A 119,774-nucleotide genomic window follows, 5' to 3' on the forward strand; every position below is an offset into this window, starting at 1 on the left:
TTATGTCCGTAGTCATTAGAGGTGATGCAAATGAACTCTTGTCCATTCTCACAATGTGTTTCCACATGAAAACCATTGGCTCTTATATCTTTGAAACTCAATAGGGTTCTTCCTGCCCTAGGAGCATAAAGAGCTTCGGTGACATTTAAAATTGTGCCATTTGGCAATATAAATTGGGCTGGTCCTCGACCATGAATCAATTGAGATGATCCAGCCATCGTAGTCACAGAAGATGGAGTAGGCGTCATCTCAAGAAATAACTGCCTATTTCGAAGTATGGTGTGCGTAGTAGCACTATCCACGAGGCATTCTAGCTCTCCGGGAAACATACTTGAAATTAATAAAGTTCGAATCAAAATCGACACTTTATTTCAATGAAAGCCAATGATTACGTCAAAGTTTCTAAATTTAATCCAAAAAGGGTAATCAAGCTTAGACAAGTAGTAGTTACTCAATCCGTTTGGTAATTCCAATTTGGTTGTGACCAGGTATGGTAAGGCGAGATTTTGGTGGAGCGTTGCTCACTTTTAAAACCGTTCTCTCAGTTCAAACCTTGCCTAGACATCACAATTACTCTTGAGTACGCCTAGTGAGAAAGAGTTATAACCACTGTCTTTGTTGATAGTTTCCAAATTTTTGGATATGGATTGAAACCAATGACGCTTATATGGTCAGATTTTTATGCTTACGAACGCTCTTAGTCCGTAGCCTACGAACGCTCTTAGTTCGTAAAAATCGATGCTTACGGACGCTCTTAGTCCGAAGATTACGAACGCTCTTAGTTCGTATGTAGCGTGAATCCCCACGATTTCGCTTTGAATCGAACCCACGTTCTATGAAAGGTGGGATGAAGAAGAAGGGAGGTTTTTAAGTCCCCGAGAAAAAGAAGAAATATTTAAATTTCAAAACTTACTCTTGAATACTTACTCATGAATTTCAGAATTTGAAATTCTCAATACACGCGCGTGTTGATGCAGGCGTGTAGGATTGCAGGCGTGCTATCGATCCTGGGTCGGGGATTGCAAACTATCTTTCAATCCCTGCTGTGTGGCCGATACAGGTCTGGCCGAGGTAAGCCGAGGAGCTGGCCGACAGATGCGTGCGCAGGGGCGCGTAGGCGTTGCAGGGGCAGGCACGCAGATGAGGCTAGCGTGGGCTAGGAGCTGCTGCAGTGATGCTTGAAGGTGGCAGCAGCGGTTTTCAAGGATTTTTTTTTTGTTGAAATTCGGAGCAGATCTGCCTCTGAACAGCTTTCACTTCGATTGGTGTACAGGTCTCAAAACAACTCCGATAAGGCTGAAATTCGTAGGTCAGATAGTAGAGATAGAGACGAACAACTTTGATGAAGGAAGCATTTTGATATGAGGTCCCTATCAAGACGTTTCGGGGCTTGCAAGCAGACTGATCTGCACAGTAACTAGCGTCCTGCTGTGCAGCAGGGGCAGCAGGTGTGCGGCGATGCTGCAGGGGCAGTAGGCGGCACACGGGTGCGTAAGGGCTTCAGGGGCAGCGTGCAGCGCAGGGGCGCGCAGGTGGGCAGCAGCGGCTAGTCTAGCACGGGCTAGGTGCAATTGTGAAAAGGTGATGTTGAAGAATTTTCTGGTTTTGGATTTTTGATCTCAAGGTTAGGGCTCGTGCTGATAACGTGTTTAAGTAAAATAGATTCGAGAGAGAATTGTAGAGAGATGTGTGTATTATTATTGAGAATAGGAGCCCTATATATAGGGATTACAAAGTACTAGTTCTAATGTTACAAGGAATACCAATCCGTGTAGGATTGGAAAATCTAGAACCTTCTCTCCTATTGCTACTCCTAGTTTGATAAGGCACACTAAATCGATATTCCTTCAACAACTTTGAGTAATTTGTCATTTAACCCTGTATATTTTTCAATGATAACCCTACCTTCTTTTTTTTTTTCCGGTTATAATGAGGCCCTAGAAAAAAGCAAAGAGCACGCTAAGAAGCAGTAGAAAGTGCTGAAGATTCTAGTTTTGTGCGAGTAACAGCAGCATCAGCATCAATAATAGTGTCCTAATATGAGTAGGAATCTGATCATTTTACAGCAGCAGAAAGACCCTCCTTTGCTATTCTTCTTTCTGTGAATATGGAGCAAACTGCAGGACACAAAAGCTTGCAACATCATTTTACAGTTGAAAACAAGGTACCCAAAGGGTGGCAATCATAGTTCTCTCCATTGATAAGATTAACAGTGATAAAGAATCACATTCCACAGTGAGCTTTTTAATTAATTTGGAGATCCTTGGCGAGTTTATTTTTTATTTTTTTTTATTACATTAACAACCAGTTTTTTGTGAGTTACTCACGACCACTTACTTACAAAAGGGAGACTTATGCCACTAGACCAAATGTTACTTGGATCCATGGTGAGTTTCAAACCACTATAAACACCCCATATTTCTATAATATTGATTTATTATGCTATACTGAACTATAGTAAATATGAAGAAGAAGAAGAAAAAAACACCTCTAGTAACCATTTATCAATTTTGAAATGATCAAAGGGCAGCCCAACTAGAAGGATAAACCAAACTGTTGGATAAATCGATATCAATTCTTATAATAGGTTCCTAAGTGAAGATGACACATTTGGACGTCCTATCATAAATTCATAATCATGTCCGTACTAATTTTCTTATTGTGATTGTCATCAGCTCATCCTGCATGTACTCTCATTCTTATAATGAAGTTCATTGCCAATAAGCATTATCGAGCGGTTGCAAGTTGAGCTCAAGTGTCTCTCCCAGCACTAATGCTGAATCAATCTCTGAACAACTTTTTGGACTGCATGTGTCAATCAGTGGCACTATCCAATATCTTCTGATGAGCCTCCCTGGAATACCATCTCCCTTGCCTTACTTGCCTGCAAAATCAAATCCCAACACAAAGATCTTTTCAGTTTCACAGTCCAACCATTTCCAACATTAACAGTTGAGGATATAAACCATACCTGCATTTCCCAATTTGTACTACTAGTTACAAAAGAAAGCGTTATGGTCTGCACCAAAGAACCAACTTGTATTCCAATCCAAAGGCCTCTTCCTCTCAGCTCTAACCAGAAAGCCAATATAGCAGCAACTGGAATTCCACAAAGATAAAATGCTCCAAGATTTATGTAAGCCCCTATATGCTGCCACCCACATCCTCTAGCAATACCTGTATATTCAACCATATATGTAACACTTGGAATTAATGGAACATGAAAAAAAATAACTCATTTCTTATCGGATTTTTATTGATTAACCTGTAAGGACCCCTTGCAAGCTGTCTAGTACAAGAGACAGACACACTAGAGGCGCCATTGATGTGACGTAATCGACTACTTGTTTCTCATTGGTAAATGTGTAACCAAAAGAACGCCGGAAGGCAAAGAGGGTTGTTGTTTCTATGCTTGTCTCTGTGACTGCAAGAAACAATGCAACATGCGCAGCTATACGAGCACATTCTGAGTTACCAGCTCCCAGTTCATTTGCAACTCTAGTACTATACAATTCCCAAGAGAAAAGGAAGAAAAAGATAGTATAGGTTATTACTTGCAAACATAGCTACCTTGTGCATTAGTAGTAAACAAATATACCTCGCTGCAGCACCAAACCCATAAGGTATTGCATAGAGTGTTGAAATGGTCTGGAGACTGTCCGAAAACAAAATCAAGCAAAATTGTCATCGATATCTCTTAGTATTACAAAGAGATCAAATTGAAACATCGGTTTTAATATTTGTATGCAGGCAGAAAATATACCACACAGACAAAACCGAAGTTTCAAGAGCTGGATTTGGTAGAAGCCCAGAAAGCAAAATAAGCAGCTCAAATGACCACCACTCAATGCTACAATCACCGTGCACCAAGAATCAAGAAAAATAAAAGTGGGAGACTATATATTTGAAAAATAGTATATATGAATTACCATATCATTACTGAAGAAGGGATGGCAAGGTAAAAGAACTCTCTCATTCCATGGAATACTTCCTTAGAAACTGGAGCTCTGGTTTGTGAACAAGCAGAAGAAAACTTCATGTACAATCCAAGTAAAATCACATTCAACCAATATGAGACACTTATTGCTAATGCCCCTCCAAGGACATCCAGTCCAGACTTGAATACTAGAACCCAACAAAGAGGAATATGGAACACAAGGGTAGCGCAAGAGCTTAGGAGCATAGGAGTCATCAAACTTTGTGTCTGAAAGTATCTGGTGAGTGGTTGAAGAGTTGCATAAGCAAATAGAGCGGGAATGAGCCAAATTGTGAATTTTCCAGCTTCGCGAGAAATGAGAGGATCTTGACCCATGAAAATCAGCAGGTCCTCCATATATATCCATAACAAAGATAAAGGGAGACAAATTAAGTTGAGAGAAACTATAGCAGTGTAAGTTTGGAGTCCAAGTTTCTGATACTGCTTAGCTCCATACGCTTGCCCACATATTGTTTCCAGTGCACTGGCCATTCCTATCTGTCCAAATTAACACCCAAGTTACCAGATCCACCTGGTTATTGGAAACATAATTTACCAGCATAAATTCAAGTTGATATACATTATGTTTATATAGGTTGCCAATTAAGTTTCTGCTGTATTGCCTATATAGATGTTACATATTGGGGTTTCTTACCATACAAGGCATAAAACTTGGCTAATGGTCATTACTGAATATGTGCGTTGTATGCCTTGTGAAGACAGGTTAATTGGCAATTCTAAAAGCAAAGAGTTGGACATAAAAAAAAGTGTTACTAAATGTCCGTGAACAGCAAAGAAGATGACTTACAAAAAGACTAAAGCCGGTGACTCCAGAGAGGGAAATGGCAATGGAGGTGCTAGAGAGAGCAAGCTCACCCAAGTGACCAACCATCATCATCGAAACCACACGCAACAAGTTCTGGGATAGAATCACGGCAACCATAGGTCCTGCTATGTAACATTGCCTCTTCACTTCTTCAAAGAAATAAGCCCATGTCAAACTAGTACTACTAAATTTTCTTGGATCTTTTACTTCTTTTGGTAATGTTAACAAGCTCTCTTCCATATTTGTATCTGCAATACAACTGCAGCCGAGGGATCTCAATTATGCCTTCGTACTTAAAACGAAGCAAAGCACCCAGCCACATTTAGACTTGGTTAAGGGCAATAAAGACCTCTGGAGTCGTCCTAATCATTCACCAAATGTGTTGTCGATATCATGTAACAAAGTATATACAAAGTCAGGCTCGTCTTTCTCAAGGCTCGCAATCTGCATGTGGCTGCCATGGGTCCATAACCATCAGCCCCAATATTGGGAAATTTTGGCCCAGTTACCCCAGAAAGAAAAAATTGTTCCCACTAACCCAAACCTGGGTGAAAAAGACAATTCTACCCACTAACCCACCAAAACCCCTTCAACTGATCAACTCCTTTAAGGCGGTTCGTTTTCCACCATTTTTCAGTTTCAAAAAAAAACTCGCTCTCTCTCTCGCTCTCGATTCACAGTTTCTCCACCAACTCTGCTATCTAGACCAACTCCGGCGGCGATTCAACGTTCTCCGGCGTAGTTATCATAGAAAGTGAGTGAAAATCTCTTTCCCGTTTCAGATTCTTTACCTTTCTGTGAGATTGAACTTGTTCACAGCCTAGGTTTGGTTAATCGAGTGGGTAAATGAGAAGAATAGTATTTGCAAGTTTCAAAATCAGAAAAATCTAGGATTTCGGTTTGAAATCTATTACAAATTCATGTTTATTGAATGTTTTATGTTAACCGGGGACACAAAAATTGAAAAATATGAAAATGAACATGCATTGTGAGCTTATTGCAGGTTAATACACGCTTACTGCCCCAATAGGTGTCTATTGGGGGTCATTAAGGACAGATGTGTATAGCATGGCAATAGACATCTATTGTACCAAAAACAGAAGGTTATGTCGGGGCAATAGACATGTATTGGCCCCCAATAGAGGCTTCTGTTGTTGGCCAATACACGTCTATTGCCCGGACAGAACCTTCTGTTTTGGGACAATAGATGTCTATTGGGGCAATAGACGTCTATTATGCCAAAATAGAAGCCTCTATTGGGGGCCAATACACGTCTATTGGCCCAATAGAAGCTTCTGTTTGAGATTATATATCTCTATTGGGGACCAATACATGTCTATTGGTCCCGAATAGAGGTCTATTGGCCCCCAATAGAGCTTGGTTAGAGTGTCAGAAGTAACACAATAGGATATCCAACTACATTTGAATGTGCAAGTGTTACAAAATTTCACAACAAAACTGAAGTACCAATCAATGTCAATAATCTTTGACACCAACAAATGTTAAACTGACCCTGGATAAAATCATCTATTACCCCCCAATAGCCTATTACTGCCCCCCAATACAACCAATCAAAATGCTAAAACAATTGACAACTTTACATTCAAATAGGTTCAGTGCAGGTCTTCTTGTTATGCTGTCCCATTTTGCCACATCGGCCACAACGAATGAGCTTCTTTTCACACTCTCCTCTAGACTTGAACCTCTTGAGCCTAGGCCTCCCGGGAGGCCTCTTTGCATTTGGAGGAAGTATGAAGTCATTACTTGCAGATTCCGAAGAAGCCATATATATCAACATTAGATATTGGATAAATTGGAAAATCATAACACTTCTTGTAATAATCAACATAAAAATGCTTATCCATAAAAGCATAAACATCCAATGAGGCAGCTTGAATTGCAGCAAGGGAAGCAGTTAATCTCCCATTTTTTACATGAGCACGAAGGAGTTCCAAGGTCCACAACATAAGAATACTTTGATCTAACCTCATAAACATTTGTATGGGAGTAATGCACATTGAAACGGCAAGCTTTCTCCATACCTTCTTTCAAACGACCCTCCATAACAGGAGTAAGTTGTGAGGTCCAAAGCTGTGCCTCATCTCTCCTCTCACCCATCATCTGCATCACCCTAATCCGAGTCTGATCAAGCATAGTGTACACTGGCATCTCCCGCTCAACAGCAAACCAAGCATTAAAAGATTCAGCTATACTATTAGCCATAATTCCATAACGGCATCCAGGGAAAAATGCACGGCACCAGTTTTGAACAGGCAGATCAGCAAGAAACGGATCTATAATATCAGCACCACCAGCTTCTCTCAACTCTCTTAAATGAAAACGATATTCCTTTTCAGTGCATGAATATGCCAACTCAAAAAACTTCTTTTTAACATCATCTTTCAAAACAGAAGAGCCTTTACCGTTGTATTTAGTCATGAGGTTATGCACCAAGTGCTTGTAACAGAAAAGATGAGGATTACCAGGAAATATCTTGTCGAAAGCACTCAACAGTCCAACACCGCGATCACTAATAAAAGTGATCTTTCTACCTTGAGGTTCCAGCAAGTTCTTCAAGTGTTGGAAGAAAAAGGACCAATTAGCATCAGTCTCAGAATCACAGACACACATTGCAAGAGGAAAGAAACCTACAGAAAACAAGAAAAAAAAAAGTGAGTCTACTGGGGGTCAATAGACGTCTATTGGGGTTTAGAAACCCTAATACATGATTGCAGCGTGCCGCTCCACATTTTCAACAAAAAAGAATTAAAAAAAACAACAATAAACATAATAGAAACAAAAAGGGGAGAGAAATCAGAAAAAAATAAACGTGTATTGGGGGGCAATATATGTCTATTGGGGGTCAAAACATAATTGCAGCGTGCCGCTGCACCGCCAAAGGGAGCGTGCCGCAACACATTTTCAACAAAAATACCAATAAAAAATCATAGACATGAGAAAAATACCATGATTTCCATTCTTTCCGGTTGCACAAAGTATCTGCCCCTTGTAGACACTCTTCCCAAAAGTCCCATCGACATACAAGATGGGAAGACAGAATTCAAAGCCACGAACACAGCCTGCATAAGCTAGGAAAAGCCTCTGGAACCGATTACTCGATGAATCAACTTCCAAAACAAAAGAAGAACTGGGGTTCGTCTCAAATACAGCTTCCCTATACCATGTTAACATGTTAAACGAATCAGCCTCAGAGCCATAAATCATTTCCCTAGCCTTCTGCTTTGCTTTCCAAGCAACCTTGTATGATATATCAAACCCATAAGCTAACTTGAACTTGCTGATAATTTCCCTTGGCTTCAATGACAAGTTATAGCTAATGTGCTCTTCAATACATGACTTGACAATTTTTGATCCCAAAAGCTCATGTTTTTGCTTTCGAAGAACACCTTTGCAAGAATGGACATTGTCCAACTCACCAATAATAAAGCAACCATTTGCAGGCAATACATAACCACGGACATTCCACTCACATCCTTCGGTTCCCCAATTGGAACAAACTGCATGAAGTCTGTCCCAGTCATTTCTAATAAATACAAAGCTGAACCCAACTTCAATAGCATACTTTCTGAGCCTGTCTCGAAACTCAGGGGAACCGCCACGAAATTTCTGCCCTACACATTGAATGTAACTAGCCCACTCATTTGACAAGTAAGACTTTTGAACTTCAGTCCTAAATGCCTCAGTGAGGTAATCATCTTCATCCACAATACCAGAGCAGCTATCTTCAAATGAAACAGAAGTTTTTTTGCTGCAACTTACACTATTCTTCAACACCATAATATCAACACAATCCAACTTGTAAATCTTGGCACCGCTAAACAGCGTCTTGAAATCATCATCATTGCGAAGAAAAAAAATAGCGCATCCAGGAAGCGAATAATGAAGCTCAATATCATCAGTTGCAGAAAACTTGAACCGTTCACAAATGTATTCAAACAAATGAGCATAGCTCATATATTGATTAATACAAAACATGAAACTTTGTCCAGAATGAGTGCACTTAACAGCCAAGGAAGCATCCATATTCCTGTATATAAAAAAAAAAAAAAAAAAAAAAACCACTATTGCCCCCCAATAGACACATACTGACTCCCAATAGATGGTTCACAAAGACCAAAATCATGTCAGAAGCTACCAAATCACATCATTATCAACACCGTGAACAACAATTCATCCAAAAAAGAAGAATAGCAACTATGTAAACCCATAATGACTGGCAATAGACGATTAACAAATACCAGAATAAATTGAACCGTTTCAAAACAGAATCACAACAAACTTAGCACAACAAACTTATAAGCATGAAAAATATCAAATCGAACCAAATCAAAGATGAAATTCACGAAACACAGACCAAAATTAACGCAATAAGTCAGAAATAACAAAACGAACCGTTTCAAAACAGAATCACAACAAACTTAGCACAACGAAACATATCAAACTTAGCACAACAAACTTATAAGCATGAAAAATATCAAATCGAACCAAATCAAAGATGAAATTCACGAAACACAGACCAAAATTAACGCAATAAGTCGGAAATAACAAAACGTACAGGAAAACAAAACTCAGATTCAAAAAATCAGCCTCAGACTCAATCGAGATGAATAGCAAACAAGGATAAAAAAAAAAAAAATCGAAGAAACGGAATTGAAATCGTTTCAAACCGAGCTGCAGCATGGTTGAAATCCAAAGCGACATTGCTTCTTTCTCTCTCCATTGCGAGCTTCTCTCTCTATCGCACCAGAACCAGAGCTTCTCTCTCTAAGCAGAAGCTTCTCTCTATTCGTTACCTCGGGATTTGAAACTGAGTGTGTATAGGCGGGGAGACTAGGTCGCGTTAACAAAAGGGTAAAAAGGTAAACAAAAATATATTAAAATAGAAATGTTGTGTAAAAAGAAATAGATCCTTAGAGTGTTTAAGGTAGAGGGGAATTAAAAAAAGTTGCTGGGGTAAGTGGGAACATTGACTATAAAATTAGGGTAAATTGACAAAAACCCTATTTATAAACCAGAAAATAAATAAGAAAAATGCATGCCCATAGCATATGTGGCCGGCTGGCATGTTTCTACCCACAACTGATATGATCAAAGAAGTCTGTAGCCAACCGGAAGCATTTGATTTAATTGGAAATATCTAAATGACTCTTACTCGTAGAGTTTTAGATATGTTTAATATTTCTAGATCAATGAGCAGCTTTGCATCAGATTCTACTAAAGGGGCTTTGGAATCCACTCCCATTTTAGAAGTTTTTTTTTTATTTTTTAAGAAAACTCCCATATTAGAAGTTGCCATCGGGTCATACATCTATATATAGATGGATGGGGCCGTGCCACTTTGCAAGAGATGAACAAAACGGTTAAGAAGTTAAAGAAGTGAGGTTGCGTAGCAAACAAAGTGAGATTACGAAGTAAACAAAGTGAGGAAACCGTTGAGGGATTATTGAAATGAATCATCAGCTGGAAAAACTTGGTTTAATTAGTATAACTACACAAAGCAGACCAAAGCTAAATAATTTCTAAAAGTTCGTAAGTATCTTTCGGATTCAATACTAACGTGAATTTTTTAATATGAATCTACAAACTAATAATAACACTAGTAGCCAACATTTGTGATTCTATTGCTCTAACATTTGTTTTTTTTCTTTTGTTTTTGTTTTTGTTTTTGTTTTTTTTTACTAGACCAATGCTAATGCTGCTGAAACCTAGCTATGTGTCCTAGTCCAGACTGGAATAACACTATTGACTTTTGGAAGGGGCAAAAAAAGTGAGGCACAAAAGCTTCCAAGCAAAGGGAGCTAGTGATTTACCAAAAAAAGAAAAGTAAAGCAAGGAGTGAACAATCTTTGCGTCTGACAATATATAGTGGCTGAAGATTCAAAAAAAAAATAGTGCAGAACAGCACCACCTGCAGCTTCACTTGGAATTAGAGGACAGTTTTCTTTTTTCTTGAGTGGACTACTTGGCCAAACTATGTCATTTTGATAATACATAGACTTTGGTGTTGGAGAGTCCTCGGCCAGCACCATATCATTGTACCACTGACTACTCAGATATGTAATCTTTGCAGGATCTAGTAGCGTTACATACCAGATCGTAGCACAGGTGCCCAACTCAAGACTATAGGACTGTGGACTACTTGTTGATCAACTACATGTGATTGGTGATTTCTTGTTGTGAAAATGATTAGAAAAACAAACCAGTTATGAAATGTTGACTTGTATTGCATATGTAAAGTTCAAGATAAAATTTGCAGAATGTATCCAACTCGACAGTTAACTTTCCATTTTCCACATCGATTTATCATGATAAAAGCCCATTTAAGACTTTCGGCACTCCAAAGGTGAGGCGCTGTTCGGGGCCAGATCTTGCAGTGGACGCTCTCTGGCACATTCTGGTGCTCATTATGTGCTGTGCAGCAATGCTGTCAGCCTCATAACTAGAAGCAAGTAATTTCTCCTTTAGTACCATGATTAAAGAGAATTAAGCTCATCAAAACTGATTAATCTCTGCTCGATTAGTGCAACAATCCATTAGCTTCTACATAGCTTGCCTCAAATATCCTCTCCCTTGCCTTACTTGCCTGAAACATCAAAAACCCAACATACAGATCCTTAGGTTATAGTTTTCAAAGTCTTAACAATTCCGATGTCATAAAGATCAGGAGTGATGTCATAAAGATCAGGAGTAAGATTATCAAGAGGTCATAAATGGGTTGAGAACAGACCTGCTTTTCCCAGTTTGTACAAGTTGTTACAACAGCAAGCAGAGTGGTTTGCACAAAAGCTCCAACTTGTATTCCAATCCAAAGACCCCTTCCTCTTAGTTGAACCCAGAAAGCTAATGTAGCAGCAACAGGAATCCCACATAAATAAAATGCTCCAAGGTTTACGTAAGCCCCTATATGCTGCCACCCACATCCTCTAGCAATACCTGAATATTCAACCATTGACGAAACTTAAACATTAGATTGATACATGAAAGAACTTATATCAGAAAAAGATAGAAACTCACCTGAAAGGACCCCTTGAAAACTGTCTAGTATAACAGAGAGACAAACTAGAGGAGCCATGGTTGTGACGTAATCGACGACATCTCTCTCATTACTAAAACTGTAGCCAAACAGATTGCGGCAGGCAAAGAGGGTTGTGGTTATTATAGTTGTCTCTATGAGTGCAAGAAACATCGCAGCACACGTAGCCATACGAGCACCTTTTGGGTTGCCAGCACCTAGTTCATTTGAAACTCTAGTGCTGTACATATCCAAAGAGCAAAACGGCAAGTTATTACTTACGTACATTAGAAGTAGACAAACATGTAATCTGCTGGGGTATATCTGTGTTTGAAGCTTACCTTGCTGCAGCACCAAACCCGTATGGTATTGAATAGAGTGTCGCAATGGTCTGGAGACTGTTAACAAAAACTTAAGAGTTTATCACATTGCCTAATGGAGAACCATCTCATTAGTATGGATATCAAACTTGACAAACTTGGTAACTGAAGTTCACGCAGAGAAAGCTTACCATACAGACAGAACTGAAGTTTCAAGAGCTGGGTTTGGTAAAAGCCCGGACAGCAAGATAAGCAGCTCAAATGACCACCACTCAAGGCTAAAACAAACGAGATAAATCAAGAACACAAAAATAAAACGACAAGGACATTGCAATTAAAATATTTTTAGAAAGCAAATAGAATAGGAGATTAAAAATACCATATCATTACAGCAGAAGGGATGGCAAAACAAAAGAACTCTCTCATTCCATGGAATAGCTCCATAGAAATTGAAACTCTGGTTTTCGAACAGGCGGAAGAAAACTTCATGAACAATCCAAGTACAATCGCATTGAACCAGTAGGAAATACTCATTGCTAATGCCCCTCCAAGGCTATCCAGTCCAGACTTGAATACTAGAGCCCAACAGAGAGGAATATGGAACAAAATAGTCGCCAAAGAGCTCACGAGCATAGGAGTTATTAGACTTTGAGTCTGAAAGTATCTATTGAGTGGTTGGAGAGTTGCATAAGAAAACAAAGCAGGAAGAAGCCAGATTGTGAATTTGCCAGCTTCATGTGAAATTACAGGGTCTTGGCCCATGAACATCAGTATATCCGCCATATATATCCATATCAAAGACAAAGGAAGACAAACTAAGGTGAGAGAAAATATGGCGGTGTAAGTTTGAAGTCCAAGTTTCTGATATTGCTCAGCTCCATACGCTTGCCCACATAAAGTTTCAAGTGCACTGGCCATTCCTAGCTGTTCAAAGATCAAGGTACGAAATCTAGTTAGTAACATCTTTTGTTGGTAGATAGATTCTACTTAGTAATTGGATTTTAGATAACCAACTCCATCTTGAATTCAATTTTACATTTTCACATATCATATCCAACTGCATGGCATCTGTTTAGGAATAAATGTTGCACATAGTTTTCCGACATGGTTTCTGCAAAATTAACAGCACTAAGCGACCAAATTGAGTATGGAAGGACGAATTCATCTGAATGTGCATTGTTGTCCGCAACAGCAGGTCAACAGAACACACATATCTTTATACGAGATCCTAGACTAGTCCTAAAGTCTTAATGAACTTCTTATAAATCAAATAATCTTCAGCTAGCCTATTAAGAACTCCAATAAAACCAAAAAGAACTCTGTACGCCATCAACTTCAAGGGTCTAATATCCAATAAAAAGTAGTTGGCTTAAACTTAGCTACAAAGGTCATCTTTTTATCTAAATCAAAAGCTATTGTTCAGTATAATCAATGGCCTTTTTGAATCTAAAACCCAGTTTTTGAGTCATTGTCCGAGTAAAAGTCTAACATGTAACTGGCTAAAGATTAGAGCAATGATAATATGATACAAATAAATTCAACCAAGCATTAGTTGCAGCCAAAAAATGTTCAGAAATTCAACTAAACCTGTAGGATGCATATTGATATGTTATATAATATAGGTTCATTAACCTTAAGGTTGGACACAGAAAATCAAATTCCCTGATATGGAAGAAAAAAGAAAGAAAAGTTCAAGGTGTGGAAGACTTACAAGAACACTAAAACCGGTGACCCCGGAAAAGGATATGGCCAAGGCAGTGCTGGAGAGAGCAAGCTCACCAAGGTGACCAACCATCATCATCGAAACAACCTGCACCATGTACTGGGATAGCAAGACAGCAACCATAGGTCCGGCTAAGCAACCCAACCTCTTGACTTCTTCGAAAAACATACCCCATGACTCTTTTCTTTGCTCTGCTTGATCTTTGCCTCTTGGGAATAACAAACTCTCCTCCATTTTTGTCTGTGGCTGCAGAAGGGTTTGGGGGGCTTGTGCTCAGCTTAGCATACTACAGAAGTTGGAATATAAATGCAAGGTGGAGGTGGAGAGAGACTTTTGGCACTTAAACGGCCGCCGGTAAAATTTATGACTGTGCAGCTGGAACACTAAATATGCAAAAAATTAGTTGTTTTTCAATCTGATCACAAATGAATGAAATGATCACGTTTTACTTGGGAACAAAGTATGAGTTGCCCCTTATTGATGTATTAATTACCGTTTTTTATTGATTAGAATTTGGATTTTTCTTCACTAGTTCAAAGGAAGTCTAAGAAAAATAGAATTCCAACTTTGATCTTGACTATATGGAGTTTAATACTTGCCATGTAAAATAGATGAAGTTTCCCTACAAGAACAGCAAAATGGCTGTGAATTTACAGGCTTCTATTTTCATTAGTTTTCCATAACAATTCGGTACAATTTTGTTCAATGTAAATTTTGTTTGATTCGCGGATTATATATCATTCCTCATATGAGTCATATCGTCGATGCCTCGCAAAGGAAAAGAAACCCAGTTAAAACATCTCAAAAGGAGAAACTGTCAATTAGTCGTCTAAGCCATGGGGGTCGGCCCAAGCTCGGTTTGTTCCTTTCTTTGATAGATAGAATTCTTTCGCCTAGTAAATGGGGCACAAATACTCATTATGAAAAGTAGATTTCCTTTTCTTATAAATTATACTTGTATCATATAACCTAGGTGTTCCATACAAACTCAAATGGCTACATCAAGCCAGGAGCTATATGATTCCACATGTTCACTACAGTGATAGCATTCAAACCAAAGCATAAACAGCTCCCAATACTCTAGTAAGTAGAGAGCATGAAGTTAAAGTCTTACAGAAACAGCTACTCCTGTTACATAAATTAACTGGGAGCTTCTGAAATTAGATCTAGGTGTCTGTCTAAAACTCCGAACTGAACTTCCATGTTAAGTAGTCACTAAGTGAGGAGCAGAGCGAGGAAGCACGCATGAGTAAGTGACATACTTCACACTGTCTAGAAGCAGAACAACGAAAACCCGAGAAAGTGACTTGGGTTTGATCATGCCATCAACGTCAATGTCACCTGCCTCTCTAGGATCAACCAGAACAGAAACGACCATGGAAGAATTACTGCCTTGAAAGTTGTTGCTCGACTGATTGTTTCTTATGGCGCGTTCTTCATCAGTAACATTATGATTGGATCCAGCAAGGGGAATTGCGCGACCACCAAGGATCCTTCTGTTTCCTCCCCTGTTAAGCCTTGCAGAATTTGAACCGTGTTCAGAAACATTGGCAACTGACGAGGCAGGAATTATACCTCCTGAATGAGTAGCAGCTGATACATCAAACTGGAACACTTCAGTGCACATGCCTGAACTCAACAACGGTCCAGCAAGACCTTCACGAAACCACTGCTGCAGTTTACCATCAGCAGAACCAGCTGTAAGAGCCTTCCGTTGTCCAGCAGGAGTTCTGTATAAAGGAGCACGTCTCCCTCTGTTCACTCCAGCTTCAGGTATAGCCAATGCTGAAACCAAATCTTTAGCTCCTTCCACTCTGGCCTCCCTACTCTTAATATGAGTTTTAGCTTTCTCACTGGCCAGGACTGAATGAATAATCAAGTTCCCATCAATCTTAACAAGTTTATCATTTCTCGGAACATACAAAGAGGCAACAAGAGGCTCACTAGCATTACCCACGCCAGGTAGCCCCTGTTCTTTCTGCCTCTCATGAATTTTGTTAGAGACATCAAATTTCCCACCAGATACTCCTAAAGGTATATTTCCCTCTGATCCATTCAAATGACCCTCAACCGTCAAAACCTTCGCCCTCTGCTGATCGTAAAACCTATCTCTAACATAATTCGACCCACCAAAACCAACATTCACCATGGGAACAAGTCCACCAAAAAGCAACAGGAAAAACAGCAGACCCAGGAAACTAATGCTAGCAACCTTCTTGGTCTTACTCTCCGACTTCTTCTTCGGCTTTGGCGCAGGCACAGGCTGCTGGGTTTTAAGCCTAGGTATGGGAACCAAAGGGACCTGAGAACCTTGCGGTTTCACAACATAAGGCGAGTATGGCATCCATGGATAACCCATGGGTGGCATTGGGTACATCCCCGGAGGCGGCAGCTGCGGCGGTGGGCACATGCCACTACCACTGCTCAATTGCTGCTTCAGAGTAGCATTCTCGGCCATAATATATGAAATCTTAGTATTCAAATCAGCTATAGTTGTATGCATAGCCCTTACCTTATCTTCAAGCTCTTCCACATAATGCTTCTTCCTCTGCCTCGAAAGCTGAGCACTCTCTCTGTTCCTCATCAATCTGGCCTTCCTCTTCTCATCTTCATCGTTCAAGCCACTCTCCGACCTCCGATACTTGGAGCTTCTCGACTCCACGTTCCCTTCTTCGCCGCCGCTCTCTTTCTTCCTCTTCGCAACGAAGCCGTTTCTGGTCATCTCCTCCTCTATCTTCACCTTCTCATCGGCAGTAGTGACGTTCGACGACACGTCGCGATCGGAGTTGCCGGAATGAGTAGGAGAATTGCCCGCCTCGGGAATCCCGGAGCCCTGAGACGACAACGGCCCGACGGAATTCTCCGAAAACTCCTGATCGTGGCCACCGGACTCCGACGACGGATAATTCAGGAAACCGGAGACCACGCCATCCGAGGAGCCCTTGGAAATTCCGGACTCCGGAGACTCCGAATCCAACAGAAGAGTGGAATCACCGCTCGGCTGAGCCGTTGGATCAAACCCGTCGGGGATGAGGAAGTCGTCGGCCTCCGACGGGAGGTAGAGATTGTCCAAATCATCAAAGGTGAGCTCGTAATCGCAATTGTCGTCGGAGCCGAACCCGAACCCGAGATCCGACATGAAGGAATCGGAGGGCATTCCGGTGTCAGATGAGAAGAATTGAGGATCGAGAGGAGGGATCGGAAGGGACTCGAAGTCCTCGCCGGAATTGGTAGCGTTACGGGTCAGATCTGGAGGGAGTATCGGCGGTTCGGCGACGACTGAGTCTTCCATGTTTAGGGTTTTCTGGAAGGTTTGAGAGAGAGAGAGTTTAGAGGGGTATAAATGGAGACGGAGACGGAGACGGAGACGGAGAAACTCGTTTGGGGGAAACTAGTCTGAACTTTCCACGGGTATTGACTGTGTGGGAGGACTCTATAATAGCAGTGCGACCCAAACCGTGTATTATCCAAATCAAATATATATTGGGTCCTTAACCAAAAGCCCCAAAATTAGCCAAAGTTATCCCACTTACCCCAGCAAGAGATTTTTATTCCAGCATACACAATTTGACGTCAAAAGACCATTTTGTCCTCAACCCATTTAAAGATTTACAACCAAACACCACACACTCTCTCTCCCCGATCACACTCCATCTCTCTTCTCTCTCTCTCTTCTCTCCAGCCTGTCACGATCTCGGCCAGATCGTCGTCGGCGTGGTCGCCGGTCATCTGAAACTGTAACGTAATCCTTCCGTCGCCAGGCTCTTCGCCCAATCGGAGGCCCGTCCGGCTTCGATGCTCCGTCGAGACTCTCTCCGTCGCCAGGCTCTTCGCTCTGAATTTTGGGTCGGATATTGACCCACATCCTCATGGGCGGGCTGTTCCTCACGAAAGCCTTGAATTTGATTTGAGCGTTTTGTTGTTCGCGGTGATTGTTTTGATCGGAACCGGTTGGTCGGTTTTGTTGATGATTGTGATCCTCTGCAAGTTCTGACCAATTTATTGGCTTCGGTTGTGAGTGATAAGACTAGGCCATTTGTTTGTTGATATCATATGCTGTACTCTGTTTTGGCTTCTTTTTATATTTTAGTATTGAATTTTGTGTGCTTTTTCAAAGGAACGTGTTATAGCTATAGATGAATATGATGCTGCCATTTGGCCTTTGAACTCATTCATCATGTTTACTGTTTAGAGTAACCGTTTCGCCTCATCCTTATTGGAAAAGATGGAATTGGATTTAGAAGGTCGCCTATGCTTTTGATTATACTGTTTTTCATTATCCTTTCTTTTATTTCTTATAAAATGAGGGCAGAAGGCCCAGAAGGAAAGAAAAAAGAAAGGAAAAAAAGATTATATTGGGGGGCAATAGATGTCTATTGGGTGGCAATAGACGTTTTGAATTAATGTAATCTCCTCTTTTTTTTTCTTTAATTAAAGTTATATTTGTGTAATTTTAGAAAAATTAGTTCTCATTTCTGTAATCGAAACGTCTATTGGGGGGCAATAGACGTCTATTGGGGGGCAATACATGGCTGATAGTCGTCTATTGGGGGGCAATAGAGATCTATTGCCCCTCTATTAGGAGGCAATAGATGTCTATTGGGTGCAAAAAAACTTTCCGGTGAGATTTTCAGCAAATTCCGGTGGGCGGTAACCGGTGACCGGACTCCGGCGGCCGGTGACCGGAATCCGGCGAAAGTTGACCGGATTCCGGCGACCGGTTACCGAACTCCGGCGAAGTCTCCCATGGTTTCTCTCTCTTCCATTTTCTCTCTCTCTCTAAGTAACAAAGGGGTAAGGGTAAAATGGTATTAAAAAAAAATAAAAAACAAAAAAAACATCTTAATGGGGTATTAGGGAATACCTCCTTAGAGTGTTTTGGGTAAGAGAGAATTAAAAAAACTTAATGGGGTAAGTGGAAAAAAAATCTCTAAAAATGGGGTAAATAGACAAAAACCCAATATATATTTAAGAGCATTTAAGAGACTAAGATTTGTTTCCTCTTTCCAGAAATTTACGAGATTACCCACTCTGACCAGATGCAAATTGCTAGGGATTAATAGAACTTGGATTACGCTACATTAATATACAGATATATTAAACAGATTAATTTGATATAATGATAGATTAGTTTGATCAGATGTCGAAACAAATCAAAATATTAAGTTGATTAATTTAATATGAGGGTAAATTAATTTGTTCAGATCTCGAAATAATTTGATCGTAAGGAGATGATTTACTATTGTAATACAATAATCTACAAAATAGTTAAAATTTTATTTGCAGTGACCATCTTTCTTTTCGGTGATTATTTGTAATTATTTAAATGTAATTGAAATAAATGAATGGTTGATCAACAAAAATATATTTCTTATCACCTACGATTAATATGATAATAGATTTTTTTACCCTCAACTAGGGCAACAAAAAAAAAAACCTAGCGCTTTGCTAGGGGAGAGAGCAGCCGCCCACGCGGTTTGCTTCTGAATCTTCCTTCATGAATATGGAGGATTTGGGTGATTCCGATGGTGCGGTAGGGATCTGGCGTAGCAGCGAGGGTTGCTTGCCTCGTTTCTCTTCCATGCGCCGGAGTTACTATGGTGATTCTCGAGGCCATTGGAGGCTCGGATGGTGGAATCGCTTTCCACTTCTGGTGGTGGACGAGCGTCGTACGATGGAGGCGAGTCTTGGTCGCGTACGGCGGTTCTGGATTTGCGTCTGGAAGGTTGATATGAGCGACGTTGGGAGGCGTGCGACGGGCGACAGAGCGCCGGATGCTGAGCCGATAGGCCGCAGCTTTCCCAGGCTGAAGATGCTGAGCGACGGCATGGTGCAGATTGGTTTGAAGATCCGGATTTGGGATCCGGGTCGGATCTGGGGCTGAGCCTGGATCTGGGTCTGGATTTGGGCTTGGCACTTGGCCTGGATCTGGGTTTTGAGGTTGATTGTCTTTTGGTTTTCATCCTTTTGGTTCTTAGGTCACTTTGGTGGAAGATTGATCTCTGTTTGGCGTATTTTTTACGTGGAAGATGTTTGGATGGTCACATCACCAGTTACATTGTTAGAAGATTGCCCTTTTGTGGATGGTCACACTATCAGTAACATAGGTGGAAGATTATTCTCTTTTCGACGTAAGATGTACGAGGAATCTGCTTGGTCGGTCATACCACCGGTTACTTTGATAGAAGATTACCCTGTTATGGTTGGTCATACTATTAGTAACTTTTCACATAGCACGGTTTACACCCGATGCGTCCTCAGATGCATTTTTGCATCCAATCGTATCTTTGCTAGGTTTTATGTTCATTGCTTTATTTTCGTATCTTTCATTTATGATGTAGTTTATACATCTGTCTTTTGTAATCTTTCTTATTATTAATGGAGTTGACATTTATTCTAAAAATATATATATATATATATATGATAATAGAAGTTTAATCACCAAAAAATTTCATATTTTGGTTGGATTTTTGTAAATCTTTTTTTTTCGATGAAAAGAGGTCAGCCCATTATATATATTCAGCAAGCAGTACAAAGCGAAACACCCCTATGGGGTCGACAGAAAGAATCGTTTCTTAGGGAACCCTAAACACCTATTCTAGAACAAGAACAAGCCCCAGGCCACCCCGAGTACACCCACATTTTAAGGAAAATAACGCACCTTTATTTCAAACAAAGATCAAACATCCTCCGAAGTAAATAGTAAAATGAATCCTCAGAGAATGTGATCTTTGCGACCTAACAAAATTTTAAGTAATAATGGAAGTAAAGGATGAAACCTCATCTTGCAGACTTGCACCTCCAATTCTAGACCAACCCAGGCCCTAGAAAATAGAGTCCAGCCCACGATCCTTGAGGACAAAACAACTACTTGGGCCCAAAACCAAACCCTAACAGCCCAATGTCAAGCCCAACCAACACACCTAGGGTAAACCCTAGATGAGAAGGCAGTCATGCCGCCGCCGTCAGCCACCCTTCGCTGGAATAAGCCGTCGTCATCCACCATTCGCGGGAATACGCCGCCTGCGCTTCCACCACCACTGATAGCACCCACCTGAAGGCAGACATCAACACGCCTCCTGGATAGAGATGGATCCAATTCCGGCAAAGGAGAGCGAGTTCCACCACCAACCTCAAAACCAAATTCAATCCCGACATCAATCCCTGCCACCGAAGAGAAATCTAGATCACCACCGATCCCTTCCTCCTCCTTAGAATTCGACTGATCCTTGCCCAACCATAGATCGCCATCACCATGCATAAAGGCCCCGACACTGATGCCCACCCTCGCGGTCGTCATCCAACCTGCAGCCCGGTCACAAGCCCCGATCGATTCCATGTCAGTCGCCAGACCACCATTGTTATGAGCACAAACCGCGACCACAACAAGGAGAATAAGGCCGCAGCCTACAGAGGATAGGCACCGTCGAGCGAGCCCAACGACACCAAGATGCAGCCAAGACGAAGGTGAAGAGACCCCCTTCTTGGTTGAGAATGCAAGGCGGCCACCAGCCCAACCTAGTCGCCGCCAAGAACCCTCTCTCGCGAGAGTTAGAGAGAAAGACATCTGATCTTTGCAAAATCAATTCTTTTACAGATTTTTGTAAATCTTATTTTCACCCCTGTTTATTCTATGTACCCCGCGCTGTACTTTCCTCGTGGCACAAAAATTTAAATTCATGATCTATATGATGTTGGTTACACTAACTAATTTATGACTTATCGACGAAAAATATTAATGGATAGTCATAAAACGATCATGAAGTTACACATCAGGACACCTTCAAAAATGAATAGAAGAAAATGGTTTTTGGATGAGAAAAAGCCTTGCAATTTCTAAATCCTCTGCAGCACGCTACTCCTAATTGATCTAAACAAAAAGTAGACAATGCCTTCAAAGGTACAAAATGCTACGAGAAAAGAAGTTTCTAGTATGATGAACAGCTATGATGGCGTCAGCTAAAAGACTGGCCAGATGGAAGAAAAATAGTTAGTTAGAAAGTTTGGTAGCATTTTCGACCAAAACACATTAAATATCACATGACGATGACACTATGGACATTCTATATAATATCCCTTATGTTGTCTTCTTCTTTGTCAAGTACTCCTTGTTTTCTTCTAAATTATGATCCTCCGTCTCACTAATTGCCTCCGTGTCATAATAAACAAAGGCAATCAGTTTCAGAAGCCAAAGATGCTCTTTCTGTAACAATGGCAGAAGTGAGTTCAAGTCTTAAGAATCCTCTGGTTCAAAATCAAGAGAGAAACCATGGAATCGATGCCGAAACATCCCAGCAAGGATTTGGTAGAGATGATGTTATTGAAGAAGCTAAGAAGCAACTATGGCTTGCAGGGCCTCTTATTGCAGTAAGTTTGATGCAGTGTAGCTTACAAATCACGTCAGTCATGTACGTCGGCCATCTCGGAGAGCTTCCGCTTTCCGGTGCCTCTTTGGGCTCTTCGTTTGCTTCGGTCACCGGATACAGTATCTTGGTAAGAGAGCATCAATTTGTCACAACTTTAACCGTTTCATTTTTCATTATAGCGTTACGGTTACCAAATTTGTTCACCAAATGATGTGTCATTATACTTACAAAATGTGGTTTAAAATAAACTGTTGTCATACAATTTATTCGAAATTTGGTATATCACCTCCATTTTCCTAGCAGGGTTTGGAAGATCATCTTCCTCAACTTTTTTTTTTTTCTTTTTACAAATATTTGATATTTTTTAGCACAGTTGGGAATGGGAAGTGCGTTAGAGACGCTATGTGGGCAAGCCTATGGGGCTAAACAGTACCACATGCTTGGAGTCCATATGCAACGAGGAATACTAACACTGTTAGCGGTGAGCATTCCCTTGGCACTCATTTGGTTCTACACAAGCACCATTCTTATTGCTCTTGGCCAAGACCACGAGATATCCAACGAAGCAGGAACTTTCAATCGATGGATGATGCCGAGTCTTTTCGCGTACAGCCTCCTTCAATGCCTCAATAGATTCTTACAGACACAAAACAATGTGTTTCCAATGATGATAAGCTCTGCAATCACAGCTTTTCTTCACATTATAATCTGTTGGGCACTTTGTTTGAAATTTGGACTAGGAAGCAAAGGCGCAGCATTGGCCATTAGCATTTCCTATTGGGTTAATGTGTTGTTATTGGCAAGTTATGTGATGTTCTCGCCGGTCTGCAAGAACACTTGGACAGGATTTACGAAAGAGGCATTGCATGATATCTTAAGCTTTATCAAGCTTGCCGTTCCATCAGCTATAATGATATGGTAACCAAGTTTCTTCTTCTCCATATAAGAGGTAGTACATATCTGTTGCAGACTACCTATAACAGTCTTTCAACTATAACTACTGGTTTACTAGAATCTTTTTAATGCAGTTTTGAATATTGGACATTCGAAATGGTTGTTCTCTTGTCCGGTCTCCTCCCAAATCCAAAACTTGAGACATCTGTGTTATCTATAAGGTATCAGTGCCTTACTCTATCAGTTTCTACTTATGGATAGCAAAATATGAAAAAATGTTTGTTTTTGTTCAAGCAGCCTTAACACATGTTGGATGGTCTATATGATATCAGTTGGTCTTGGCAGTGCTATAAGGTTAGTGATGCCATGTGTTTTTGGGTGATTCCTCAGTACATTCTCATTACTACTGCATAAGTTGATCTCCTCCAGAAAAGCAGCAACATAGAATTAGTAGTACATATGTTTTCTACTAAAAACAATCGTCTGTTATCAAACAGTACAAGAGTGTCAAATGAATTGGGTGCCGGGCGGCCACAAAGTGCACGATTAGCTCTACAAGTCATGATCACAATGGCTTTATCCGAGGGTGCCGCTATAGCAATAGCCACAGTATTGGTTCGCCGTGTTTGGGGAGTACTATACAGCAACGAGAATGAAGTGATCAGATATGTTGCTGAAATGATGCCACTGCTTGCACTATCTGACTTCTTGGATGGATTCCAATGCGTTCTTTCAGGTCCTAAATTCTATAAACACTACTGAATCTGATGTTTTCATGACTTTGGTTCAGAACTTACAGTGTAACGGCCTTTTTTTTCTTCTATTCAAAATTCTAGGGGCTGCCAGGGGGTGTGGATGGCAAAATCTTTGTGTATGCATAAACCTTGGGGCTTATTATGTTGTGGGAATTCCTAGTGCAGTGCTTTTTGCTTTCATCCTTCATATTGGAGGCATGGGGCTTTGGATGGGTATCATTTGTGCACTTTTTGTTCAAGTTACTGCACTTGTTGCAGTAAATGCCTGCACCGACTGGTATCAAGAGGTAAATTTGAGTCAAACTTATAACTGATTTATACATGTCAAATACAAGAGTTTATTTGATGTCTGTTCATTTACACATTTCAGGCCATGAAAGCTGCTCATAGAGTTCAGAATACCAGCTTGGTGATTGACAAGGCATTAGCTTAGTTTATGAGACATATGAACACAACTCGGATGAAATAGAAGAAACTTCATTCAAATGGGAGAGAGAATAAATTGATAGGTACCTGGAAATCTGAAGTCAACAAGATTGAAGTGTAATTCAAGAAATTTCTAGTCCCATTCTATTCCATGATTGTTCTAAAGCATGCAATTAATATTAGTCCTATTAGATAAATGATAATAATCAGAACATTTGACTTATACTTCAAGGACTGCTACCAAGTGCATTCCATCCTATTTCATTCATTAGTGCTCAGTCTAGGCTACCCAATACTTGATTACATCATTTCTATCAGATAGAAGTGCACTAAGACTCTGAAGAATGAACCCAGAATGCTTCAACTTTGAGGCAATCCCATGGCACATCTCATCAACCGAACAAGAAAATGATGGCACATAACATTCCGATGAAACACCCTAGATTAATGTTAAAATGTTCTCCAAATGTTAAAATGTTCTCCAAAATGGGAATGTTTGAAATTTAATATAGCTATGTCACCAAAAAGGATCACCCTGCCAGGAAGAAATTTGAAGATTTGATATAAAACCACTTAATTTTCTGCACTTCCGACAGATGATACAGGTGGAAGGGATGGTTCTTCTGCAGTGATGTTTGACTCAGTTGCTAAATCAGGCGAAGATAGGGGCTGCTTTGGTTCTGTTGCATCATCAAGTGAAGAAGGGGGTGGCTCCTCATGTTCATTGTTCTCAGGATGAAAATTTATTGGGAATTTTGTGACTCGCGGCTTGTCAGCTAAAATGTTTCTCTGGACCCTATCAATCAGCAACTTAGGGGGAGGTTCCTCTCTCAGTTGTTCATCATCATAATCATTGTTCACATAGTATCCCACCCTAACAAACTCCTGCCCCATATATGAACATGTCAACAGCAGTACTGTGACACCAATGATATCTTCATCACGTATTTTTGACGGGTCTGGAGGGTCAGCCTGCCAGGAGAACAAAACACATAAGAAAACAGAAAGAGGATTGAGTTTCACATCCATGTTGGAAACTTAAAATAACCTTGAGAACCTGATACAAGGAGTCGGTATAATTACCTGAAATACAAAACGGTAGTTGCCAACATTGACAGGACCAACAAGCACACTCTCCAAAAGTTGGTCATAGGTCTCATCTTCAGCAGATCCAACATATATGAGCTTCCATTCCAAGTCTGTAAGAAATTGAATAATATCTCATGTCAACAAACCTATAACTTTGCAGCTAAAGATGAGATCATTCAAGGAGTTGGACAAGCAATACAGATATGCACATTCTTCATTTTTCACAGGAAATTCCTATCATCCTAAAACCCAAAATCAACCATGCTTGTTGAAAGCAAAGTTCTGAACCTAGAAATGTTCAACGTCCGGCATCACCTAGACCCTGAACCAACTATTCTAACCTAGGTATGCCACAGATTCTGCCACTCCCCTAGAAGAACCAAGACAGATATAAATCATAGACCAAGTAATTGTTCGTGTTGGTCATCAAACCAGGAAAAAACAGAACCACCTACAATAGGATACAACAAATAAGTTACATTTATCCTCTTTCAATCATCAGTTAGAAACCATCTAACAATATAGAACACAAAACCATGCTCTATAAGTAAAAAGTCGGGCAAACTTGATCCATCAAGAAATTTGTACCTAGACTTAAGGTGAAGAAATTAAGCTTTCCCTCAATTGTATTATATTATGCTTTCACCACTGCCTCAAGAACTCGGGGATTTTTCAAAGGGGGAATCATGAACACTACCATCAATAACATCCCTAAAGCTCAATCTATTCAAGAAGATCCCTAAATTTTCATTTGCAGTCCATAAATTCTTTGTTTTGCTTACTCCAATTTTCATTACAGACCCCAATTACAAAATCCCAACAAATTTACAGCAAGAGATAAATCAAATTCAAGTATTTGGGGAAGAAATTCCAAGAACCCTAGCTGAACCTACACAAAACCAAACGAGCATTTTGCCCTAAATTCATCCAATACAGAACAAAAGAAGTAAAATCCAAGATAGAATAATCATGGGTTTAACAGGATTACCGTCTTTGAGGGAAGCCAAGCACTCGTATGAGATTTCGAACTGGAACGGGTTGAGAAAAGCAGAGGGGTTGTCCAAAACGGCGACGTTTGTGATGTTGACGGCACTCATATTCGCGACGACAATTCACAATAAGAGTCCGGCTGCGTCCTTAAATAGACCCAGAATCCCAATCCTGGATTTGGTTAAGCCTTCACCGACTCTCGAAGAACCCTAGAACGGATTTTGGGCTGGACCGGAGACCCGGAACGGACAGCTGGAGGGAAAAGAAGATGGTGGAGATTTGGAGGAGCGGAGATTTGCAAGGAAATATATATATATGGGAGGGGAAGAGGGAGGGTTGGGGTTACCGGCAGTACCCGGTCTGCTGCTCTGGAGGGAAATTAAGGTGGGAATTTGGGCGGGACATTTAACATTTTTGGCACACGTTGCCTTCTCATCCGGCGGGATTTATACACCAGAGAGAGCGAGCAACAGAGCCCAACCCACGACTGGATTCTCTAGACTCTCTATTTTTTTAACCTTCACGTCTCAACCGACATAATTGACCTAAATTTATGACACGTTTACTTATTTAAATTAAATATGAAAATGACCCGAATGATTTCAAACTTATAATACATTTATTTGGACAAACAAGTACGAAAATAACATTAGAGGTGGATATCTACCATATCTATGGAGAAACAAATATGATTACTAATTGGTTAACCAAACTTAGCATGTCTTTTGACATTGCTGATGGGTCTCGTTTGTAACAAAAAAAAAAATACATAAATGACAATTGACCATACTTTAATATCATAAATTGAAATAGGTATTCAGGATATATAGTTTTTGGACAAAATATTGTTTACTCCCTATACTTATAAGGTTTCGACGTTTCAGTCCCTGACGTTTCAATTTCACCTAAAAACTCCCTGAACTCTTCAATTTCACCTAATTAGTCCTTGCCGTCAAAAATTATGTCATCTTGCTCACGTGGCAGTTTTTTCACAGTAAAATGACTATTTTACCCTCACCGACCAAAAAAAAATTCTCTATTTTTTTGTTTTTTTTTTTAACTCTCTTTTCTCTATGTTTTTTATTTGTTCTCTCTCTTTTCTCTTTTTTTTTTAAATCTCTTTTCACTCTCTTTTTTAACACTCTTTTCTCTTTTTTTTTATTTGTTCTCTCTCTGTTTTTTTTTTAACTCTCTTTTCTCGGTTTTTTTTTAACTCTCCTTTCTCTCTCTTTTTTTAACTCTCTTTTCTCTATGTTTTTTATTTGTTCTCTCTCTTTTCTTTTCTTTTTTTAACTCTCTTTTCTGTCCTTTTTTTCAACTCCCCTCTCTCGTCTCCGTCCTCATCTTCACTGCAAACCCAAGCCAAGAGTTAAAAAAAATAGAGAGAAAAAAGAGTTTTAAAAAAAAGAGTAGGAAACAAAAAAAGAGAACAAATTAAAAAAATAGAGAAAAGAGAGTTTAAAAAAAAAACAGAGAAAAGAGAGTTAAAAAAAAGAGAGAGAAAAGAGAGTTAAAAATAAATAAAAGAGAAAAGAGAGTTTAAAAAAATAGAGAAAATAGAGTTAAAAAAAAAAGGAGAACAATTTTTTTTTTTTTGTCAGTGAGGGTAAAATAGTTATTTTATTTTGTCATCAAGATGACGGAATTTTTGACGGAAAGTTGACGGCAAGGACTAATTAGGTGAAATTGGAGAGTTCAGGGAGTTTTTATGTGAAATTGAAACGTCAGGGACTGAAACGTCGAGACCCTATAAGTATAGAGAGTAAACAGTATTTTGTCCATAGTTTATAGTTCAATTACCTAAGAGGAGTAGATCATAGAAGTCGACAATAATGTTTACCTACTCAGTACTCACCCGCTTCTTTCCTTGAGTGAGGCGGGAATGTCATTCTTTTTTTAGAAGAGGTGAAGTATGACCATTGTTGTCTGCTCCCTTGTTGTCGGGTGCAATTGAAAGTCTGGCTTTAGGTTCTCTCCACCTGACTTTTGGCGTCCACGACTTTAAATTGGAGAAGCTTGACAAGGACCTACAGATGCGAAGAGAGAGGTTATCGGAGAGACCGATGTAAGGCATGCCAAATAAACTTGTTCCCCAAGTTTAGATAAGTGTGTTTGAGCATTGAAAGAGATTGGAGAAGAATAAATGGTGTTTAAGCATTTTGACATAAGAATGAGGAAGAAGAAGAAGTGCCCAACAATTTGGCATAACAATGGACCTAGAAGGAATAGCATGTGCATTTTGGCATAGTGATGGGAGAAGAGTATCCTTCAGCCTTGTGAAGGCTGAGTATTTATAGAAGAATGGTGGTTGAGATAGAAAGAGAAGGCATTGGCTCTTCCCTAAAACGTGGGTGTTAACCTGGCCTTATCTTTTGCTTATTGAGACTCCAAATGATGGGTCTAATATGGTTGGGGAAGGGTAAGTAGACAGGTATCACCACCTAAGCTCCCATTTTCCTTAAATTACTATTTGGCCATACCTGAGAGTTATGCATGCTTCGTGTCACGGCTTGGCATAGTTGATGAGAGTTGGCATTTGATTTGTGCTACTATATATCTTTGTAACGACTACATGTGCTTTAAGAGTGAACTTGGGGGGTCAAGGTTTTAACCTTGGAGGTTGTGGCTATGATCCTTAGGGGTCGAGGCTTCTAAGTCTTGGGGTCGAATTCTTGGCTTTTGGGGGTCAAACTCTCGATTACTTCGGACTGCTTTTCTAATAGCGAGGTCATTATATGCTATGGTTGTTAATGTTCAGAATACCGCCATATGATGTCGGCTTATGATAACGTGGACGAGGATCCAATTTTCCGATATTTAGAGAGTTCGTGAAATCCTGCTAATCTGTCAAGAGAAATACAACCCCGTCAAGAGGGGAGACCGCGGCTGGTGGTCTTCGCTCCTCCGATGCTAAAGTTAGACGATGTACTTATATTGACAAATGTAGCGGTAGATAACTATTAAATACGTAATGAATGAAGAGAGAGAAGTTTACCTTTTATAGGTGAGATAGTGAGTTGCCTCACTCTTGTTTTCGATTTGGGACTGATATGCTTTAGTTTGCTGAGTTTTGGTCCTTTATGTAGAGACGACTTTGGGTGGTGTGTGTCGGCGCGTCGAGGCATATTTCGGCCTGGAGATGGCTTGTCGGTGAAGGTTCTCTTGCTGTGTTCCCAGGGGTGATTACACGCATTTATATGCATGTAACTGTATCTAAAACACTAGAAATAAGCTAATTCTTGAGCCAATTATAATGTAATTAATCCAATTTTTATTTATTGTGTAGGAAATAAGCGGAGTTGAGAATTCTTGAAGAAAATGGTGCAAAATTGGAATAAATTGGAGTTTTCGACAAGGAGATGAAAAGTCAATAGTAGTCAACCATGGTTAACATGAGTGAGGAAGCCAAATTCGAGTATTTCAAGATGATGCCTTCCGATATGCTCTAAGACCGGAGGAGGAAGAAAAAGAATGAAGAGAAGAAACTATTAATTGATTAATAAGTGGCCTAATTAATTAATTATTAGCTTAATTAATTAACCCATGATTTGATTAATTAATCTGTAGCCATGACGTGCAGGCTGTGCAGCAATTGTGATTTTTGCTTAATTGCTTTGAGCCAATTACATGCTCACACGTGGCAGCCATTGTATTTCTTTCTCTTCCTCATGCACCCTGCACGTGCACAGCTATCCACTTTTCTTTCTTTGGCAACCACCCATTATAATTATACTCTCCTCTCTCCTCGAGAGATATATATATACATTAGGTCTGGGCTAACACCAGCAGGGCCGCACCACAAAAACAGAGGCAGCCCGTTTGGGCTGCTCTCTTTCTCATCCTCTCCTCCTCCCTCTTCATTTTCTTTAGTTTCATTAGTTTTATTTTGGGAATTTAGAAGGACTCACTCAAGGCTTCAAGGGAATCATCATCAAGAGCACCACACCTCTATTTTGGGTAGTTGGGTGAAGAAATTGTTTGGTTCATACTATCTCATAGCTAGAAGTGACCAAACTAACTCTCCCATCTCTTCCTTATTATCTATTCCATAATTTTATTTGCTATTGATGATGTATTTGACTATGGGTAGTGAATAGTTCAATTTTGGGAGTTAGGTTGTGAACCCCTAACTTATCTTGTATAAGTATTGATGCTTTAATTTTAATAAATGCAATTTCCATTGTGTATGCTTTAAATCCGAATTTATTGGTCCTTAGAAGCATGTTTCTAGGCTTTGTCACCCTTTGAAATTATGTTGTGGGCAATTGTGATGAATGGATTGATAAATTGACAACTTATTGGTCTTGTTGCATCTAGGATTTAAGTGTGGTAACCATTAGCTAGCTTAATTGTAGCTAAGCTTGCTTGAGTCTCTATTATCTTGCACTCTAGCTAGGCCTCTAATTTTGGATATTGCGGCCTTAACCGGCGTAATGCCCAAATTAGAGAGTGGATTGTGGCCTTAACCGGCATAGTCAATATACCGAAAGGATAATTGGTTTAGTAGCCTTAACCGGTACTAGATACGGGACTTGACACATATAGGAAATGCATGCATTTGTAAAATTGGCATTGATATTTGCAAGATAGTTAGTGTGAATCACCCAACACTCCCATGTTCCCATCAATTTGAAAACCCAAATTTAATTTTCTAGTTCGTTAATTAGTTGTTTAGTTTACTTTTCGGTTGCGTTTAATTTAGTTGATTCCCAATTCAAAACCCCTATAAATTCGACTCATTTGTGCATATCCACCACTAGGCTCTTAGTTTTGATTAGGCTTTGGTGAAAATCAAAGCCGAGCATTGCTAGGGCTTGGTGCCTTAGATTAGCATTTTTGTTTATTTTCTTTTTTTATTTGTGATTACATGCATTTTTATGCATGTAATTGTATCTAAAACATTATAAATAAGTTAATCCTCAAGTAAATTATTATGTAATTAATCCATTTTTATTTATTGTGTAGGAAATAAGCGGAATTGCGGAAACGTGAGGAAATGATGTAAAATTGGAGCTAATTGGAGTTTCCGAGAAAGAGACGAAATAGTCGATGCGGGTCAACCGTGGTCAACGCCATCAAAGGAGCGGAGTCTAATTGCCTCCGATAGTATATGCGGAAATGCATTGAGAAGAAGGGGGAGAAAAGAAAAATATAAAATAAAAGAAGCAAAGAGGTGTTAATTAAACAAAATGTTTAATTAACAAATGGTGGACACGTGAGGAAGCAAAGGGAATCAGCAGCATGATGATTAATTAAACCATAAATTAATCAATGGTTTGATTAATCATGATTGAGCCTTATCCATTCTAACTCACACACCACCACGTGCCATTTAATTTCTCTCCTTCTTTTTGAACAGCCACGATTCCGTTTCTTCTCCCTCTGGCAATCATCCATCCATCCATTTACTCACACTACCCTCCGTCCTTTACGAGAACCCTACAGCTGCACACCCATATATAATTCTCTTCTCCAACAGTGCCGCAAGACACAACAACAGCCGCATACCCCATATCCATATTCTCCATCCTCTCTTCTGCTACAGTAGCCGCAGATCCATAACTCTCTCACCCACTCTCCCATTTCACTCACTCTTCCACATTAAATTATTGGGCTCTTCTCAAATTTCATCAAGAAAGATCATCAAGACCTCAATTTCATCTTGGGTAGTTAGGAGGATTCAAGCTAGCTTAGTTTTCTTTGCTTTCTAGCATTGTTGAAATTAAGCAAAGCTTATCCTCTCTCTTCTCCTATATTTTAATTGTACATGGTTTTGATGTTAAATCTTGTTTTAATTATGAGTGAGTAGTTTAATTTTGGGAGTTAGGGTTGTGAAGCCCTAACTCATCTTGTATAAATATTGATGCTTTAATTTTAATAAATGCAATTTCCATTGTGTATGCTTTAAATCCGAATTTATTGGTCCTTAAAAGCATGTTTCTAGGCTTTGTCACCCTTTGAAATTATGTTGTGGGCAATTGTGATGAATAGATTGATAAATTGACAACTTATTAGTCTTGTGGCATCTAGGATTTAAGTGTGGTGACCATTAGCTAGCTTAATTGTAGCTAAGCTTGCTTGGGTCTCTATTATCTTGCTCTCTAGGCCTCGAATTTTGGATATTGCGGCCTTAACCGGCGTAATGCCCAAATTAGAGAGTTGATTGTGGCCTTAACCGGCATAATCAATACACCGAAAGGATAATTGGTTTAGTAGCCTTAACCGGTACTAGATACGGGACTCGACACATATAGGAAATGCATGCATTTGTGAAATTAGCATCGATGTTTACAAGATAGTTAGTGTGAATCACCCGACACTCCCATGTTCCCATTAATTTGAAAAATCCAAATTTAATTTCTTGCTTGATAATTAGTTGTTTGCTTTTACTTTAGTTTGCATTTAATTTAGTTAATTCCCAATTCAAAACTCCCAAACAAAATTCTACCTTCCATTGTGGATAACTCATTTGGGCTACAAGTTAGTGGCTTTGATTAGGCTTAGCGTGAGCTAAGCCGAGCATTGCCGAGGCTTGGTGCCTTGTGAATATTTTATTTTACTTTATTTTATTTTTACTTTTACTTTTTCATTGTATGCTTTTAAGTTATTCTAGCGCCAATTACCTCGGTTAGGTCCAACACCTAATCCCCGAGGTACGATAATCAAGGTTCTAATACTTCCCTTACTTGACAACGATTCGTACGCTTGCGAGAGTTTATGAGTCAAGTCAATTTGCTAAGTGTCTTTATTTCCGATTACCCAAGGATTGTGGGTTAGCCACTAATCCCCGTGGTACGATAAACTTTGAGCATAATATTTCCCTACCTTGACAATGATACGTACGCTTGCGTAAATGTGTATCCAAGTCAAGGGGTCACACCGTTAGAGTCGTTTCGAGTTTCGACAAAGTGACATGGTCAGGTATGAGTGCTGATTATGGCCGGCAGATGTCATGTATGTACAATGGTTCTGTCATCCAATATGATGAGTAAATCACATGGTGACCGTTCAAGACCTAGGGTGAAGATCCAAGATTGAAGATTTTGAGTACCAAAGATAGGCATCTCATTAGTCATAAATATATATGTCTAATGATTCAATTTCCTCTTCAATGAAAGGTTTAAGTGCGTTGAAAGATCAAAGTCATACGTGGATTCTTTAACACTTCAATATGTCCTACATACATGTCTAATGATTCAATTTCCTCTTCAATGAAAGGTTTAAGTGCGTTGAAAGATTAAAGTTATACGTGGATTCTTTAACATTTCAATATGTCCTACCTGGGTTGAAAAGCAAAAAATATTTGTCTAATCAAATTATGACATCAACTAAATTAATAAGTTAGATGAGTTTAGGTATCGTGATCTCTCACAAAGTCGAGACTCAACCTGGAATCCTTTATACAATTATACAACAACTCTGGCTTGAATTTGGAGTATAGTCTTCAGACCCAAAATTGGAGTACTCTCGAACTCTATTTTAATTATGGGGTTTTGTCCATTTACCCCATTTCTAGGGATTTTTTTTCCACTTACCCCATTAAGTTTTTTTAATTCTCTCTTACCCAATACACTCTAAGGGAGTCTTCCCTAATACCCCATTAAGATTTTTTTTTTGTTTTTAATTTTTTTTTAATACCATTTTACCCCTCACCCCTTTGTTACTTAGAGAGAGAGAGAGAACATGGAAGAGAGAGAAACCATAGGAGACTTCGCCGGAGCCCATCACCGGCCGCCGGAATCCGGTCAACTTTCGCCGGAATCCGGCAAACTTTCGCCGGAATCCGGTCACCGGTCACCGGCTGCCGCCCACCGGAATTTGCTGAAAATCTCACCGGAAAGTTTTTTTTGCCCCCAATAGACATCTATTGCCCCCTAATAGAGGGGCAATAGACGTCTATTGCCTCCCAATAGACGACTATCAGCCATGTATTGCCCCCCAATAGACGACTATCAGCCATGTATTGCCCCCCAGTAGACGTCTATTGCCCCCCCAATAGACGTTTAGATTACCGAAATGGTAATTAACCTTCCTAAAACTACACAAATAAAACTTTGATTAAAGAAAAAAAACGAGGAGATTACATCAATTCAAAACGTCTATTGCCCCCCAATAGATGTCTATTACCCCCCAATAGACGCTTTAACAGATGTCTATTGCCTCAATTTAAAACGTCTATTGCCTCCCAATAGACGTCTATTGGGGGAATAGACGTCTATATCAACAACAATGTCCGCACTATAGTCATATTGAGAATCAAGCAACAGCCTCTCAAATGCTCTGTACTTTGAGAATTGGCCGAGGCAGATACATAGTTACCACTTGATCCATTCGATAGATAAGAAGACGCAAAGCTCAAAGATGACGAAAGGTCATTCAAATGATCCATGGCTCGAAACATATGCAGTTTGTTTAGAAGAAGATACACAAGAAAATGAAACTTCAATAAAGACAATATAACTCCATGCTCATAATCCATTCTGGGCAATTGGCACCAAATATACCACATTTGTCTCCCTGCATTTAGCAATAAATTCATTAATTTGAAATTTACACATATTCCTCTGGAACAAGACTTTTGACTACGACACTAGCCAATCAAAGCAGATGATGACATACTTCTGCCAAACCAAAGAGTGCACATGGAATTGCCAACTTTTACTACCACGTCATATACTTGCTTGTAAGTTAACCACACATATTTACCAGCCTGCAAACAGCGCCAAAAATTCCTATTAGCTACAAACTTAAAGAGCAAGCCAGATAGCTAGCCATGCACAGGAAAGTCATAGATAGTCTGCAACTATGATATACCTTCCCATTCACAGTCTCACGACGACCAAGCATTCGGTTTCCGGGATTTTTCTCCACCGACATGCTGCAAAATAAGTAAAGGACAGATCAATAAAAATTCATATCCAAAGTAACTTCAGTTTTCAGTTTCCAATTCCCTCACAATACAGAGTGTCGTGCCAAACATGAGAACTGAGCCAACCCATATCCAGAGCTAAACTTAGCTCGAGGACAAACATGACCAGAATTCGGCCGAACAAAAATAACTCATCACGACGGCGGTTGGACGCGGCCGAGCTCACTGGCGAGCTGCAGCGGAATCTGGGCTAGAGGTCAAACCACGCAGGAGTTGGAGATCGGGGAGTGAATCGACGCCGGCCGGAGGTGGAGAGAGAGAGAGAGGATCGGCGCCTGCCGGAGGTGGAGATTGGAGCGAATGGACGCTGGCTGGAGGTGGAGAGAGAGAGAGAGAGATCTAGAGAAAGTGTGTTTCAGATCGGAGGAGAGAGGGGGGTAGAGAGAGAGATCGCAGGCATATGTGGAGTTAATAAATTTGATTAAGGGTAAAATTGTCTTTCTATGTTAAATTGGGTAAGGAGGAATAAAAATCTGTTACTGGGGTAAGTGAGATAACTTTTACTCATTTTGGGGCTTTGGGTCAAGGACCCTTTAATTATTTTCCTCCCTACAGAGTCTTCCACATTGCAACTAACCATGGTTGATAAAGCATTTAACACCGTCGCACAAATTAAAAGGATGAGGTTTTCCAGCAACTCCCACGCGAAAAAAACAACCGATCAACCAAACTGGTCTGAGCTCCCAGCCGATCTCCTAGAGCTTATCTTGAAAAGCCTTACCGCTGTCGACATTATTCGCTTTAAAGCTGTTTGTACTTCATGGATGTACGCCACAAAATACTATCCGCTGCCTCAACCTCCGTGGCTCATGCTACCTAGTAATCAACAAAACGATGTCAACTCTCGCCGCTTCTTTGATGTTGCAGACAAAGCTCGTACAATTTACACAATGACGAACCTTTTTCGAGGCTTCTCCGATTCGTGGTGTATAGGTTCATCACATGGATGGCTGGTGATTGTGGACAAAAAAACAGCTGTGCATCTTTTCAATCCACTTTCAGGAGGAAGAAGCATTGAACTTCCGGAGATCGGAACCATTGCTGGAATTCCTAGGTCTTTCAACATTGACGTTCATATCTTGCACAGATTATGCAGAATTCATACTTGTAAGGCTGTTCTTTCTTCCAACCCATCTCGCAACAAAAACTTTATGGCTGCCATAATCTACAATAAACGAAACTCAACACTTGCGTACTATAAAAAGGGCTACAGGACGTGGATCGAGTTATATAATGATCATAGAGAGTCCTATAGTGATGTTATATTCCACAATGATGACCAACTCTTTGCCCTTGTCCGGGACGGATCGTCCATTGATCTGTGGAACTTGAAAGAAAATCCTGTTGTCATAACAACCATTAGGCTTCAACCCTGTGCGATATCAATGGTGAGAGGAGAACGTCGATACTTTAGCAGCTTTCTAAAATATGCTAGTTATTTGGTCGAGTCTTTGGATGAGATTTTATTAGTAGTGCGGATTGTGGTGATACATGGTCTCTATAAAACCCATAGCTTCAGGGTATTCAAGGTGAACGTGAAGAACTCGCAATTGGAGAAGGTGGAATGTTTGCATGATCGGGTTTTATTTTTGGGCGGAAATCAATCACTGTCATTATCCACTCGGGATTTTCCGGCACTTCAAGATAGTTCTGTTTACTTCACGGATGATCGCTGGTCTATGATGAATTTTAATTACTACTATCTTGGTGAGGGTGAGAAGGATTCTCATAATAATTATGGTGGCCATGATGTTGGAGTATACAGTTTAGAAGATGGAGTTGTGAAGCTATTTGATCAAATTGATAATCGGCAGATCATTTATCCTCCACCCTTTTGGATTCTTCCTTGACCCTAATCAATATCAGTGAGCTTATATCGATATGTACGTATATCAATATCAGTTTAGTGGAAGCTAGACTTATTCTGTTAAACAAAAAAGTCTAAAAGATTTATTTTTAAATTCTATATATAGAGCATTTTGTGGCTGAATTGCTTGTTCATTGCTGTAGATCGGCGCAACTGGACAGGAATTTTGAGTCCCTAGCTACTTGTTTCTGCAAAATCTTATACTTCAAATTCTCAAACTCTGTGACTGATAGTCGTCAAGAAAACGATCTTAAAACTCGCTGCTTCTTTTATCTCAAAGGCTCAAGCTCTGTGGCAAGTTTAAGAATATTTTGACTTTACTCGATCGGTACGTGTTCGTTTAATCTTTACCTAGTTTAGTAGATAATTGTGGCATGATCGGCACTCTTAAAAAGACCATCCTGTTTACTTCAAAGATGATCGGTGGTCTGTGATGCTAATATGATCGAATAAGAGAGCAGTAGCAACCTGACCAACTCTCAATCCTATTTTCTCAGTATTGTTGCTATAGTCTCGAACTGGCCAAAGAGTCAGATTAAAACACTAAACTTCAGACTAAGTGAACATTTTTATGTATGTTTTTAAAAGAGATTCGAACTTGTGATGTTTAAAAAGTTACTGACAAAAAATAATTTACGAGAAGACTAGACTACTGCCACTAGTTGGTGAGAGTTGCTATATTTATTTACAACTTTTAGGTGGCAATCTGAAAAATATTTTGACCTCCTTGTTGTTCGTTAAATCTTTACCTGGTTTAGTGGAGAAATGTGAGAAATGAGCACAAAATGGCAAAAGCATTGCTCTGTAATTCAAAGGGCAAATACGTAAATCCCTACCTATTTTTTTTACCAGGCAACGACCTGAACCCGATAGCGTTACTGTGACGCAGCGTTTTACTCCACCCACTCATGCTCGCATAAAAAACCAGCCGAAAAGGTCAAAAATACAAAAACATAAAAAAAATATATATATAAAATAGAATATTCCCATTTTGGGCTCGGTAGCTGTACATATAGTCTCTGTGAGCTTCACAAACAACAAACCCTAGTCTTTCTCTTACTCTCTTCTCCTCTGAAGCCCTAACGAAATGGCTTCCCGTAGGCTCTTATCATCTCTCGTCCGGTCGTCGGTACGCCGATCTCCGTCCAAATCTCCGATCTCCAACTCACACCCTAGGCTCACCTCCCCGTCGCCCCCGCCTCACCGCGCGTCGCCGTACGGCTACCTCCTCACGCGCGTGGCCGAGTACGCCACCGCCGCAGCCGCAGAGGTCAAGTCGGCGTCACCGGCCGGGCCAAAGGACGGCGCCAAGGGAAAAATCACAGACGAATTCACCGGGAAAGGCTCGATCGGGCAGGTGTGCCAGGTCATCGGAGCCGTCGTCGATGTGAGGTTCCAGGAGGGCTTGCCGCCGATCTTGACGGCGCTGGAAGTGCTGGACAACTCGATCCGATTGGTGCTTGAGGTGGCTCAGCACTTGGGTGAGAACATGGTCAGGACCATTGCTATGGATGGGACTGAAGGGCTTGTTAGAGGACAGCGCGTGCTCAACACCGGCTCTCCCATCACTGTAAGCTCATTTATCTGTCACTGGGTTTCTGCTTAATGGTTTTCAGTGGTTGTTATTGGATTTGATAAGCAATGTGTGTTAAGATTCGATCGGAAATTTTGGGGCTTTACTGGTGTTTCATGCATAAGGTGTTTATTTACGGTCCTGAATAGATTAAATGATCTGGGTTTTGATTGGATTATGAGTTGGTGTTGTGTTTATTAGATCTGTGCGTTGTTGCTATTTGCTCTGTTAGCTACACATTTCAGTAGAGCCATTGCTGATTGTTGAACATTTCTAGCTTTTGCGGTTGAAAGATTTGACCTTTGGCTCACTGATGCCTTTTGATTGGAGTTACACATTTTCTTGTTGACTGGTTCATTAGGCATTGATGTGTGATGTTTATTTTTGGCTTCAAGTTTGATCCTTTAGAAATGTGTGTTTATTGTTGTTAATTATTGGGACTTAAAATTTGCTCTCTGTTTGGCCTTTTAGGTGCCTGTTGGTAGGTCTACACTTGGTCGTATCATGAACGTTATTGGAGAGCCCATTGATCATAGAGGCGATATCAGTGAGTACTAGAAGCCTTAAATAACTCACTCATTTTCTTACACTTTATTTGCTATATGATAACACCAGGCTGTGTATATTTTCTGACTTTATATTGGACGCTACAACAGAAACCGATCACTTTCTGCCCATTCATAGAGAAGCTCCAGCCTTTGTTGAGCAAGCTACTGAACAAGAGATCCTTGATACTGGAATTAAGGTACTGACCCCCTCATTGCTTGCTTCTTCCCTTCTCTCGGGTGTATTTCGTGAACTTTAGTATAAACTATTAAGTATATTTGTTTTACTCGCTTCATTTACAGGTTGTTGACCTTCTTGCTCCGTACCAAAGAGGAGGAAAGATTGGGTTGTTCGGTGGTGCTGGTGTAGGAAAGACTGTGCTTATTATGGAACTTATCAACAATGTCGCAAAAGCTCATGGTCAGTTTTCAAAAGATAGATATGTTGACACACTGGTTTTATAATGCTACTGTTTGTTTACATAGAAACCTATCTTTGTTGATCAGGTGGTTTCTCCGTGTTTGCCGGTGTTGGAGAACGCACTCGTGAGGGTAATGACTTGTACAGGGAAATGATTGAGAGTGGTGTCATTAAGCTCGGTGAAAAGCAGGTTAGTACAGTTTACATGTTTCCCCCTTTTTATGCATTCATCACAATCTGCTTTCCAGAAGTTGTTGCTTACTTTCTCTTCTTCCATATATTTTGCATCAGGCTGATAGCAAATGTGCTCTAGTGTACGGTCAAATGAATGAGCCCCCTGGTGCCCGTGCTCGTGTTGGGTTGACTGGCCTGACTGTGGCAGAACATTTCCGTGATGCTGAAGGGCAAGATGTGCTCCTCTTTATCGACAACATTTTCCGATTTACCCAAGTAAGCGTGACTTTTGAGGAACTATTGCAGATTGTTTGTATTCACATTGCATGTTGTTAGTGTGCTTATGCTTTTTTGTGTCCCATCCTGCAGGCTAACTCTGAGGTGTCTGCTTTGCTTGGTCGTATCCCATCTGCCGTCGGATACCAACCTACTTTAGCTACTGATCTTGGAGGTCTTCAAGAGCGTATCACAACCACCAAGAAGGGTTCCATTACTTCTGTCCAAGCTATTTATGTGCCTGCTGATGACTTGACAGATCCTGCTCCTGCAACTACTTTTGCTCACTTGGATGCCACAACTGTGTTGTCTAGACAGGTCTGTCACAACTTTGGACTACTTTTAGAACCCCTTTGCATGTTTTCAATTGGTAACCTTGTTGTTTTGAATTGAACCAGATCTCTGAGCTTGGTATCTATCCTGCTGTCGATCCCCTTGATTCCACTTCTCGTATGCTCTCTCCCCATATTTTGGGTGAGGAACATTACAACACTGCTCGTGGAGTGCAGAAGGTTCTTCAGAACTACAAGAATTTGCAAGATATCATTGCTATTTTGGGAATGGATGAGCTTAGTGAAGATGATAAATTGACTGTTGCCCGTGCTCGTAAAATTTCACGTTTCTTGAGCCAGCCGTTCCATGTTGCAGAAGTTTTCACCGGTGCCCCCGGAAAGTACGTAGAGTTGAAAGAAAGTATTACTAGCTTCCAGGTAATCTCTCATTTTTCCATAGTGAAGCTTGCTCTGATTTTATCTTTTCAATTGTTCTGATTAGTTGATTACCATCTTAAGGATATTCTATTCTAAACTCAAGTAAAACTCAGACAAAATTAGCAAAACCAGCTGCTCCTGAAATGCTTTCTATATTTCCCCAATGTTTTTTAAAAACAAAGAAGCTTTCCATGCCATTAAAAGTCCTAACATGAGAATTTGTTCTTAAGTGTATTGTATTCAGTGTGATGGATGATGAGTTTAACCTTAAATCTTTTATCAATGTATGATAATATATTGATGAGTTGTGAATACCCAATGATACTTACCGAGTCACCCTCATTGGGCATGCATCAACTGTTCCATTTTCTAGGTTTAGAAGTTTGAATGATACATTGATTTCTTAACTTGATTGAATGATGTTTGATTTTGGTATTTTGTGTTGACAGGGAGTGTTGGATGGTAAGTACGATGACCTTCCAGAACAATCGTTCTACATGGTTGGAGGTATTGAGGAGGTCATTGCTAAGGCTGAGAAGATTGCCAAGGAAAATGCTTAAGCCACAGCCATCTTTGTTCCTTTATCTTGATAATTGCGAAAACCAAATAATTTAGATGCCGCTGGCAATGCCGGCGAACAGGATTTTCATTTTTGAGACGAATTGTATGAGCATTTCCCATTTCAGATTTAAGGATATTGGAGAGTGAGAGAGAAATGAAGCCAATGGCATATCCCCTTTTTTCTTGTTTTATTTAATAAGGGGAAAAAGATAGAAGACTTGTAAATTTGTTTTACCTTTCTATTTCCAAAAACCTTGGATGCGCTGATGTTCAACTCTTTGTTTATGTGAATTACTTCGAGAGTTTCAAACCATTTTTCCCTGGTTTTCGAATTTGCTTTCTCTCTGATCTGATGTATGCTGTTCCATTTGAGTCATTTCCAATCAGCCACATTTTTCAACACTCCTGCTTCCACATTTTTAATGCAGAGGTAAACGAATTGGGGCTAAAGAAATCTCTCCCCAAATGTCGTCTACTTCTGCAAGAATCGAGTGGCTGGGATCATTCAAACTGGTTATCCTCCATCAATCCAGGATCTCCCAGAATCATGCCACGTGGAGTTGGGGACTATCCAAATTACCAATCTAACCTCAACTCCGATTCAACCACGGGGCTCATCGCCTAGAATAGTCTTTTTTGACTCTCAGTCACGCCACCAAGTTCGACGCCGGCCTTCCCCAACCCGCCACAATACATTTTAACCCAAAACCGAATCAGACATGTCATTTACAATCTGCCAACCCCATGCGCACCTTAGCCCACCCCTCCCTCCCATGTCTATCCTACGCCGCCTCAACCCCTCCCACCTAACCCTCCACCGCCGCCTCGCCACCGTCGCAGCAGCCGTACGCCAAGACACCACTCTCTGGACCCCGGCCCCGCTCTCCCGGGTTGAGCCGGCCGCCGAGTCCCTCTTCCACGTCCGCGTCGACCTCTCCGACGCGCCCGACCTCGCTTCCTCCTACACGCGCGCCGGGCAGTACCTCCAGCTCCGCGTCCCGGACGTGGAGAAGCCCTCGTTCTTGGCCATCGCGTCGCCGCCGGCCCTGGCGGCGAAGGGCGTGTTCGAGTTCTTGGTGAAGAGCGTGGAGGGGTCCATCGCCGAGCTGCTGTGCGGGCTGAAGAAGGGGGACGTTGTGGAGCTGACCCAGGCCATGGGGAAAGGCTTCGAAATCGATCGGATCGAGCCGCCGGAGAATTATCCAACGGTTCTAATTTTCGCCACGGGATCTGGAATCAGGTTTGTTGGCATTGAACGGATTTCGAATTCACTAATTTCGAGGCAATATAATGAATTCATTCGACTGTTAACATTTTTGAATTTGTGGTTGTGCAGTCCAATCAGGTCTCTGATTGAATCAGGGTTTAACGCCGACAAGCGATCCGACGTGAAGGTCTTCTATGGGGCCAGAAACCTTGACAGAATGGCTTATCAGGTCTGCAATTATGTTTGTTGTTATTCATTTTCATGTGTTCTATTCAATTCAATTCAATTTGTGACTTTTAAGTAATTCTGCTTCTTGTTTCTTCTCCGAAATGTTTAGGATAGATTTAAAGATTGGGAAGCTTCAGGTGTAAAGATAGTTCCTGTATTGTCACAACCACACGACGGCTGGACTGGACAAAGTGGTTATGTGCAGGTGAAAACTTGTGGCCATGCGCTTATTTGAACTTGTCACAACTTTGTTATGATTCTGATTGCGAAATTAATGCACTCTGTGGTTACATTTTCAGGCTGCTTTTACTAGAGCCAAGCAAGTTTATAACCCTCTCTCCACCGCTGCTGTTCTTTGTGGGCAGAAACAGATGGCTGAGGTTTTTACTGCTTCACTTTGCTCTTATTTGTTTTACTTTTTGCTAGTTCTGTTGCTGCTGCTGGTGTTATTGTTGTTCTTATCATTGTTATGTCTTGTGCCTGTCCATGTTTGGTAAAATTCGTGTGAACATCTTGGTGTGTTGCTTCATGGGGCGAAAAGATTTAGGGGTTATGCTTGGCCGTAAATTTACAAATTCGGTTTTGAGTGTCTTTTATCATATGAAAACTTAAACATGGACATAAAGATATGTCCTGTAAATCTTATACTACTTTTAAGGTGGACATGAATCTATTAGGAGTTGTGTTCTGTGCAAGACAAGATGCTACTGTTGTCATGTCTACTGAGTTGTATCAGAGTTAGGTACATACAGTCATAGAGGAACTACTTATTTTAGTCTTGACTCTAGGGAGGATTGGTGTTTGGCTCTCTTGTTGTAATAGTGGAGTAGCAAACATGTAGTTTGACAATGCTGGACTCTTAGACCATGTATGTTAGGAAGCAAAACTTGTCACGCCACATTTTGGGAGGGCAAGGTTTGGTGCAATAGATGGTTTGTTGCTTCATGTGAATAAGATAAGCTTTGATAAAAAAAAAAAAAAAAAGCCATTAACCTGGCAGCTTTGGGTATTTGAGCAAATATATCTCATTTATTAAGAAGGATGGATGAGTTGAAGAATCTCTGATCTTGAAATCAAAACTTTGGAACAGTGGTCCTAGTTTTCCAGAGTGGTTACCACTCACTACATCCCTTTGGTCTGATATCAGTGAAGAATAGCTACCATATGTTTTCATGCCTCCTAACGTTCCCATAATGTCTTTCTATTTCACATGGTTTACACATCTTTAGAATGTATTGAACTTTCTTGACATTTGCATAGTAACTTGTGTTATCATGTCTGTCTTATGGGCCAGTGACATTTCTGATATGCACCAGGCCTGCGCTTACCAGCAAAGGTCTAATAATTGCTACTTTTGATTACTTAATTGCACAATTTACTGGAACATAAAACTATCTGATACATGTACGGAAATGTAGATTGAAAAATATTTTGGTATAGACTTGCCCAGTGAGTGAGGTGTCTTGTTTGTTATCATAAACAATATTAAAAGCTAATGCATTGCACATATGTTGGCTTTTGTGGATCTGATTCTGGTTATTAACTTGAGCATGTTCAGATTGATTTCTAACACTATCAAATTTCTGTGCAAATTTGACATTTGTCATGTCTTTTGTTTGCAGGAAGTTACCTCAATTCTTTTAGCAGATGGAGTTGCAAGTGAAAAAATACTGAAGAATTTCTAACTAATACGTAGAAAGTCTGCATTGTTGTACCATTGTTGAGTAATAGTTACTATTAATTTGTTCCCCACTGCTGAGGATAAAATATCCTAGCTTGGAATCAGAAAAATAAATACAATTTTGGCGTTCCGACTTCTGAGCATTTTGTTGTTTTTATTTAAAACTGCTGTTTGGTCGTCGGCATTAGTATGAAATATGATCCATTTTTGTGTCAAAATGTCTATGCTATAGCAACTATTTTCAAGTAAGCTTACACTTTTAATTTCATTTGACATTTTCTGTTTTTGTGTTGAATGAAAGTCTAAACTCCTGAGAACCAATTTCATGATACCCTGAAAATATATAACAATAATAGATCACATACTAATTGCTTTGAAGTTTAGAGCATCTTCTAATAATGTGCAACTTGAAATGGAAAAAGAATTTCTTGATAATCGATTAGAATTTGACTGTCCTAATACATGATTCAAACGTTCAGTCTTGGAGAACAGGGATTGGTTCAAAGATACATAGATCTTCAGTGGTTTGAGCATCCAAATATCTTAGTTTTATTGATAAAAACAAAAAATCTTAGTTTTCCTCGTGGATTGGAACTTCAACCTTGCTAACTCATGCAAGCCACTCCCACAATATTTGAGCACTGGGAATATAAATAGAACATATTGCAAAACAGTAAAAAATTTAGTTAAACTTGTTCAGCTAACAAGCCCGGCTTTAATCGTCAAACCAGCAAAAACCAGCAATGCTGAGAACCTCCTTTCTTTTTGTACTTTTTCTTTTCTCTAAACTGATCACAAAACAACTTCACAGAGCAGAATTTTCAGATATCAATTCATAATTGGGAATGTCAAAAAAGGCCAAGCCTCTCAATTCAATAGAAGTTTAAGGTACAAATGCAGGAAATAGGACATCCCTCCCAACAATTAAGAATCAATGTAAACAAGACCAAACCAGGGAATGAACTCTGCGTCCTATAAGATCATCTACACATTCTGATCATCAGGACCATCATTAATGTCATCAGTTCCATTTCTACTGTGGTCTTTGATGTGCTTTCCATGGGGCTTAACTGAATCCTGATGATGGTGATCTTTCTCCTCTCCTGAGTAATGATTGTGACCATGTCTATGATGATGGTGGTGGCCATTTTTCTTGTCCTTCAAATGTTTACCTGCCTCATCATGGTTGTCATCTGATGACTTCCCTAAAGATCTGCTTCTTCTGTCAAGCATATAGGAATCTGACTCCGATGACCTTGAATCAACACTATTTGGTCGCCTATGACATTTATGGTGCTTTGCACGACTTTTCCTTCTAATCTCACCATCCTCATAACTAGAAGAATCAGAAGAAACAGATTTCAACTGTCGGTGGTGTTTAGGGTGCTTTGCATGACTTCTTCTGATTCTTCTCCGATCATCATCACTAGAATCAGAAAGATCAGAATCTGCCCTCCTATGGCGCCTGTGGTACTTCACATGACTTCTCTTGACTCTCTCATCCTTGTCATCACTTGAAGAATCAGAAGCACCAGATTCTGATCTAGAATCATGACCCCTGTGCCTTTTGTGGTTTCGCTTCTTCCTCTTCTTATCTCCTTCATAGCCACTCTCATATCCATCACTGCTGTCATCACTTGACACTGAGGAATATCTCTTTGGCTTCCGCCTGGATCTCTTTTCCTTCTTCTTTTCGTTGTCACTCGAGTCCGAGTGAGGGTCTTTCTTGTGCTTCTTGTGAGCTCTTTTACTTGATTTTCTCCTACCATCAGTGCCGTTGGCGTCGCTATCTGAATCGGAGTCTGAGACAGACCTTCTCTTGTGCTTCGAAGATTTCAATTTCCTCTCTTTGGCTTCAGCATCAGCTTTTGCCTTGGCAGCAGCTTCTAGTTTCTGCTCCCATTTCAAAGGTGCTTCTTTCTTCTCCAAAGCTCTCCTCTTTTTCTCCTCGACCAGTTGCATGAACTTCCTGGTGTCCATTGAGATACAAAAACCAGTACAATATCTGCATTTTGGTATGATGATGACCAGAAGTGCATCTCAAAGAAGAGAAAAAACAATGTTAGCTTTTGATCAAGAGTTCGGTAAACAACAAGCACGCAAGTTTAGCCTCATGCTCAGCAAGTTGACAGAAAAAAAAAGGACAAATTCCATTCCACCTAAGACTTTAGGATTCTTTCTCTTACACATCATATCATTCAATTTTAAAGCCATGTAAGATAGCAAAAATCAAAACAACAAAAAAAGTGACTTGTTACTCCAAAAGCTAACCAAATCTAGAACTACTCGGCCAGAAAATAGCTAAGCATCTAACAAATTGTTATCAACAAAAATAAGCAAAACAAATGCAGAGTAACTGAAACTAAAATATTCAATTTCCCCATGTCCACCAAGAACATTCTACAATCTAAACAACAGAGAAACAAAATAGAATTTGGGATGTTCAATTTGGCTCTTACCTTATCTAGAAAGATCACAGCTATAAACACCAAAGTCCAGCCCAAATCTGTAAGTCTATACCAAGCTCGTCTACAACAATAATAGCACAAGATTATGTCAGAGATTAAAAACAACCCTTTCGTCTTTCAATTATCAAGAAACCAAATTGAGAAGTAGCTCAAATCCTCAAACCCATCAACTTGCATATATTTCTTTACATTACAACAAATTGAAAATTTCTCGAATTAAACCTATTCTTTTTCTCAGTAATCAAACCAGAAACTCAATCAAACTATCAGATAATATACAGCCCATGAATCAAAATATAAACTTTATCATCAAAAACCCGAAACTTTATCGAATCAAAGAATCAAACTACAAACCAATCACTGAAGCAATGACACGTTAAACCCTAAACTGATAAAGAATAGCTGGAAAGAGAAATCGAAGTGATGCGGTAGCAGAAGAAAGGTACCTGAGAGAGGCGGAGATCGGAAAGATGAAAAGGGCGGCGTCGGAAGAAAGAATAGGGCTCGACTTTTTGGCCTTCCAGAAACGTCTACGCGTTTTACAACATTGGCCCTATATATACACACACGCACCGACGCACACGGCACTCAGCACACGGTTTTACCAACTCTTATTTACTCGAACAAACTCGTAATTTGTTAATCAACAGAAAATTACTCGGTTTTTTACCTTTTCATTCTCACAACTTTTTGTGTATAATTCTCCAAAAAAAAAAAAAAAAAAAAAAAACTTTTTGTGTATAATTTCTCATTTCATCATAAAAGAACTATAATATCACAATTGTAAATATACACCAGCAACCAGAGTATTTGTAACTCGATAGAAATTAAGAAAGATAAAAGTGTGAATAAGACCTACATCTAGAGTTGTTTGACCGTCTTTGATAAGCATGTTGGCCAACTAACTCCTCTACTTACTTTGGCTATGAAATCATACAACACGCAACAACTGCAAAAGTTTACACAAACACTATCCATTAGTTAAAATTCTCGTTCATGATAGCCTTATACGATTTTTCACAAAACAACAATCACTAACACGACACTGTGAACTTTGAGCCTCAACTGCCTCAAAAAGTAACGAACACCACTAAATGCAACAATAGACATTCTGAACATTTTAATATATCTATGTCTACGCAAAGTAATATCAATTCCTTAGATAATATTTTTGTAAACTTGCTTAGTGAAAAATTATACAAGGACATTTTCGACCAAAAAAATTTATTAAAAGGAATTTGCGTAAATTAGTCCTCGGACCAAAAATAAAATAAAAAATTGTAAATTAGTCCCATATAAATATATATATTCCAGCAAGGAAATTTTTTTTGTAGTTCGCTTCGTGAAGAAGAAAAAGAAGAAGAAAAGATAGAAAATACCCGCAAGACTGACCTGGTCAATTTCACTCTGTTATAATTCTTGCTCTCCCCCAGTCCTTTGTTTATGCTCTCCGATTCTCCTTAATCAAATCCGATCACTCACAATGGCGTCGACGCCGTCCTCCTCCGCCACCACCAACGTCATGCTCGCCATCTTCGAGAAGAAGACCACCCCAATCGATCTCTACCGCCCACTCCGCAACTACATCGCCTTCAATTACTCCGAGCGCGAGGCCCAGAACCTCGAAGACGACCTCCAAACCCTGAAGCAGCTCCGCTCCGACTTGGAGCGCCAACCCGACCCGTCCCTCCCTGCCCGCCGCGACCTCCTCCAAAATTACTTCAAAGCCCTCTGCCTCGTCGAGACCCGCTTCCCAATCTCGCCGGACAAGGACCACATCAACACCGTCACCTTCGTCTGGCACGACGCCTTCAAGAACAAGCAGAAGGCCTCGCAGCAGAACATCCACCTCGAGAAGGCCGCCGTTCTCTTCAATTTGGGCGCCGTCTACAGCCAGATTGGGCTTTCCTACGATCGCGCCACCGTCGACGGCCGCCGTCAGGCCTCCCACGCCTTCATCGCCTCCGCCGGCGCGTTTGCGTTTCTGCGGGACAATGCGGCGACCAAGGCCTCGATTGGGAGCTCCACGACGGTGGATTTGTCGGTGGAGTGCGCCGGGATGCTGGAGAGGCTGATGCTGGCTCAGGCGCAGGAGAGCGTCTTTGAGAATTCCATAGCCAAAGGCAGCACACCTGGTGTTTGTGCCAAGATCTCCAGGCAGGTGTGTGTTTCGAATTCTGCCTTATTCATTGGGGTTTGTAGTTATTGTTCAGAGCAATTGAATTGGGTTTTCGATAGGCTAGTTAGAACTTAGAAGTGATCTGATGGCCTTATTGAGTGAATTTCAGCATATGGTTGTCTTTTGAGCAAGTGATTCAGCTATGAAATGTTAAGCATTTAGTTTACAAGTTGTTTTAATGCGGATCACAGATTATATTTATTGTTGAAAGAGTTTAATTTAGGTTTGAAATGGTTCTTATGGTTTGGAAAACTGGTTACTTCAGGCGGTTCTGTTTGCAATATGCAATCTTGGAATTGAAACTTTTACTTGCCCTTGAAGGACTATGTTTTGGGTTAATGTGCTTGTATGCTAGTTGAGAAATTCTATGTCTAGTCTTATATGACCACTTGGTTTTGTTACAAATTGATTTGACTTGGATGTGGTTACAGGTTGGACTGTACTACGAGGAAGCTTTAGCTGCAACAAATTCTCCCACTTTGAACCAGCATTTTGACAGGGCTTGGATATCACACATGCAGTTAAAGGCCGCACTCTTTTTTGCAGAAGCTTGCTATAGGTATGGTCTAGAACTGCATGAGAAAGAAGAGATTGCTGAAGAAATTGCACGGTTAAAGAGTGGGATAAGTGCTCTAGCGGAGTCTAAGAAATCCACAAAGGGGGCAGCTGCACAAATTTTGGATGCAATTAGCAAGTTAGAGGCCAACCTTAACCGTAACCTTGAGAGGGCTATGAAGGAGAATGATAGAGTTTACCTCATGAGGGTTCCTTCTCTTAGTTCCTTACCACCCCTTCCAGCATTTTCCATGGTGAAGCCTATGGCAATGAGCGAGGTCTTGGATGCAAGCAAGGAGAAGATGTTTGCTAGTCTTGTTCCGGACAGTAGTGCAAAAGCTCTTTCCAGGTACACTGAAATGGTCGATGATATTATCAGGACGCAAGCTGAAAAATTGCAACAAGCCAGTGAGCTGACCAGAGTTAGGCTCAAGGAAATGGACCTTCCAGAGTCTATTCTTGCTTTGGAAGGAAATTTTACTCTTCCTACGGATCTCAAAGAAGATGTGGAGGCAGTGCAAATTAGTGGGGGCCCTGCAGGTCTGGAAGCTGAGTTGCAGCAACTTAGAGATTTGAGAAGGGTGAACCAGGAAATTCTGGTACATATTGATGAGCTCTTGCAGAAAGAGGCAAGAGAAGATGCCCAGTTTAGAAGCCAATTTGGAACACGTTGGACGAGGCCTCAGTCAAGCACTCTGACTAAGAACTTACAGGATAGGCTAAGTAGGTTTGCAGCTAACTTGAAGCAAGCTTCAGACAGTGATGCTCGGATTGAGCGCTCAGTCAGAGAACATTCAGCTCTCATGTCCATCCTTGATCGTCGCCCGGTAATTCTTTTGGAATCCTTGTTTTCCTGTTTCTCATCTGCATTCATGTGTATCATTTTGGCTTTTACATTTATGTTTGCTTTAGAAGGAAGTATGTATTTGACCATTAATAATAGATAGTGAAGGCTTTTTTGTGTGTCCACTTCTCATAGTTTTTTGGTGGACCAATGTTTACAAATCAACAAAAGTCTTGATGTAGTTGATTTGTACTTTTCTCTTGTGGTTATGCGTGTAGTTGTTAGTATTGCCTTGCTCATTTTTCCTCTCTCTCTCTCTCTCTTTCTGTGGCATTCTAAAGTTAGTCAGGTCTAGTAGATTTGAATTATAACCTCCTGTAAGTGTGTGTGGTGTATTTCTAACTCATTGTGTGTTCTTTGCTCATAGATTGAATCTGCCCTCCCAACTCTGGCTAGGCCAATAATGTCTTTGGATGCCAATGAAGATGCTATTTTAGGGGCCCTGAAGCAAAGCTTGGTAACTTTTTCATCCTTTTAGTTCATTTCTGTAAGGTTACAAGAATTAATTTCATATGGTTATTTCTGGCCTGTTTTTGCTTATTATGATTCTCCTTATTTTCTTGCTGATGGCCCAACTATATTTTCTGTTTGTCCTTTTCCTAGATTCTAGATACTTGCATGATCATGATAACGTTTGGCATAATAACTTAGAAGATGCAAGTAACATATTTTACTTTCAGAAGAATATACTTTCCCTTCTTGCTTTTAGACAGAAAACGGTATTTGTTACAATGTTTTATGAATTAAAATTTGTTAAACTTACTATATTATATATATATATATATATATATATATACGGAGGCGTTCCAAAGAGGACGTCCGCACTTTCGTTAAAGTGCGGACGGCGCTGCTGCAGCTCGGCTCGGGGCGCGACGGAGCGGCGGGGGTTGCCGGAAGGACGCCAGGGGTCGGGCGGAGAGGTCTGCAGTCCGTGGAGTCGCCGGCGACGTCGTTGCATCGCTGCCCAGAAAACCTGCAGTTGCAGGTCGGGTTGCTGCCCAGAACCTGCAACTCGGACCTCCTCCGACCTCGAACGCTGCCCAGACCCGTCCGCCAAGCCTCCGGCCTCCGACCGCCAAGCCCCGAGCCGCCGTCGCCGCCTGGAACGCCGCTGCTGCGTCGCCGTCCGCACTTTAGCAAAGTGCGGACGTCCGCTTCAGAACCGGCCTGTATATATATATATATATATATATATATATATATATATATATGTATTTGTTTGTTGATTTGAGATGCTTCTAGTTGCTTCTACGATGTTCTTATATATTATAACATAAAAAATAGAAACTTGTATGAAGAAGATCCTGTTCTATCTTTTCGGAAGATAGACTAACGTTGTGTTATTTTGGTGATTGTTAACTTTTGATATTGCTTTTTATAAGTTTGTGTTCAATAACGCAGCGGCAATTGGAAACGCTCGGTGCTCAACGAGCAGGCCTTGAAGACATGCTTAAAGAGATGAAAAGAAAGGTGCAGTGTATTTCATTATATTCTTTGCTTAGCTTTTTTTTCACTTCAGTGATCTCCCACCCCCAATTGCAACTTAATCTCCTTCAGATGCTTCTCTCTTGTTTGCTACTCATTGTGTTATTAAGTTATTAACTACCTGGACAGGTTTGCTGAAACCATAGAATAATTTAGAATTCTTTGATTGCCAAGTTATTGACTACCTTGGATTTTGGCTTCTTGGGAATACATTCTTTGTTTCTGCAGCACCTCATTAATGTGCTTTGTCAATTCTTGATGCTGCATTGGTTCTCAAGTTTAGTGCTTTCTTGCCCTTATTATTTATTTGTGGCCTCAGGATGACATACTTCCTAAGTTGATGACATCAACCGGCTCCTATGAGGATCTTTTCAGGAAGGAGATATCAAAATATGATCTTATAAGTGAAGACATTGGCCACAATATTGAGGCACAAGAACAACTATTGCTGCAAATCCAGGTCTAGTTCTTTCTCCAATCTTATTTTTCCAACATCTGTCTTCTCTGTGTTGCAATGAGTGATGTTTTACAGTCTGTGTGCCTATTGTATTACACTATAACTACATGGCCGGACAAACATTCTGACTGAATATATACCTTTAGTCTTGCACTTAATTTTTGCAATTTTGAACTTTGAAAAGAGAAATTCAGTATACTGTGGACGAAAGGGTCAAGGTTTAAATGGTATGAAGTGTGATGACACTGAGGCTCAATTCCCTTTACCATCCTGGAGGAGGTTTTGCGAGAACAATGATATAGTACCTTTATCTGAGAGTGAGATGCCTGTGTTTGATGAGGATACATGCTATGAAAATAGGGTGTCCTATGACCTGTCTGTCATCTCAATAGTTTGAGAATTCATGTGTAGTATCGTTCAATGCGTTAATTACAGACATGGTGTCCTAAATTGTTGGGGAAAGTTATATTACTAAATTAATGAAAATGGATCTTATCCCTGAACAACTCATAACTGATATGATTGTTTGTCATCTGCAGGCCCAAAATGATGAGTTTGCTGCAATCTTCAATCTTGAAGATTACAAAGGTGGGGATTTTATTATTCCGCTTTTTACTCGTTTCATATGGGTTGTATGCTTTGAGGGTAACTATAGTTGATGCATAATTGAACGGGCGAGTCATACAAATATGCTACTTGAATGAAAGCTTAATGGTTCTGAACAGGGCAAATCTGGTTACTTTTGTTTTACCAGAATCAAAGTGCATTTCAATGGTTAGCTGGTGAACAAAGAGTCTTAGTTATTGTCTTCATACAGGTTCTCGTAGTTAGTTCATTTTACTATTCGTGAGACTTGACTTCTCATGTAATATGCTAGTTTTTGCCTACCCTTATTGACATGTTTATATGTGCTTGGCCTGTTTCCTGGGCGAGGGCGCTTAAGTTGTTGGGTTCACCTATATCTCAATCTGTGCATGTCTAAACTGTAAAATCTCCCGAATGAAATCTCAATCATTTTATTAACTCTGCAACTGGTTATATGCAATTCCAATTAATAAAAATTGAGTGTATTCTTCTCTCTTTTTTTTCATGTTGGTTTTGTTTCTGATTCCTTGCCCCTCAATTTGTCCCAGCATCTCGTGAGAAATGTTACAAGCAGATTCAAGCTGCCATAGCAAAGTACCGTGAAATTAAGGATAACATAAATGAGGGTTTGAAGTTTTATGTTACTCTTCAGGTAATTTGTTTGTTCTACTGCTGCTAAATTTATTATTTTGCAGGGTGAGGCATAATAAGCATTGGTGAATTGCTAATTTGATTCATCATTTCTTTAACAGGATGCAATAACTAATGTAAAGCAGCAGTGCAGTGATTTTGTGATGACTAGAAATATCCAGTGCCAGGAAATGATTGAAGATGTGCACAAACAAATGGCAGGTCTCAGTTTCCAGGATTCTAAAAGCTCAGGTGCGTACAACAACTATCCTTCTCAAAGTCAAAGATCTGGTTCACAACAGCAAACAGATCCTCGTCCGCAAACACCCTACTACCGACCTCCTGAGCAGCCACAAATGGCTGGTTATGCTCAGCCTCCCCCCTACTCAACGCAGCAGATGCCGCCTCCGTACCATGTACCACCTCCTCAAGCTGGTAGTCCATACCCACCCCCTCAAGCTGGTAGTCCTTACCCACCTCCACAGGCCCAGCAACAGCCCCCTGCAGGCCATGAATATGGTCAACCTGCTTATCCAGGGTGGCGGGGTCCATACTACAACGCACAACAATCTGGATCGCATCCTCGACCTCCTTACACCGTTCCACCTCAATACCCTCCACACCAGAGTGGCTACTATAAGCAACAATAGTGAAGTACCCATAGTATTGGCTACATAATATGATTGATTGTTCATTATGTGTTGTTATAAGTTATCATTCGGATGAACAGATGTAGTTGTTTGAGATTGTATAGTTTCTTTGCCTGGCATATTTCTGGTTGTCTGGTGGTTTGCTTCTTGCCTTCATAGCTCGTTGAGACATTTTTCTCTGTATAGCTAGAGCATACTTTCATATATGTAGACACAGAAGAATAAATTCATGTATTTGGAATACTCTCAGTTTATGAACCAGAAGTATTGATTTTTTTGCTTCTTTTCAAGCTTGTTATGTCAATGACTCAAATGCCCTCTTCTTGTGGTACAGGGTAATACCACCTGTAACCTGTGCACTAGGATTTTTCACTTCCCATTTGTATTTTGTGACAATGTGATGGAGGGAACACAATTAGGAGTCGAGCATATTCTCTTCCTGGACAAATTCGAGGGCCGCTTCCGAATGGGATATTAGAATAAGCTAGAGTGGTCTTTCCATTCTCATACCTGCTTGGATCAAACTCTTCTGGTGCAGCGAAATTCTCGGGGGCTTTATTATTGCTGCTAGCTGACCAATAGACCTGCATGGGTAGATACATATACGAAATGGACAAAATTTACCGAGCAAACTTAGATTTACCTTACCGGATTAACACGGGTACGTTTAGGGTTTAGGGGTTAACACATGCCTTCCAGCCTTTTGGAATTGTATAACCTTCATAGGTGAAGTCAGCTGTCAGCAATAGCCTCTCTGAATGTTCCTTGAAGAGGTGGTATGAGCCTCATGACCTCAAGTGCCACGTCCATGAATTTTCATCTTCTGTACATCATGCCAATTAAGTGCCTCACCACATGTTTTTGAGCCTGCAATCTTCAATTCTTGCAGACTTCACATTGCTGTATATATATCAACCTTCTCATTATAATCGATTTATGACCAAAATCAAAATCCAATCTAATTATACCTATTCGGACTCTGTCACAGATTTCAGGTCATGAATTTGTAGGGTTTATAATGACCAAAATAACACAAGAATTTGTTGCCCGTGAATCAAACTCATGACATATTTCACTTACAAAGCAATTGTAATGACCAAAATAACAGAAGAATTTTTCCAATTACGTGAGACTTGACTTCCCGTTTAAGTATAGGCTAGTATTTGCTACCCTTCTTGACATGTTAATATGAGCTCGGCCTGTGTGCTGGGCGAGGGTGCTTCCGTGCTTGTCTAAAGAGTTGGGTGCACTTGACATGCATATATGTAACGTAGACTTCTCCTAGTATCTCACAGCTGTGTATTTTTTTCTTTTCTTAAGTAATCTCAGAGTGTATTCAAAGAGAAAAAGAACGGATATCAACCTAAGGCAGTGGTCCACAAAATACTTTAGCTGTAGTATGTGGATGTGAAATGTTATTTTATTGTCGAATATATTCATAATACAACCCACACATATAACATGTAATTAGATCCAGAAAATACGACGTGGTGGTATGAACTATTATATAAGTAGTTTCTCTCAGGCCAACTTATTGTAAAGTTGGACGCGAATGTGAAACCCTTCTTTTGGAACAGGATTCAAACCGCCTGCAATTTTGGCCTTTGTATTTATCACTTCCCATTTGTATCTTGTAACGACGTGATGGAGGAAACACATAAGTTGAAGTCGAGCGTATTCTTTTCCTGGACAGATTCGAGGACCGCTTCCGAATGGGATGTTCGAGTAAGCTGGAGCGGCCTTTCCATTCTCAAACCTGCTCGGATCAAACTCTTCTGGTGCTGGAAAATGCTCTGCAATTTTATTCGTGCTGCTGGAGGACCAATATACCTGAAAACAATAAGATAAAGTATATATTAATTAACTGAACTTTTAACTAGTAATTAGGGGATGTGCATAGTTTTTATCACTATTATTCTCTCCTACAACTAGCCGTTTGTCAAACATGTATAGATACCTTCCATCCTTTTGGAATTGTGTAACCTTCATAGGTGAAGTCGGTAACAACTTCTCTGAACGTTCCTTGAAGAGGTGGCACCAGCCTCATCACTTCAAGTGCTACAGCCCAAGAATATTTCATTTTCTGTATATCTTCCCAATTAAGATTCTCACCATCTTGTTTTGAGCTTGCAATCTCCAATTGTTCTGCATTAGATCACATTGGAATTTTAACTAGTTGGTAAAACAGTATGCTAGCTATTATTATTTTATTTCCTAAACAAAGAAGTAAGTTAGTAATAGACAAGATTATTAGCTCCTATTATACCTGTTCGGACTTTCTCACAAACTTTAGGGTTTTCACCAAGAAACTTGATGAGAAAACTTGTAGCCATGGAAGGGGAGTGAAATCCACCCGTCATCAAACCCATGACCTTATCTGCAACTTCATTCTCCGGTATGAACCGCCCAGTCGGATCCGGGTTAAACAGCAAATGAGACATGATGTCGGTTACTTTGGCTCCACTGGAAGACACGGCCGCTTTCTTCTCCTTGATCAACAACAGAACCTCCTTCCTCATAGCCTCGGCTGCTTTCATCGCTCGATAAAACTCGGTTCCTGGAATATTAATTGGGAACGTATGCAGCCCTGAGGCTATGATATTAATCAACTCGGCAAACTTAACACAACGGTCGTTATTGTTTTGGAGTCCAGTGAAGAATCGAGCGGACAGAGTCGTTACAAGTAGCTGAGCGAGGCTGTAAATCTCAACTGTGCTTTTTCCTTCCCAGTGAACCTTCAAATGCTCCTGAACTATGGACTCCATGCTCTCTATGTACCGAACCACCGCTTCAGGTTTAAGAAACCCTGGTGCTTTACCGATATGGACTGAATCGGCTCGTTTGGTGATCTCGGAAGCAGCTTTTTGATAGGAGGAGCGGAAGAGTTTCTGTGTGGACTGCGGTCGCCATGACAGAAACAGTTTTTCCTCGTTGGAAGAGATGAACTTGTGGCCGGAAATGCCGCAAAGCACGGCAGTTGGCTCATCGAGTATGCTCGTTTTGAAGACTTTTGGGGAGTATTTCTTCATTCTGTCGCCCACGAACTTCTCCTGCGGCTCATTCAGAAAGGCGAAAGTTTCACCGATGATTGGCCATCCGAAACTTCCTGGGGGAAGATTCATTTTGGAGTTGGATTTGGACCTGATAGTGTAAAAGATGAAGGCGAGAGTATATACGGAAACGATGATGGATAGAGGAAGGAAGAGATTCTCTATCTCCATGGTTGATATATGACTTCAAGCTGCTGGCAGATAGATGCATAACAAAGCTGCTAAGCTGCTCCTTTTTATAGGCTATCAATAAATGCTACCAAAAACAATTCCTATTTGCTCTGAGTGAACCAGTTAGGTAAAATATGAACTTAACAACCACCTATGTAAAGATAAATATCAGATGTACTTATGTGGTCAACGCACTACTGTAATATTATTGCAGATGAAGTAGATATTTTATCTTCCTACGACAAAGCCAACTCCGATTCACTTTTTTGTATATTAACTTAAACGAATGAGTTGACAACGTACTTATTGATATTTACGTCACCTTGGAGTTGTACATGCTTATATATTCAATTTGAGAGAGAGAATGAAGAAAAAACATAGTAAGAATACAACATACCCGGATGGCATAAAGCAAAGGGGGATCTACGAAGCCAGCTCGATCGTCCATATGCAAGCCTAGCTAGTAGTGAACAAAAATGGAATAACAGCCGTAATAGGCCGGGATGTTGTTCATTCTGGTATGATCAGGGCCGGTCTTGAGAATTCAAAGACCTAGTGCGAAAATTTGACAGAGGCCTTATGTTCATTGCATAATGATTTTTAAAAAAAAAGAATGGGTACAATAAAAAAAATGTTATGACAAGATCATTCAATAATATAAAAATTATTCTCAAACAACTAATCAAAATAACTAAGAAAGTTTCAAATAATGTCTCTTTTATAAGGTTAATAAAAACCTAGTAACAAAAGGAAAAAAAATATGATTTGCTGACACCAAAAAAAAAATCTACTAACAAAGGGAAAAAGAAAATCCTAAACCCTAAAGGAATGTGAGATGTAAAAAAAGACAAAGAAAAAGAGAGAAGAAAAAGAAAATCAGGGACACGGAGGGTACGGTGAAAGAAAAAGGAAGAAAAAAGAAAAAAGGAAGATTTAAAAAGAAAAAGAGAAAAGAAAAAAAAATCAGGGACACGGAAGGTTTAAAAAAAAAAAAAAGAGAAAAGAAAATTAAAAATTGAAGTCTGGGATTCAAACCCGTGACAAGGATATAATAACCCGCGCGCGCCTTGGCCAGCCTACCAACTGGACTACACAAGATTCTATGCGTGGATGGGGAACTAAATTAATTATATTCATTTATACCTATATATACTCGAAACTCAAAGTCGGAGGCCTCCAATTTTCGGAGGCCTTGTGCGGCGGCACTACCTGCACACCCTCAGGGCCGCCCCTGGGTATGATTTGGTGGAATAAGCTTCCGAATTTTGTTCATTCTCTTTATAATAGAGATATTTAGACTTCCTAATTTTTTATTTTGATAGTGTTGGTTTCTCATTTAATATGAAATGTTTCGATGTTTGTTTCCCGCTCCTTTTTAACTTCTTCAATAAATAACCTCGTTCTTACGAGGCTTAATAAAAATAAAAAAAATTTAAAAAAAGGATGTTGAACAACTACTATTTATTATCTAGACTGCGTTAGTTTTAATGGCCTACAAGATGAATGCTCTTAGAGAAATTTTAAACTCCACATCGGTTTTATACTTTTATATTAGTATTTTAATTATTATGTGTATGTACACATGTGTTTATGAGGCCTGCTCATCTAAGAGACGGTTTTTAAGGACAATTGAATCTAACTGCTGAAAATAAATGCACAATTTTAAGTTGTTATAATTTTCGCTTTTGACTTTAATACATGTGGTTGAGATGCATTTGTCCCTCACAGTTTGTGAGCAAAGACTGATGTATTAATAGTTTTATAGACTTAATTATTGAAATTAGAACCCATCGTATTTGAAAGAGAAGATAGAGAAGATACACACACACACACACACACACACACACTAATGTAGTAGTAATTGGAAGACAAGATCTTTCAACTCTACAAAATGAGAGTCGAGAGCCTTTCCTCGACAAACCCTAGCGCCACCCCCTTGGTGCGGCTTCCAGGGAGGTCTTTGCCACCTCCACATACTCGTCGATTGCGCCAGGCTGTTGATCGGCTCTTTCCTCGTTTCGGGGAAGGGTGGGTTGCATACTGTTTGGATTGGCTTAGTCTCCGGCGACGACCACGGCGGGGATGGCTCCTTGGTTGGGGGAAGAGACCCGAGATCGGGCTCGAGCGACGTCTTCCTTCTTATAGGGATTAGAAGATTTTCGATGGAGGCACAGGAATAGTAGCAGCGTTGTTGCAGAAATGAGTCGGAGTCTTGCTTTGGTGGAAGGTCGTGATATTGTGGCTGTTGTGGGTGCAGACGGTAGTGGTCAAGCACTGAGTTTGGGTGCCTTGTTCTTGGGTGTCCAGATCAATGTGGTGGGGTACTCATGAGACCTATGGAAGATCTGGGTTTGGGACCTGAGTATTAACGATCTGCACTTTTGTTATGCCGGATTTTGGTGATGTTCCGCCACCGGGAGATAGACCTGTAAATGGACCGGATTTGGATCGGATCGACCTAAATCCAAATCTGTTTACTTAAAAAAAAATTCGATCCAAACCCGCTCCGTTAACCCGGCGGATCGTTGATAGCTCGATCCAAATCCGTATCCGCCGGATTAACGGATACCCGATCCGCTAATCCGACCCGTTATAATTTCAAATATTTTAAAATTTTAAATAGTAATATTAAATTTATATCATGATACCTCATAAGATATTAATAAAATATTAAAACAACATGAAAAATATCACCAAAAGTAGAATTACATTATCAAAATTCTTAATGCTTCTTAGAATCTTGGGTGATAGACTGTCCCTTAGATTTCTGCAAAAAATTTATATTAGAAATTCTTCATATTTTATATTTTATATTTTTAAAAAATAATAATATATTAATAAAAAAATAAATTTTTATTATTACAAAAACGGGCCGGATCATTAACGGATCGGATCGACCTAGATTCGTATTTGATCCGTTAAATAAACGGGTTAACGGATTCGGATCATTAACGGATCAACGGATCAAAACTTTCGATCTAAACTCATCCAATAGTCACGGATCTAGAGCGGGTCCGGATCAAAATCCGGTCCATTTACAGGTCTACCGGGAGAGTAGTCTTCGGTCATATTCAAGGGCAAGGAGGAGAAGATCGGGCTTGGGTCGTTTCGGCCTTAGTTCGAATGTGGTGGTTTACTCAAGTGCAGGCTCAGGACAATGGACTGGTGGCTTGGGCTTGTTTTCAACAAACCATATCTCGCGACCTGTTGGATCTTACATTTGTGGGAGGCTCTTTGCAATTTACTAGTATTTTCGTACACCAATTAAGGTCTCTAGGCGAACTTATTTGTTGTTCAATTGCTTCGAGTCATGTATCTTTCACTAGGTTATGATTTTCTCTTGTTTGTTGCTTGTCTAGAATAAGTGAGCTCATTTTGTTTGCAATGAGGGTTACCTGTCAATTTATTTGGTGGCTTGTGCTTTAACAGACTCTGGTACAAGACAACAATTGATGTATGTGTCTTCTGGCCATGAATAAGTAATGAAATTATCTATTCTTTCAACAAAAAAAAAAAAAATAGTAGTAATTGAAGAATCTACCATCAAATACTTAACCATCGATCACATTTTTTTTTTTCACAATCGACTCAATATTGATGGATTACGGGTGCTGGATGGTAGCGTATATTTTGTGGGGAATAATCGACACCAATTAGAGTAGAGTGTATGTGTGAATATTGTCAACGAAGAAAGTCACTATGCCGGCCTCTGCTACTAGATTGAGAAGACGATTGCACCCGCAATTCACTTATCATTTATTAGTCAGCCCAACCGTCGTGGGGCGCCCTGGTAAGGGCCTACTATGGCCCCCATCATGGGCCGTAAGGTTGTCCGTCTTAAGTGCCCTTCCGAATCCAACTTTAATGCCCCCACTTGGGTCACAGGCTCGCGTGAATGAGCCGGCAAAAGCCTTATACTATTGAGGACATACTATCTATTACCTATGATCATATTGCTGCTTAATTATTCAATGTTTCATCTTGCTAGCTAGCTGACGCAACATATGGGAAAGAGTATCAATGTATTAATTAACTGTAGCTTGTAGGAACATATTGAATTAGCCTAAAGTCTAAGTTTAACATTAGCGCAACAATCATTAATTATTGTTACCAGGGTTGTGAATGCCTGCAATTCAAATATCATCTACTAGTGAAATGCTTGAGATCCAAGTTAACAGTATCGTATCATACCAGGTCAGGTTTCTCAACTTATACTCGTAGAAATAGACTTTCGTTATAACGAAAGAATATCACAGATTGACAAATGGATCAATATAGTCTGAGTGAAGTTCTTTTAGTATTCATGCTTATTTTCCTAATCCCTTTCTGTATACTTGTTTATAGGAATTGGTTTCTTGTGCACTTTTTTCCTTTGACGATGTATATATATTGAAGTGAAGGGGACCAGATCGGGTTTCAATGTCCCAAGAGGTTATAACATCAAAAAATGAGAGGTACGGTATGATCACAACTTACAATGCATATGCATGAATATTTTTGAAACCAACATGAAATCACTGACGGAAGAAATTTAATATCAGAAGCTGATATTATTCATGTCTATAAAGGTGGGATGATTCTAATGCAGGGAAATATGGAGGGACTATAGTCTTCCGTATTGATCATTTTTGGTTGTTAAATGTAGAACCTTGAACATAATATATATATATATATATATATATATCCAGGGCGTTGAATAGAGGTGTAAGACATTTTAAAACCAGTTTCTCATTTTTTTAGGTTTTATACTGTGCTTCTATCTCATTCAAGGCCCAAACACTTTTCTTATATTGCTGTTGAAGAAGGAACTTGCAGGTCTTGGGTTCTCTTTTATAGTTTTGACTTTTGATTAGTGATATATGCATATAAAATTTTTGATACTGCGTATCAATGTTCTGTTATAGTACTATCAAAGGAATTGATTGTGTCGGTGGTTGTTTGGCAGGGTTGAATTTCAAATTTTAAATTGGATGCTTTCTTTTAGGCCATGTTTGGTTGGTGGAAAGGAAATGAATCAATTTCCTTTCCTTTGGGAAAGTGTTTCCGGAGGGGGGGGAGGGAACCAATTTCCCTCACTTTTTCCTTTCCTTTGGGAAAGTGTTTCCCTTCCTTGGCTGTCCCAAACGCAGGAAAGGAAAGTGTTTCCTTTCCCAATGCCCACTTTCCGGGAAACAAACATGGCCTAAGAGTAGTGCTAGAGATCCTAAATTTTTATACCAAAATTGAATCCCAAATGAGGTGTCGTTTGCTACTTGATCAGATTTAACTTGTTAATTTCCTATGTGTATTTATACCAATTAATTTCTTATAATAACAGACTGAAAAATTGTAAATATTATAAAAATACAATAAAAACACAGATGAAAAAATGTCTCGAATCAAATGAGCAAATAATTAAACCCTATAAATCTACTATAATCCCTAAACTGATGATGACATGCACTAGCAATTGTACCACCGCAAGCCATGATCCACTTTTGATCTGGATCCTCTTGCCAGTACTTGATGCAACTTGGCAATCTGGATTCTCTTTTATACATAATACCCTGCTCTCTAAGTGAAGTCTCCGAACCTTTCCTCCCTGAATCTTGTTTCAAACCAAATTCTGAGTGAAGTTCTTTTAGTATTCGTGCTTAATTATTTCTTGTCTTTAGAAGTTTTATGGTCTTGTTTTATACCTATTGATATATTTTCTTGCTAAATTGTGCTACGTACGTAACCTCTGAGCAGGGACGTAGCCAAGACAAGGGCTACTTGGGTTACAGCCTAAGGGAAAATTTGGCCCAAAATCGACCAAGTATGGGTATAGCCCAATAAAAAAAAAAAAAAAAAACAAAAAATATACTGATGCTTTCGACTCTCAGACTCTCCCCTTCTCCCTTTGGCGCTGTCCCCATTTTGCTTCTGCCTTCCAGGAGTTTCAGCCTTCTAGGTTCAATGCGAGTCCCGGCAGTCCGCCGAGCCACCTCCACCGCTCCACGCCTGAGCCACCTCCTCCACCACCGAGCCACCTCCACGGCTCCACTGCGACTCTGCGAGACTGCGACTCATTCAATCCCAGATCCCAGGTATTGGATTTTTGGTTGATTGATTGTCATTGCTGATGGGTTGATAATTGGGAATGTTTTGGATTTTTGGTTGATTGATTGTCATTGCTGTAGTGGGAATGGGTTGTTGTCTTGTTGAATGTTTGATAATTGATTGTCATTGGTGATGGGTAATGGGTTGTTGATGATGGGTTGATAATTGGGAATGGTCGAATGGGTTGCCCAGCTATAAGCCTACATTGATGTTTGGTAATGGTTTGGAATGGGTTGTTGTCTTGTTGATGATGCTTGATATTTGATAATTGATTGTCAATTTGTCATTGCTGATGCCTGATGATGTTTGATAATTGGGAATTGCATATTTGGTGTTTGGTGTTTGATAATTGCATATTTGGTGTCTGGTCATATGGGCGAGGTAATAATACTATGGGCATGTGTTTTTTCTGGACAGAGTAAAATGGTATCTGATATTTAATATATTTGAAATGGCTTCAAATAATAATTTGGATCATTTGGATGGTATATGAAGATAATTAAGAGAATAAGTCTTCCACTCACAAGTCAAAAAAGAAGAAGTGCAGAGGCCAGAGGGGTCGTTTAGGCTTATCATTTAACACTGACCCAGCCTTTTTTTTTTTTGATCGAATAACATTGGCCCAGCTTGATTTAATATTGTGAACCCATTTTCAATACCGAAATCTTCTATGGTCAGCAACTCATAGTGGTGTGAGAGGTGTATTGCGTAATGAAAAATGTGAATTCGTTGCCGGATGAGCCTCCTACTGGGTTCCAAACCTGAAAAAAAAAAAAAAAAAACGAGTTCTTCGCAAAATTTTTGTATGTATAAAATTAGCCCAATCCTCCTGTCATTCCTGGCTACGTCCATGCCTCTGAGATGTAGAATTTACTTCTTTCAGACTTCAAGTAGAACATGCTAATTCTTTTCTCGAGTCTGAGTTAGACTTCGATCAAGTACCCATGCTGCCTATTTTCTTTTTTCTTTTGTAAACGCAATTCTCTCTCCTCCAAAATGAACTTGTTCTGATGAGGCGTACCCCAAGTGAAGAGGGACCCATCTGAAGCTACAGCTGCGATATGCTCGTGGCCACAAGCAGTGTCTAGCCAGCGCAAAGAGCTCCGGCGAGAGCTGCTTCGGGATCTTCAACTGGCGCTCACTCCCCTGCTTCCTACCAGTCTGGCTGAACTGGTTATATCCCCAAACGTAAATCGCACTCCTCGCCTTAATGGTCGCGGGTCGGTTTCGGCCTAATAGTTCCTCGATATATATCCATCTTACTACAATACTACCTAATAATAAATTGCCTTTTAGCTACCAAAAATTGACCCAATTTGAAGAAGAAGAAGAAAATATTTTGCGAGATTTTTGGCAAAGATTTATACTTGGTTGGCAAGGCACTCAGGGTTGGGAATGGGACGGTGGAGCTGTGTTTAATTGGATCTCGTATGAAGGAGAGGATCTGGTGATTCCATAACCCATGAGACATAGTTATCTCTGCTGGGCAATTTGACATTCAGATTAATCAGAGATCAGCGCATGCATAGGGAAGAAAATAATTGCAGAATTTTTTTTTAAATTAAAAATATTAGTAAAAGAATAAGAGAAAATATAAAAACAAAGAGGGGAACATGACCAAAACCCCTCTCAAAGAGTTGAAAAAAAAGAGATTACCAGCCACACAATTACACCATATAATTAAGCAAACTATAGGTGACTATGCAGCAACAAATAAAACAAGCCACCATCTTCATGCTTCATAATTAAACCAGTGAGCCCATCCAGAAATTGAAGGAGAGAGAATTGCAACTTATCGAGAAGAGAGCAGATTGGTTTCCAGAAATTGGTCTTCATTTTTAAAAGATAACATAAACTATTAGACATAATGGCTCATGGAGAGAGACGGGGAAGACCTTACCCTAACATTGAATAGTCACCCTCCAAAGCTGGGAGAAAATGGAGTGATCGAGAAGGACGTGTCTGGAAATAAATGCCACAGAGAAGGAGAATAGTGGCTACCACGCACACTATAATAATTTGCTCATAATTTCCCCGAGGGACAAGGGCAGATGGGAAAGAAAATAATTACAATAGAGAAGATTTGATCCCGAGACAGCTTTTTAATATTAAAAAAGAGAGAAATGAGATACCAGTATCTGCCTCTGCGTCATGCTGAGCTTCTATCTAGCATTGCCCCCATTAATCAATTGATTCAATTCATCATCACGCGACTCGCGCCTAAATTAAGTAGCCTAAAATACATGTTCCGATAAGACTGGCATATGGCGCACATTCAAAAGTCAAAACATACACAATTATTAAGTCAAGTTTTGGGTTCCGACAGTAGTATCACAACTACGGACCAGTCAACAACTACGTACAATTCAATTCATAAAAAAAGAACTACATACAGTTTGCACCGGTGAAGATCAAGTAGCTCAATCTATTTGCATCAGTTCTCCTCTCTAGCCTAATTCTGATTATTATATACTCTATAACTTGACGTCCGTTTGCATTTGGCGTCATTTTATGAGCAGAAAGCGAAACAAATGCCCTATCTACCAATTGAAATTTATACAGCTGGTATAATATTACATCACCTTCATTATGACTTTGATGAGACTGCGTTTTATTTTAGAAGAAATAGTCTTTGGTTACAGTTCAGCAATGAGGTGGGCCTTCGCCCCTCCAACCCTTCCTCATTTGATTATGGTCAAAGAATCTACAGTTCTACACATTATAATATTTAAAAATTAAGAGACAAAATATACCATTGGCCCCCACCCAAAAAATTTGGACTGGCTCGGCCATTGCTCGGTGGGAAGAAAGAGGAATAGGGAGCATGCAGGACGGACTTCTATATAAAGAAGCAACTCCTAGCTGATATTAATCATCAGTTATTTGTAGTAGTCATCCAACCATGGATTATAGTTACCTTTACATTTTCTTGTCTCCACTACTTGCCATCTTCACTACTACTACTCTTGCATTCCTTTTCAGTGCTTATAAGTCAAAATCCCATGAAAAATCCATTAATCTTCCCCCAGGCAGTTTTGGGTGGCCGATTATCGGCGAAACCTTTGCCTTCCTATACAATGACCATGAAAAATTTGTAGGGGATAGAATGAAGAAATACTCCTCCAAAATCTTCAAAACCAAGATACTGGGTGAGCCAACCGTGGTGTTATGTGGCACTGCCGGTCACAAGTTTGTGGCTTCCAACGAAGAAAAGCTCTTTGTAGTATGGAGACCTCACTCCATGCAAAAGCTCTTCCGCTCTTCTTACCAAAAATCTGCTTCCACCGTCATACCAAGACAAAGCGAAATGCACGTAGTTAAGGCACCGGGGTTTCTGAGAGCCGAAGCCCTCGTTGGCTACGTGGCAGCGATGGATTCCATGGTTCTCGACCACCTGAAAACGCATTGGGATGGCAAACAGGTGGTTGAGGCTCATCGCCTCACGCAGATACTCGTTTTGACTCTCTCGGCTAAGTTCTTCATGGGACTCGAAGACCATTGTCGTATTGATAAGCTTGCGGAGTTGATGGACACCATGATGCTGGCGCTTCACACTATTCCTGTGAATATTCCGGGGACTGCATTTCATCAAGCAATGAAAGCAGCGCCGGCTGCGAGGGAGATTATTCAGTCGTTTGTTAAGGAGAAGAAGGAAGTTATGGCGTCTACCGGAAACAAAATGCATGATCTTTTGTCTTTTATGATTTCTACGCCAGACCCGGTTACCGGAAGGTTCATGCCGGAGAATGAAATTGCTGATAAAATTATGGGGAATGTGGCCGCTTCGTTCAACTCTCCAGCTATGACTACTACTTTTATCGTGAAGTTCTTGGGCGAAAGACCTGACATTTATGAGAAAGTCCGAATTGGTAAGGTTTTATTTTCTCTCCTCATATATGCATGATGTCTAGCTTGTCCAGTAACTACACAGTTAATCGGTTAACTTTATAATACAAAAAGGAATACACATTTGAACCTTGTTATATGAAACATGAGTTGAAAATTTCAAATCATGGAAGCTTTGCGTACATGTAGAGGCTAATTACTTAACTCTAAAATACTATGTTATCTTTTAAAATTGTTGTATGCAAACTCCGTACCTTAAAATTGTTGTACCCAAAACGGACTGACAGATTATACATATATGTTACATATTTTGTTTGCAAGGGAAAATTGGCCGGTCTACATTTTTCTTTATCAGTTTTTAGCTGCATACAAATCAATAAGTTTCATAACAATCTGTCATGCATGCATGCAACTAGCATAAGATGATAAAATAGCAAAGCTGCTAGCTTTAGATAATTGATCGATCGGTATCTTGAAAGGTGTTTGCCTATGTAGCTAGAGACAAATATAGCAAGTACAATTTTTCAGTGGTTAAATTTGACCTTCAATTACCTTTACGTTAAACATAATTATATGTATCTTTTTTGTTTGTCATATATGTTTGGCGTGTACGTACTAGTCTATCAGCTGCTGGGTTACATGAAGCATTGATTATTAATTTTAGGTTTAATTTTGTTCTTATTTCACCAACAGAACAACTGGAGATTTTGAAGTCCAAAAAATCTGGCGAGGCACTCAATTGGGATGATATGCAAAAAATGAAGTATTCGTGGAACGTAGCCCTGGAGGCGATGAGGCTCATACCACCTCTTCAGGGAACATTTAGAGAGGCTGCAACAGACTTCACTTACCAAGGTTATACAATTCCTAAAGGATGGAAGGTATGTAAGGACAAGGACGTATACATATATTATGACACACACACACACACAGAGTCTGATATAGATCAATTAGCTTTCATGTGTTGGTTAATTAGCTTGACAGGTCAACCGCTTTCATCTATAACTAAGTACATTGCTGCATCATTGCATGTCCTTTTCTGGCCGGCTTTTGTTCAGACATGTATAGGATCCGTTTATATATATATGCATGTATATAGGTAGTGGAAATGTATGATAATTAACTCGAGTCATGCCAAACATTCAAGTTTTGGGATTAATCCAATATTGGATATATATGCTGTAATATGTTCCAGTAATTTGAGCTGGCAATCTACCTCTTGAGTTATTCACTCGTTTAGCATAATTTTCACTACATCAAGAACTTAAAGTCGTGCGTCATAGTATATATATTAGCCTTAATTGGTTAGCTAGTTGGATTATATATAGTTGAATGCATCAGTAACTCAATTCATTTTGTTTTAATTTGTAAAACAATTTGTAGGTCTACTGGACAGTGAGCACCACAACCATGAACCCTGAATATTTTCCAGCGCCAGAAGAGTTTGATCCTACAAGGTTCGAGAAAGCAAGTCTTCCGCCTTATACAAACATCCCATTCGGGAGCGGTCCTCGAATTTGCCCCGGAAAGGACTACGCTCGTCTGCAAATTCTTAGTTTCATGCACCATCTTGTTATAAGATTCAAATGGGAACTTGTGAACCCTAATTGCAAGATCACAGGTGGAATGAATCCCTTTCCAGTTGATGGGCTGAAGGTTCGCCTCCAAGCTCAACCCAGTCAAGCTTAAGTTGTACTACGCACGTTCGTAGAGCTGCATGCATTAAGCATTAGACATCCTCATAATGGATTATATACATATAAATACGTACGTATATGCGTAATAAACACCAGTCTTTGGCGTAAAACCTTGACCTATAGTCAATGGCACCCCGTTTTACCAGTTGTCATAAAATATGTTTCTCTTAGGAGGGTGTATTCAATCTAGATCTAGATTTTAAATGATTCTGTCTTACTTTTTATAATCTATGGATTCTCGTGGACTCTACAGAATCCACAGATTGTTTTAATTCCATATGGATTTAAACAGATTCTACTATATTGTATCAGCAAGATTTGTTTGGATTTTAACAGATTCTACAATATTGTATTACAAGATTTTTTTTTTTTTACTGGTTACAAACTCATATACAAGGATTCGAGATTCCCAAGCATAGTTCACAGGTGTTTTCATCATATTAATTAAAACCTTCTGGAATGGACTCTGATCAAGGAAAATAATTGGCTATATGTTTATATACTAGCAAGATTTGCAAATCGACATTTTAAAAAGATTTGATCTTTATCAACTTATAATTTTTATTTTCATTGTACATCCATTTTCAGATTAGTTCAAGTATATGGATCAAACTAAGCACATCTAGAGCTAGTTCTAAAACTTACACATCTAACAACATTTGCTAAAGCATGCGTCACCAAGTAATATGTAACGTTAATTGGCCAAATAATGTTCTTGGATTGATATAGGCAACTTTTTTTCTGATGCTAGCACGGTGCAGACTGCAGATATGGAATAAAATCTGCATTTGGATTGTTGGATTTGCTCAAAATTCCAGGAGCCTAGTGCAGTAACAAAAAAATTACAGAATTCTGCCAAATTGGATGAGAAAAAAACAATTTCATGTTCAATTGTTGAACTTGTTTCATTCCAATGAATCATTAACTCTGCATTACAATCACAAATCAGTGTTCAAGCCAATAAAATAAACTGAGGATGAACAATCAACAATAGTGCAATACATTTCAGCCAATTCCTCAACCAAGAATATGACAGTGCCAAAGAAGAGGAGCAAGAAACTGGTAATGCCGTAACTAAGACCTATGCTGGTAATGAAGTAGGCATATGTCTAAGATATATATGTACGACCAGTATAGACCCTTTGAAGATTCAGGAGCGATAGAGAATCTTACAAGTATCATGTTGGGGTAAAATCAACTAATTAATACTGTTCTTAACTCCTTTTGGCTCAAATAGGAAGATGATTACGGCGTCAGGACCCTCTCAATGGCAGCAACATAGAACTCTTTTGGCATGGTACCAAACGCAGTGTCACATTTCTTCCCATTCTTAAACAGCAAAACCACAGGCACAGCCTTAATATCATAGTCCTCCGCAATCTGCAAATCAACATATGCGTTGAGCACAAAGCACTTGAGCTTGCCAGCATACTCAACCTCAATTTCATCAATCACGCAGTGGACAATCCTACACGGCCCACACCAGCTTGAATAAAACTCGACTAGGACATGAGTTTCACTGTTGATAACTGATTTCTCCCATGAGTCTCAGCGATCCTTACTCACCCAATCCTAACAATCACCCAATCAGCGATCCTTACGCACCCAATTTTATCAATACAAAGCCACACAAAAATTTCAACCTAAAAAAGAGAAAGCCCAAAAAGAAGCCAAGCAGTATTTCAACCATCAATATCAAACCAAATATGCAGTGCAGAATCGAACACATAATACGCAGACTTGGTACATGAAATCCTTAACCAAATCAAAAACGTTCTTTCAATGTCAAAAGAAGAATGATTTGTCCACATAAACTTTCTAACCTGATCAAATAATAGCCAAAACCACTGCAGTTAAAAGTGAATATATGAATCAAAAATACCTTTTCAACAATGATAATTTCCCCCAAGTTTCACAAGATGAGGTCACTTCGAGGTCAGAGGTTCAGAGGTTGAGGTCAGTTCATCTTCTCTCTGTGGCGTCTTTTTCATCTTCAGAATGAGAGAAAAAAATGAAAAACGTCAAAATCTCACGTCTAGAGGGTGGATTTCTAATAGGGTTTGGTATTTATACCCAGTACCTAAGAATCCTACAAAATCAAGCATCTAATAAAATCATTTTAAATCATTGAGATTTTGAATACCACAAGAATTGAAAAGACTTTTAAAAATCTTGATTGAATACCTCAAGATTTTGAAGGACTCTTTAAAATCTTGATTGAATACCACAAGATTTTAAAGAACTCTTAAAATACAAAACAATCCTATAGACTCCTAATTGAATACATCCCCCTTAATTTTGTTCATCCACATAAAGACAGTTTCCAGATGTGCGCAAAACTATAATGTATGGGTTGTTTATGGTATTGAAATGTTTATCATAAACTCATTTTACATCTAATAGAATCAAAACTATAATCTTATTGAAGTAATTGAACTACAATCTTATTGAACCAAATTTACGATATTAAAAAAAAACTACAATCTTATTGAACTAAATTTACGATATTAACAATAAAGTTACCACATTTCTTTTACACTATTTACATATAATTTAACCAAGTTACGACATTGACAACAATTTTGTTTATAGACTTGTAAAAATATCATAAGTGGAGTAATTATCTCTAATAAGACCTAAAGTTACACGAAAAACGATTCTACTTGTCACAATGACAACAAATTTATTGTCATATCTGTAAACGTGTATATAACATACATGTAGGAACCATAGAATTTCTTATATAGTGAAATGAAATTCATACTGACGCATATCGAATAGTAGCTACAGTCATATTTGATGGCTAAAGAACCCAAGAATTAAGGGTTGATGATGCCAGAAAGCACATTTAAAAAGGTTATCCTTTAACAAATTCCCATTAAAGCAATTCCCAGTGTCCCACTACTGTTCCAAAAATAAATAAATAAAGTTTTTCTATTGGGACCTCCATATTTTCTCATTTGACCTCCGATGCTCTTTATACCTCCTATTTGCTTTTTGAAAAGTACAATTTGCTATATAAACCTATTTCAAATACCTAATTTAACCTTGCTTATAAATGGAATGTTCCGAACATTAAAGATGAGTTTTAATGCTTCCATAATTGTTTGTTTTTTCTCTCTATTCTATGTACCTCATGATTAATTATTTAAATGTTTTTATTTTTATTTTTTACAAATATAATGGATAGACTTAGATTTAGGTTATAATATGATTTATTTTGTTCTCCATCACCGATATGCATTCAACATGTATATCATACATCTTTATGTCTCATGATCATAAATTCTTAATCATAGTAATTAAAACTAAATATATATATGAATGTTTTAATGAGTATGTAGTGAAATTGGAAAATGAAAATAGATAAGGAAAATAATAAAGAATGCAAATCTAATATTATTGAATTGGAAAGTCTGGCAAAATAAATATAAATTTGTTTGGTATAATTATTTTACTTAATAGTCATTTTATAGTAGGTTATATATGTCATTTAATAATTCATAATAGAGTGAGGTCAAGTGATCAGCAGATTTGGAGGTCCCAATAGAAACACTCTCACTTGCTGACTTTTTGAAGTAGGACAATGAGGAATTATTACTTCAAGTATCACCATGGGCCTCTCTTCTAGAAGGAAAAGAACATAAAAGAATGTATCATCTATATGTGTAGTTGTATTTGTACATAGAACATTAGAAATACGCTAACACTCAAGTTAGTTTTTATATAATTAATTTGTTTTTGTTTATTTGGTAAGAAGTAAACGGAGTCATTGATCTGATAGAAAATGATGCGAAATTGGAGTAAACTAAAACTTCGGACAAAATAGCGAAATAGTCGATGTGGGTCAACCATAATCAATGTCAGTGAAGAAGCAAAATCCAAACCTATTACATCGTTATATGCGGTGGTGTCATCAGTTAAAATTATAAATAGAAAAGAAAAGAAAGTAATTTGCATGAAGATGTCATCAATATCTTATAAGGCACGCATGAGGCGTGAAAAGATTAAAGTTCCCCTTAAAATGTGTCAGTTTTGATGCCAAGATAGCGAGGCGCAAAAAACTCAGCACAAGGCATGCATAGCGAATAAACTGCTGCCTAAGGTTCTTTTTTTTTTAGAAATCTGCTATTGCATACCATAGAATTCATCGCCTGTTCACCAACGAAAGACCTAGGAAGAAAAGTAAGATGTTTTCCTGCTCAAAAGTTAAAGGAAAAACTTCTCTTTGTTTATGTATGTGATGCTTTGCGTAACGTATAGTTAAAGGAAAATCTTCTCTTTGTTTATGTATGTGATGCTTTGCGTAACATATTTATGTTTGTATATTGTTAATGGTTGTTGTTTTCTTTTTTTGATTGAGATCACACGGTATCCTCAAAGGCTTCCTAGGCCCAGAGACTAATCTGGGTCATGTCAAAACGCTTCCTCCTCCATGGCCACCAAGAATAGATTGAGATTTAAACTCCAATCAGCACCGGCGGGATTTGAACCCAGGTGTGGGAGTTCCACACATGAAAGCTCTTACCAACTTGACCACCTGTGATGGTTAATGACTGTTGTTTAGATTACGAGAATTATTATCCGAAAGATAAGAAAGAATTTCCGAAAGAGAATGATCAGAAAGTTGGGTCTAAAGGTGTGTCATATTTCTTTTTTCAGTTACGTTTGTTTTGAGCAAGTCTGCCTCAATAGTTTCGATTTTTTTTTTCAGAAGGTGCTGGTGATCAGGGTATTACCCAAGGAAATTTTTTGAAGCAGATTCAAGATTTAACCACTCCTTTATTGTTTATAGGATTTATTTTCCTATCGTTATTCCTTACTCCTCAGCAACAGAAGTAGGCAATCACTACTCTTAAAGCAATTGCTTTACTAGTGTTGAATCGAGGGATAGGTTGCTTAAGGTTATTGTGTTTGTGCATAACAGTTTATTCTCTTAAATGTAGGGTAGATATATAGCAGTTGATTCCCGGCGCGTTACTACGTTCTTGTTAGTGGCACTAGAGAGATGTTGTGGCATTATTCACGCCATTCTTGTTGTGCTGAAAGGAAGCAATAATGAGTTTTCGAAGGTTTATACCGTAAGGTTTAAGCCTTATTGAGGTTCTCCCGAAAACACCTCATGCATGTTACACCTCAGCGTTTTAAAACATTGGATGTCATCATATATATAATACTAGTATGCAACCATATGCTCTACATGTAAGTGCTGGGTCCGCTGCCGATGATGAGGAGGGGAGATTGAGAGCACGGTCAACTAACTCGCTAAAGCGGTGGCTTGTGACAAGGAGCGGTTCGACATCGTTCACCAGAAAAAGCTTGTAGAAGAAGTCGAGGAAGGGGAGACGGGACCAGAGTGATCGCTATTGGTGGAAGACGAGAGAGTTCTGGATGGCCTCCAAGGTCGGAATAAAGGAGAGGATTTGGATCAAGATTTCGTCAGGTAGATCATTTAGGTTTTGATTAGGGTTTGAATTTGGGGCTTCAATTTCAGTACTGGCTTCTTCCATGTCATGGATATCTGGGAGATTATGGTTCGTGGAGAAGGGGAATTGCTTTTGATGTAGGTCTTGAGCAGAGTCTTGCGACGGTTCCAAGAGGCTTACTGGTGATCATCTCCGAGAGAGAGAGAGAGAGAGAGGTCGAATCTGGTGGTGTGTTTTTTTTTTATATCTTGAATTGACCATTTTAGCCCTTAAAGAGTTAACGTCCAATTTGGACGGAATCTGAGAAATTGGACACGGCTGACTGAGATTGCAAAGCTCAGGGGTATTTCTGATTAAATTGATACCATAAGGACTAACATGAAGTTACCCCCAAACCTCAGGGGGGTAAACTGAATTTAGTCCTAAAATTAAGTAAATGATTAAATTTAATTTACTCCCTCAAATTTTGGGTCGAAAATTAGTTTGGTCACCGATATTTTTTTTTATCACGATGGTCCATGTACTTCTAACTTCTATCACCCTTCATTTCAAAAAAAAAAAACTTCCATCACCTGCATCCAAATTTTAAATTTGACTCTAAACATGATGTCACAAGCTCACTTGGCACCGACAGCATGGCCCACAAGAAAGGTAATTAAAATGGACAATTTCAAATAAAAAGATTAGGACAAAAAACCCCAACTCCCAAAAAAATGTAGCCCCCCCTTCTCTCTCTCTCTCTCTCAACAAAAAAACCCAACCCTGAAAGCGGTGGCCTCCAGATCTGTCATCTCCTCCTCGAAATTCTACGGCTTCGGCTTCTGAATTCGTCGTCGCCGCTCTGCTTCTTCTAACTCTTTGGTTTTTAGATTGAGAAGGTGAGGGAATCAACGAACAGTACTTCATTTTGGTGTTCGGGTTTCCGATTGAAAACCGGCTTGTGATGGTTGCTCTTAGAGTAGTGGCTATGGTGGGTTTGGTCTTGACCCATGTATGGCTAAACGACCTCGAGAAAGGCCTTGTCTCAGTCCTACTCCAGCCTTGATTTCAAGTGAGGAGTATGTGTATTTAACTCTCTATCCTGCAAGTGATAACAAGCCTTGATTTCATGTACTATGTGGACATTGATTTGGAGGGAGAAAAGCTTATGGTTTCTTGTTTAATTTGATTAATTCATCAACTTGTTTTAAAAGGAAGAATGGCATGGTCCAAAATCGACAAAAAATACTAGGTGGGTGATTTCATGGGGTAGAGGCATGTTTGGGCGACTCAGAACCAGTTCGGAATCCAATGAGCTCCTTCCGGTTCCGGTCAAATTGAAACCAGAAATACGGGCTCAAATTTGTGTGAGTTGCTGCTGGTGCTTACCATAATCTTGCTATGGCAGGTCAGTTTTAGCTTTGAGTAGTAACAAGCATCAATCTTTTAATTAGCTATGGTGATTGCTGGAATAGGCTTTATTACATGATTTATAATCTTACTATGAGTTTTGGGTTTTGATGAAGATGGCGAAGAAGCAAATTGGAGTTTTGAGGTTGAGATCGATCGGACGGTGTGGATTGGACCAAAATTAGAACAAAAGGTAGTTTGGACATTTTGCCCTTATTGAGGGCCCAAAATCCTAAAAGTGGACCATGATGTCGGTGCTAAGTCAGCTTGTGACGTCATGTTCAGAGTTCAAATTTGAAATTTGACGCTGGTGATGGAAATTAGAAGTACAGGGACCATCATGATTAAGAAAAAAAATCAGGGACCAAACTGATTTTCGACCCAAAGTTTGAGGGAGTAAACTGATGTTAATCCTTAAGTACGTAAATTAAGAATCTTCGGGGCTTTCTGTTTTTTTTTTTTTTAACTCAGGACTGGGATCGGGTCTTTCAATTTATTTGGGTGTTTCAATTCAGAATCTATTTCGAAACATTTTGATTTTTATCAGTGTAATTTTGGTGGTTTATTATGATTTATTTTGCTTTTATTTCTTGTAACCTATGGCTTTTGGTTACTATCCTATTAATTATACGGAGTGTCGTATGCGCCTATAAATACCACCATTTGTTGCATGGATGGATAGACCTAACTTTTACGTAACACCACTATGTACAACTATTCACCCATCAAATTTTCATAAAAAATCACGCAAAGTGTTCTGTATCTTTTTATGGCCAAAGAAAAATATTCATTTGGTGGAGCTTTGAGTTCCTCCAATTTGTGCAGATTGGTGTAAGCTATACAACTTGTTGTTAGATTGTTGTATCTTGGAGAGGACAAGTTAATAGATTTATGGTGCACCGATATTATTCCGCAGAGGACTTGAATTTTTTTAAAGAGAGTGAGATATTCACGCCTTAGCGTAATTGTCAACGAGTTTCTCAAATAGAAATGATATCTTTATTGTACTTCCACTAACAATTATGATAATCTTATCAAGCCATGCAGTTCACATTGTTGCTCATTCTATGTTTCATCTTGCCAGCTGACGTAACATATGGGAGATATATATATATACAGAAGGGTTCGAAAGAGGACGTCCGTGAAATTATAAAAATGCGGACGAACGTTCTCAGCCGTTGATTGGCTTAAATGAAAAGGAATGGCCCAGATGAGAAGCTTCCAATAACAATCGCGTCAAATAGATCTGGTACGGCAACCCAACTCCTCGGTCTCACCCTCAACGACAAAACCAGAGTCACCGTCTCCAGTTCTCTACCCAAAATCCATGTCTTCCAACCATTGATGTTTGAAACTCGCCTCAGGTTGCACGATTGTCATAACCCAAGCTTCGTTCTTTTTCATTCTCTCACAAAAATTGCAATCCTCCGATGGTATCGACCTCCCTTGGAGTTTTCGCCCCAAAATTGGAGGCTTGGAAGCACATAGAGTCATCTAGAGTTTTTCTCGAGTATGGGTTCTCTCTTTTCTGATACTTTTGATTTCCAATTACAAAATTTAGGGTTTTTTTTTTTTTGAATCTTTTTATGCAAGATGCCATAATTGAGATTTTTCCTTTCTATAACTAGTTAGCGAATCTGTTGATGTATCTGTTCTCCTTGGTTTTTATTGCTGCTATGTGTATGAATCAAGATCGCTAGCTAAAGTTTAAAACTATTGAATGAATTCATAAATACATCTGATATCTAGCAGCTTTTTGTTATGTGGGAAATTGCAAGTCGATTGCTTATTCCTTTTGCTTATCTATATTTGGTGAGTGTTAATGACATGTCAATGGTTTATGCTGAACTCTTATTACCACATTTGGGCCTTGCTTTCCCTTCATGTATAGATTTTCTTCTGGGTTGTTCTTCTGAGTATCTATGCAACTAGTATCTCATTAATTGGTTACCATAAACAACGCCAAATATCAAATCATTCATGTAATATCTATTTTATTCATATAAAAACAGAAGGATATGAACATATATAGAAGGGCTAGTTGTAAGTTTGGTACAAACTTGTACTGAACCTATTTAAAGAAGCTTACCCCTGTTTATTCTCCAATTAACTACATGAATGCATATAAACAGCGTTGAAGTTGTGTATGACTTTAATACATGGTTTTCTTTTAAAAATTGCTAGGCTCTTATTTGAAAGGTTTAAGATAAATTTTCTATTCTTCCCTCTTTTTCTTTAAGCTTTGCAGTAGTTTTTGATAGAGAATAATGTGTTTCAGATTGCAAGGGAGTTACGACTAAGAGATATTGGGGGCATAATTGTGGTAGATTTCATTGATATGGCCGATGAATGTAAGTCAAAGTTTCTTTCTTTTGTGTGTGCAAATGTGCATGCTTCACATATGCACATATTTTTGCACATCCATGGGACTTATTGTGTACTTAGTTGCTTACTGGACTAGCCTATTATCTTTCAGCTTGATTTTGTTCCAGTTTATGGTTGATATCATAATTTTTCACATGCATTCACTTGTAGAGATCCTACATATCATGAACTTGTTTAGGCAAAAACTATATTCTTTTCTGCGCCCCCCCCCCCTTGCCTGGACAGAAAGTGAATTTGAAACTTTGACAACCTGTATGATGGTTCTTTCTCCTATTCAGATAAGAGATTATGCTGATTCAGATGAGTCAGAGAATGATGATGCTGTAAAAAAGTACACCAAAATGTTTGACTGGTCGAAGTACCCTCCTGAAGGCTATGTTCCTATATCTAAGAAACAAGTCATCGAGGACAATCCAAAAAAACCCAAGGATCTGGAACAAGACAAGTTATGGTGTGTTTGATTCTTCAGGTTTTGGATGCAAGACGGTTTCTATCTAGATGTGGTGGATTGGTCTTCGCATAATGTATTGGCTGGGGATTGGGAATCTAGGTTTATTTGTGTAATACTTTTAGTAGTAAGGTGAGCTCTACTTTATAGACTTTGTCAATGTAATGTGCATTTTCTGAGAACACAGATCTGTGGTTGTTGTGGTTGTTTTGTGCATTGTCTCAGAACAAAGAGCTTTGCTTTTGCTATTCTAGAGAAAGGTTCATTTTGTTTTGTATTTTATTGTATTATAGAATGAATGATATCTCTACATGAATGTTGTTTACTTTGGGTGTATTTTGTTTTCTTGGTTGTGGACTTGTGGTTGTTGTTTTCCTGCAATTTGTTATTTCTGCTATCAGCAGGCACCACTGGCAGCAAACATTTATTGGAAACAAAATGAAAAGATCATGCACTGTAATTTGTTTTCCTTTTTTTTAGTCATATATTCAAGTTATTGTCATATCCTAGCTTTTATTCCATCTTCATGTACATCAACTCACTTTCAGGTGCCAAAACTCTAAGAGTATCATTATAAGTTAAGCGAGAGTTGGTTATATAGTTCTCAACAACGAGTAATATACCAATGGCAATCAATAATATTTGAATATCAGTTCATACTGAAGCTTGGCATTCTTAAACAAAACAAGATTGCTCATGTACAAAATTTCAATGAGCCTATTTTTTAACCAATCTTCCCAGAATCTTCCAAGTATCCAACTAACCATTCACAATTGAAACAATTACATACAATAACCTCCATAGGAACCTGGAAATTGCATTTGTCTGACAAGTTAATTCCAATGTGAGAAAATCTCCTATAAACAATCATATATACTGGGAAAGATTGGGAATTAGTCTTTGGCTCTCCTCATAAGTACATGACGACATTCTTTGCCGCTTACAGGCATCATTCTGAGCAACCTCATGATAATCATTTGTCCCAGATTTGGGACCAGCCAAACTCAAAATAGCCCCCATTCAATATCTGCAAAGTATCAATATCTGCAAAAAAAATATTGGATATCTTTTGACCTCATTATATTTTACTACAAAAAGATACAAACTTCTTTCATCAGTGGAAAACACCATAACATCGACAAAAGAAAGAAAGAAGAAACCCAGAAACAGAAAGAAGAAACGCCCAAAATATGGTAAAACCCTAAATTTTGTAATTGGAAATCAAACAAATCAGAAAAAAGAGAGAACCCATACTCCAGATGTGCTCCTCTGCGTCCAAGTCTCCAACTTTTGGCGCGAAAACTCCAAGAGAGGTCGGGACCATAAGAGAACTACAATTTTCATGAGAAAGAGGAAAAAAAGAAAGCTTCGATTGCACGATTGTTGCAACCTGAGATGAGTTTAGCATCAATTGTGAGAAGACATGGATTTTGGCTGGAGAACCAGAGAAAACTTTGGTTTTATCGTTGGGAGTAGTCGGGTTTGAAGTGCAAGACTATTTGACGCGATTGTTATTGGAAGCTTCTCATCTGGGCTATTCCTTTTCATTTAAGCCAATCAACGGCTGAGAACCGTTCGTCTGCATTTTTATAATTTCACGAACGTCCTCTTTCGAACCCTTATATATATATATATATATATATATATATAGGGCCCTTCCACTAAGGGATCCCTTTTTTTGATCTTTTCTAGGGATAGGGCATTAGACCAACTTTTCGATCACATTTTGTCATCTCAACCGTTCAGTTTTTAGGTAATAATGTGTAGATCATTTCTGCAAATTTTCAACCAAATCGGTGATCGTTAAGGTATCAAAGTAGATTAAATCAATGGACGAACCAAATCTGTCAAACTTGAACCGTTCATACTTATAATATTAAATCGCCATTTTGAATGCCTAAACTATAATCAATAGGTTTGGCTAAAAATTTGCAGAAATGATCTATACATTAGGATCTAAAAATTGAACGGTTGAGATGCATAAATATGATCGAAAAGTTGGTCAAATGCCCTATCCCTGGAAAAGATAAAAAAAAAGGATCCCTCACTAGTAGGGCCCTCTGTGTGATATATATATATATATATAGGGCCCTTCCACTAAGGGATCCCCTTTTTTGGTCTTTTCTAGGGATAGACATTAGACAAACTTTTCGATTACATTTCGGCATCTCAACCGTTCAGTTTTTAGGTCCTAATGTGTAGATCATTTCTGCAAATTTTCAGCCAAATCGGTGATCGTTAAGATATCAAATTAGATTAAATCAATGGACGAACCAAATCTGTCAAACCTGAACCGTTCATACTTATAATTTTAAATCGCAATTTTGAAACCCTATCCCTAGAAAATACCAAAAAAAGGGATTCCTCACTAGAAGGGCCTTGTATGTATATGAGAAATTTTATTCACACATTGTAAAATACTAGATACACATCTCCTACTTAATACACCACCTATTAACTTTTTGTTTTGACATTTTATTAAAAACACAACCCCAAACTTCCTAAACTATCCTCATTCACAATACACCGTACACATCTTTTATTTTTATTTATATATATTTTTATATATATACCGTCTTATATATATATTTTTATATAACTGGATATTGATCTTTGGAATTAAGATCACTATATCCAGTTTCATCTTTAGCTCCATTGACCTAACGTTGCCCAACTATTCTCTCTGCTCTCGAATTCTTTTTGAAGTAAAACTCCTAGTTTATCAAATTGATTGGTAAAGCTATTTTCCAATACAAATGTCAGCTTATTAGTCATTCCTAGATTAATCATTGTATGCATTTTAAATAAGATGCCAACAGACAAAGACGTGCTGGAACCTTCAAAACTGTGGATATAACAATTATAGAAGACGTGATATGATATCGTCATACACCCTATAAAACCGATATATTGAGAACTCATATATGGAGAACCGACCTCGTTTATCAAACAAGCTTCAATACTATCAAACAACAATTGAAATTCAAAACCTAAATTTTGTAGCTAAAGTTCAGTCAAAGATGGAGAAGTCATACCTCAATTGAGGGTTGAGAAACACCATTATCATAATCCATTACATTGTTGCCGATTTTCTTTGGAACTATGGATGTTCATCAATCGGTCTCGTTAACTGTTTCTGACTGGTTTTAAGTGTGCATCTTCATTCATGTCATTTATGTACGTGATAAGAAAACTCTAAAGCGGGATGATATATTCCAACTATATTTCTTTATTTTTAATATAAATGTCTCTTTTGGTAATTTAATATACTCATAAATTCTTATGTCAGGTGAATAAAAAAATGGATGTGTATTCAGTATTTTGCAATGTGTGAATAAAATTTCTCTATGTATGTATGTGTGTGTGTGTGTCTATATATATATATATATATATATATATATATATATATATATATATATATATATATATATATATATTACTTAAAGTCTACGTACATTTAACAATAGCGCAACAATATTGTTAACGGGGTTGTGAATGCCTGCAATGCAAATATCATCTACTAGTGAAATGCTTGAGATCCAAGATAACGGTATCGTATCATAACAGGTTAGGTTTCCCAACTTGTACAAACAGACTTTCCTTATAACGAAAGAATATCATTGATTGACACATGGATCACTAGCTTTAGAAACAGTAGTGAATTCATCACCCCCTAAATTAAGTAGCCTAAAATAGATTTTCCAATAGAACTGCACACATATAAAAAAAAACAATTACTAATTGACTACGTAAACTGCATGCATCATATATAAGTTCTCAAAGAGCAACTATGTGCAGAATAGTGATCTGCTGTTAAGTTATAATTCCAATATTGTAAAGGTTATGAGTTCAATTCTCACTGACACATGTAAGGATGAGGTGGATTAAGAGTTAAAAAAAAACAAATAAAAAAAATTGTGTGTAGAATATAATTCATCGTGAATATTAAGTACCTCGATCTACTTGCATTACAATAATAAGGTTTTGACCTGTCTAGCCTAATTGTACGTGTGGTTATTATATACTCTAACTTACATACATCTCGTGATTCCTTAATTATATATAGAGATTGTCGTCCTTTTGCATTGGGAAGCATTTTATGAAAGCGAAAACTATACGCTATCCACCAATTGAAATTTATACAGGTATAATAATACATCACCTTGATCATTGACTTTGTTAAGATTACGTAAATTACACTCGTTTATTCTAGCAGAAGAGTCTTGATAAGGAAGAATGAGGATCGGAAAGCATGCAGGACGAACTTCTATATAAAGAAGCAACTCTTAGCTAATAATTTTCATCAACTATTGGTAGTATAGTCATCCAACCATGGATTTCAACCTTTACATGTTCTTGTCTACACTACTTGCCATCTTCACTACTACTACTCTTGCATTCCTTTTTTGTGCTTATAAATCAAAATCCCATGAAAAATTCATTAATCTTCCCCCAGGCAGTTTTGGCTGGCCAATTATCGGCGAAACCTTTGCCTTCCTACACAATGACCATGAAAAATTTGTAGGGACACTACTAGAAATATGGCCAAAGGGCACCGACAGATGGCCACTGATACGCAAACGGTTCTTGTAACTTTTGTGATTCACTGATAGCAAATGTTGGTGGCAAAAAATTGGATTTGTCACTGATGATCAGTGACTAATATGTTTATTAATAAACTAAATAATAAAATAATAATATAGCTGATCACTTTTCATCCCCACTTATTTAGTATTATTATTTTTTTGGCAATAGAGAATTTAATATACTAATAGCAACACAGATTCTCAAACACACACTCTCTCTCTCTCTCTCTCTCTCGCTCTCTTTTTCTCGGGGAGAGTGGGAGACTCTCTCAGCAGCTAAACAAAAACAATGAAAAAAAACTCGAACTCTCTTGCTCTCTCTTTCTTCTTCACTGCCATTTCTCAAACTCCGGTGACCTGCGACACGACCGATACTAATGAATCTAGGGTGAGCCGATCTACAAAACCCACATGGCCATAGGACGGGAAATTAGCCAACGCGCCATCACCAATGGTTTGCTAACTTCAACAGCTGCCGATCGTGTTCTGCAAAAGGGTTCCACCTTTCTTTACTCTGAATCTTGTTCTAGGTAAAATATGTTATGGATTTTAGGGTTGTTTCTTTCTGGCTGGTGGAAACTTGGATTTTAGTACGGGATCATGGCTATTGGGTTTTATGGGTGTTTTAGGGTCTTTCATGTTCATTTGGGTGAATCTGAAAATGTTCTCTTGATAAAAAATAAAATCCCAGAAATAATAATTTTCATGTAGAACAAGGTGCAATTAAGTTTTTTTTTTTCCTTGCTAGAAGCATGTGCTTTGAATCCAACACTTACTTTAGTCTCTGTTTTGCTGCAGTAGGATTTCAGAATTAATAATGGGCTATAGACTTATATGTATTGGAATATGGATGAGCATAATTGTAGAATCTTATTTTAGTTGACCTATGCAAAGCCTTGTTCTAAGCCAATTTAATTTATAATAAAATTACAATGAATTCAGATTTGATGTTTCTCATGGTAAAGTTTTTGAATTTAATAGCTTAGTGTTTAGTTGTTGAGCTATTTCAAATGCTAGTCGAACTTGAGCTATTTCAAATGCTCAAGTGTTCAGTCATTGTTGAGAAGGTGGAGTCTAGGTCATGCTCCCAGTGGAGGGTTCCCCCTGTTCCCAATGAGTTTGATTAATTGGCTCATAACAAGGTCTATCCATACGTACTATCAACACATAAGCTATTTTTAAGAAAGAATTTGTTAAGTAACCAGTTTAATGAATAAATAGTTGTCTTTAAGATTCTAGCTGTACATCTTTGAAGCTGCAGGTGTATGGTGATTTAGGAAGATTGTGGTGATGCAGCTGTGGAGACTTTGAATCAGTTCCTTGGTTGGTGCAAGCTCTCATTATTTTTCATAAGGTGTGTTGGCTGTTATAAAATACAGAATTTATTTGTGCTTGGGTTCTGTGGTTTACTGATACACCCAAAATAGACGCTCAATTTAACCCTGCAAAAATGTAGTCGTCAGTAGTAAAGGATAAGCAAGGATCGTTCGATGCCAGAGATTGAGGGTAACTATATTAATCACACAAAAGAAAACTAAACTAAACTAAACTAACAAATAAAAAAAAAGAATAACAAAATCTGAACTAAGCCAAAGAAAACGTCAAACAACAAAAAGAAAAGAAAGAAAGATGGAGGGACAGAGAGGAGGATTGCAGAGGCGTTGCAATCCTGAAACACACTAAACTGGGGGTTTTTGGTTTTTCTACGAAAATAAACAGAAAACAAAGAAAAGAAAAATGATTTTGAGTTTAAGGTTTGAAAGATATGATGAAGATGTTAGGAACTCGGAAATCCACCACCAAAATATGCTTGAGACGAATTTATCATCCTAGTTTCAATTACTAAGTCATGAAAAAGGTTTCAATCAAGAACAAACCATGAATGCATGCATAAATTCTTATTACTTCCCTAGATTACTTAAGCAAGATGAACGCACCATTACTAAGCCTTTAGAATAAACAATCAAGGTATAGAACGCTATCCTATCAACAATTTATTCTAAGCATTAATCACATGTGGAAGTTTGATCGAAACAAGTATGCAAAACTAGTGTGGAACGCCTACCTAGCATGCAATCCTTTTTATTTGGTTTCACCTATTGTCCTATAGGTTTTACTACCATTAAAATAAGCATTATTAACCGTTTAGGAGATTAAAATACCTATTTCTAGCCCCACTCACATGATCATAATATTTTATGTGCGCATTCATAAAACATAAACATGCAAGAGTTATCTGTAAACCAAAACCAAACAAACAATTTCACCACAAAGCAATCATGAAACTAGGAATCAAAATATTGTCAAAAACATATCTTAGGGGCTTCAAACCTCGCCCCTAACAAAAGTAGATTAGCCACACATCGTCTTAAAATTCACAACTAAAAACATATGAGTTTGATTTACAAGAAAATAAAAACCGTAAAGGGCAGAAGATGAGAGCCACGAATTCACTTTTAGGCAGCCTTGAACGCAAGAACTCCCTTCAAGATGGTACACGGCAAGGCTTGATGAAGAATGGATGATGGTGTGCACGGTTTTTGCTCTTGGAGGACTTGGGAATTTCAAGACTTTGTGTGCTAGGGTTTTGGGCAGAAGATGGCGCTGTAGATGATTGTTTTCAACGTTTGCAGAAGCCCTATGTGTATGAGAAACACCGCCCAAGTTTCCTTTTCCAATTCTGCTTTGAAAGCCTCCCCTAGTTGCTTGAGGATTACTCTAATTGGTGCACAATTAAATGATTTTCAAGCCTTAATAATCTTCTAAAAATATTGAGGAATCATTATAGGACTCTCCTTCATATTTGCAGCAGCAATAACCTTCCAAAAATGCCCAAGAAATCCGTCCAAAGAAGATATCTGCCAAACTGTCCTGTTTTGACTAGGATTCAATTTCTGACTCTGAAGCTTCCTTCTTGGACAAGAAACGACTTCGTCTTGACAAGTTTCTGGATGGTTCTTGACTCCCACGTGTTCTATGACATCATATCTTCTATATTGATCAACAACCTTCTGGAAAAACTCCAATTAAATCGCCGGTAAAGATCTCCCAAAAAGCTTCGTGAAAAGCTGACAGTTTCTGCCTTATCGGGAACCTTACTTTGAATTTGATTTCCTGCTGCCTCGTTGATGCTTCTAACCAGTTCTTTGGCTCTATTTAAAGTATAACATCATGTATTCAAATATTTCTGGCCCTTTCTGCAAAGTTGCAGCTGGGATGTTGCAAGAATTGCTCCTCAAAACCGTTCCCAGAAAGCTGATTCTGAAACTGCAGTTTTCTGCTTTGCAGCAACTGTTTTGCACAACGATTTCCGTGGACTTCCCTTGTAATTTCTGGCTAAAAGGTTGATCAAAATTAGTCCTCTGCATCAGTACTTCATGTTTCATGGCTTCGTTTCTCCCTTCGAGCTCCTATTTCTCTTGAATCACTCCACGAACTACCTAAAAAGAAAACAAAGTTAAAACTGACTTTTTAAAGAAAATAGCTAAGAAAAGTGTAGAGGATTGCACATTATATTTGTCGCATTTATGCTCCTATCATTTACATAGATCCCATAAGTGATGAAACAATCTTGTATTTAAGTTTTTCTTGTAACATGAATGATGTGTGATACTATCCCTAAACCCATTCTTGTTATTAGGTAATAAGTTGTCTCCATGCCATTTGATGGCTGCTGACTGTGTTTCTTTGTTTGCTTATGCCTAACAATCACCGTTGTAGATTGTAATTGTAAATATACCTCGTGAATGAAGTAAAATTTTCATATGTTTTCAGCTGCATTTAAAACTTATCTGAGAAGTTGAAAAAACACAGAATCAAGCAAGAGGTCTTGTGCGATAAAAAGAGCGTTTGGCTGTTATGAAGACAAGTTCATTCCAATTCCTATTCCTCTCATTGATCTCCATCATCAGGTATGCATCTCTCTTTCTCTGTCAGCTAATCAAGTTATCTATCCTTTTTTAATAAAATGTTCTACGAATTAACCTACTCAAGACATTGAGGCAACAATATATATCAAGCAAAAAAAAATTTCTTGATCGACTAGATACATTGAAATAAACATCAAATTTGTGACTAGATATATTTACTTCCGGTAGGTTTAGGCTTGTAAGTTGCTTTAGGTTTCTATTTCTGGACTAGGTGGTGCAGTAAGTTGAATTTACATATCTGTATAACTTTAGATTTTTGCAAAACAGTGATGATGTATAATTGTATATGAATACATTTGTAGACATCATTTATATATTCAACTATTTTATGTTATTTATTCTTCACTATATTCTTGTGCTTACTTTTGTTTTTGATTTTCAGGCATTCCTACAAGTAAATCTGGGTTATCATCATCAATTGTATCCTAATTTCTTTTGCTTCTGTGAGCATCACCGCTTGTGCTCTATATATTCTGGTTCATTCTAAGCTCACTGCTGTCCTTCGAATAGATACCCATAAATTCTTCTTCCTCCATTATGCTCTGTGTTTAGCTAGACAATGCTTGGTATCATGTTTCTATGTGAATTTTTGCATATAATAACTCGGGACACCCACTAGTTAAAATTCATAAACTAATTATATGGCTTCTCATTGATAATACTGTGATACTTCACATCAACTTATATTTGTCTCTTTATTTCTTTTGATGCCAAAATGAGCCATAATAGCACAATTATGAACCCCAAGCTCTTCATGTCCATGTTATATATGCAGCACAGCAACTAAATACATTGCAAATGTAACTGTGTCAATATATGCTTTAGATAATTGAGTGATTGATGCGTAGAAGTCAGTCACCTATTTGGTGTTGTTTTGATCTTCTACTTGAAATTCTAACCAAGATACTTGATTGTTCTATTTGTAGGTTTTTCTCAGATGCAGCAAGAGTAGGAGGCTTAGATGGAGTATTGATACCTTCGGCCTGGGATCAAAAATGGTAACTTTACTAATCATGATGTTCTATTTTCATTTGGTTGGTTAATAATTAACAATAAGAAGTTGATTAGGATACATCAACCCTATGTATTCATTGCACTTGCTCTTTGGCAGGTACTGGAAATCATAACGGCAAACACTGATACTGATCAAACCTTGGTGGGAGGGGCCGTAAATTATGTATAGACATGATGTTCTATTTTTTTAAGTTTGTAAATATGATAAAGCGGGCTATGTAATTCAGTGATGCAATAGAAATATTTACTATCAATTTTTATGAGGTTAAATAATTTATTTATTGGTGTAATACTGGCAGTGGAATGATAAAAGATGATAAACTTTTGGGGTGAAATAATTGGCTTTTTCATTTTTCAATTTTTTTTTTTCTTTTGCTTGGGTTCTTTTCACACCGAATGATTGGCGGCAATGATGATTGGACAGCAATCAGGTTGGTCAGACAAGGCAGTGCGGGGCCCAGTACTGCTAAAGTAGAAAGAGAGACACCATTCCTAGAATGGGTGTCCTAAGTCTCAATGGAAACGGCAGCAAAGGGGACTGGCATTGAATTGGTGGCTGCATAGTGGCTAATCAATTAATTGGTGCCCTCTACAAACAATCGACACCCTTAGTGGAGGGTGTCCTATAGACAAAATTCTAGTAGTGGGAATAGAATGAAGAAATACTCCTCCAAAATCTTCAAAACCAAGATACTAGGTGAGCCAACCGTGGTGTTATGTGGCACTGCCGGTCACAAATTTGTGGCTTCCAACGAAGAAAAGCTCTTTGTAGCATGGAGACCTCACTCAATGCAAAAGCTCTTCCGCTCTTCTTACCAAAAAGCTGCTTCCACCGTCATACCAAGACAAATCGAAAAGCACGTAGTTCGGGCACCGGGGTTTCTGAGAGCCGAAGCCCTGGTTGGCTACGTGGGAGGGATGGATTCCATGGTTCTCGACCACCTGAAAACACACTGGGATGGCAAACAGGTGGTCGAGGCTCATCGCCTCACGCAGCTACTCGTTTTGACTCTCTCGGCTAAGTTCTTCATGGGACTCGAAGACCATTGTCGTATTGATAAGCTTGCGGAGTTGATGGACACCATGATGCTGGCGCTTCACACTGTTCCTGTGAATATTCCGGGAACTGCATTTTATCAAGCAATGAAAGCAGCGCAGGCTGTGAGGGAGACTATTCAGTCGTTTATTAAGGAGAAGAAGGAAGTTATGGCTTCTACCGGAAACAAAATGCATGATCTTTTGTCTTATTTGATTGCTACGGCAGACCCGGTTACCGGAAGGTTCATGCCGGAGAATGAAATTGCTGATAAAATTATGGGGAATGTGGCCGCTTCGTTCAACTCTCCAGCTATGACTACTACTTTTATCGTGAAGTTCCTGGGCGAAAGACCTGACATTTATGACAAAGTTCGAATTGGTAAATCATTATTTTCTCTTCTCATGCAAGATGTCTTGTCCAGTATTTATCTGTTAACTTCATAGTTCATAATACAAAAATAGACCTATTTTGCACCTTTTTATATGAAACATGAGCTGAAAACTTCAACAGAACAACTGGAGATTTTGAAGTCCAAAAAATCTGGCGAGGCACTCAATTGGGATGATATGCAAAAAATGAAGTATTCGTGGAACGTAGCCCTGGAGGCGATGAGGCTCATACCACCTCTTCAGGGAACATTTAGAGAGGCTGCAACAGACTTCACTTACGAAGGTTTTACAATTCCTAAAGGATGGAAGGTATGTACGGACTTATACATATAATTTCACACACACACACACAATCATAGATCAACTACAGCTAGAGTACAGATCAACCGCTTTTATATATTACTATTATATATTTCCGCATTATGGATATATCATTTATGACATGTCCTTTCTAGTTTTTGTTCAGATATGTATAGGATCCGTTTGTATATATATGCGGTCTGATTTTAGAAACTTAATAGGCATTCACATAGTGAGAAATATATGATATATAGTTAACTCGAGTCATGCTCAACTTTCGATTTTTGGGATATGTTCCAGTATATTTGAGCTGGCAATCTACCACTTAGTTAATCACTGGTTTAGCTCAATTTCCACTGCAACAAGAAATGTCGAGCGTCATTGACGCAGTCGTGCATCAGTCATAGAATCAGTATATACATAGTAGCCTTGGTTGGCTAGTTGGTTTATAGTTGAATGCATTAATAACTCGGTTCATTTTGTTTTAATTTGTAGGTTTATTGGACAGTGAGCACCACAAACATGAACCCTGAATATTTTCCAGCGCCAGAAGAGTTTGATCCTACAAGGTTCGGGAAAGCAACTCCTCCGCCTTACACAAACATCCCATTTGGGAGCGGTCCTCGAATCTGCCCCGGAAAGGACTACGCTCGTCTGCAAATTCTTAGTTTTATGCACCATCTTGTTATAACTTATAAGATTCAAATGGGAACTTGTGAATCCTAATTGCAAGATCTCAGGTGGTATGAATCCCTTTCCAGTTGATGGGCTGAAGGTTCGCCTCCAAGCTCAACCCATTCAAGCTTAAGTTGTACTGTACTACGCACGTACCTAGAGCTGCATGCATTAAGCATCTAGACGTCCTTATAATGTAGACATAATAAACGCCATTCTTTGGCGTAAAACCTTGACCTATAGTCAATGGCACGCCCTTTCATCAGCTGTCATAAAATATGTTTCTCTTAATTGTGTTCATCCACATAAAGGCAGTTTCCAGATGCAGTATTATACTGGAATGGAAATTATATTGGCTCATATCGAACAGTAGCTACGGTCAAATTTGATTGCTAAAGAACCCAAGAATTCTGGGCTGATGATGCGAGAAAGCACATTTACCAAGGTTATCCTTTTACAAAGTCTTATTAAAGCAACTCCCAGTCTCCCACTTCTGTTCAAGAAATAAATAAATAAACGACTCTTTTATTACTACAATGAGGAATTATTACTACAAAAATCACTAGGCATCTTCTACAAGGAATAGAAGATGGGAATGTCTCATCTGACGTCCTAGAGCATGCTTGAGGCCTTCCACAAGAACATCAACTTGTTTTGCAAACTCTCTTTTTAAATTTGCGTGAAGCGAGTCTTTAGGAACGCAAGTTTTAATAATCACTTTGCGGTGCTATAACATTACTGATTATCTGGTTCAATCAGGTGCAAATTGATCAACCTCTTATGACACGTTTACTTACTTGGAATGGAAAATAATCATGAATCGGAGACAACTGGAATGGGAGAAGAAAGGAATCGGTATTGATTCCGGAAGAGTTGATTCCTAAACTCATCTCCCCCCTTCGTAATCAAATTCCTGAGTATTCAGGAATCGATTCCTTATAAGGAGGTGGGACCTACACCCATTCTGATTCCTTCATGTGTTAGTAAACGCGGGAATACTTTTACCCGGAATCATTCCGATTCCTTTATGTGTTAGTAAACGCATGAATAAATTTATTCCAAGTAAGTAAACGTGCCATTATTATCTTAGTTTGTTCTCAATTTATTATGTTTAATTTATATATATGTCTTCTTCCCAGTTGAAGTGTAATAGAAAATCAATTATGAGCGAGCAAACAAAGTGGATGAGCTCAAATTAGTACGCACCAGTTCTTACCAAACTGGTCCTGCGTGATCTGGATCAACTAGGAGATTTCAGGCATGTGTTAGCTACATTACTACATTCGCTTTTCATATATCTAAATCAACAATATTTACCACGAAAGTCGTAGGAAGCTCCTGCAGTCATATTTCAAGCTACAATCAATTTGTTTTCACTCTAAAAGAAAAAGAAAGCTACAATTTGTTAGAATCATTGTCGTCATGGAAGGGCATTTTCCATAAGAGACAACCTATATTCAGGACTAGCTAAGACTAGTCGACTATCAAAGTACGTATTCCAGATAATTGGCTCTGAAACCTTCTTAATAAGAGTGCCGCCTTCATTATCTTTCAACCATAAATCCAGAAAAGAAAAGGAAGAATTTTCTTTCTCTTACGTATATCTCCAAATCTTTTGTCTATCTGCTATAAAAGCTAGTCAAGATCCGACAACAAGGTCAAGGTTCTCAAAAGGGAGCTAGTTTTGTACATACTCATGAAAAAATTATGTGAATCAACAAATAAGTTGATCACTGACCAAAAAAATAATAATAAGTTGATCTGTTTTTGGCCGGAGCTCGATCTTGAATTAAAGTCTTGCAATGGTCCTCACAAAGTGGAAACTTCTTTTGAATCATTCTAACACTTTGAAAATCTATTATGTTAGTATACTATTAATTCTGTATTAAAAACTTTGACCTAGCTGCTCTGCTAGGGTTTGCTTTCTAGGGTTCTAGAGAGAAAGTCACCGAGTGCCATTACCATGGATATTATTAGCTGGAATTGCAGGGGAATCTGCAATGATGCGACTGTAAGAGCGTTGAAGGATCTGATGACCTAGAATCGTCCCCAAATTGTGTTTCTATGTGAGACAAAGATCAGTAGGAAGGAAGACTTCAACGCGTTGCAGTTGTCGCTAGGGTTTCCTAATTCTGTAGAGGTCCTTAGTGATGGTCAGTCAGGAGGGTTAGCGTTGTTTTGGTGTCCTCGACGTCATAGATTTAAATTTGAATCCTTTTGGCTTTAACATGTTGATTGTGATTATTTGGTTAAGGAGAAATGGCAGGCTGACTTTTCTGGGGCACCTATGTTCCAAGTAACTAAGAAGATTACCAATACAAGGATGGCCTTGGATAAATGGCAAAGAGAAACCTTCAGAGTGAGACAACAACAAATGATGGGAGTGAGAACCCGTCTAGAAGAATTGATTGATGTAACAGTTACAGTGACTATCCAGGAGGAGAAGTGACTTGGATACACATTTACGCAAGCGTACGTATCGTTGTCAAGATAGGGAAATATTATGCCCAAAGTTATCGTACCACGGGGATTAGTGGCTAACCCACAATCCTTGGGTAGTCGGAACTAAAGTCACTAAGCAAACAAAAGAAAAATAAAAAAAATAAAATAAATAAAAATGCTACTCTAAGGCACCAAGCCTTAGCAATGCTCGGCTTTGGTTTTCACCAAAGTCTAATCAAAACTAAGAGCCTAGTGATGACTATTTACAATGAGATAGAAATTATCATTCGAAATTGTAATTGTAATTTTCTAAAAGACTAAGCCAAAAACTAAATGAGTAACAACAATTAAAAATGAAGAAAAATAAAATACAGAGATTCTGGGTACTAGGGATCACTCTCTAGCAATTTCAATGCAACGAACACATTTCAAGCAAACAAACATATTTTCATGAGAACCAAATCCCGTACTTAATGCCGGTCAAGGCCACTAAGCCGAATTTCCTTGAGGGTATTCACATTTTCAGTTAGGACAAATATGAACTCTCTAACTCATGAATTAGTACCTTACCAGGGCTACCAAAACATGAGCTAAAGGCGTAGAGCTCTAGAAATTAGGGATTTAAGCATGCAATAGTTACAACCTAAAATGTAATGATTATGTAGTTCTCTACCTAATGCCGGTTAAGGCCACTAAGTCAATTTCTCTTATTTGGTATCTATTCTTCCGGTTAAGACAAGAATGAACTCTCTAACCCTAATCGATCATTATGCCTTGTTAGGGCCACAACGTCTAGGATTAAAGGCGAATGGCACAAGAAAATAGAAACTTAGGCAATCATTCATTCTCGATTAAGCAACTACTTGACACACCACACTAATTACATGAAGCTAGTGAACAAAAGAACCACCAATTGTATCACACATCACAAATCTCAACACATAACAAAGAGAGTGGTTAATTCCCTAAATTCATGCATCAAGAACCGATTAACATAATAAGTAGAGTGCACCCATATGAAAATGCATTATTTATCACTTGAAAAATTAATATGTCAATTACATCAAAATTGAGCTAGAGTTAGAAACCCTAGCCCCCAAAAGTAACTACTCACAACCCATATTAATGAACATCAAAATTACAAAATTCAAATAGCAAAGAGTAGAGAAGTGTAGGAGAAAACAAAGATAGTCACAAATAGCTATGAAGCTAGCATGACTAGCCTTGAATTACAACCCCGCAAAATACTCAAATCTTGAATCTTGTAGAGATTGAGCTCCTTGATATATCCTTGAAGCTTTGTATGAGTAGTCATTCAAATCTCAAAACAAAATAGAAAGAAAAAAGGAAAAATGGAGGATGAGGAACGGATTAGAGCAGCCGAAAGGGCTGCCCAGTTTTGGTGCGGCGCTGCGTTCTGTAGGGTTCTCCTCTAAATGTGAGTGAGGGTTCCCATATATATAGCTGCTGGGAGACTGATTAATTGGAAACGTGGTCGTTTTGAAGGGATATGAGATAGGTGGACGGCTGTTGACGCGCGAGGGAAGGAGAGGATTTTGTCTTTGGCGTGTAGTGAAGCAAAAACACGCTGCAATGCTTCCTAACTTAATTAAGCCACCATGCTTAATTGTACTCCTGCCATGTGTCAACAATGGCTTTAGACCCTTCCAATTAAGCTAACGTGCAGCACATGATTGGCCTTAATTAACCATTGGTTAATTAAAACTAATGGTTAATTAAGGTTGTAATTTTCCTTTTCTTCAATTTATTTCTTTTCCCCAATTTTCTTCCGCATTTCTTGACAGTGCCGACTAGTGCTTGACCGATGCTCTACTATTTTGTCTTTTTGTCGGAATATTCCAATTTGCTCCAATTTCGCTCTAATTTCTTCCGGTTTCCGCAACTCCACTTATTTACTACAAAATAAATAAAAATAAATTAATTACATATTAATTAACTTAAGGATTAACTTAATTCTAGTATTTAGAATGCAATTACGCGCATAAAAATGCGTGTAATCAAGAAGAAAACCCTAATGGATAAGCTACATGTTCTGCTCTCTGAGGAGGAAGCTTTCTGGAGACAGAGAGCAAAGGTCCAGTGGTTGAAGGAGGGTGACAGCAACACATGTTTTTTCCACCTTAAGGCAGCAAACCGGAAACGTAAAAATGTGATACATGGTCTATACGATGAGAATGGGGTTTGGCGTGATGATGATAAGGGAATGGAACAAATTGTGACCTCCTATTTTACACAGATGTTCACCGCGTCCCCAATTGATATGGAAGCCATGCACCATACTTTGGAAGCCATTCAACCATGTGTTTTGGAGGAAATGAACTCTCAACTTTGTAGGAATTATACAGAAGAAGAAATACGTGAAGCACTGTTCCAAATGTATCCCACAAAGTCCCCAGGACCAGATGGAATGCCTCCATTGTTTTTTCAACATTATTGGGATACTATTGGCAAGGATGTAACAGAAGCTGTTCAGAATTTTTTACATACAGGTAATCTTTTGAAACAAGTGAACTTTACCCATATTTGCTTAATTCTGAAAGTGAGCAATCCGGAAAGAATGTCAGATTTGAGACCCATAGATCTTTGCAATGTGATATATAAGATTTGCTCAAAGGCTATTGCAAACAAGCTTAAGATAATTTTACCTTCAATTATATCTCCATTCCAATCTGCTTTTGTGTCGGGCCGATTAATCACTGACAATATTCTTGTGGCAAATGAAGTTGCGCATTTTGTACACAATAAAAGAGAGGGTCAAGAGGGAGTTATGGCCTTGAAGTTAGATTTGAGCAAGGCATATGACAGGATGGAGTGGTTTTTCTCCGGAAAGTAATGGAAAGATTTGGTTTTGCTCGAGTTTGGATTGAGTTGATAATGCAGTGCGTCTGTTCAGTCAGATTTTCCTTCTTGATCAGGGGCAAGCCTAGAGGTTATGTGTCACCTAGAAGAGGTTTGAGACAGGGAGATCCCTTATCTCCCTATCTCTTTTTAATTGGTGCTGAAGGCTTTTCGGCACTTCTGCAAAAGAAGTAAGAGTTAGGGTTACTCCCTGGTATTGAGGTATGTAATGATGCCCCTGCAGTTAATCATTTATTATTTGTGGATGACAGTATGCTATATGCTCAGGCGTCCCTTGAAGCTTGTTATGAGATTCAGGATGTAATTGAAACATATGGGAGGGCTTCAGGGCAGCTGGGGAACTTTAATAAAAGTTCAGTTGTTTTTAGCAAGAATGTTCATCTTGAATTGCAAGAAGAAGTGTCCTCTTTGTTGGGAGTGGAAGTAGTAGAGTCACATGAACGGTATTTGGGGTTGCCGACTTATGTTGGCATAAAGAAAATGGCAACTTTTCAATATATCAAAGACAATTTGGCTAAGAAACTCAAAGGTTGGCAATGCAAGATGCTGAGCGGTGCGGGGAAGGACATTTTAATCAGAGTGGTGGCTCAAGCTTTGCCCACTTATGCTATGAGTGCTTTCCAACTAACAAAATTTTTTTGTGAAGATTTAGAACAAATGTGTGCTAGGTTTTGGTGGGGAAGCACAGAGGATAAAAGAAAAATACATTGGAAAGCATAGGATGCTCTTTGCCTACCTAAAGAAGAAGGAGGTTTAGGTTTTTGAAGCTTGACTGAGTTTAACTTGGCAATGTTGGCAAAACAGGCTTGGCGAGTTATTTCAGCTCCGGCCTCACTTATAGCTAGAGTCTACAAGGCCAAGTATTTTCCAGAGGGTTCTTTTTGGTCAGTTACTGCTCATAATGCTCCTTCTTACTCTTGGAGGAGTATCTTTGCTACGAGAGAGTTGCTAAAGGCAGGGTCCTATTTGCAGATTGGATCGGGGACTAAGGTTCGTGTTTGGTAAGATGCTTGGGTACCAAGTCTGCCTAATTTTGTACCTCATGCTGCGCAGTTGCAGGTAAATGATAATTTGACTGTTAATGAATTGATGAGGGCGCAAGGTGTGTGGCATGAGGAACGGGTTCGAGCTTTGTTTAATGGGGCTGAAGCTGAAGCTATTCTTGCAATTCCTTTGTCTACTCGTCAAGTTGATGATAGGCTAGTTTGGAAGCTTGAGAATAGAGGCAGTTTTACGGTTAAAACTGCTTACCGTTTTGCTTATTCTAATTCTATAGAAAGGGTAAATGTTTTGGGGAATGGTACATCTTGCTTTTGGAAAAAGATTTGGCATGCTAGGATCCTAAATACAACTAAGGTGACCATTTGGAAAATATGTCAGAATATACTTCCCACAAAGGATCGACTAGTACCTAAACAAGTTCAGATTGAATCTCAAAGTTGTGTGCTATGTGATGACAATGATGAAACAATACTACATTTGTGTAGGAACTGTTCTTACTCGAGACTTATCATTGGTTCCAATTTAATACTGAGGCAGACTTGTTTTACCTCGGCAACAGATGAGATGACTGCTGTGGCTTGGCTTAACTACTGTTCTACAAGGTTAGATGCTACTCATTTCTCACTCTTAATTTTCTTGTTATGGAGTGTGTGGAAGGAGAGAAATTGTAGAGTTTGGGATGGAAAGACCAAGAATGCTTGTGATGTGGTGTTAATGGCTACTTCCAGACTAAAGGATTATATTTTTCATAACCAAAAGAGGATGGAAGGTGCAAGGCAGAGTGAGACGGTCACAAAATGGAGGTGCCCTCCGAGTGGTTGCGTAAAAATAAATGTGGATGGGGCATTCAACCCGCAGACCAAAACAGGGGGTACCGGGTTGGTGTTCAAGGATGCTTTTGGACATTTGTTAACTGGGATTGGTAGACCACTTGTTGGTTTATTATCAACAGAGCACGCTGAGCTGCTTGCTTGTAAATGTGCAGTGGAGTTTATTATATATGGAGCAAGTTACTCAACCTATGATTTTGGAAACGGATTCTTTGGTTGTGCAACAACAATTGACCACTGCAGGGGACTCCAATTCTTCTCTGTTGGGACGTGTACGTTTATGAGGATTTAATGGTACAATTGGCTGACTTACCTACTGTACGCATTACTCATGTCAATAGAAAAGGCAACATGGCAGCACATTTGGTGGCTGCTCAAGCTAGTACTTTAGGAGTACCCTTGGATTTCAATTCTGTTCCTTCTTTTCTTATAGTTGTAATAGCAGCTGAACTTTGTACTTCTTAATTTTGCATTACTTCAATAAAATGTTGAACTCATTCACCTCAAAAAAAAAAACACTTTGAAATGCCCATAAGCCTATTTGGATTAATTCTCAGAGCCATAAGCGCTTTTAAATTGATAAAGAAAGTTATTCATAATAAAAATGATAGAAATGAATATTATTTGCTTGTGGAATCAAATTTTAAAATAACATTTGATTATATTCGTTTTCATCATTGATTACCTAATTAAATATCTTATTTTTAAATTTGATTACATAATCAAATTATGTTCATTTCCATATTTTATTATTTGATTTTATTTTTTAAATTAAAAATATTATGTTTAATTTTAGATAATAAATGAGTGCGGCTATTGCCACCCTACCATTTTCTTAGTTCACCTTATAAACATTTGAATTATTGAAATACTATGTTATCCACTACCTATATACGAAGTCATGGGTTCGAGTCACCATGGGGGCAGGAGTGAAATCCTTTGATCCTCTTTTAACAAAGGAAAAAAAAAAGTGTAAAATTAGTACACTAATTTTTTTAATCCAAATCTGTAAGAATAGCTAAATACATAACCAATTAATTAAATACAAAAATTGTTTAATTTCTCATTGGATAATATTAATCTTCATCTTCACTACCCACATTTGAATTTATTACTATTTTTTTGTCCTTCAGTTGTCTCCTCATTGGTAATTCATTATTCAATTCACAAAACCATTAATGTTAACTTCATCAAAATCTTTGCAATACCCTTTGTGAATACAAGAAGTAAAAATTTAAAACACGAAAAGAAAAATCAATCTCTTCTTTATTGCTAGCTATATGGTATTTCAGTTTTCACTCAACAAGACCTAGTTCTCAAGGGAATATTGAGGAGGAGGCCTCCGAGAAAATCGGAGCGACCTCGAGAGAGCGAAACCTAGGGTTTCGTGTGGCGGCAGTGACCGTGCGGTGTCCAGACCAGGGCGACGGTGAGAATACGGAGCAGATCCTTTCTTGGCGACGTCGGATTCTAGGGATTGTTTCGAAGGCCCATTTCGAGGCGGTGCGGCTCCGATTCGCGGCGGCTTTCGGCTGAAGCTTTCGAGGGTGAGGTGTGTTTCGATCCAGTGGTGACGGGCTCCGATCGCTGCGGCTTACGGTTGTGGCAGTGAGGGTGGTGGATTAAGGCTTCGGGTTCGATTTTCTTCTCGGATCCGTGGTGGTGCAGGGCTTATTCTCGGAGGTTCACTGATTTCCGGCGGAGGCTCGACACCACCTGTTGCTTTCAGATCGGAGGTCGAGGTCTCGGCTCTTAGGCGAAGCGGGTGCCTCTGTTGATCGCTCTTTGCTTTTGGGTTAGACTCAAGGAGGACCCAGCGATGGTGGAGGAACGATGGAGGCCGCCAGAATGGTGAAAGGCGGGGCTGCCTTCCGAGAAGGCTGGGCTGGGCTGGGCGGTGTGAGAAAGTTGGATTTTGGCAGTGGGCTTGGGCCTCTGCCTTGCTGGGTTGTGTTGTGCAGCCTAGTGAACTAGGTCTAGTTGTGGGCCCAGTTCTCCTCTTTTTTTCACCTAGTTTGGGCTGGTCTGGGCTTTTGGGAAGGTAGTCTTTTGGGTAGTCTAACCCTATTTTGTCTCTTGAATGTTACCGTGTGACTGTGTTGATTTGTTGCGACGTACACCATTTGGGTCTTAGGCGTCAAAATGCTCAAGACAGTGGTTCCATCTTCGGGATAGGGTGGGGTTAGGGATTTATTTTCTTGTTTTATTTTCTGTAGTTTCTTTAGGTTTCAATTTTGTTGGCTAGTAATAATTGGCTGCTTTGGGCAGGTTTTCTGCTTTGTGCAGACCTGATCATCGCTTTGTATTATGAGGGTTTTTCGATTCCCTCTAGATTGACGCAGTGATGTCGTTGAAATATTATATGGAGCCTGACTCCGTTTCCCTCCAAAAAAAAAAAAAAAATCTCTTATTTATTGCTCATAGTTGTTAACTTAATAATTTTTTGACATGAATTGAAATAGACGAACATTGAAACTGAAAAAAAAAAATTTAATGGAAGTAAATCATATTATGATTTTATTAGAATTTTTCTATATATTTTAGTTTTTTTATTGGTATAAATTAAATGAGAGATCTTCATTAAAAAAAAATTCTTTTTTAATGTGGTATGTCATATAAGAGTAACTCCAACAGTTTCCCTATAATTTCTGTATAATAGGGAAGCAAAAGTAAAAGATTTAGCATATTTTTCTTCTCCAACTCCAACAGATTCCCTATTTTACAGCAATTTCTAAAATCTCCATATTCTTCCTTAAAATTGTAGAGATTGCTGTAAATATAGGGAATTTGGTTTTCTCTTTCCTCACTTTCTCTAAAATATGGATAGTTATAGGGAATCTGTTGGAGCAAAAGAGTTTCATTTTTCCCTAAAGTAGAGAAAAATCAAAATATGGGGAAGCTGTTGGAGTTGCTCTAAGGATATTTGCGGAAAGAGAAATGGGTTAGATAAGTCAATTTAATAATTGAAATTAAGATGTCGGGTGTAATGAGCAAGTAGGGTGAACAAAGAAAATAGTAGAGTGACAATAACCGCACCCTAATAAATTTCTATTGGGAAATGGTAGAGCTTTAATGTTCATGGATTAGTTGTGTACCAATGTAGGCTAGCCCTGCGCTGATATTTTGGTGTGTGTACTATTCCAACCTTTGGTTGTTTCATTAATCCAATGAACCGTTTCACCCTTTAAATATACTATAGACACAGTACAAAAGGTGAAAGATTGCATTTGCTATGTTTATCTATCTATGATTTGCAACCGCATCTGCAATTTCTGTATACTGTACATGAGAAACAAACAAGTATGTGAGAAAAGCTACCCACCCCAAGAAAAACTATCCACTGAATCCATTTCCTCTGCAGATAACTTTTTTTTTTTTTTTTTTTAACAATTTTAAAACAAAATTACAATATAAAAATTTTCTTACACGTGTAAAGCATGTGGTTGTAGACTAATAAAAATTTAACCAAACGCAGGGGTTAAAGCACAAAATGGTGAGAAAAGGCAGAAATTGCCTCAAAATCTCTATACCAAACGGGCCATAATAGTTACGTAGACCTACCTCTCCATCTATCTGAAAGAAAATCCTTTCTACAACTTCACAAGTAATTAATAAATACTAGTTACCTATAACAACCATAAAGGGAAAGCTCTGGCATACAACTATAAAATGAAAGCTTTGGCAGAATTTTTATGCACATCCATCTTCTTCTTCTTAAACTTAATTATAAGTTATAACAACCATGCATATGGAGATGGAGAATCTGACTCTCTTCTTTCCTATATCTGTTCTCGTTTTCATATGTGCTCTGTAAAACTAATTTACAAACAAGCTCACACATTACATGTTCATTATTAACTTTATACATACCATTGACGTCATAAGTAGAAGCCATTGCTGCAGCTGTAAAACAAGGATGAAGACGAGGTCGAAGTCTTCTGCTATTCACCAACTTAAGCTTCTGAATGGGCAGAACACTATGCTTGTAAAACGGTGGTGATAACAGGGACCCTAACCTCTTATTTATACAAGTACTAGTCCTAAGAATCCTCCCATAAAGGTTTTCCTTAAGGATCAAGTCTTGTATATAAGAATCCTAATGCATCACAGTTTAGGACTTTCTTGTAGTCCAAATAATGGATTCCTAATCCAATGTTAAATACACTATCACATTAGATATCTAGGTTGATTCTTTTCCATATCCATGTTGTATACGATTTAATGTTTTGATGGTTTCCTAGTTACTCTAGGATAACTTGTGATGAGTCCACTTTTGATCTAACAATCTCCCCCTTGGACTATCACTGGTTATCAAGGACAACCAAAAACTGAATAACATCAACTCGTTTACAACCAACTGAAGTGTGCACCAGAATAAGGAAAAGTCTTAAAATCCATTCAACATGGTCAAAACACAGTAGCTTATGCAGAGCAAGGAAAAGCATACACTTTAACAAAAATGCAGCACTTCCAGACCACTAACATAAGCCCCTACATTCCACATATGCTGTTAAAAACAAAATGATGCAGTATATGAACATCGTGTATTACCAGAAGATCATATACCTAAATGGTCCAACTGAATGTTTCAAAACGAAACTCAAGCATAACTGAAAACACTGATGGTCTTAATGCTTGTACTTTAAACTGAAGGAACATGTTCACTGAAGTTACAAGACCATCTGACATTTAGGTAAATCAAGAACACAAAATAAAAGTTGCAGAGAATTTTAATAAAATTGCAGTAACACAATTTGAATGAAATACCTCGAGAATTTTTATTGATAATCAAAATTCAATAATACATAAAGTTGTGATAATAACTGAATTGAAAATCACAACTATCAAAATTACAAGAACTCAGAAAATTACAAAACTTATAATTATTTGCTCTTAGCTAAATTAGGCTCCCACTGAACTTAAGAACCTGAACTAGGTAAAACACCAATGTTCTCGATATGTTTCTTGAAGGCTGCAACTGACAATGCCTTAGTGAATGGATCTGCAAGCTGAAAGTCTGTGCTTATACTCAATACTGAAATTTCACCATGCTTGACTCTCTCCCTCACACTGTAATACTTGAGGTCAATATGCTTTGAGTTATTTGACCTTTTACTGTTTTTACTGAAGAACACAGCTGCCTCATTGTCACAATAAATTACAAGAGCATCAAAAACTATATGACTTAAAATCTTAGTTTGCATCAAGAAATTTCTAATCCATAGCCCTTCACACATTCCTTACTATACTGCAATAAATTTTGCCTGCATTGTAGATGTTGTCACTAAGGTTTGCTTCATAGTTTTCCAAGCAACAGCCCCTCCTGCAAGCATAGAAACATATCCACAAGTCGACTTCTTGGAATCAGGATAATTTCCTGCAAAATCTGAGTCTGTATATCCTACTAGCTTCAACTGTTCCACTTGTCTATACACAAGCATGTGGTTTCTAGTCCTTTGCAAGTACCTGAGTATTTTCTTTCCAGCTACCCAGTGTTCATGACCTGGATTAGACTGAAATCTGGAGAGAATGCCAACTGCAAAAGATAAATCAGGTCTATTGCAGACCTGAGCATACATTAGGCTGCCAACAAGCCTTGCATAAGGCTTGGACTCCATATCCACCTTTTCTATTTCATTCTTTGGACTTTGTTTCTTAGTGAGCTTATCTCCTTTAGACATTGGAACCTCCCCTGATGCACAAGTCTCCATGCCAAATCTTTTCAGAATTTTAGCAATATAGTTTTGCTGGGATAAACCTAGCAAACCTTGTGCCCTATCTCTTATAATTTCTATTCCTAGTACATATGATGCTTCACCTAAATCCTTCATGTCAAAATTCTTTGACAGAAAAGCTTTGGTTTCTTTAAGTAGCTTTAAATTGCTACTGGCCAACAAAATGTCATCAACATAAAGTACCAGAAATATAAATTGGTTTCCAGATGTTTTGAGATAGACACACTCATCCACTAAATTTTCAGTGAATCCAAAAGAAGAAATTACAGAGTCAAACTTTTTATACCATTGTCTAGAAGCTTGTTTTAAACCATAAATGGATTTTCTTAGCTTGCAGACTAAGTCTTCTGTTCCTGGTTCTATAAACCCTTCAGGCTGCTTCATGTAAATAACCTCATCGAGTTCTCCATTTAAGAAGGCTGTCTTGACATCCATCTGGTGTAGTTCCATATCAAACTGAGCTACAAGTGCCATAATGATCCTAAAGGAATCTTTGGTTGAAACTGGGGAAAAAGTTTCAGTAAAATCAATACCCTCTTTCTGTGTGAAACCCTTGGCAACTAACCTAGCTTTGTGTCTCTCAATGTTCCCATTTGCATCTCTCTTGGTTTTAAATACCCACTTGCAGCCTATAGCCTTTTGTTTGGGGTCAGGTTTCACTAAATCCCAAACTGCATTGTGGTTCATGGACTCAATCTCAGCTTCCATAGCTTGTTTCCACTCACTTGACTGACTGCTTTCAATAGCTTGATTGAAAGTGACTGGATCATTGTCATCTGCAAGATCAATTTCAACTTCATGTTCTTGCAAATAAACAATATAGTCAGAATCTTCCCCCCCATAAGTTGGTTTCCTTGCTCTATTAGACCTTCTTAATTGGGGATTTTGAATTTGGTGTGGTCCTGCAGGCTGATCTTGAGGTTCTATAGGCTGTGGTTGATCAGGTAAGGGCTCAGGATTAGCTTGATCATCTGCAAAATGCATTTCTTGATCAACAAGTTGATCTTGTGCACTTTGAGTTTCTGGAACACTAATGGCTGCTTGTGTATCATGAATTATAGGCAATATTCCACAATTTCTTCAAATTCTGAAGATAAATCCTCAAGACTTGTGTTGTGAATTTTCTCGTCCAAGAATTTGACTTGATGTGTTTCAAAAATTCTTGGTGAGTGTTGAGCTGCATAAAGCTTATAACCCTTAGATTTTCCAGGGTAGCCTATAAAATGGCAGCTTACTGTTTTAGGATCAAGTTTGTTAATGTTTGGATTGTAGATTCTAGCTTCTGCAGGGCAGCCCCACACATGACAATGGTGGAGGCTAGGCTTTCTGCCACACCATAACTCAAAAGCAGTTTTCTCTATAGCTTTACTAGGTGTTCTATTGCAAACATAGTTTGCAGTCCTTAAAGCCTCACCCCATAAAAACCTAGGTAGGCCTGTTGTGCACATCATGCTCCTGACCATATTCAAAAGTGTCCTATTCTTTCTCTCAGCCACACCATTTTGCTGAGGATTATATGGTGTGGTATATTGAGCCTTAATGCCTTGTTCTTGCAGAAACAAGGCAAAAGGACCCTTTTGTTGTCCACTTTCTGTGTATTTTCCATAAAATTCACCACCTCTATCTGATCTAACAGTTTTGATTTTCTTCTCTAGTTGTTTTTCTACTTCAGCCTTAAATATTTGAAAGGCTTTAAGTGCTTGAGATTTTTCTGAAAGTAGATAAACATAACAATATCTAGAAAAGTCATCGATGAAGGTTATGAAATACACATTGCCACAGATTGTTTGAGTTCTAAATGGACCACAAATGTCAGTATGTATGAGCTCTAAAATTGCTTGGCTTCTATATGCAGTCTTTTTCCTTAAGTTAGTTATTTTTCCCTTAAAACATTCAACACGTACAATCTTGTAAATCAGAAAAGTCAAGTTCATTCAAGATATTGTTTTTAACCAAAATTTTCAATCTCTCTTTTGATATATGGCCAAGTCTTCTATGCCACAAATATGCAGATTTTTCATTGCATTCAGTTCTTTTAACACCAGTTAAAGTGTTACTCGATGTGTTATTATTTTCAACAAGAGAAATTTCTTGTTGACTGTGTGAACAATTTAACTGTAGATAATCATTCAATATAACACCAGAACCAATTTGAATTGAATCTTTAGAAATAATAATTTCATTATTGTCAATAAGAAGTCTACATCTAGATTTAACCAAAAGAGAAACTGAAATTAAATTCCTTCTCATGGAAGGTACATAATAAACATTATCCAAAACTAACAACTTTCCTAGACCAAGATCTAATTTTAAGGTTCCAATAGCTTTGACTGCCACTCTCATGCCATTGCCTACACACAGGTTCACTTCATCACTTCTTGGGACTCTCTTCCTTATGAATCCCTGCAGAGAATTAGTAATATGTAAGGGGCTTCCTGAATCAATCCACCAAGTTTTTGGTTCAACATTAACTAAATTAATTTCTAAAGAAAACAGTGAGTTAGAAAAATTACCCTTTTTGATCAACCAATTCTTAAAGCCTGTGCAATCTTTCTTCATGTGCCCTACTTTCTTACAGAAATAGCACTTGAACCTAAATGGTTTGTTGGCTTTAGCTGCTCCCGAGGTAGATCCTTTGTAGATGGTTTTGGTAGGCTTAAGCTTAGACTGGTTCTGGTATTTCTTCTTAGGCTTTTCAACAAGGTTAACTGAGGTACTTGGCTCTTTCTCTTTTCTCATTCTGTCTTCCTCATCCACACATATGGCAATCAGCTCCTTAAGACTCCATTTTTCCTTTTGGGCATTGTAGCTAGTCCTGAGTTGGCTAAAACTGTTTGGCAAGGAATGCAGTGCAGCATGCACTACATGATCATCAGTGACCCCCATGTTGAGGTCCCTAAGCTGAGCATTAATCTCAATTAGCTTCATGATATGCTCTCTCACTTTCCCTGTACCAGTGTACTTAAGCTCGTTAAATTCCTTTGCCAATCTAGCTGCCTCAGCCTTATCACTTTCTCTGTACATGTCATGGATGGCATACAGGTAATCCATGGCTAGATCAGGTTCTTCTATGCTACCTCTAACTGTGTCTGACATAGTAGTCCTAATCACATTCTTTGCCATCTTGTTAGCCTTATGCCACTCTTTATAGTACTTCTTTTCTTCATCTGAACTTTCACTAGTAAGCTTCTCAGGTTCATCCTCAGTTAAGCAAAGGTCCATGTTCTGGTTCATGGCTAGGTAAAAATCTACTTGGTTTCTCCACTTCTTGTAGTTATAACCAGTTAGGAGCTGAATGGTGTTCAAGGTCACAGTAGGGATTCCTAAAGAGCAAAAAACAAAATAAAGTTTTGTGAGTTTTCTAACTGTAAAGTTCTTAAAATTTTAAGTTTTATGTTTTTTGTAACTTCAAGCAATATCAAAACCAAAACAATGCTAACAGAAAACAAAAAACACAAGCAATGTCACACATCAATAGCCCTTTAACCAAAATAAATATCATGCAACACTTTTAAGCAGAAGACATAATATTCTGAAGGTTCCAAATCAATAAGCCATATCTGTTGAAAACAAGTTATCCAAAGAAAACAAATCACATCTTTAGACAGAAATTTGTATTCTAAGTATCCATATTTGAAAACAACAGTTATGCATATTGCTATTTGCATTCTAAAATCATACTGTACTACTTCTTTGGAAGAAAAATTATATGCATAGTTTTAAAACACAAGATACAATTTTTCAGGTTTGTTAACTCAAAACTTCCAGCAAGAATTAATGAAGAATGCTTTGTGCAATATGTTCATTCAAACCCACAGAAAACACAAAACAAAACGAGCTTGAAAACTTATTTTCTATCCGGATTTGATAATCCTTATAAGAAACTAAGCTCTTTGTACCTGCAGAAAATTTTAACAATGCCTAAAATTTTGGGAGATTTCTGCATACATTGTTATACCAAAACACAGATACAAAACTCAAAAATTCATCTCAAACATGCATATCAGTTCACAAGCAGAAGCAACACAGATATGCAAACACAAAACCAATTTCACAAGGCACAGAAACATCCAAGAAATTTAAATTTCATCCGGTCACCATCTACTCTAGCCTATGTGCACGCCGGGAATGCTACTAGGGTTCTTGTGCTCATCAATCAACAAAACAAATTGAATCGAAACTGAATTTTTCTGTAAAAACCTGATCTTTGCAATTTTCCCAATTTTGCTGCAAGAAACTTTCGCGGAAGCATGAATTCAGTAACAGAAGGCAGCAAAAATCCTTATTGGCATCTTAATCGAGCAACACAGGGGTCTTGAATCCCTACAAGATGAGTTCATCTTGTGCGTCTCCGTTTTTGAATACCCAGAACCAATCCCCACTTCATGTGACCGTTGTGATAGCGGTCACTTTCTTTAGTTTCTGAAGGAGGTTTTGGGTCGGGTCTGGGCTCGGATCAGCATGTGTTGTCGTGTGGGCCAAAAGGGTTTTCTGAAGGTGGCCAAAACGTGGCCTGTTTATTGCAAAGCAAATTTTTTTTTTTTTTTTTTTGTTTGAAAACCTAAAACGATTTTTTACATCGAAAATAAATTTGAAGAACAATTTGTGAGCCTAAGCTCTGATACCAATTGTAAAACTAATTTACAAACAAGCTCACACATTACATGTTCATTATTGACTTTATACATACCATTGACGTCATAAGTAGAAGCCATTGCTGCAGCTGTAAAACAAGGATGAAGACGAGGTCGAAGTCTTCTGCTATTCACCAACTTAAGCTTCTGAATGGGCAGAACACTATGCTTGTAAAACAGTGGTGATAACAGGGTCCCTAACCTCTTATTTATACAAGTACTAGTCCTAAGAATCCTCCCATAAAGGTTTTCCTTAAGGATCAAGTCTTGTATCTAAGAATCCTAATGCATCACAGTTTAGGACTTTCTTGTAGTCCAAATAATGGATTCCTAATCCAATGTTAAATACACTATCACATTAGATATCTAGGTTGATTCTTTTCCATATCCATGTTGTATACGATTTAATGTTTTGATGGTTTCCTAGTTACTATAGGATAACTTGTGATGAGTCCACTTTTGATCTAACATGCTCTCCTCTTTTTTGCTTTCAAGTACTCAAAATCCAATTCCAAAACCAACTTTCCTCCGGGAAGTTTTGGATGGCCAATTATTGGTGAGACCTTCTCATTCATCAATGAAACGCAGCAAAGATTTGTGTGGGACAGAATGAAAAGATACTCCCCAAAACTCTTCAAAACCAACATCTTCGGCGAGCCAACAGTAGTGTTTTGTGGCATTCCCGGTCACAAATTTATCGCTTCCAACGAGGAAAAACTTTTTTTGGCATGGCGTCCACACTCCATGCAGAAGCTCTTCCGCTCTTCCTATCAAAAACCTGCTTCCCAGGCCACCATACCACGAGCCGATGCAGTCCAAATCTATCGTGCCCCGGGTTTTCTTAAACTTGAAGCTCTGGTTCGGTACATAGAAACCATGGATTCTTTGGTTCAGGACCACTTGAAGCTTCACTGGGATGGCAAAAGCACAGTTGAGGTATACCACCTCGCTCAGCTACTTGTGATGACTCTATCTGCTCGCTTCTTCACCGAACTCCAAAACAACCAAGGCCGCACCGAAAAGTTTACCGAATTGATGAATATCATAACTTCAGGGCTGCACACTGTTCCTTTGAGTGTTCCACACTACTAGAAAAATAACAACACACACGGATTTACTGTTAATGTCTAAAAGTTCGGCGGTAGCTGAACCTTTGATAACGCTGATCCGGTGGGCGGATCGATACTTAGTGTTCTCAGAGCCTCCGTTGCCTGTCAAGTAAAATACAAAGGGGCGTCAGAGGGAGACCGCGCTGGGCGGTCTTCAACTCTCCGATGCCTAAGTTAGTCAATGTATTTATGTTGACAGAGTAACAGTAGGTAAAGTATTGAATGCGTAATTAATGAGGAGAGAGGAGAGGACCTTTTATAGGTGAGGCAGAGGTTGATCTTCTCTTTGTTTTCGATGTGGGACTGATATGCTTCAGTTCCCAGTTTCAGAAGCTTCTGACGCCATCTTGGCGCGGCGCGTGGCGGCGCGTCGTCGCCGATCTGGAGGTGGTCCGACGTTGGGGCTGTAGCCCGCCTGGCGGTGTGTCTGCATGTCATTCCTTTGGTTGGAATTAGTACCTTTGGCGGTACAATGAGCGTAGCCCATTAGAGCTAATTATGCTTGCAAATGTACATGTATGTACATTTACAGTTGTTAAAAGCCACAGAAATCCGTGTGAAATAGAAATACTAACAGAAATCCGTGTGAAATGAGCATAATTGGGCCCACAATAATTTATACAATAACAATATCAATGGAAATCCGTGTGAATAAACAACAGTAACAGATATCTATGTAAAAACTAAAACCTTTTCACACGGTTATCTGTGTGAATATCAATTCACACTGATTTCTGTACGTATTATAAATAAGTTTATTGAGAAATCGTTAATTTTTTATGTTATGTGAATTATGAAGCGACGGATTTCCGTTACAATAAGTTATTGGTACAGATTTCTGTGTGAAATGAGTAACACACGAATATCCGTGTGAAATATTAACACGGAAATCCGTGTGAAAAAGTCTATTAGAGACAGAATTCCGTCCAAACAATTGAATGACAATTCACTATAAGAAAATGCGCTTTTACTGTAGCAAAATAACAACACACACGGATTTACTGTAGTTAAAAGCCACAGAAATCCGTGTGAAATATAGAAATACTAACAGAAATCCTTGTGAAATGAGCATAATTGGGCCCACAATAATTTATACAATAACAATATCATTCCGTGTGCATAAACAACAGTAACAGATATCTGTGTAAAAACTAAAACATTTGCACACGGATATCTATGTGAAAATCAATTCACACTGATTTCTGTACGTATTGTTAATTATTTTATTTCGAAATCGTTAATTTTTTATGTTATGTGATTTATGGAGGGACGAATTTCCGTTACAATAAGTTTTTGGTACAGATTTCTGTGTGAAATGAATATCACACGAATATCTGTGTGACATGTTAACACCGAAATCCGTGTGAATAAATAACAGTAACAGATGTCTGTGTAAAAACTAAAACCTTTTCACATTGATATCCGTGTGAAAAGAACAATTAGCTACAAAATTCCGTGTGAAAAAGTATAGGTGTACATAAGGTTGACCACTTATTTGATATCGAAATAACGGCAGATTGAGTTAATTTTTTTACACAATACCTATTAATACACTATAAATAGATGGGTAATGTCAAATTTATTAATTTTCAATTTTGATTTTTTGGTTCGCACAAAATTCTTATATGTCTACTAATGTGGTATAACTAGTTTATCAGTTGTAAAGAAAAGTATACCTTCCATGAGCAACAATGTGGAGTAAATAGACTTTATCAAAATCGACCGTTGGATGTTGTCATGATTAGAATAAATAGTTATGGTCAAAATTTCAGCTATTTTTGTTATCGTTTAGGCCAGGAACCACCTTCTACCGCGCAATAAAAGCGGCTGATGCTATGAGGAGGGAGGTTCTTTTGTTGATCAAGGATAAGAAAGCAGCAATGTCTAGTGAAGTCCAAATGCACGATATCATGTCTTTCATGTTGTTTAACGCAGATCCCACCGGTCGTTTCGTACCGGAGAATGAAGTTGCTGACAAAATTATGGGTTTGATGGCCGGTGGATTCCACTCGCCTTCCATGGCTACAAGTTTTCTAATCAAGTATCTTGGAGAGAACCCTAAAATATGTGACAAAGTCCGAACAGGTAACTCAACTAATTTCTAGCTAGTTGTTAAATCTACAATATTAGGTAACCCGTAAATTAATGACCAGAGTTTGATGCGTCAACGCAGAACAATTAGAGATTACACGCTCAAAACAATCCGGTGAAGCACTTAATTGGGATGATATCCAGAAGATGAAATATTCTTGGGGTGTTGCACTTGAAGTTATGAGGTTGGTGCCACCTCTTCAAGGAACATTTAGAGAGGTCATTACCGACTTCACCTACGAAGGTTATACAATTCCAAAAGGGTGGAAGGTACATACGTTGACTATAATCTCGTATCCCTAATTTGATAATTATAAGCTAAAGATCAGGTGTTTATTTTGTGATGCTCTCTTTGTATGTACGTAGGTGTATTGGTCGGCTAGCAGCACAAATAAAGTCTCCGAGTATTTTCCAGCACCAGAAAAGTTCGATCCAACCAGGTTCGAGAATGGAAAAGCTCCCCCTGCTTACTCGAACATCCCATTTGGAAGCGGACCTCGAATTTGTCCAGGAAAATAATATGCTCGTATGCAACTCCTGTGTTCGCTTCATCACATTGTGACCAAATACAAATGGGAAGTGATAAATCCAAACGCTAAGATCGCAAGTGGTATGAATCCCGTTCCCGAAGAAGGCATTCACATTCGCCTCCAACCTTATTAGTCGGCGTATGCACGGTGAAAATGAGTTCCAACCAGGGGCGTATCTAGGATTCAAAAATGGGTTGGGCTAACTTGAAGTCTTGAATATGTTATGGAGAACTATTTGAAGGGAGTGAAAGGAGGAAAGATTAGATGAAATTGGAAGCTCAAGAGGAATGGACTGGATAATGATGAAACCGACGACATTTGCCTCAATTATCATCTATCAATATTCAATAGCCCATCACATAATAAAGTCTTTATCATTATTATAAAGATAGACGAACTGACGATAATATTCCAACCTTTCAATTGAAGCGGACCTCCACCCAACAACAGAGACAGACATGAATTCAGCACCTCATCTTCTTCTTCTTCAGCAATCTCTCCTGCCAATATCTTCCCTACAAAACCTAAAACCCACACTGAGATCAGAAACCCACTCCCGGCGCACGAAAATCCACACTAACTTACGCAACAGCTTGCGCCAAAACAACACAAAAAACAGGTGGAAGAAGCAAAAACCCAGGTGACTACCACGACACTCACAGTCAATTGCAAGTAAAACCCATCAAATTCAAAGCTCACAGTCAATTAATTGCAAGCAAAACCCATCAATGGGGCTTGGGAGAGATGAAATTAGAAGTACCTTTATGTGGGTAATCTGGAGCTAATCGGGTTGGAGGAACTGATGAACTCGGTTGGAGGAGCTGATATATTAGCAATACCTATACTTGGGGGTTTTTACTCTTCATTTTCGGTTGGCCAGCCCTAGGACTGGATACGCCCCTGCCTGGAACTCTGGAAGGCTGAAGCAAAATGGGGACAGCGCCACAGAGGTAGAAGGGGAGAGTCTGAGAGTCGACCTACAGCCCGCAAAGCATCAGTATATATATTTTTTATTTTATTTTATTGGGCTATACCCATACTTGGTCGATTTTGGCCCAAATTTTCCCTTGGGCTATAGCCCAAGTAGCCCTTGTCTTGGCTACGCCCTTGGTTCCAACCAGTTCTCAATAGACTCCAACCATATTATTGGGTTTATCTTTAAGAGTGGATTAGCAAATAAGCGTGAAGTACGCTCTCGTCTAGCAGATTCAGTGGATCTACATTTAAATATTTTCTACTAGTAGTCTCTATTACTTGTCAAGCTTCAGAGAGAGAGAGAGAGTGTAGGCAATAATGTTACATCTATACTATTATTAAGAGAAGAGGCTTTGTTAGCCAAAATCAAAAATTTTGACAGAAAAGACCTTAAGAGATTAAAATACTTTGAGAATTAATTAAATCACAAGGGTTATTACGACAATTACAAATTATATTTTTATTAATAAAAATAAACAAAATAAATCTCACAACACACTTTTCTCTCCCACTAACTTCTCTCTGCAATAACCGTTTTCTTTTTTATTTTCTGGAAAAAAAAAATTACTTGCACATACAGAGCATGTATGGAGGAAGGCTAGTATTATATATGCAAGAAGATATGTTATATATATAGGGCTGTCACTCGATCGGTTTGAATCAGTTATAAATCTTGCCAATTTTAAAATTAAAGCTTTCAGTTTCAAAATAGATCTACCTATTGATCATAAGCTGCAGTCACACCAGATCACTCCTCATGAAGGCAAAGAAAACGTGAATCACAGCTCCAGCCATTCTGTTACAGTCTCCTCTAGAAAACCATAGCAATTCTGTTATATCTTCTAGAATTATGTAAATGATTCTCTCCTAGTTTTCAGGAATTAAGTTATAGATATTTGTATATAAATACCATCAGTTGTAACAGATTTGTGGAAGGAATGAAAATATCTCTTTGAGCCTTCTCTCTCTTTCTCAATTCTCTCTAGTTTTTCATCATGGTATCACAAGCCTTTTAATTTGCTTCACAGCTTCCCTTTCTCTCTGAATCTTCATCTTCAACCTCTTGACCTCACCTGCAACTTTCTTCTCTACCATGGCCTCCACTGCTTCTTCACCTTCTTCTACTACTCAGCCTACTCCAAATCCTAGCCAAATCTTTCCTCTCACTTCAGCTTCCTCATCGAGGATGCAGGTTCAAAATCTAGGTCCCGTCATCCCTGTTTGACTCACTGAGACTAATGAAATTTTCATTTTTTTTTATGTCTCGATATTTCTGTTGGGTACCATGTAAATTTCTGGATATTTCGCGATATGTTCGAGATTTCGGGAATATTTGTTCTCCCTCCAATTACCCGCCACGTGGCCCTTATTTTTCTCATGATTAACTGCCACAGTGCCACGTGCTCCTTATTTGTCTCCCACTTATTTATACTTAAAAAATTCAAATAAAAAATGCAACTTGCGGTACAATAGGTTTCGAACCTTGTTTGGCTAAGAAGCACAACAGTGACTTAATATGATTCACATGCGTAACTTATATATAGAAATAGGTTTCTCTACGATGGTGAAAACTTTCTTTTTTTTTTTTTTTTTTTTTTTTTTTTTTTGAAATAAGGGCCGGTGCGGCTGCCCTCAAGCCTCCATAAATGAAACTGTCGAATACAAGGGGGGGACATTGAGCCTAAACCCCAGATTACAATAAGAACCTAGAGTACATCCTGAAAAGAGATCCAGTGACGACTCTACTAAACAAGTGTATTCAAAACCACACCAACTAGCAAAGAACTCGCTCCAGACGGTTCTATTTGCTTCCCAGCGGTGACACAACGAAGAGATAACTAGATCTGCAACTCTTATACAGCTAAGCATAATGGCTATTCTCACAGCTCTCCTATCACAACTCTTATGGTGAAAACTTTCTAATCAATAACGAATTTTTGAAATTTAAAAATATTTAGATTTACCTAATAGTTCAAAATTTACAACTATCTTTCAAAATTTGACTCTATAATTGAATGTGTATCGTATGATATGTACAAAGAGTCAAAAACTATATATAAGACATGATTGGATTCTGAGCCATCAAAAAAAAAAAAAAAAAAAGATGTTGCATATAGAATTGTGTCATGATTCCGTATATAATATTTCACCTTAAATTATTACAACTCACTATGTAATAATGTTTATTCAAGATTGATTATTTCCATTTCACGTTTTCACAAGAAGTATTTTTCTTTAAATCACCCTACTTTCTTTTCCTGTCGTTCGGCGGCGGTCAGAGGCAAGGAGCTAGGCAAGGCGGACTCCCGTGGTCTTTTCCTCTCGTCCGGCGGCGGTCGACGACGGCGTTGGCGGTTTTGTCTCGCTGTTGTTGTATCGTTTGCCGGACGAGAATGGTTTTGGGCTAGTACCCTATTGGCTTAGGGATTTCTGGCCTGAGGTTTGACTGTGGTGGCGGCGTAGTTCGGGATCTTTCTTCTCTACGCCATGGAGGCCATGGACATCATCTCGAGGGAGGCGATTCACGGCGTGAGGTGGGTTTCGGCGGCGGGGATGGCTACTTCGGGGGGAGCTGGTAGCGGCTTGAGACGGCGATCCATGTTTGGCTGGCTTGCTTAGGCTTCATCGGTGCTTTCTGGTGATCGTTCCTTCAGGCGTCGTGGCTCTGGCTTGCTTGCGGTGGCGTGAAGTTGGCGGCTAGTTTTGGTGTGTACAGCGGTGCTGCACAAGGAAGGGATGATTGGAATGGGCTGGGCTGGGCCACGGGTGGACCTTGGGTTAGAGTTTTCTTTTGGGCTTTAGGGTTTTTTTTTTTAAATTCCAATAACTCCCTAGTTTGTTCGGGGAAAGTAGTGGGTTCTGGTCCAGTTTAGGCCTGCTTTATTAGTGGGCTTTAGTCTATATTGCTATGGTTTCTTCTTACACCAAGTTAATGAATCTCCTGGAGTACCACAATTGAGTACATTGACGAAGGGAGATTCAAAATAGTTTTCTTAGTGTACGCTGAGATTTGTAGTTGTGTAGGCTCGTAAAATTCAAATGAGCATCATTGTACTAGTGGATGGTACCCGTATTCCCTTACCTACTTGACCACTGATTTAGGGTAAAAGCATATAGGGTTTATTTGTATGTGTCGTTCTGGCTTTGGGATTAAATGAAATCTCTATTACTCTGTAAAAAAAAAAATTTGTTTATTAAAGATTTTGTTTTTAAATATAGTAGATAATTGATCAAACAAACATCTCAAAAAGTTTCATTTAAAATTTCCATGTTTTTCTTCAAATTTCCATCTATATATCCTCGATATTTTCTTCAAAATTTCCAATTTTTAGATCATCGATATTTCCTTGAAATCCGATATTTTGGTCATTGCTAATTACTTGCTCTGGAAGTTTGTGTTTCTTCCAGTACTCCACAAGTACCGCCTTCTCTCAATCGTCGACGGATCTGAACCATATCCACCGGAACAGGTCTTATCTTCCTCCGGCGAGCTTGTCCCTAATGATGCCTTCTTCTCCTGATTTGAGCGCAATCAACAACTTCTCATCTAGATCAATTCCACATTCTATGAGTCTGTTTTGCCTTACGTCATCGGCTATACTCATGCTCGTGATCTATGGCTCAATCTTGAAGCTCGCTGTGCCGAACTCTCTCAAGCTCACCTTCTTCATCTCCGATCTCACCTTCAAACGGCCAAGAAAGGTACTCTCTCCATGACCGCCTATCTTCAGTTGCTTAAAGGTTACGCCGATAATCTTGCGGCTCTCGAAGCTTCGGTGAGCAACTCTGATCTTGTTACTTATTGCCTTCAAGGCCTTTCCGACGAGTACTCTCCTTTGCCACCGCCCTACGCACCAGAATGGGAGTTCTTCCGGCCACTTCTACAGAGCTTCACAGTTTACTTCTCTCTGGAGAAATCATCCTTGAGGATCGTAAGCAGCTCAACCTCGAGCTCTCTGCTCCTGCTTCAGCCTTTGCTGCCACACCTACCAATCCTTCCTTCTCTCGCGGTGGCGCTAGCGGCAACAATTAATTACAACCAAAATTTTTGGTCTTTAATCATATTGATCAAATTCAATATTTTGATTTTCGGTATTACCAACTTTACAACATGCATTTCTTTGTAATATAAATTAGATTGAACATTAATAATTTTTTTTTTGGAAAAGGGGATCAATTAAGCTGCCCCATAGCTAGCCCAATGGGCTGGAAATAGACACACACAATCAGTCTGTTGGACATGCCCAAACAGACATAAAACTAAGACGGAAAATTAATTTCCTTCTGGGCTCCAAAAGAGCCAGTATCAGGAAACTAATCCGTAAAACAATAAAAACTAAAGCATAGGCCCAATAAGAGGCCCAGGCCACTACTAAAACCTTAGCTACTGCCGTCCAAACCGCGCCGCCGCCGCCAGCCACGAACCTTCGCCGAAGAGACGCCGTAAACTGAACAACCAGAAAATCGGTATTGGTGAACCGATGCCATCCAACTCCCAATACACAAATCAAAATAAAAACAACAACCAAAGTGATGAAATCCCTCACAACAACATCATTTCCTCAACCATCAAGACGAAGAAGAAGCCATGGCTGCCGAACAGGATCCGAGATCCAACGCAAAGAACCAGAACAAGAACAGTAACAATGGAGAATGGGGGGTAAAATACCCATGTGTGAGCACCCATACTCGCCTAGGTAAGTGACTTGCACTTTGTAATTGCAGCCATATGAAACCTCCTGGAGTTTCAGGATGGAGAGAAGAGATTTGTTGTGGGGTTGATTGATTTTTGACTTGGAAACGTGAGGGAACGTCTGACAGTGAGAAGAAAATAAGAGAAAAATCGAGGAACAAGGTCCTCCCGTGCTGGACATAGCCAGGTAATACACCATAGAGGGTACAAAATCACCACAAGGGTGAGAAAAAGCTGAAAACAGCTTGAGGAAGATGATGAACAGTGGAGATGGAAGGAAAAAAGTTGAAGCCTTTGCTATTGTGGCCTCCCCCAGCTCTTCAACCGTCGATCTAGATCCAGATGGATCAAGATCTGGGTGAGAGAGTGGGGGGGGGGGGGGGGGGGGAGGGTGCTTGAAATCTCAGATCGGGTTTCTCTCTCTAGGTTCTAGAGAGAGAAGCTCTCCACGAGTTGGCTCTAAAAGTGTGAATGAACATTAATACTAGTTGTTGAAAACATTGTATTTATTTACTTATCTGATTATAGCTCTCTCTATATACATTAAGTATTAGTGATCTTTTACCAGGTTACTTGAAATACATATACTATTAATCTAGTATTAGTAATAATGTTAATACTAATATCCGGGACCGAATGGGTCTCCCCAATTTTCGTTTCTGTTGATGTTGTCGAGAGGTTTGGTGTAGTTCCCCCTCTCTGTATTTATTTTTTATTCAATAAATTATCCTCGTTTCGTCGAGGTTCACCAAAAAAAAAAAAAAAATCTAGTATTAGTAATAATGTTAATACTATTATGAAAATAATTATGTTTACATTTTTTAACATACATGTATGTGTATTGAAAACTAGAGTATATATAGCTAATATTTAGATAATCAGTAGATTCGGTATTTATCAAAACCAAACCAACTTTTTCAGTAATATTATATTTCAGTTTTATCGATTTTGATTACTAAGAAGTCAGTTTACCAAACCTAAAATATCGGTTGGTTCGATAATTACCTCCGGCCTCCCTCCTGCAAGCCCCGCGCCACCGTCGCCACCTGCTGCGTTGACGTCCGCCCTTGATCGGTCCTATATATATATATAAGTAATTCTTGAATCTCCACATTGAGATTTAGATCTTCCAATTTTTTATTTTTTTATTTTATAGATATTACCCCTAAATCCCAAAAAGAAAAGAAAAAAACAACACCATCCCTCAATGACTCAGCCATGAACGACCTCTATTTCTTAAGTTTACATCGGTGACATTGATGAACTGTGCTTTGATCATGTTTTATAATGGGTCCTTGACCAAAAGCCCCAAAATGAGCAAAAATTATCTCACTCACCCCAGCAACAGATTTTTATTCTCACTAACCCAATTTAAAACAAAATGACAATTTTGCCCTAACCTAATTAATGAATTTACATGGTCCATTTCAATCTGCAAACGTCTTCTCTCTCTCACACCTCGATCTCTCTCTCTCTCTCTCTCTCCGACTCGGTCACCACGGCGGACGACTTCCGGCGCCGAATGACCGGGACGATCTCGCCGGCCATCCTTCATCTCACTTTCACCTCGATCTCTCTCTCTGCCGGCGACGACTTCGGCTTCTTCTCTCTCTCTCTCTCTGCCGGCTTGCCTGAAGACGACGAAGAAGCTCTGGTCGGAGCTACCTCGCCGGTGGAGAACTCGGATCTCGTGGTCCCACGACTCGCGGGACATGGAGTGGAGGAGGAAGGGCTCCGGGAAGTGCTATACAGGTGTGTTCCTCCGCTCCTTTCTCTTTATTCTGGTTTCAGTTTTTGCTTAAAGTTCCGATTTTTCGTTGTACGGGGCTTTGTTTGAGTTTCCGATTGGAGCTCTGAGTTTCTCAACTCTGGAATTTGAATCTGTTTCGCATTGGATTTTGAATTCTGTGTAGAATTAATGGGTTGAGTTCAGTGAAGGTATGCGCTTTTTCCTTAGTAGTTATGGATTGGTTTTGTTTGATCGTTGAACTAAGAATTTCGGAAA

At 38.9% G+C, this 119,774-nt stretch overlaps 15 protein-coding genes, 2 long non-coding RNA genes and 1 pseudogene across 19 annotated transcripts; 11 read left to right on the forward strand and 7 right to left on the reverse strand.

The window, feature by feature from the left end:
• Positions 1-2,478: 2,478 nt before the first annotated feature.
• LOC133710361 (protein DETOXIFICATION 12-like) lies at positions 2,479-5,220 on the reverse strand. Of its 2 annotated transcripts, XM_062136411.1 has the most exons (7): positions 4,785-5,220; positions 3,930-4,474; positions 3,764-3,850; positions 3,599-3,655; positions 3,266-3,504; positions 2,972-3,177; positions 2,479-2,884 (listed from the first exon to the last, which is right to left on the reverse strand). In XM_062136411.1, the coding sequence occupies exons 1-7, from the start codon at positions 5,040-5,042 to the stop codon at positions 2,828-2,830; spliced, it is 1,449 nt and encodes a 482-aa protein (XP_061992395.1). In that variant the 5' UTR covers positions 5,043-5,220; the 3' UTR covers positions 2,479-2,827. The 2 variants fall into 2 exon arrangements, with proteins under 2 accessions (XP_061992395.1, XP_061992396.1); XM_062136412.1 differs by lacking the exon at positions 3,764-3,850.
• A 1,439-nt stretch (positions 5,221-6,659) lies between these two features.
• Positions 6,660-8,846, reverse strand: LOC133711151 (uncharacterized). Its single transcript, XM_062137315.1, has 2 exons — positions 7,769-8,846; positions 6,660-7,450 (listed from the first exon to the last, which is right to left on the reverse strand). The coding sequence occupies exons 1-2, from the start codon at positions 8,844-8,846 to the stop codon at positions 6,660-6,662; spliced, it is 1,869 nt and encodes a 622-aa protein (XP_061993299.1).
• A 2,150-nt stretch (positions 8,847-10,996) lies between these two features.
• LOC133708337 (protein DETOXIFICATION 12-like) lies at positions 10,997-14,672 on the reverse strand. Its single transcript, XM_062133798.1, has 7 exons — positions 13,867-14,672; positions 12,535-13,079; positions 12,347-12,433; positions 12,177-12,233; positions 11,838-12,076; positions 11,551-11,756; positions 10,997-11,406 (listed from the first exon to the last, which is right to left on the reverse strand). Exons 1-7 carry the CDS (start codon positions 14,110-14,112, stop codon positions 11,341-11,343), a joined length of 1,446 nt encoding a protein of 481 aa, XP_061989782.1. The 5' UTR covers positions 14,113-14,672; the 3' UTR covers positions 10,997-11,340.
• A 124-nt stretch (positions 14,673-14,796) lies between these two features.
• On the reverse strand, positions 14,797-17,319 carry LOC133708336 (bZIP transcription factor 17). The gene has a single exon (XM_062133797.1). It carries the CDS (start codon positions 17,168-17,170, stop codon positions 15,083-15,085), a length of 2,088 nt encoding a protein of 695 aa, XP_061989781.1. The 5' UTR covers positions 17,171-17,319; the 3' UTR covers positions 14,797-15,082.
• Positions 17,320-21,961: 4,642 nt separating this feature from the next.
• On the forward strand, positions 21,962-24,471 carry LOC133709976 (protein DETOXIFICATION 16-like). Its single transcript, XM_062135948.1, has 7 exons — positions 21,962-22,371; positions 22,618-23,162; positions 23,273-23,359; positions 23,436-23,492; positions 23,636-23,874; positions 23,975-24,180; positions 24,264-24,471. Exons 1-7 carry the CDS (start codon positions 22,090-22,092, stop codon positions 24,324-24,326), a joined length of 1,479 nt encoding a protein of 492 aa, XP_061991932.1. The 5' UTR covers positions 21,962-22,089; the 3' UTR covers positions 24,327-24,471.
• A 213-nt stretch (positions 24,472-24,684) lies between these two features.
• LOC133709977 (probable histone chaperone ASF1A) lies at positions 24,685-26,906 on the reverse strand. Its single transcript, XM_062135949.1, has 3 exons — positions 26,397-26,906; positions 25,403-25,518; positions 24,685-25,291 (listed from the first exon to the last, which is right to left on the reverse strand). The coding sequence occupies exons 1-3, from the start codon at positions 26,503-26,505 to the stop codon at positions 24,893-24,895; spliced, it is 624 nt and encodes a 207-aa protein (XP_061991933.1). The 5' UTR covers positions 26,506-26,906; the 3' UTR covers positions 24,685-24,892.
• Positions 26,907-35,905: 8,999 nt separating this feature from the next.
• Positions 35,906-37,177, forward strand: LOC133711152 (F-box protein At2g05970-like). Its single transcript, XM_062137316.1, has one exon. The coding sequence runs from the start codon at positions 35,906-35,908 to the stop codon at positions 37,175-37,177; it is 1,272 nt and encodes a 423-aa protein (XP_061993300.1).
• A 1,043-nt stretch (positions 37,178-38,220) lies between these two features.
• LOC133713104 (ATP synthase subunit beta, mitochondrial) lies at positions 38,221-41,767 on the forward strand. The gene is made up of 9 exons (XM_062139226.1): positions 38,221-38,764; positions 39,239-39,314; positions 39,424-39,512; positions 39,616-39,733; positions 39,820-39,923; positions 40,025-40,183; positions 40,277-40,501; positions 40,582-40,893; positions 41,343-41,767. Exons 1-9 carry the CDS (start codon positions 38,282-38,284, stop codon positions 41,451-41,453), a joined length of 1,677 nt encoding a protein of 558 aa, XP_061995210.1. The 5' UTR covers positions 38,221-38,281; the 3' UTR covers positions 41,454-41,767.
• Positions 41,768-41,941: 174 nt separating this feature from the next.
• On the forward strand, positions 41,942-44,713 carry LOC133713105 (fruit protein pKIWI502). The gene is made up of 5 exons (XM_062139227.1): positions 41,942-42,694; positions 42,791-42,890; positions 42,999-43,094; positions 43,189-43,269; positions 44,512-44,713. Exons 1-5 carry the CDS (start codon positions 42,174-42,176, stop codon positions 44,572-44,574), a joined length of 861 nt encoding a protein of 286 aa, XP_061995211.1. The 5' UTR covers positions 41,942-42,173; the 3' UTR covers positions 44,575-44,713.
• Positions 44,714-45,380: 667 nt separating this feature from the next.
• Positions 45,381-47,608, reverse strand: LOC133710095 (uncharacterized zinc finger CCHC domain-containing protein At4g19190). Of its 2 annotated transcripts, none has more exons than XM_062136078.1 (3): positions 47,485-47,608; positions 47,030-47,099; positions 45,381-46,575 (listed from the first exon to the last, which is right to left on the reverse strand). In XM_062136078.1, the coding sequence occupies exon 3, from the start codon at positions 46,548-46,550 to the stop codon at positions 45,555-45,557; it is 996 nt and encodes a 331-aa protein (XP_061992062.1). In that variant the 5' UTR covers positions 46,551-46,575; positions 47,030-47,099; positions 47,485-47,608; the 3' UTR covers positions 45,381-45,554. The 2 variants fall into 2 exon arrangements, with proteins under 2 accessions (XP_061992062.1, XP_061992061.1); XM_062136077.1 differs by having other exon boundaries at positions 45,381-46,609.
• A 762-nt stretch (positions 47,609-48,370) lies between these two features.
• LOC133708514 (vacuolar-sorting protein BRO1) lies at positions 48,371-54,706 on the forward strand. The gene is made up of 8 exons (XM_062133979.1): positions 48,371-49,199; positions 49,649-50,599; positions 50,984-51,073; positions 52,018-52,086; positions 52,421-52,561; positions 53,098-53,146; positions 53,692-53,795; positions 53,896-54,706. Exons 1-8 carry the CDS (start codon positions 48,522-48,524, stop codon positions 54,421-54,423), a joined length of 2,610 nt encoding a protein of 869 aa, XP_061989963.1. The 5' UTR covers positions 48,371-48,521; the 3' UTR covers positions 54,424-54,706.
• Positions 54,707-55,829: 1,123 nt separating this feature from the next.
• On the reverse strand, positions 55,830-57,721 carry LOC133712199 (beta-amyrin 28-monooxygenase-like). The gene is made up of 3 exons (XM_062138302.1): positions 56,690-57,721; positions 56,381-56,568; positions 55,830-56,253 (listed from the first exon to the last, which is right to left on the reverse strand). The coding sequence occupies exons 1-3, from the start codon at positions 57,642-57,644 to the stop codon at positions 55,945-55,947; spliced, it is 1,452 nt and encodes a 483-aa protein (XP_061994286.1). The 5' UTR covers positions 57,645-57,721; the 3' UTR covers positions 55,830-55,944.
• Positions 57,722-66,627: 8,906 nt separating this feature from the next.
• On the forward strand, positions 66,628-69,433 carry LOC133713009 (beta-amyrin 28-monooxygenase-like). Its single transcript, XM_062139135.1, has 3 exons — positions 66,628-67,594; positions 68,265-68,452; positions 68,955-69,433. Exons 1-3 carry the CDS (start codon positions 66,628-66,630, stop codon positions 69,258-69,260), a joined length of 1,461 nt encoding a protein of 486 aa, XP_061995119.1. The 3' UTR covers positions 69,261-69,433.
• A 7,942-nt stretch (positions 69,434-77,375) lies between these two features.
• LOC133708476 (uncharacterized) lies at positions 77,376-79,163 on the forward strand. Its single transcript, XR_009845844.1, has 3 exons — positions 77,376-77,593; positions 78,362-78,434; positions 78,747-79,163. It is a non-coding gene; the product is annotated as an uncharacterized LOC133708476 (long non-coding RNA).
• A 7,910-nt stretch (positions 79,164-87,073) lies between these two features.
• LOC133710766 (uncharacterized) lies at positions 87,074-88,735 on the forward strand. The gene is made up of 4 exons (XR_009846853.1): positions 87,074-87,413; positions 87,814-87,874; positions 88,358-88,429; positions 88,543-88,735. It is a non-coding gene; the product is annotated as an uncharacterized LOC133710766 (long non-coding RNA).
• Positions 88,736-89,099: 364 nt separating this feature from the next.
• LOC133711153 (beta-amyrin 28-monooxygenase-like) lies at positions 89,100-90,981 on the forward strand. Its single transcript, XM_062137317.1, has 4 exons — positions 89,100-89,862; positions 89,995-90,182; positions 90,669-90,742; positions 90,873-90,981. The coding sequence occupies exons 1-4, from the start codon at positions 89,100-89,102 to the stop codon at positions 90,979-90,981; spliced, it is 1,134 nt and encodes a 377-aa protein (XP_061993301.1).
• A 4,317-nt stretch (positions 90,982-95,298) lies between these two features.
• Positions 95,299-98,294, forward strand: LOC133711154 (uncharacterized). The gene is made up of 6 exons (XM_062137319.1): positions 95,299-96,140; positions 96,227-96,340; positions 96,422-96,699; positions 96,839-96,921; positions 96,975-97,160; positions 97,224-98,294. Exons 1-6 carry the CDS (start codon positions 95,299-95,301, stop codon positions 98,292-98,294), a joined length of 2,574 nt encoding a protein of 857 aa, XP_061993303.1.
• Positions 98,295-108,839: 10,545 nt separating this feature from the next.
• LOC133711155 (beta-amyrin 28-monooxygenase-like) lies at positions 108,840-112,376 on the forward strand (annotated as a pseudogene).
• The last annotated feature ends 7,398 nt before the right edge of the window (positions 112,377-119,774 follow it).

The sequence above is a fragment of the Rosa rugosa genome, chromosome 5 (genome assembly GCF_958449725.1).
Source record: "Rosa rugosa chromosome 5, drRosRugo1.1, whole genome shotgun sequence".
NCBI lineage: Eukaryota > Viridiplantae > Streptophyta > Magnoliopsida > Rosales > Rosaceae > Rosa > Rosa rugosa.

What these genes read in the sequence shown, in the direction of transcription:
- LOC133710361 (XM_062136411.1), bottom strand. Translation starts at nt 5,042, where the DNA reads ATGGAAGAGAGCTTGTTAACATTACCAAAAGAAGTAAAAGATCCAAGA. An exon ending in TCACCGGCTTTAGTCTTTTT is followed by an intron (nt 4,475 to 4,784) that starts GTAAGTCATCTT and finishes TAATTTGGACAG; the next exon opens with ATAGGAATGGCCAGTGCACT. An exon ending in GTACAAATTGGGAAATGCAG is followed by an intron (nt 2,885 to 2,971) that starts GTATGGTTTATA and finishes TTGATTTTGCAG; the next exon opens with GCAAGTAAGGCAAGGGAGAT.
- LOC133711151 (XM_062137315.1), bottom strand. Translation starts at nt 8,846, where the DNA reads ATGGATGCTTCCTTGGCTGTTAAGTGCACTCATTCTGGACAAAGTTTC. An exon ending in CGGAAAGAATGGAAATCATG is followed by an intron (nt 7,451 to 7,768) that starts GTATTTTTCTCA and finishes TGTTTTCTGTAG; the next exon opens with GTTTCTTTCCTCTTGCAATG.
- LOC133708337 (XM_062133798.1), bottom strand. Translation starts at nt 14,112, where the DNA reads ATGGAGGAGAGTTTGTTATTCCCAAGAGGCAAAGATCAAGCAGAGCAA. An exon ending in TCACCGGTTTTAGTGTTCTT is followed by an intron (nt 13,080 to 13,866) that starts GTAAGTCTTCCA and finishes ATCTTTGAACAG; the next exon opens with CTAGGAATGGCCAGTGCACT. An exon ending in ACTTCAGTTCTGTCTGTATG is followed by an intron (nt 12,234 to 12,346) that starts GTAAGCTTTCTC and finishes TTTTGTTAACAG; the next exon opens with TCTCCAGACCATTGCGACAC.
- LOC133708336 (XM_062133797.1), bottom strand. Translation starts at nt 17,170, where the DNA reads ATGGAAGACTCAGTCGTCGCCGAACCGCCGATACTCCCTCCAGATCTG.
- LOC133709976 (XM_062135948.1), top strand. Translation starts at nt 22,090, where the DNA reads ATGGCAGAAGTGAGTTCAAGTCTTAAGAATCCTCTGGTTCAAAATCAA. An exon ending in TCACCGGATACAGTATCTTG is followed by an intron (nt 22,372 to 22,617) that starts GTAAGAGAGCAT and finishes TTTTTAGCACAG; the next exon opens with TTGGGAATGGGAAGTGCGTT. An exon ending in GCACCGACTGGTATCAAGAG is followed by an intron (nt 24,181 to 24,263) that starts GTAAATTTGAGT and finishes TACACATTTCAG; the next exon opens with GCCATGAAAGCTGCTCATAG.
- LOC133709977 (XM_062135949.1), bottom strand. Translation starts at nt 26,505, where the DNA reads ATGAGTGCCGTCAACATCACAAACGTCGCCGTTTTGGACAACCCCTCT. An exon ending in CTTGGCTTCCCTCAAAGACG is followed by an intron (nt 25,519 to 26,396) that starts GTAATCCTGTTA and finishes AATTTCTTACAG; the next exon opens with ACTTGGAATGGAAGCTCATA. An exon ending in ACTACCGTTTTGTATTTCAG is followed by an intron (nt 25,292 to 25,402) that starts GTAATTATACCG and finishes TTCTCCTGGCAG; the next exon opens with GCTGACCCTCCAGACCCGTC.
- LOC133711152 (XM_062137316.1), top strand. Translation starts at nt 35,906, where the DNA reads ATGGTTGATAAAGCATTTAACACCGTCGCACAAATTAAAAGGATGAGG.
- LOC133713104 (XM_062139226.1), top strand. Translation starts at nt 38,282, where the DNA reads ATGGCTTCCCGTAGGCTCTTATCATCTCTCGTCCGGTCGTCGGTACGC. An exon ending in TCCTTGATACTGGAATTAAG is followed by an intron (nt 39,513 to 39,615) that starts GTACTGACCCCC and finishes CTTCATTTACAG; the next exon opens with GTTGTTGACCTTCTTGCTCC. An exon ending in TTAAGCTCGGTGAAAAGCAG is followed by an intron (nt 39,924 to 40,024) that starts GTTAGTACAGTT and finishes ATTTTGCATCAG; the next exon opens with GCTGATAGCAAATGTGCTCT.
- LOC133713105 (XM_062139227.1), top strand. Translation starts at nt 42,174, where the DNA reads ATGTCATTTACAATCTGCCAACCCCATGCGCACCTTAGCCCACCCCTC. An exon ending in GCCACGGGATCTGGAATCAG is followed by an intron (nt 42,695 to 42,790) that starts GTTTGTTGGCAT and finishes GTGGTTGTGCAG; the next exon opens with TCCAATCAGGTCTCTGATTG. An exon ending in TTGACAGAATGGCTTATCAG is followed by an intron (nt 42,891 to 42,998) that starts GTCTGCAATTAT and finishes CGAAATGTTTAG; the next exon opens with GATAGATTTAAAGATTGGGA.
- LOC133710095 (XM_062136078.1), bottom strand. Translation starts at nt 46,550, where the DNA reads ATGGACACCAGGAAGTTCATGCAACTGGTCGAGGAGAAAAAGAGGAGA.
- LOC133708514 (XM_062133979.1), top strand. Translation starts at nt 48,522, where the DNA reads ATGGCGTCGACGCCGTCCTCCTCCGCCACCACCAACGTCATGCTCGCC. An exon ending in GGGCCCTGAAGCAAAGCTTG is followed by an intron (nt 51,074 to 52,017) that starts GTAACTTTTTCA and finishes TCAATAACGCAG; the next exon opens with CGGCAATTGGAAACGCTCGG. An exon ending in TTAAAGAGATGAAAAGAAAG is followed by an intron (nt 52,087 to 52,420) that starts GTGCAGTGTATT and finishes TTGTGGCCTCAG; the next exon opens with GATGACATACTTCCTAAGTT.
- LOC133712199 (XM_062138302.1), bottom strand. Translation starts at nt 57,644, where the DNA reads ATGGAGATAGAGAATCTCTTCCTTCCTCTATCCATCATCGTTTCCGTA. An exon ending in TTGTGAGAAAGTCCGAACAG is followed by an intron (nt 56,569 to 56,689) that starts GTATAATAGGAG and finishes GATCTAATGCAG; the next exon opens with AACAATTGGAGATTGCAAGC. An exon ending in CAATTCCAAAAGGATGGAAG is followed by an intron (nt 56,254 to 56,380) that starts GTATCTATACAT and finishes TATTGTTTTCAG; the next exon opens with GTATATTGGTCCTCCAGCAG.
- LOC133713009 (XM_062139135.1), top strand. Translation starts at nt 66,628, where the DNA reads ATGGATTATAGTTACCTTTACATTTTCTTGTCTCCACTACTTGCCATC. An exon ending in TTATGAGAAAGTCCGAATTG is followed by an intron (nt 67,595 to 68,264) that starts GTAAGGTTTTAT and finishes TTTCACCAACAG; the next exon opens with AACAACTGGAGATTTTGAAG. An exon ending in CAATTCCTAAAGGATGGAAG is followed by an intron (nt 68,453 to 68,954) that starts GTATGTAAGGAC and finishes AACAATTTGTAG; the next exon opens with GTCTACTGGACAGTGAGCAC.
- LOC133711153 (XM_062137317.1), top strand. Translation starts at nt 89,100, where the DNA reads ATGAAGAAATACTCCTCCAAAATCTTCAAAACCAAGATACTAGGTGAG. An exon ending in TTATGACAAAGTTCGAATTG is followed by an intron (nt 89,863 to 89,994) that starts GTAAATCATTAT and finishes AAACTTCAACAG; the next exon opens with AACAACTGGAGATTTTGAAG. An exon ending in GAAGAGTTTGATCCTACAAG is followed by an intron (nt 90,743 to 90,872) that starts GTTCGGGAAAGC and finishes ATAACTTATAAG; the next exon opens with ATTCAAATGGGAACTTGTGA.
- LOC133711154 (XM_062137319.1), top strand. Translation starts at nt 95,299, where the DNA reads ATGCGTGTAATCAAGAAGAAAACCCTAATGGATAAGCTACATGTTCTG. An exon ending in GAGTGGTTTTTCTCCGGAAA is followed by an intron (nt 96,141 to 96,226) that starts GTAATGGAAAGA and finishes CTTCTTGATCAG; the next exon opens with GGGCAAGCCTAGAGGTTATG. An exon ending in TTTGGCTAAGAAACTCAAAG is followed by an intron (nt 96,700 to 96,838) that starts GTTGGCAATGCA and finishes AATGTGTGCTAG; the next exon opens with GTTTTGGTGGGGAAGCACAG.